This window comes from Schistocerca piceifrons, chromosome 1, assembly GCF_021461385.2.
Source record: "Schistocerca piceifrons isolate TAMUIC-IGC-003096 chromosome 1, iqSchPice1.1, whole genome shotgun sequence".
NCBI lineage: Eukaryota > Metazoa > Arthropoda > Insecta > Orthoptera > Acrididae > Schistocerca > Schistocerca piceifrons.
The window spans coordinates 161,534,864-161,679,042 of record NC_060138.1 but is presented as its reverse complement, the minus strand read 5'-3'; the positions used below and the strand labels follow the sequence as shown (position 1 = coordinate 161,679,042).

General features: G+C 43.5%; 1 protein-coding gene across 1 annotated transcript; it reads right to left on the bottom strand.

The window, feature by feature from the left end:
- Positions 1–62,921: 62,921 nt before the first annotated feature.
- On the bottom strand, positions 62,922–137,496 carry LOC124714013. The gene is made up of 5 exons (XM_047242988.1): positions 137,429–137,496; positions 88,981–89,124; positions 78,656–78,736; positions 72,662–72,892; positions 62,922–63,096 (listed from the first exon to the last, which is right to left on the bottom strand). Exons 2-5 carry the CDS (start codon positions 89,074–89,076, stop codon positions 62,986–62,988), a joined length of 519 nt encoding a protein of 172 aa, XP_047098944.1. The 5' UTR covers positions 89,077–89,124; positions 137,429–137,496; the 3' UTR covers positions 62,922–62,985.
- Positions 137,497–144,179: the final 6,683 nt, after the last annotated feature.

The following is a 144,179-nucleotide window of genomic DNA, read 5'->3' as shown; positions in this document are numbered from 1 at the left end:
GTTCAACGTGATTCCAAGATTACGAGGTGAAACACACTTACTCACAAGCTTTCTCACACTCATCCACATATAATGATATGTTACACAGCAGACATGTACTATGGACCAACGTAAAATTTTCTCGAAGTCCTTTCCAGCCAACATCAAGTCAAGGCAATCCAGGATAATGCCCTCTATTACACTCATTGCATGAAGCAGAACCAACCCGGAAGATATTGTCTCATTTTGTATGAGCGATAGGCTTCAATCGTAAATTCAGCATTATAACCTTAGCTAGATGGAGACATCACGTCATCTTAACACCACAATCTTACTTCGTAAGAGAGGGTAAAAGTTTCATAAAAACACCTATCAGACTGATGATATGGTTGAAAGGCAACGAGCTGAAGCCCGGAACGCCGTTCTTGCGAAATAGAGGGGTGGTGAAGACGGCTGATGAACCTGAAAAAGAAAGTCGCAATTGGTTATCGTCGACTGGACGTTTCTTAAGACAAGCAGTAATACATACTTACAAGGAACCCCTTGAGTGCGAGGTCGCAGGTTCAGTCTTCAGTAAGGCTCATTTGAAAATATTAGTTAACAACTGTGTTACGTCTGCCACAGACGGCCCCTGCCAGGCAGACTACACTCAAGACACCCCTGTGTACCATATAACATACACAAGCACTCGCAGGCGCAACCAAGAGGAAAACAATTCTTCAAAACAAACAGAACTTGCTAGAGACTAATGCGAACCTTTTTCTGCAGAGGTCGCCTCACAGATACCGGGAAAGTTGGAGAACTCCGCCGGCTTTATGAGGCCAGCGCAGCAGCGGCACAGCCAGTTCCTCGCCAAGCTAGGACCAGCTCCGACGGACCTCACCGACGCTCTACAAGTTATTTGGTTGGTGTGTATATAGTGATTGTTCGAGAAGTGTAGTTTAGTTTCAATAAACGACATTATACTGAGTGTTCTACAATATAAGTATTCTTCAAACTGTGACAGGGAAAATGTACCTGCTAATGACCCACCAACAGACAGAGTATGAGTGTGCGAGATGTGCAGAGATCAACCTTTTATGGGGTGAATGTATTACACCTCACAAAATGGACATCGTCGACTTTCAAGAAATGTACAGAACAATGGCGCGCCACAGCTTTTACAAAGGTTACCACTATCATGAACGAAGGCGAACTGCTTGGGAATTACAAACCGTTCAGGGCGTTCAGCTAGGTATTCACTCTTAAAGAATACGTATGGAATCATATTGTTGTAATGGAATGACGAGAACTAATGGAATGAATCAGCATGAACCGAATGCGAAACAGTCTGTCTTCGAGCATGCCGTGAAACTGGCTATCCTTTAACGCGTAGCTCCAGGTAGTGCGAAAACATGTTTTATAGGCATGGAAAGACAAACATTCAGAGTCTGAATTTGTCCAGTGGTTACAGACAGTGTGAATTGCAATGTGACACACTTTTCAGGAGGAATGGGTTTTTATACGCAGATCAGGAATCAGCAAAAGCAAGTTATTTTGAGATGTTATTGGAGGAGAGTAGCGGTCATACTATATTTGTACTTCTATTACGCCTATTTTCCCACTCTTGCTCGCTGCGACGTAAATATTACCTACTGCTCTTGCAGATCACGCACAAGAGAAAGAATTGTAGAGGGGAAGAGCACTTCCAACTTCTCGCAGCTCAATAAACGACTTTTTAGTCAGTTTACCATCCAGATTAACAATCGGTATAATTTTATACTGACGTGTTAACTTGTAGCGAAAGTCGTTGTTAGGATTCATTCACAGGCATCTTGTAGCCAGATGTAAGTGTCGTTTGGTTTTGAATATCTAACGAGAGTCATGTTTGCAGAGTAAATTATGGGATCCGAGGTCCAGTGATTATGCAAACAGCTGTTCATTCAAATGTCCAAACATAATTTAGCACTTACCATAGAAGAAAACTTCCACATGCAGAAGAAAACAGCAGAAGGAAAACAGACTAGAAACGAGTGCACTACACTATGTAATGGTACACTGATGGAACACATTAATGGAATTATGCAATAAATACAAACTGAACAGATAAAAAATGAACACACATGCGGAGAGAGAGTTAAAGTAAATAAACTGCAAATTGGTCACCAGACCGAGAATGAACACAGATGAACATCAACAGCGTCCAAACAGACAGAAGCGACATATGAACTCTGTTTTGTTAAGTTCACAATTGTAATTTGGCAGTGTAGTTGTACAAAAACAGGTAGGTCTATCGTTTTCATGAGTGTATTTCCGCAACAGATTTATAGGGGGAAGAAGTCATACAGTACGAAAACAAATGAAAATACTAGCACAATATAATCTCGAATTACGGGTTGCGTCGTAGCATATCTATAAAATATTCACGCTGCTTTCTGCGCATGTACGCATACAGTTGGTACCACTGTAGCAAGTGGGTTCCATTCGACTGCGACCACTTCAGTTTTTTTTTTTTTTTTATGGTGACAGTGTAAACATGTCACCTCAGCTAGTAGTCTGCACCAAAGAGGAGCAACCAACAGGAATCAGAAGGGGTGAAAAGAGTTGAAATCCATCGTAGACACTGAGCACAATATGGGGCACTATCGTTCGCGTAAATATGTTTACTCGTTTATTCGAGATGTTTGAAACGTGCCGGATGAGTGAGAAACTTGGAAAGGGAGGAGGATGCCGCTCAACGTCCACCAAGATCTAAAAGATTCAGTAACGTCGAAAGATGGTTTTATCGAACAGATGAGTTACAATCGATGTGGTAGCATCTTCTCTGTAAATCAGTCATCGTTCCGCCTATTAAATTATCCACGATGAACTCGAGTTCCATAATGTTTCAGTACTATGAGTACCAGGCGGCTTACTGACGAACTCAAGGTGAAACGTGTTGACATCGGCCAACACTTCCTCGACCGTTCCAACGGGGAAGGAGACTCATATTTGGGTAGAATAGTTACCGATAATAAAACGTGGGTTCATCGCTACGTGCCAGAATTAGAACGTTAGAGTATGGACTGGAAACATCCTCGATAACCAAAGATAAAAGATGCAAGACCGTCATTGGTTGGAAAAGCTATGCTAAAGCATTTTCTGTGATTCAAATTGGCCTGCACTGGAAGAGAACATGACAAAGTGAGCAACCATCAACAAAAAGCTTTACAGTGAATTGGAAAACAAACTAAAGCCTGTACTGGAAGAGTACATGACAAAGGGAACAATCATTAACAAAAAGTTTTACAGCGAACTGCAAAACAAATTAAAGCCAGTAGTTCACAACAACCGACGAGGTCTGCCGACAAAGAAAGGGTTGCTTTTCCCACCTGTACACTGTTCACCACACCGTTGAAACCAGCAAAGAAATTGGGATTTGAGCTGCTGGGTCACACTCCATACAGCCCAGGTGTTGCTCCCTCTGACTTTCATTTGTTTGTATTGCTCAACGGTGCTTTGCGAAGTCGTTTATTATCCTAGACGAGGTGATGTAGAAAGCGGTGCATTACTGGCTTCGAGACCAACCGAAAATCTTCTCGATAGGAAAATGCAAGCTTGTGCTCCGCTCGACTACATGCATTGAATAGGGTGGAGAATATGTTGAAAAATAATGAACTTGTTTAACTACAGTTTTTTAAATGCATTGTAGAATGAAAAGTACATACAATTTTTGAACCGTAATTTTCTACCCTTCCTTGTACTTTCGTGCTCCAAAATTACCTTTACAGATCAAGTGATTTATTTATTCGGCCAACCGAACTTACAGTAATATCATTTCATCAGAAACAGCATGCTATGTAGTAACGTAAGGCGTCCCATAAAATCTAACATTCTCGGAAATAGGGAAGAAATCACTAAAATAAGGTAAAAATCACTCCAGGCATGCAATATTCTTGTTCCTAAATTCTTTACGGTAATTATTACTTAAAGATGTTTTCATTTTATGGAACTGAATAAACGTACCCACTGATGGCATAAATGGGTTGAAACGTGTTTAAGCATTAAATAGAATAATTATTTGCGTTGTATGCGGAACTGATTCCCATAACGTAACCGTATACTCAAACTGTTGACTACATTAATTGCAGCCCCATAGCACATTTATTCTCTGCTGAAAATTGTTTTTAACAATGACTTTCAGTTCTCAGGTTAATAGTTATATCCGAAAACATAATACTACAAGAAAAAATTATTCTTCTCTATTTCACTGTGCTTTATGGAGATTACCGTTTACGCATAAACCCTACGAAATCTGCCCATGGAAGTCAAATGCTAGACAGTCATTATTAGTGGTTTTAAATGGATATCGTAGGTGTTTCCCTTTGACAACTCTTTTTGTAGGACGAAGGAAAGAAATACTGAATGTAGCAAGTTACCTATCTGTCTAAGACGAGCTCACATTGCAATAAATATGTGACAGTTTTATTCACGTGACATGTGCCACATAAAACTAACTTAGAATTTTTCACCATCATTCATGAAACACCGTGTATAGCACACTAATGGGATTCCACAACAAGATAATGAATGATGAACTGCTAACAGCGTCCCGATTAGTGTGTCCAATCTGACAGCAGCAACAAGATTACGCTCTAAATCCGATTATAGAACGTCAGCAATCCGTAAACTTCCCGTAAACACGGAAGATCGCATCACAGAGGTAAAAGCCAACAATCAAAATGCTAAAGAGCTTGTCATCGCATTTGTCGCCTGGCTGCATCTCAACAGGGATGACATTTGAGTCAAATAGACGTGACTGTGCGAGCAAATCTGTAACTCATGAAGTACATAATATCCGTAACATTACAAGATTGACGTTAACATCTATTTGAGTAAAATATATTTCAACATGTGAGCAAATCTGTAACTCGTTAAGTACAAAATATCCCTAATATTATAAGATTGACACGAACAACCAACATATCATACTATAAATAACAATATTTGAAGTCTAAAAGCAGTTAGAACGATAAGTGAATGAAACGACATTCTTGAAAGCATATGTTTCCATAGTAGATTCGATATTCTCGAAAATTCGTTTAAGTCTGTAGATATCCACAGATTCTAGTCTTGTAAGTATGTCATTACATTTTTAATGAAATCTACAGTAGTATACACAAGTAAAGTGCTTTTTTAGAGATCGAAAATATAAAGATATCCGACTTATCGGAAGGTGCTGTTATGCAGCAAGATAGTATGGGAATGGGAGAGTAAAAAAGTCCCCACAGCCCTGCAATATAAGCCAGCCGCAAGGCGAAAACGTTTCGATATGGTTAGTCAGTCACCATGAGAGAGACATCAACACTTCCCAGTGAGAGGCATAATGAGCTCAGTGGAAAAGTGTAAGAAAAGAGCACACCTAACTGCCTTTGTTGCACTCATAAAGTTAAATAAGATACACTAGACAGGATACATCAACGCATATCAAGGACCTGAAGGAGCAGTTACAGTACTGAAATAAACTCGTTAAGAAAACGTAGCAGAACAAGAGACAACTGACCATGCATAATAAGCTGGACTGTTCATTATGAATGATGTCGCATAGCAAAACCTCTCCTCAGTTCGATAAATACCCTGGTCAGCTAGCCTAGGGGCGGTCATTCAGCAGGATTGGTGACGTCATTGCTGTTCGCACTCGACTCTCTGATTATTATACTGTAACATCTTCTGTAGGACTGTTCCAGTATTGTCACATTGTGTCAATCGTACTCTCACAGCTCACAGCATAATGATACTTTTCTGTAACCACGGACATCAGACGCTTGATTCCAGGACTGAAGCTACCACCAATGGGTAGTCCATGGGCCCACCGACACCGTTCCAGTTCAGGGCAAAATCTGCTCTGATACTTCACCATCGTACACAGCAGAGGGCCTACCAAGCTGATAGGCCAGGATCAGACGCCGTGTCTCAAAAATGGTTCAAATGCCACTGAGCACTATGGGACTAAACATCTGAGGTCATCAGTCACCTAGAACTTAGAACTACTTAAACCTAACTAACCTAAGGACACCACAGGCATCCATGCCCGAGGCAAGATTCGAACTTGCGACCGTACCATTCGCGCGGTTCCAGACTGAAGCGCCTAGAACCGCTCGGCCACACCGTCCGGCCGTGGCAACTAACACTGCGGTCCATGTGATGGGACAACATGGGCAGTGGCACTAAGCGCTTTCGGAGTGGTGTGTGAATCAACCATTTAGGCACAGCGGTCACACCACCTTCGCAGCGGATCTGATGCATGGTAAGTGCCTAAAGATCTGTGTGCGGGCAACTCTCCATGCCATGTGTCGCCGGCCTTAGTACTGGCAGCCTCGAGTCCCCCCAGTGACGACAGCAGGTTCCGCTACGGCCCACACAGCAACCGGCCGTCGCTGAGTCATATACTGAGCAGTAAAATGAGTAATAACTAATCTTGTTTTATTTGCGTCAAACAACACTCCACAAGGCCTCAGGCCACATATCCTGACGAAACAGTAGGAGTTTTTACCTTTAAAGTAATGCAATGACAGAGGTTTCACCTTTCCTTTGTTCAGTGATATCAACAAACCAATACTACGTTATTGGATAGTACGTCAGAATTATTAATTGTGTTACCCTACTGATAAACACTTAATCTATGGATGAAAATGCAACAGCCTTATAGATTTAGGTAGATTGTTATTGTTTAGCAACGAAGCACATAATTTTTGTCTGCTACACTCATGCTCATAAATTAAGGATAATGCTGATACATGGTGAAACAACGCTCTGGTGGGAGGTCTGCGGGTTTAAATCACCTCTGGGTATGACCATGCGGTGCATTTGTCCTGCGGTCGTTGCACGGTGGCGCTGGCAGCTGTCCACATACGCAGAGGTGTTTTGGTGCATGTCAGAGTACGGCGCAGCGAGTAAGTGTGCAGACGTTTTCATACGTGCTAATTGGGACTGAGTGTTGAAAATGGCTCAAAGAACACATATTGATGACGTTATGCGGGGTAGAATACTATGGCGACCGAAGGCTGGTGAAAAACAGCAGGTCGTAGCACGGGCCCTCCGTGTGCCACAGAGTGTGATCTCAAGATTATGGCAACGATTCCAGCAGACAGGAAACGTGTCCAGACGCTACAATACGGGACATCCACAGTATACAACACCATAAGAAGATCGATATCTCACCATTAGTTCCCGCAGACGGCCACGAGATACTGCAGGGTAGCCTTGTTCGGGGCCTTACCGCAGCCACTGGAACAGTTGTCTCCAGACACACCGTCTACAGACCCCTGAACAGGCATGGTTTATTCGCCCGGAGACCTTCAAGGTGCATTACACTGACCCCTCGTCACAGGAGAGCCCGTAAAGCTTGGTGTCAAGAACACAGTACATGGTCATTGGAACAGTAGTCCCAGGTTATGTTCACGGACGAGTTCAAGTATAGTCTGAACAGTGATCCTCGCCGGGTTCTCATCTGGCGTGAACCAGGTACCAGATACCAACCCCTTAATGTCCTTGAAAGGGACCTGTATGGAGGTCGAGGTTTGATGGTGTGGGGTGGGATTATGATTGGTGCACGTACATCCCTGCATGTCTTTGACAGAGGGACTGTAACAGGTCAGGTGTATCGGAATGTCATGTTATACCAGTATGTCCGCCTTTTCAGGGGTGCAGTGGGTCCCACCTTCCTCCTGATGGATGATAACGCACGGCCTCACCTAGCTGCCATCGTGGAGGAGTACCTTTAAAGAGAAGATATCAGGCGAATGGAGTGGCCTGCCTGTTCTCCAGATCTCTGATACTCTCGGTTGACGTATATCTGCAAGTCTTCAAACCCCTACGACACTTCAGGAGCTCCGACAGGCACTGGTGCACGAATGGGAGGCTATACACCAGTAGCTGCTCGACCACCTGATCTAGAGTATGACAACCCGTTGTACGGCCTGTGTACGTTTCCATGGTGATCATATCCCATATTGATGTCTGGGTACATGAGCGGGAAACAGTGGCTTTTTGTAGCACATGAATTTCGGGATGGTTTTCTCAACTTATCAGCAATACCGTGGACTTACAGGTCTGTGTCGTGTGTGCTCCCTACGTGCCTATGCTATTAGCGCCAGTTTTGTGTAGTGCTACGTTGTGTGGCACTACATTCTGCAATTATACTTAATTTATGAGCATGAGTGTATATGCATCACCTGCAAAATGACCACATCCTAGTATTATCTGCTATGTGTGCGTAACAAACAACGGCGAAACGAAACGCCATATACACGATTATTCATAAAAACTTGGCGATTTTTAGAAGACCAGTGCATAAAAGGTACAAGAGACAGAGAAAATATACTTGTGTGAGTGGATACAGCATCTCTTCATGTTTTTAACTCACATTGCAGATGCCCACTATGGACACCGTTTATAGCTCAGTGAACGTCAATACGTGTATGCACTCCACTGAAGTTGCTGACACAAAGTGCTCGGGAAAGCCCGACAGCACCCGCTCTGTTAATGTGTTCTTTGATCTACCTCTCTGCGGGCGCGGACTAATTCGACGCGACAGTACAGAGTGGGTGGCCTGTCTACATGTTCTGAAGTGTCAATCTGCAATTGCTGTATCGCCATGCCTAATGTGAACCGAAACTTGATACATCAGGAGTCGTTTAACAAAAATTTTTCACTTTGATTACAAGACTTGCTAATTAGCGAACATGTTGTTATTTCTTCTTAGTTTCTTCCCTGAGTGAAAATTGTCTGTATTGTTCAATTTAATACGGCCATTTTCGTCGATTCTTATAAGATACATTGCAATATTCATGTACGGGCCCTAACCTTTTCTCAGCTAGTGTGCCAAATGGGAAAATGTATCATATTGGCCACAATGATGAGTGCATGTATAATAATGAGCTTGTTTATATTATGAGTACTCCACATGGCAGTGACAGTTACCAGAAAGGGACTCTTAAGAAACAGAGAAAAGAAGGAAGAATATATCCAAGGAAAAAGTTGTACGGCATTGTTGACTGACGACCGCACAGGGATAGGTTTAGCTAGCGTCGGACGATGTAAACTGCCGTTTGTTCTACTAATTCATATTCCATTCAGTTGCTGTGGTTAATGACTACAAGGCTGTTAAATAACATCAACACAGAACTAGAGTGGAACATAGTGACTTCATCTATAGTACGGCCGTGTGTTCTGTTGCCAGCACAGATTTGCGATGGAAGTAGTAATCGTACAACATGCAATGCCATTTCATCAGAGACTTTTCGTGTTTCAGTCGATACTATTACAGCTTCAAAAACACTAAATTTAGTAATATTTTTAGTATTTTGAACGTTTTGCTGCTTCCATCACGTTTGAAATAACTACCATTATTTATTTGATCGATGCTACCAAAGTTAAAGGCTGGGTTACCTTAAATTCGTTTTCTGTTTCGCCAGTATTCCTGCTACCGCCTATGGGCCAAAGTTACCCGACTGGCTTCATTTCTTACATTCGCTTTCTACGAGGCGTGTTCAGAAAGTAAGCTCCGATTGATTGCCAAATTGAAACCACAGTGAACATCAGAAATGTTTTACTTGTAACAATTAGCTACACCTTTCAGCTACTTCTCTACGTAGTCGCCGTTCTGACTTAGACTTTTGTCATAGCGTTGTACCAACTTTTCAATAGCCTCATCATAGAAGGCAGCTGCCAGTGCTTTCCGCCAATTGTCCACGCTGGCCTACACCTCGTTGTCTGTGTCAAAATGTTGTCTTCAAAGACAGCGGTTCATGTGACCAGAGATGAAACTCAGGGGGAGACAATTGCGGACTGTATTGTGGGTAATCTCACATTTCCATTTGAAAACGATGCAGGAGCATCTTCATTGGCCCTGCAGAATGCGGCTGAGAATTGTCTTGAAGAAGAAACAGCATGACAGTTATGTAATGTTAGTTGCATAGCTTCAGGTGAAATTTCTCACCAGGCCCTCGCACTTGGCGGCAGACACCATTTTCTAGACATCTTTATGCACTCACTGCGAGCTCAGAAATGAGAAGAGCGACGTGATGCTAACTGGGGTTATACTAGAGACACTACCCAACACATCTGTCCAAAGCTTTATCGGATTTTCATAGTCGTTTCCATTTCGCGACCGATCGGAGCTTACTTTCTGAACGCCCCTCGTATTTTGCCCGTATTCCTTCACGCTCTGACTCAGTCTCGCTCTTCTTCCGACGATACTCTTCCTGCTCTTCTTTCTTTCTCATAGGGTAGATCCATCATCTTCTTTACTGACGTAAGGCTTTCTAGATCATGATGCACTATTTTCATACATGGGACTTATGCCTCCATATTCTGCTCATCAGTGAATATTTTACTTGCAACAATTTCTCGTGGCCCTAGACTTCTTTCGTTATGGTGGCTGTCACCTTTCAAACTTTTCATGTCATTCCATCGGTAATCCGTGGTGGTCTCGCGGTTCTAGGCGCGCAGTCCGGAACCGCGCGACTGCTACGGTCGCAGGTTCGAATCCTGCCTCGGGCATGGTTGTGTGTGATGTCCTTAGGTTAGTTAGGTTTAAGTAGTTCTAAGTTCTAGGGGACTGATGACCTCAGCTGTTGACTCCCATAGTGCTCAGAGCCATTTGAACCATCGGTAATGTAAACACACCTGCTGTTACTTTTTTCCGTCTCATTATGTTCCTTATAAATTTCTTTCTTTTTGTCTCTGTTTCTGTATGTCTCTCTCTGGTAACTGTCACTTCCGGGTACAAATATTCAGTTTGTATAACATTTTTCAGCACCAAGTGATGTCACCTGATCATTGATAACGTTTGACGTCCCTATAAAGAGCGACACTTCGCTCTCATCACCTGTCGAAGAAGATAGTGAGCCGGCCGCTGTGACCGAGCGGTTCTATGCGTTTCAGTCCGGAACCGTGCTGCTGCTATGATCGCAGGTTCGAATCCTGCCTGAGGCATGGATGTGTGTGATGTCCTTAGGTTAGTTAGGTCTAAGTAGTTCTAAGTCTAGGGGACTGATGTCTTCAGATGTTGAGTCCCATAGCGCTTAGAGCCATTTGAACCATTTCTGAGGCTCAAGTTTTAACTCAAGATTTGGTGCAATCTGAACACCGAAAATTTTAAGTGAAGATGCCGTCGAGTAAAACTTTGTTGAAAAAGCTTCAGGTCTGACTATGTTAGCAGCGCCTGAATTTGGCGCGACGCAACAGGGGTCTGAATTTGTACTTACCTAGTATGTATACTGTCTCCATCTTTCTCGCTCTTTCTCCTACTGATGCCTCCTCATTGACCTTCTGGGAGAAAATTTCTGCTTGGTAGTTGGATGCCTATTTGTATAATTTAATTCATTTGGCAATCCGTTCATTTTACGTGCAGTTGACTAAGTTATGAACTGTCAATGCAGACACAATATCTTGATGCACGCAGCCTCCGGCGTACGTCTGCTTAAGTGTACGCTAGTACATACGTATTTCAAAATGGAAACGCAATATGTTGACGTGCATCTACATGCAAGTATGACTTGACAGTGGCTTAAAAGCCGAAACAGGTCACTAGCGGATGCTGAAAATTATTTTTACTTTTGACAAAAAGTTTGCAGCGATGGTGGGATTCAGTCTCCCACATATTCTCAATGGCTGTAGAACTCAACGTAAAGAAATAATTCGTTATAACTATTCTGAAATGAATTAAATGTACTAAAATGAAATGAAAGGATCGATGAAGATTAAATCAGTAAAGATTCGGAGACATGAAATGCTCTCAGTGCAAATTGTTCAGAAATGCATAATCTACAATGTAACGAATATATAGTGCCAAATTGGAAATCACAGGCGGAAAGTTTGGGTCAGGCCTGAATAAGTGCTCTGGCAGCATAATGGTTAAAGCAACTGTACGAGTTAAAAAGGGACTCCCAGTTCGAGTTCTGCTCTGGCATGATTCTTCATTTCTCACAACAAGATCATTAGAATTCAGGTTCAGCATGTCTGAACGCTTTGCTTTGATATCCTTCCACGGTACCCCATCTACCTTGATTTCACCCTCCTCGGTTCATTCCACTTCATTTATCATTATTTAATTCGTTTCATACGTAGGTTATAACTTAAATCGTGGCAACACTGCTGTGGAGAGACTATGCAATGGAATCTACTACTGTCGCTCGTAGCACACGTTGTTGACATACCTACCTTACCTCCGAGAAAATGGACTCGCCCGTCCCACGTCACCGGCGTGCGCACAATCCATGGAAACACAGTCACTTGTGAGCGAGCGGTCTAACGTAACAGTGTCACTATGTTTTCGAAACAGGAACAACGGAGTTGAATCAAGATTGAATGTGCCAGAGATCATACAGCACGACAATGTCATCAAGGTCTTCAAGAGGCGACCAGGGAATCGGTATTGCCGTACAGAACAGTGGAACATTGGGTAAAAGCCTTCTACGAAGGTTGGCAAACTGTGGCGGACATGCATCGGGCAGGTCGTCCTAGCGTCTCTGAAGAAGACGTGCATGCTGTTGCCGCGTTAGTGGGCAGTGATCGACGCCATACGATTCGTGAGCTCGCGCAAGAAACCGGACAAGCGCATACGACTGTGCTTCGCACCCTGAAGGAACGCCTGGACATGCGAAGAATTGCATCACGATGGGTTCCGCAAGACTTGACGGAAATGCAGAAATGGATGCGTTACGACGCTGCTCAGACGCACTTGGAGCGCTATGAGAGCGAAGGAGAGGCTTTCTTACACCGTATCGTAACATTAGATGAGACATGGGCCACATCGTACGAGCCAAAACTGAAACGCCAATCCAACGAATGGCGTCATTATGGGTCGCCGCGGAAATCGAAAGTGAGTCAGAGCCCCAGTATAGTGAAATTTATGGTGATTATCATGTACAGCTATGATGGTGTTATCCTAACACATTACGTTCCTCCACGGAAGACCGTCATTGCGCAGTATTACTGTTCGTTTTTGGAGCATCACCTGCGACCAGCTTTGCGAAAGAAGCGGCGACACTTTATGCGCAACCCACCCATAATTTTGCAATGCGCGGTCGCACACAGCGCGGGCTGTGGCTGCTCTGTTCGATGGTACTAGGAAGTACTGTACCATCCACCATACTCCCCGGACTTAAGTCCTTGTGACTTTGATTTGATTCCGAAGATGAAGGAACCATTTCATGGCATTCGCTTCAGAACCATTGCAGAGATTCGACAGGCAGTAGACCGCTCCATTCGCACCATCAACGGAACAGGCTCTGCTAACGGTATACTACGCCTTCCACATGGCTGGCAACGGGTTCTACACAACCCTGGTGAATACTTTGAAGGACAGTAACAGGTGCAAACATGTATCAGTTGTGAATAAATAGTTACCACTATTTAATTTCCAAACCTCGTATATGTAGAATGTTAAAAAAAGTTTTTCATATTTTCAGAGGTGGTTGTGTTGACCAAAATAAGAAAAACACATTAAAAATGCTTACGTTAAGATCTATAAACATTTGTTTATCTGCGACACTGTGAAACACATCTCTTATAATGCTAACTGTTTGCTGTTACGGAAGACCCACAGAATGTAGTAAACAAATGAGTAAACGAATGAAACACGTTATTTTGTTACTGTGAAACAGTACAACCTGTAATACAATCTGCTTGTTATTGCCTACGATCAAAACTTGTCAGTCACAGCCAGACGAGGTGCTAAGTATGATTTCCACTATGGAATTATATGCTTAGATTGTTTTACAAATATAAGCCCACCCAGTATAAGCATTTTACAAACGTATCAAAACAAAAACTGCTCCTATTACAACTAATGTATGCGCTGCACGTGCCCAGGACTGTGAATAAGATTTATTGTAACGCTGTAACAGATGTTTACTGCATGCTGGACGATAATAGAGAAATGTGTACTCACTTGTGTATTGCTTTCTGTAGTTCGTTCGTAATAGCAATGAGCTACTGCAGTGGAAGACAATTTTTTTACCGCCATTGTCACGGATTGAACTTTCAATGAGGTGTGTGACTGTCTGAGGCCAAAACCAGAGAAGATAGTGATGTTGGATGCTGTGATCTGGAGCAATGTTGAAGTTCTGAGTCATTCCAAATCTGTTGCATTGGGTTGAGTTTGAGACTTTGGGCAGGATGTGATTATCTAAAAACCATTCCCTCATAGATGCTGCTTTATGATTGGGTGCATAGTCATGCTATATTATTACTCATCAATCTCAAACTGTTCTTCTACTGCATGCAGTACATAATGCTGTAAAATATATTCATAGCCTTCTGCAGTTAGCGTTTTCTGAAGCACAATAAGGAGAGCGCATCCTAACCATAAAAACACCTCCTCCTCCAAACTTCACAGTTGGCAACACACATGATGGCAAGGCATTCGTCAAATAGTCCAGACAAATGGTGCACAAAATGGGCTCGAAGTGGAAAATTTTGGTGTAAATGTTTTTTACCGATTTATTTTACGTTTTTTGCGGTGATAACACGAATCTGAAGTTGCTTAGGAAAAATTTTCCCCGTAAATTTGAGAAATCATCAAAAATCACAAAAATAACGTATTCTATTGGTTTTCGGCTTATAACTTGCAAAGTAAGCTATTTACACAAAAAGTGACCCAGCAGTAAAATAAAGAGGAGGAAATTACCCACAATCTATGTCTGCAACATGTTTTTGTATGTTCTATTGTTTTCAAGTGAAACAGTGTTAAAATATCGGTGAAAATCAGTAATTTTTGGAAAACATCAAAAAAAGTAAGCAAATAAATTGCAATTTTCCATTCAAGTGATTTACTTCATCTGCAGTTCCTTGCCTTTCAATGTGTTTACCTGGCAAACTACAGAAGAAGCACTTCTTTTCGTCCTTTGTGATACTGAATTCAACTGCGCACCCCTACGGTCTCCCTCTCTCTCTCTCTCTTTACCTGTGGCTGCGGCCAGCTCCCCCCCCCCCCCCCCCGCCCCCCCCTCCACCCTTTGCTGACGCTCATCGTTTACCTGACAAACCGAAGAAGCCCTTCTTTGTGAGGGGAGGAAGGTTTTGACCCCTAAACGCCTCACAGTTCTCAGTTCCCCAATTTGTTTACGGTCACTGCCGCGGTCGCGTCATTTATCTCTCTACTCAAAGTCGCGAAGATTATTTCGTTTCTGACTCTTTTCGTTGAGATACAGTGCAAGAACTCTCTCACGATGTCCAGCGATGAGTGTTTTATTTGTAGAAAAGACTTGAGTGATGGTGCAGTCAAAGTGATCAAGAAAAGGGGAATAGAAACGTTACGTGATGCTAGTAAAAAGGAAATGATAGAAAGGGAGCTGCTTCTATAGGTAAAACATCTATTAGAGTAAATTTTTTTATGTCAGAAGAGTTTCGTAAATGAAATAATGATAGCTGGTCAACTGAAGAAAGCTGCTGACCCCAGCCAATCTTCAGAAAAATTGAGATAGTACTCTAAGTAGTTTTGTTCCAAATGTAATCCTGAAGAATATGCAGTCTCACAACAACGACTGGCTTCACATAAATGTAATTTGGTACATCAGGTAAAAATGTCGTGTGACTAGGGCCTCCAGTCGGATAGGCCGTTCGTCGGGTGCAAGTCTTTCGATTTGACGCCACTTCGGCGACTTGCGCGTCGATGGAGATGAAATGGTAATGATTAGAACAACACAACACCCAGTGCCTGAGCGGAGAAAAATCTCCGACCCAGCTGGGAATCGAACCCGGGCCCTTAGGATTGACATTCGGTCGTGCTAACCTTTTTTTTTTTTAAATCTCATTTTGTTCGTTTTCGTTCGCTGTATCTGCTCGGGGCGGACGTCGCAAGACACCCGTTTCAGTCCTTCGTTGATCCTCTAACTCAGTTTTTTTATTACAGAGGGCAGCTAACCCTCTGACCGAACACGCTGAGCTACCGTGCCGGCATCATTTCACGGAGAAAAACGTCATGTCCTGTGTTCACCTGAAGCATCGCCTAAGGGCTTCTTTTTGCATCCTGGAGGAAACAAAATGTTATCTGACAGCGATTTTCATAACTGTACTCGCTTCTCATTTTACAGAGCTTTGTAAAATTATCCATTTCTGGAAATCAAACGTGTCTTCGGGAAATTAGCCACTCAGCTACCGGGGGCGGACGTACATGAGGTGACGAAAGTAGAGGTGAAAGGTACAGTTATGAATCAGGCTCAACTACGTGGAGGTGATTTCGGAGCAGCAATTATCAACAGGATCCAGCCAACAACAGACATGGTGGCTGCTGATTGTCAGTACCATGATAAGCGTTTAAAGAAACTGCACGTTAGTTGGACTAAGACTGATGAAAAATAATGACTGGCCTTCATGCTGAAGAGGTTGAGAGGGCTATGAACGATACTTTCACTTTTAGGGAAAACAGTGATGAGGAATGTCGGTTTTCTTTCGGTCAACTAATGACTCAGACAGAGGGAAACTACGTTCCTCAAAGAAAAACTGAGATACAACACTTATTGGAGAGATGTGGGTAGACGTTATCATAGCGAAGATAAAACAGAATACAAGCGTTTGTTTCGATATTCCTGGCCATAATACTTTGACAAATGCATGTTACTGCAAAAACTTTCATCAGAGCAGAAAGAACGTCGTCGATTATTTGAGGAAGGGGCTGATGTAGTTCTTGGAGAGATACGGTGAGTACCACATGCCATAGCTGACAATCCTCCTCCAGATTCTTTCTTGGACGAAAACGAAATTGTTCCAAAGGTCCTCAAAGATTTCTTACAAAGACTTATACTCAAGAAGAAACTAGGGAACGCCGACAAGTGGACAAAAAGTTTTAGTAATTTCACTCAGTGTTATTAGCGCTACCATGTCAACTGCTTTCCTTTTTCCCTTACAAATTCGGCGGCTGTCAGCTTTTTTTTTTTTTTTTTTTTTTTTTAATATGAAGTGTGGGTAACAAAATCTGATTGATGTTGGGTCATATTTGGGACCTTGCGCCTCTGATTCGGAAGCTGATCATCTTGAAATGTCAGCAATCATGAGACCAGCAGCTTTCCATCAATTTGTTCATGACAATGCGGATTTCAACACAGGCACGTTGGATGGGTATAGTACCTTCCATGCAATTGGGGGAATACATGCGGTAGCCCCGAGAAATTCCATTGTTCCAGATCAAAAAATTGTCTGATTAAAGAAATCAGTACCAGCTCACCTAGTTGGTGAGATGGTAGCTGTTTCCTTAAAATACTTCGAGGAAGTGGATTCTCTTGACTTGATAAATATAACATCAAGAATCTGAAAAAGCTATTTGTTTTACCTGCTACCATCACACTCTCTGTTGCAGACCTGATTTTGCTTTATGGCAAATGGAAAGACGTTCCCAGGATTCCAGGCTTGTGTGGTTTCATGGAGCAAATCACAAGTGGTCTCCTGTTTGACACAACCTATTTTGCTTGTCTGCCATTTATAAATCTTCCATAATACAATATATACAGTTTTACTCAGTTCCATAGAACAGAGTAACCTGATGAATCAACAAGAAATTTTGAACACCTCCAACCAGCGTCTGTACATAAAGGCAAGATTTATGGTAGGTTGCCAACAAGGAGATCCCGATTTTGATAATGTCATCATTAGAATAGATGGGTTTCACCTACTGATGTCCTCCTTGAAAGCTGTAGGCTACTTAATGGATGGTAGTGGGAGGAAGGAGTTGTTCATTTCAATACATGCTCTGCAGCCAACAGAGAAAATCTTGACAGGATATGCCTATTCCAGAGCCATTAGAGCAAATGTATCAGCGCATGTCACACTGGCGAAAATTATCTTTGAGACAATGGACTTAACGTCAGATCTTCCAGAAAGACTTGCAGAGTTCTTAAATGATGGAAACAGATCATTGATTTTATCAGAACACAAAAACCAAGTTTCCCGCACAGCTGCAAGCGTTAACTAACCATAGTGCTACTTCAGCAGTATGGATTCAGTACTTTGGGATGGTTACAACTGTTATTTATTGAAGCTGGAAGAGCAGGGAAATGGAACCTCCATCACCAAGTTATCTACCAAATGCTTCCATACTTCCGTGCTAGCGGGCATTTACTGTATGCGAGATGTTTCCACCGTTACCTACAAGATACACACAACTCGAAAAATAAAATTATCGCTCAGTAATACGAAATATTCACTGGTGGCGGTTTCACTGTAAGAAAGGACCAGCAAATTCTGCTGTGGGACATGGAACAACATGACGATTTAGCAGTCCCTGATGAGAATAATGAGAACTGCTGGAGGGCTGAGTCATGATCGTGGGGTTAGTGAAAGCGTCCTCTGTAGGTGGACTGAAGGAAAGAGTTCCCTCCAATATATGCATGAGAAAATGGAGACGTATGGTGTAACACTCATTAGTTCAGAACAACATGTGAAAAATGAGAGAATCAAGGATTTAGAGGGATACAAGTCATTCGAAAAAACTAATGTACTGGTTTACGCAACAATACCCTTTTCCTGGTGTCAAACACATCTTATCTCTTACTTCTGCTGCTGCGGGAGACAGCACCTGCAACTATCACTTCTGTAGACTGGACTCCTGGTAGTTGATAGAATTGTGGGTGGTGATTTTGAAACTGTTGAATTCTACAGGAAAGACACAGTTCTGCCACTATCTACCATGATCAATGCAATCTAAATAAGTGATTAAACCATCGCCAACAATCCTACGACCATTTTTCAATGAATCACAATTGCCGAACAGTCTGATGGAGAACTTGAAGAGTTCTTAAAATACGAACTGTCCCCTTATCCATTGTCTCTTTTTGACGCCTATGAGACGAGAAAAGGTACCAAGTCTACTTTGTACAAAGCATTCACACCAATTGAACAGGCAAATCTGCAGGGGTGTGAGTACATCACAAATGGAGGATACTTGCTGCACAGTCATGTGGACAAGGGGTCAATCATCTTCATCAATTTGTCAAAGCTATATTTCATTTATTAAGTCCAAGTACAAGGTCAGTGCTATAGTTGTTTTCGATGGTTACCCTCGAGAAAGTACTAAATACGCAGAGTGAACTGGAAAATCAACAAACTGATGTCAATAGTTCTGATGTTCGACGGAACAATGATTCCCACAGTGCCACCAAAAAATTCGTAGGCAGTATGAAAAAAAAAAATTTGTCTCATCCCAATGCAGAAGGGAAACTTTGTAGTTGCTAGCATTCACACAAAGCAGGCACAAGAGAACGTGGATACTCGGGTTCCCGGGTTCGATTCCCGGCGGGGTCAGGGATTCTTCCTGCCTCGTGATGACTGAGTGTTGTGTGATGTCCTTAGGTTAGTTAGGTTTAAGTAGTTCTAAGTTCTAGGGGACTGATGCCCATAGATGTTTAGTCCCATAGTGCTCAGAGCCATTTGAACCATTTTGAAGAACGTGGATACTCTTATTGTGACCACAGCAACAGATCTTGCACAACAGTATAACTCTGTAATTATTGTGGGTAAAGATGACTTACTGGCCACCATGATTGCTCGTTGTCGAGGTGTACACTAAAATGTATATTTTCCAAAGCCGGGCAAAAGGTCAGTTTTACAATTCGTTTTTCATCCTGATTGCCAATCAGAACAATCCATCAGTGACAACATACTGTTTATCCATGCCATGGGAGGATGTGACATAACTACAGCCTCGATAGAAGTAGAAAAGATGAGGTATCTCCAAATATTCAAGAAAAACCCTGCTCTAATCAAGACCATTGAAATATTAAAGATCCTATGGAAAATGCCGACGCTGTTACAAATGCTGGCGTTACCTTTTTCACTTCATCGTGCAAACTGACTGACAAGAAAATGTACATGCTTGAACAAATTCGGGTATAAATGCTACCTTAGGTCAGCGTACAGAACAAAAGCCATTTGGTGTCCGTGCTTCCTACTAAGGCCGCAGCACAGCAACATTCGTTAAGAGCATACTTTCAGGCGCAACAATGACTTGGTAATGAAAAAGACGCCACCCAAGGGTGGCCTGCAAACAGTACCAACTCTACAGCCACCTGTACCAAAAGCACTTTTAAAACTTATTTCCTGAAAATACATGAAGACCTGCCAGACCAACTGTGGATGCAAGAAAGCAGGCCTCAGCTGTTCCAGTATGTACCTGAATTGCGAGCCCACTGCAGAAATTGAAGAAGCAGCATAGAATGACCCAGAGATCCTTGGGTTACTTGAAGGCAATTATGCATAAATAATTAAATGTCACATTCATTTCTTCTTCCACTATTTATTTGTGTGTTCCAAATATGTTTTTTAACGGGTATTGCTTTCGTGTATATTTAGTAAATTGTCAAGTATTGGGAATTAAGTCACTGATTATTTGTTTTAGATGTAGAAGAACTAGAAAGCTGCCCTGATGAAATTACAGGACCTGTGTCAAAGAGAGCATGTATTAATACTTAAACACATACAATTTGTAGATAGAATATCCAGTTGTATTGTCATTTAGAATAATGTTCACCTAAATGGTGAAAAATATATATACACTCCTGGAAATGGAAAAAAGAACACATTGACACCGGTGTGTCAGACCCACCATACTTGCTCCGGACACTGCGAGAGGGCTGTACAAGCAATGATCACACGCACGGCACAGCGGACACACCAGAAACCGCGGTGTTGGCCGTCGAATGGCGCTAGCTGCGCAGCATTTGTGCACCGCCGCCGTCAGTGTCAGCCAGTTTGCCGTGGCATACGGAGCTCCATCGCAGTCTTTAACACTGGTAGCATGCCGCGACAGCGTGGACGTGAACCGTATGTGCAGTTGACGGACTTTGAACGAGGGCGTATAGTGGGCATGCGGGAGGCCGGGTGGACGTACCGCCGAATTGCTGAACACGTGGGGCGTGAGGTCTCCACAGTACATCGATGTTGTCGCCAGTGGTCGGCGGAAGGTGCACGTGCCCGTCGACCTGGGACCGGACCGCAGCGACGCACGGATGCACGCCAAGACCGTAGGATCCTACGCAGTGCCGTAGGGGACCGCACCGCCACTTCCCAGCAAATTAGGGACACTGTTGCTCCTGGGGTATCGGCGAGGACCATTCGCAACCGTCTCCATGAAGCTGGGCTACGGTCCCGCACACCGTTAGGCCGTCTTCCGCTCACGCCCCAACATCGTGCAGCCCGCCTCCAGTGGTGTCGCGACAGGCGTGAATGGAGGGACGAATGGAGACGTGTCGTCTTCAGCGATGAGAGTCGCTTCTGCCTTGGTGCCAATGATGGTCGTATGCGTGTTTGGCGCCGTGCAGGTGAACGCCACAATCAGGACTGCATACGACCGAGGCACACAGGGCCAACACCCGGCATCATGGTGTGGGGAGCGATCTCCTACACTGGCCGTACACCATTGGTGATCGTCGAGGGGACACTGAATAGTGCACGGTACATCCAAACCGTCATCGAACCCATCGTTCTACCATTCCTAGACCGGCAAGGGAACTTGCTGTTCCAACAGGACAATGCACGTCCGCATGTATCCCGTGCCACCCAACGTGCTCTAGAAGGTGTAAGTCAACTACCCTGGCCAGCAAGATCTCCGGATCTGTCCCCCATTGAGCATGTTTGGGACTGGATGAAGCGTCGTCTCACGCGGTCTGCACGTCCAGCACGAACGCTGGTCCAACTGAGGCGCCAGGTGGAAATGGCATGGCAAGCCGTTCCACAGGACTACATCCAGCATCTCTACGATCGTCTCCATGGGAGAATAGCAGCCTGCATTGCTGCGAAAGGTGGATATACACTGTACTAGTGCCGACATTGTGCATGCTCTGTTGCCTGTGTCTATGTGCCTGTGGTTCTGTCAGTGTGATCATGTGATGTATCTGACCCCAGGAATGTGTCAATAAAGTTTCCCCTTCCTGGGACAATGAATTCACGGTGTTCTTATTTCAATTTCCAGGAGTGTATTTATGGCATTTTTCTATACTCCAAAAGGTACTGATTTGCCCAATATTTCAATTCTGTTCTCGTGGAAACCATACATCTCACAAAAATATGTTACTGACATAAATTGTAGATCATTTCCTACTCTTTATTTTACTATTGGGCAACGTTTTGCGTAAATAGCTTTCTTTGCAAGTTATGAGCTGAAAACTACTAAAAACCTCATTTTAGAGGTTTTTTGATGATTTATCATATTTGCGGGGAAAGTTTTTGTTGGGCAACTGCAGATTAGTGTTCAACACATCAGACAACTTAAAATAAACCACTATAAACAATTATACCAGAACTTTCCGCTTCAAACTACCATTTGACTGGTCTAAAACCGGAATGCTCCTGGTTTCCAGTCATCCACAGTGCAGTGACGTCGCTCTTTACACGACCTCAAGTATCGCTTAGCATTGACTACAGCTGCTCGACCATTGTGCCGCATTGCTTTTAATTTTTTCCTGTGATCAGTCATTCTGCAAGTTGCAACGGTGGTAGCACTTTGTAACTCACGAGTGATTTCGCTGAATTCATGCGAGTCTTTACAACTACCCTTTGCAATGCTGTATGGTCCTTGTCAGTGCTTGAGGTCTGTCTGGCCTTGGTTTAGCTCTGGTTGTTCTTTCACGTGTCCATTCTCAGTCACATCACCAATAGTCGACTTGGACACCTTTAGAAGGGTTGAAATGTTCCTGATTGATTTGTTACTCAGGTGACATCCAGTGACTTTAGCACATTTGAAGTGACTGAGCTGTGCAACCGACAGCTTTTCTGGTGGCAACACAGTACTCTTTTCCTGCTTTTATACTGCCGGTACTGTTTCTCGTGACATCTAGGGATCAATTCTGCATTACAAAGGCTGTCCCGATACTTCTGATCGGACTTCAGTGGTGTTATTCTCAAACACCCCGTGAGAGAAGTCTGTGTAGTAGAGTTCGGAAATCAGTGATAATGAAAGTTTGAGTCACGAGTGGAGAAATTCTCGGATAGCCTAATGGCTAGGGCGATATGCAGGGCGTCCGTGCTAGACTCGCTCTATAACGAATTTTCAGTATTCGCTAAATCACCATACTACTATTATCATAATTGTTTTGAGGTTTAGATATGTATAGCTGCTGATGCAGTATATGGAATATCTTCATGACCTTAATATCGGCAGGTTAAGTAAATCAATTAATAAATAAAATAAGAAATCTGAGGCAGATAAATACTCAGTCTGGTGATTTCCGTATATACGAGGTGTGTGAGAAGTGAGATGAGACTGACAATGCTGCGAGCGACCTGGCAACGCTGTGTTGTTCTACCCATGCATACCAGTGTGTTTGTGCCTTCCAGGTGCTCAGTCCGAGTGTCAGCTCCATAAAACCTTCACGTGATTTTTGAAGTAGCCGTCAGTGAAGTTGTTTTTGTTGTGTGTTATAAAAATGGAACAGCGGAATTAAGGGCAGTGTTATGCCATCAATTTTTGTGTTAAACCTGGGGAATCCGCGAGCGTGACTTTTGAAAAGTTGAAGCAGCCCTATGGGAACATGCCTTATCAAGAAACAAATCATTTTTGGAATGCCGAGAAGACGCTGAAGATGAATCTCACCAAGGGAGACCTTCAGTTGCCGCGCAGGATTAGCCGAGCGGTCTCAGGCGCTGCAGTCATGTACTGTGCGGCTGGTCGTGGCGGAGGATCGAGTCATCCCTCGGGCATGTGTGCGTGTGTTTGTACTTAGGATAATTTAGGTTAAGTAGTGTGTAAGTTTAGGGACTGATGACCTTAGCAGTTAAGTCCCATAAGATTTCACACGCATTTGAACATTTTTGAAGACCTTCAGTTTCGAAAATAGACGAATACATCGAACGTGTGCGTGCTCTTCTGTGATCAGACCGACATTAACAATGAGGATGGTGGGTGACCAGTTGAACACTTTCACCGTACATGAAATTTTGACCGAAGTTTTGAACGTGCCAGAGGTTTATGTCAAACTTGTGCCGAAAAACTTCATATCTGAGCAGAAGGGCAGTCGAAGAAACGTGTGCGTTGACCTTGAGAGGACTACCAATAAGCACGGATGGCTCAGTCGTGTGATGAATCTTGGATTTTTGACTGCGACTCTGAGACAAAGCGGCAAAGTACGGGGTGGCACACCGAGACACTTCTCGATCGAAAGGAGCTCGAATGTCGAATGACCAAATCAAAGATCAAAACAATGCTGATTTGACTTTTAGAAAGTAAGAGTATTGTGCATAAAGAATTTTTTTCCTCCGTGATGAACTGTCAAGCAAGTGTTTTACAAATATGTCCTTGGAAGACTCAGGAAAAGGGTGACTCGAGTAACATCGGACATTGCAGAGAAGCGGACTTTGCATAATGACAAAGCCCCATGTCACAGGGGCGCTTCAAAAAAATGGTTCAAATGCCCTTAAGAACTATGGGACTTAACATCTGAGGTCATCAGTCCCCTAGAACATAGAACTACTTAAACCTAACTAACCTAAGGACATCACACACATCCATGCCCGAGGCAGGATTCGAACCTGTGACCGTAGCGGTCGCGGGCTTCCAGGATGTAGCGCCTAGAACCGCTCGGCCACAGCGGCCGGCTAAGTACTGAAGGGTGAACTGCAGAGTAGTGGTGCAGATGTAAATCCCAACGTCACAGTACAGTATACGCTGTTAGTGCAGACAAAACGATATAGCGCAGTCCATTGTTGAAGTGGAGACGTTCGTATTTGCGATGTTTTTGTCGGACGGCGTCAGTGAGCACATTGATCTTGACTACACAGTGCATGAACACTGATTCACAGAAACTTTGTAGTCAAAGCGGAGAATTGGTTGCTCCCTTTTATTTTGGCTTATCTAGCGGCGTGCTTTGCTGCTGTTTCGTGGATGTTTCACTGCTTCTACCAGCAGTGCCAACACGTGTCTGCAAGCAAACTAAACATTGATTATATAACTCGTTTTCCGAGGTGCTGATTTGTACTTGTGACTATCCCTTGTTAGCGGTTAATACTGCAGTGACAGCCTTCAGCTAGCTCAGAGGATAAATGGAATGTACACAGCCGAAATTGCGCTACAAAATATTGATAGCGCACGAATGCTGGCTCGAAATTTCATTCATGTATTAAGCAGCCTGTACACGATCAAACTTGTTAGCCAAATTATCTCTTTTCTATCGACGGATTTGGCAAACAAGCCCGTATACGTACCAACATAGTGTATGAATTTTAGAATCAGACGGGAATATACTTGTCTAAGTAACGCATTTAATGATTAACATTGCAGGTCACACGTTAATATTACCGCGAGATAAACTACTGCTGATGTGAGATGCTTGTACATTAATAATCGGCGTAACTGCTGGAATGTACAATGCAAGCACGCAAACTTGCATGCAATGTGTTGCATAGGAGCTAGACATCAGTTTGTGGGATGGAGTTCCATACCCTGTTAAATGCGCTCAATTGGAGGCTGATCTGGCGATCTAGCAGCCAAGGGAACTCTCAGGGACATGTTGTGTTACAACAGCAGTATGTGGTCGGGCGTTGTCCTGCTGGAAACGCCCCCTAAAATGCTGTTCGTGAACGGTAGCACAACAGGTCGATTCAGCACACTTAAGTACAGTTTTGCAGTCAGGGTGCGTGGGATAACCACGAGGGTGCTCCAGCTGTCATACGAAATCGCACCGCAGACCATAACTCCAGTGTGTCTAGCAAGCAGATAAGTTGGCTGCAGACCCTCAGCTGGCCTCCTAAGCAACACACGGCCTTCACTGGCACTGAGACAGCACCAGCTTTCATCAGAAATCACAACAGACCTCCACTTTGCCCTCTAGTGAGCTCCCGCTTGACACCACTGCAGTTGCCAGCTATGGTTTCGGGTCGCACACCACAGGGCGTCCGGTTCGGAACTGACCTTGAAGTGACCGATTTGTAACAGTTCGTTGCGTCACTGTGCTGCCACCTACTGCTTTGATTGCTGCTGCAGATGCAGTACGATTCTCCAGAGCCACCCGCCGAACACGATGGTCTTCCCCCTCGGTAGTGCCAAGATGCCGTTCGTAGCCTAGTCTTCTTGAAACAGTACATTCTCCTGCTCGCAGTCATGCACAGTGGCTACATTCCTGTCACGTCTTCCTGCAGTATCTCAGAAGGAACATCCAGCTTCTTGTAACACTATTACACTTAATGAGGTGTTGATTATAGCTTCTTCGTCGCGTTCTTGATTGACACCAACTCGCCACATCCAATCACAAAGATGGGTACCGCTCACGATCGTTGCAGCGTGTGTTTCAAGAAAATATGATTTGCATCTTCGTCTTCTTATGTGACGGGCGCGATATTTGGATAGACATTGAAACACGTATGTTATGTAGCAGCGATGGTGAGGCATGATAAAATCTTTGACCAGAGTTCCTAATCTGCGCTTGACCGCGCGAGTGTTGAGTTGCGAGGCAGTTGCGGTCGAGTTGCGAGAGAGTTCAGTTGCGAGGCAGTTCGAGAGTAGTAGCGCATGCGAGATGACGTAGTCTGTGGTGGTAGCGCGCGAGAGATAGTCGCAGTTGTGTGTGAGGAGTCGGCGGGCGTCGACATGGCGCTCTGGTCAGGACGAGGTATATTTTTTAATAAGGTAATGAAGCAGCATTGCGCACATTTGATAATGTAATGTAATTAACTGTAACTAATTTGTTCAAGAATCGCCCCTATAATAATTTGCTTTCAAACCAAGCATTTTAACAAAACAAACATTTTATTGAAAGAAATATTTCCCTTGGTATTCCTTAAAGAAAAGTTTCCCTTAAATTAAAAATATTTTGCGATGCATTTCCTCCAAGCTATGGCGAAAAATAAGAGCAGATGCAGTTTTACTGAGGTAAGAATTTGAGTTTAATCAGGGCCTAAGATCGACATTTCGGTCTATTTACGTTTTCATTGTCACTGAGATTTCACTTTTTTTATTGAATTGACTTACATTTTTGTGGGCAGCTTATACCTAGGTCAGATTGCTAATTTTTATTTAATTGCCATTGTCAATAAATCATTTTATTTTGCTGGGAGGTTACACTAGGTTGTATTGTCGTTAACATTTAAATTTTTGACTTTTTCAAATATTTGCAGGGAGGTTACACTTAGCTCTATGTCCATTCACATTTAAAATATTATAATAAAAATATCTCTGGGGAGGTTACAACATGTAGAAATATGCCTACCAACTTTCGTTTACGTCGACATAGCTCGTGTTTGGTGTTGCGATTTTTTCTTTTCGGCGATGCCAAAAACATATCGACTAGTCTAAAATGACTGTGCACTGGCACTGAAACCTTTTATCACTATCATGACATTGTTTCACTTGTAGTCAAATATATGTACGTTGTTGCGCTGCTGTCAGCTGTCTGACTTACGTTATCCAGCTGACATAGAAATCATCAACGATTTATGTTTTCTGTCTTGTTCTACAAAATGTAAAGTTTGAGAGACGCGGCCTCCACGCTGTTTGTTCAGTGTGTGTGTGTTCAGAATGCACCGGCCGCAGCTGGTTGCGCGCGGATCGGCATAACCTAGTTACCCCGCTGCACATGCCTGGCTTCAGAAGCGCCGCCTGCGACGCTAAGGCTAGAGCAAAGCCAGCAGTCTGCACAGAGAACCTGAAATCTACTGGTTATGGATCTCATTTGTAGCAATCCAAATTACCTGCGTCGCGGTCAACGCCCGATGCTTTTTATCTAAACACCGTAAAAAGGAAATAGTTCTACTCACAACAACCATGATATTGCAAACTACGTGGTGTGTGATGAAAGTGAATAGTTGGCTGCGGAACAACGGAAATGTCTTTTGAAGTCAAAAATTTCGTGATGGAAGCGTCGTCCCCACCCCCCACCCCCACCCCCCCCCCCCCCCCATGTCGGCCGCAGTGGTCGAGCGGTTCTAGGCGCTTCAGTCTGGAACCGTGCGACTGCTACTGTCGCAGGTTCGAATCCTGCCTCGGGCATGGATGTGTGTGATGTCCTTAGATTAGTTAGGTTTAAGTAGTTCTAAGTTCTAGGGGACTGATGACCTCAGATGTTAAGTCCCATAGTTCTCTAAGTGCTCAGAGCCATTTGAACCATTTGAACCTCCATTACTTGGTAGAGAAATCTTCGAATCACTTTTAGACTTTTTCTCTACCGTTCCACTCTCAAATAGTGCGTGCTTACAGAGTGACACTTATTGAACTATACGAAATAAAATCGTCATAACTACTGAATAGTTTGCGTTAGGACGTTCAAACTACACGGTTGGCCGCGGGGCATGATGGGAATTAGTAAGCACATGTATGACTTGGTTTAGCGGCGAAGCCCACTTTTATTTGGATCGGTTCGTCAGTAAGCAAAATTGGCGCATTTGGGGACTGAGAATCCGCGTTTGGCGACCGAGAAGTCTCTTCACGCTCAGCAGGTGACCTTGTGGTGTTACTGTTACCAGTCACTATTTATTTATATCAACAACGCGTTTCAAAAGTTTAAAATGATCAGGTGGATTTCTATGTGGTAATACGACATGTGTGTGTTGTGTTGCCACTTAGGGGTAACCTCCACTTAGTATTTGTAACATGTCACCTGATTACATAAACGGATACAAAAGTTAAGCTATATAAACTTGACAGAAAAGGCTTTGTATAGTACGTGAAATATTTATTCTAACTTGTCTTTTCATCAACTCAACCAAAGATCTTTAAAATGCTTTAAAACTTTTTGTACTTTTAAGTAATGTTTCTGTTTTTGCTACATGTTCTTTGCACCTAGTAGTTTCCAGACACTGTCTTTGTTTACAAAACATAGCAGTTTATATGTGATGTGTTACGACAGACAAAGGTGCTTGCGACCACTAGAGGTACTCTGTTTTAATTTTTTTATTTTCATATTTACATTTACGTTTAGTTTTCGGTAAAAACCTCCCCAAAACCGTGTTCTGAAGTAGTATTTGCTTCTCCACTAGACAGTGCCACAGGTTAATCCAAAGTCGAAACACAACACCCACAGGTCGTATTACCACATATAAATCCACCTGATGATGGAGGTTCAAAACTTTGAAACGCTTTGTGAACATAAATGAACAGTGACTGATTGCAGTAAACTTGTTCCTCATTGGATACAAAAAAATTAACTACGTAACTTTTTTTTTCGTTGTGGTAATTAAAACTTTATGACTACGCCTTGTATTTAACTCAAAATATATAAGGATGACTATCTACAAAATAGTACTGTAGGTAACTAACTACACCCAGCTTTGTGATCGAAAGTACATCGATTGAATATTGCATAATTTCGCAGTTATAGCTGTGTAATATCACATTTTCTTACGGAAATACTGTGTCGAATACTGTGCTGTGTGCAGGAACCAAAGACGTTACTCCTTGCATAAGAAAAGCGAATATCATCATTGCATTATACTGTATCTGATTTTTATTATCTCTGTTGTTGGATGTAATGTAATGACTCCGATTTTGTTCTTGCCCTGATGAAGACGAAGGGAACTTATAATTGTGAATATTATGATTACAATTCGATAGTAAAAGCTGTATTCGAAGAAGAAATAAACGAGGCCTCATCTCTGATAAAGAGTGAGGTGAGATTCTAAAGTAAATATCACTCTTTCTCGCCATTCTGATTACTACAGGAAGTGTCTGCTACACTACGTCCACGTGGAGTTGGAGATTGACGAACGAACATGCAAATAAACACCGGGATTTTCAAAGGAGTCAAGAGCATACATCAAGATATCCGCCACAGCTCTCTACCAGCATATTATCAAAGGAAAAAACACACACAAATCGAGTTTATCTTCAATCGACATTTGAATAGACAATTTGAAAAACAAGAATACGTTCTGGTATTGTCTATAAAAACATAAACTAAAATTATAATAATAACAAATAAATTTGTCCTGTAGCTGCAGAAGGCTCCACCAGAAATGAACCCCGTCATCTCTTCCCAGGGCCGATTCTAGCGTTAAGCAAGACTAAGCGGTCGCCTAGAGCGCCAAAATCTCAGGGGCGATAAAGGGCGGAAAATATTAATTTCAAACCGAACAGCGGAAAAACTTAGCAAATAGGGAGAAAAATGAAAGAGGAATAATTAAAATGCCGATTTGTTTTCAGAAGTACACGGGAGAGCTACTTAAAAAGTCTTTACTTACTTTGACGAAATTAAATACAATGCTCTCTACCTACCTAAGTTAAGCAGCCGCTACTGAGTACGAAACAGAAACAAACTTTACCTTGAGGCTTGACCGAGTGAGGTGGCGCAGTGGTTAGCATACTGGACTCGCATTCGGGAGGACGACGGTTCAATCCAGGCGTCCGGCCATCCTGATTTGGGTTTCCCGTGATTTCCGTAAATCGCTCCAGGCAAATGCCGAGATGGTTCCTTTGAAAGGGCACGGCCGACTTCCTTCCCCATCGTTCCCTAATCCGATGAGACCGACGACCTCGCAGTTTGGTCTCGCCCCGAAACAGCCCAACCCCCAACCCTTGAGTCATGTCTGTCGAGTGCTGAAATGGGGCATGTGAGGTGGCTTGCCCATGATAAGAATTTTTGAACTGTATCCTGCTTATGCAGTAAACGTAGGTGAGTCCACGTGATAATTTTTATGTGAAACAAGTATAAAAGACTACAGTACTATGATTCACAGTACTACTTCTGATAAATTTTAAATGTTACTCATAGGGGCAGCACATAAAGACAAAGCTACATTTCGATTTGGTACTCAATTTTCATTGCGGTTCTGTACAAAAAAAAATCTGAAACCGAAAACTATCGGTACAGAAGAACGAATATTCCAAATCCAGTAACTTTGCTTGAAGAAACGGTTTAATGAAACATATGTACTTAACAAACTTTTTTTATTTACTTTTGGTTTAAGAACCACTGTTTGCAATTCAGTAACCTGTAAGCAGTCTCCCGTTCCTAATTTAAGCCCACTAACTCCAGGGAAAGGGCCAGTGACAACACAACTTCCATGCCCCACCGGGATTCAACCCCGGACCCATCTCAGACAAATGATCGCAGTCCAAACGTTTAGACCACTGCGCCATCAGGGCGGATAATACAATTTGTATAAGTCTCAATAGAAAATGCAAACAAGGAGTCATTTATTTACGTAATCACAATAAAGCGGATGCCCGAAAAGGTGAGATTTATTACTCATTCTAAAAATACCTCAATTAAAACTGAAACGAAATAATACCACGGTTATCCAGATGATCCAGTTTGATGCTCCGGCGTGTCTCCCATCAGTATAGCACAATTTCGAAATTCAAGGAAAAATTCATTCGCACCAGAAAATCGTTCCATATCTTTACTAGTACATTTTCTTGCAATTACATAAAATAATAAGTTTGGTTACATTGGTGTATTAGTTGAGCTCCAGTTTAAAATGTTCAGCACATTCTTCCTATTTCAGCTATTTTGGAAACTTTGTAAGTAGGCTGTTTAGGTTTTTATGTTGGTAACACCATGTAGCGCTCTATATGAAAATCACTGACTGTGCTGTGTGCAGTCTCTGGCTGGTTTGCATTGTTCCAATTTGCTATTGTAGTGTTGGGCAGTTGGCTGTTAACAGCGCGTAGAGTTGCGCGGTTATATATATATATATATACTCCTGGAAATTGAAATAAGAACACCGTGAATTCATTGTCCCAGGAATGGGAAACTTTATTGACACATTCCTGGGGTCAGATACATCACATGATCACACTGACAGAACCACAGGCACATAGACACAGGCAACAGAGCATGCACAATGTCGGCACTAGTACAGTGTATATCCACCTTTCGCAGCAATGCAGGCTGCTATTCTCCCATGGAGACGATCGTAGAGATGCTGGATGTAGTCCTGTGGAACGGCTTGCCATGCCATTTCCACCTGGCGCCTCAGTTGGACCAGCGTTCGTGCTGGACGTGCAGACCGCGTGAGACGACGCTTCATCCAGTCCCAAACATGCTCAATGGGGGACAGATCCGGAGATCTTGCTGGCCAGGGTAGTTGACTTACACCTTCTAGAGCACGTTGGGTGGCACGGGATACATGCGGACGTGCATTGTCCTGTTGGAACAGCAAGTTCCCTTGTCGGTGTAGGAATGGTAGAACGATGGGTTCGATGACGGTTTGGATGTACCGTGCACTATTCAGTGTCCCCTCGACGATCACCAGTGGTGTACGGCCAGTGTAGGAGATCGCTCCCCACACCATGATGCCGGGTGTTGGCCCTGTGTGCCTCGGTCGTATGCAGTCCTGATTGTGGCGCTCACCTGCACGGCGCCAAACACGCATACGACCATCACTGGCACCAAGGCAGAAGCGACTCTCATCGCTGAAGACGACACGTCTCCATTCGTCCCTCCATTCACGCCTGTCGCGACACCACTGGAGGCGGGCTGCACGATGTTGGGGCGTGAGCGGAAGACGGCCTAACGGTGTGCGGGACCGTAGCCCAGCTTCATGGAGACGGTTGCGAATGGTCCTCGCCGATACCCCAGGAGCAACAGTGTCCCTAATTTGCTGGGAAGTGGCGGTGCGGTCCCCTACGGCACTGCGTAGGATCCTACGGTCTTGGCGTGCATCCGTGCGTCGCTGCGGTCCGGTCCCAGGTCGACGGGCACGTGCACCTTCCGCCGACCACTGGCGACAACATCGATGTACTGTGGAGACCTCACGCCCCACGTGTTCAGCAATTCGGCGGTACGTCCACCCGGCCTCCCGCATGCCCACTATACGCCCTCGCTCAAAGTCCGTCAACTGCACATACGGTTCACGTCCACGCTGTCGCGGCATGCTACCAGTGTTAAAGACTGCGATGGAGCTCCGTATGCCACGGCAAACTGGCTGACACTGACGGCGGCGGTGCACAAATGCTGCGCAGCTAGCGCCATTCGACGGCCAACACCGCGGTTCCTGGTGTGTCCGCTGTGCCGTGCGTGTGATCATTGCTTGTACAGCCCTCTCGCAGTGTCCGGAGCAAGTATGGTGGGTCTGACACACCGGTGTCAATGTGTTCTTTTTTCCATTTCCAGGAGTGTATATATATAATGAGTTTTGAACACTATTAAGGTAAATACATAGTTTGTTCTCTATCAAAATGTTTCATTTGCTAACTATGCCTCTCAGCAGTTAGTGCCTTCAGTAGTTAGAATCTTTTATTTAGCTGGCAGTATTGGCGCTAGCTGTATTGCAGTAGTTCGAGCAACGAAGATTTTTGTGAGGTAAGTGATTCATGAGAGGTATAGGTTATTGTTAGTCAGGGCCATTCTTTTGTAGGGATTATTGAAAGTCAGATTGCGTTGCGCTAAAAATATTGTGTGTCAGTTTAGTGTTGATCAGAATAAGTAAAGAGAGAAATGTCTGAGTACGTTCAGTTCCGCTCAGCTGTTTGAAAATCAAATGATGTAAGAGGTTTACCAGCATAGTCATTCATAAATTCTTCTAAGGGGACGTTTTAACTTTCAAAAACTGAGGACAAAGAATGAGAAATTGAGGACTTTTGTCATCCTCAAACAGTTTAGAAGAATTGAGAACAAAGCACGAAAATTGAGGACTATCCCCAAAAATCGAAGACGTCTGGTCGCCATATTGTAACGATTAAAATGAGATCTGCAATGTTGTGCCGTTGGATGTTGGTGAAGGTGGGGAGGGGGGACGGGGGAGCTGGAGGATATCGGGAAGATCAACGATAGTAAAAATGAGGGGACGTCATTTTTCAGTTCTCGCCTAGAGCGGCGAAACACCAAGCAACGGCCCTGTCACTTCCTGCAGTCAGAGAATTATGCAGTAGTTTGTCACTATTGCATATGTTAATGATACCAATTTAAATTTCAGCTGTCTCCTGCTAAAATAATGCGACCTACTGAAATTCTTACTGTATCACACTACGTTACAGTGACGTAACAGCAGGTCTGTGGGGCAGCTCGGTCTGTATCCCGGCCCAATCCGGAGCGGAACTCGCTAGCTCGCTCCCGTTTACTGTCTGCACAGAACTGAATTACGACTGTGAATGCGGCGTAATCTAGTTAAGGCGTAATTTCCCCCTTTCATCGGCGGCCGGCGCGCCTCGTTAGTTCGGGCCTTTCCTCTGAGCGCCGCGCGCCGACCGTCGCTGTTATCCCGCTTGCTGCCGGCGCCACAATGAGAGATGCCGCCCACGCTGCTCGCGCATCGTGACGCCATACGCCCTGAGCGCCGCGTCGCCGTGGCAACCGCACGCAGCTCTGACGCAAGCATGACGTCAGGAGACACCTCAACTCACCGGCTACACCTGCTGGTGCTCCCATCTAGCGGCGTCAGGCACAACCGCTAGCAGCGTGTCCTGTGCTTACTACCAACGAAAACAAGAGGCGGTACCAAGTCGGCGAGCGAGTTTGCTTCTGAGTTCCCGTTCAGTGACTTGTTTTGCCAACTTGATAAGTGCGTTCCCCTCCTAGTTTGCATTTGGAGTCTAAACTTCTCTCGTAATTACATAGCGGTTGCCGAACATTATCTGATGGACGACGGGAACTGTTAGTTCAAGAGAATCGTACCAGATGGTACAAGTTCCCATAGAAGGGTGAGGAAACGTCATTTGGCGGTAGGCCTAAGTTGATATATTTCATTTTGCCTCTCGATAATTTAGGAGTGACTCAAATAATTCGCGACACTGACCGTAGATAGCGCAGAATGTGTGCTTTGTGTTGCTCACACGGAACCACCATTTTATGATTGTTAGTCGAAAGGACAGCACGCGGTATTGCAGCAGTAATTTCACTATGTTTGTGAGTAAATTTATGCTTTATTTCCTAAGTATATATAAGTGTAAAGAACATCGATCAAGTGTATTCCGTTCTAAAAGTTTTACAGAAACTTAAGTAAAGCATATTTTTTTGCTACGTTATAATTACTCTTTGTATCGTCTTAGCAGTTTCATGAGGAAATAATGTATCTCAGACATGTTTGTAAAATGATTGTACAGGCATAAATTAAAAAAAATTATGTTGAAATTGTTATCTATACTCTCCAATGCTTTTATTTGTTAGGACATGCATAGAAATAAACTTTTCAGTGAAAATATTTTCACACAGCCTATCACCAAATGAGGTGGAACAGTAGATCTCTGCAAACCGACACTTCGCCTGTCTGACACCTCCAGACACAACGAACCAAGATCACGCGACGTGGACGTGTGGGGCCACTTCAAGTTCAGTTTGGTAACAACACATAGTCAGCCACCAGTTGATTACTGCATACATTGTACAAGTGAATTAGCATCATTTTTAACTCGACAGTGATCATATTAGTGAGTGTCTCGTATCTTTCCTACAATAAATTGTCCGATGAGTGATGAGAAGATTATCCAAGAGGTGATTGTAACATATTGCAATGAAGAATAATCAGAACCTTTTCCAGTACAGACCGTATGACCTAACAATGCTGTGAATGCATTTAACAAAAAAAATGGTTCAAATGGCTCTGAGCACTATGGGACTTAACATCTGTGGTCATCAGTCCCCTAGAACTTATAACTACTTAAACCTAACTAACCTAAGGACATCACACACATCCATGCCCGAGGCAGGATTCTAACCTGCGACCGTAGCAGTCGCGCGGTTCCGGACTGTGCATTTAACACATGTGTCACGTGGACTGAGGAAAACGATGTAGAAGCAACTGATGTTTCAGTTTTAAGGAGGCTGCAAGATAAATCTTTCAAAATCTCTTCGATCTCGAAACACTAACAAGCATTAACGATGAAGATTAAAAAATTAAACTTTTTGTTTTCAAATAAATATGTTTATTGCTACAAATAAGTAAACAAAATATTGCTAACATATGATCTGTGTTTTACATAGTATTTTTGTTTTGTTTTGTTAGTCAATTAAATGTTTTAATATAAAAAACAGTATTTTTCATTGACTAATTTATTTTATCTCTTACTTTAAGGTAAAACAGTGAACAGTAATCGTGAAAATATGGTATCACAGGAAAGAAGTAGTATCTATCGTTTCTACAGCCATAATGCAATGCTAGAGGCAGTGAAATCATATTTACAAGACTACAAAAGAGAATGGGGTGCCTTACAACTCTTTAAAAAGGTTCCTGACAGAAAATCAAGATGTCAGTGGATATGTCAGTGTGAAGGAATTTGCTCGCCAATTCGCCTTAGAGCCAGAATTAGAACAGAAATTATTGAAGTACATAATTACAATGCAAGATATGGGATCATTGCAAGATGGAAGATCATTTGTGGAATGTTGACGAAATTGGGTTGATGTTTGCTGACAAACCCAATCAGGTTGTAACTGAGACTGGAATGAAGTTCGTATATAGATGTATGTATGCAGAACAGGGAGAAATTATGACTTTGGGAGACTGTGTTTGTGCTAATCACAGTTGGATACCCCCATTTATAATTTTTAAAGGTTGGCAGCAGAATGAAGATTACATGAGGGGCAGTCTGCCGAAAACATCAGTTCATCTATCTGAAAAGGGGTGGATTACTATAGAACTGTTTTAGCAATATTTAATTTTTTCTTGAATCTAAGAGAACAGGACATGTGCTATCGCAGATGGATTCGCATGGAGCATATATTTCTCCACAAGTACTTGAGCTTGTTAGTCAAAAGATATGTACTTACTTTCATTTTCTTTTCACACTATGCATATGCTCACAGCCTCTGGATGTCTGCATTTACAAGCACCTAAGAGTGCTTGGAGAGATGAACTACATGATAATATGGCAAAAACCTCAACAGAGAAACCAAATAAAAGAAACTTCCACATCATCTTCAAGATGGCTTTTGTAAGACCTTCGTCTGAGAAAAACATAAAAAATGCTCACAAGTCTTGTCTCAATGAGCGTCCTGATCCGCAGGTAGGCATAGCAGTTCCTGATGTAAAGAGATAATAAAATGGAAATCTGGAGGCAGATGTTACTGAAATACCACAAACTTCAGCAACCTCATTATCTCCAGTTGACTGTATCTTAAGAACACCAGCAGGAAATATACAGTCAGATCTCACTTAAATATCTTCAACCCCACCCAAACGGAATCTAATGTTATGAAATTTCTATTATTATTTCGTACACATATAAATCTAAGTTGTACATTACCGGCCATTAAAATTGCTACACCAAGAAGAAATGCAGATGATAAATGGGTATTCATTGGATATTATACTAGAAATGACATGTGATTACATTTTCACGCAATTTGGGTGCATAGATCCTGAGAAATCAGTACCCAGAACAACCACCTCAGGCCGTAATAACGGCCTTGATACGCCTGGGCATGGAGTCAAACAGAGCTTGGATGGTGTGTGCAGGTACAGCTGCCCATTCAGCTTCAACACGATACCACAGTTCATCAAGAGTAGTGACTGGCTTATTGTGATGAGCCAGTTGCTCGGCCACCATTGGCCAGACGTTTTCATTTGGTGAGAGATCTGGATAATGTGCTGGCCAGGGCAGCAGTCAAACATTTTCTGTATCCAGAAAGGCCCATACAGGACCTGCAAAATGCAGCCGTGCATTATCCTGCTGAAATGTAGGGTTTCACAGGGATCGAATGACGGGTAGAGCCACGGCTCATAACACATCTGAAATGTAACGTCCACTGTTCAAAGTACCGTCAATGTGAACAAGAGGTGACCGAGATGTGTAACCAAAGGCACCCCATACCATCACGCAGGGTGATACGCCAGTATGGCAATGACAAATACACACTTTCAATATGTGTTCACCCCGATGTTGTGGCCGTGCGGTTCTGGGTGCTGGAACCACGAGACCGCTACGGTCGCAGGTTCGAATCCTGCCTCGGGCATGGATGTGTGTGATGTCCTTAGGTTAGTTAGGTTTAACTAGTTCTAAGTTCTAGGGGATTGATGACCTCAGAAGTTGAGTTCCATAGTGCACAGAGCCATTTGAACCATTTTCTTGAACTGCGATGTTGCCAAACACAGATGCGACTATCATGATGCTGTAAACAGAACCTGGATTCATCCCAAAAATTGACGTTTTGCCATTCGTACAGATAGTTGTTGTCTTGCAAACGTCCCCCTCTGTTGACTCAGGGATCGAGACGTGGCTGAACGATCCGTTTCACCCATGCAGATAAGATGCCTGTCATCTGCTAGTGATACAAGGCGATTGGGATCCAGCACGGTGTTCCGTATTACCCTCCTGAACCCACCGATTCCATACTCTGCTAACAGTCATTGGATCTCGACCAACGCGAACAGCAATGTCGTGATATGATAAACCTCAATCGTGATAGGCTACAATCCGACCTTTATCAAAGTCGGAAACGTGATGGAACGCATTTCTCTTCCTTACACGAGGCATCACAAAAAAGTTTCACCATGCAACGCAGGTCAACTGCTGTTTGTGTATGAGAAATCGGTTGGAACCTTTCCTCATGTCAGCACGTTGTAGGTGTTGCCACCGGCGCCAACCTTGCGTGAATGCTCTGAAAAGCTGATTATTTGCATATCACAGCATCTTCGGTTATATTTCGCGTCTGTAGCACGTCATCTTCGTGGTGTAGCAATTTTAATGGCCAGTAGTGTATAATTATTTTCTGCAGAAATATATACCTATTCAGTTGATTACTTATGAAATTATGGGCTTTATCACCAAATTAGATAATTTTCCCCTAATAGCCAAGTCAAGTGGTCCATTACATTAAAACGACTTGGAAAATACAAAGGGGCAACATGGAAAATTATAGGCAAAACTATCAAAAGGTATTTGGCCGTTTCTATTGCGCCCATGTACTTATAGAAGAATGCCTGCTTCCCAGATAGTTGCAAAAATATGTACTGAGATTTATATTACAGAAAAGTTTCCCTCTTGGAGAACAGTATTCTCATACCATGTTTTATCGTTTTAAATCATTAATAATACCTCTGATGGAAAAGTTCGGACGCGCGGAGCGGCAGCGCGGTCAGTGGCACCATGTCGCGGACTGCGTGGCCCTTCCGCTGGAGGTTCGAGTCCTCCCTTGGGAATGCGTGTGTGTGTTGCTCTTAGCATAAGTTAGTTTAAGTAGTGTGTAAGGCTAGGACTGATGACCTCGGCAGTTTGGTCCCTTAGAAATTCACACACATTAGAACATTTGGAAAAGTTCCTGGACAATTGAAAATTGCATTTAGCAAGTAGTGATCCAAGCTCCCATCAAAGTAGTCCACTTGGCTATCCATACACAGTTGCCAACGTTTCTGGAGGTCTTGGAAGCAAGCAGGGAAGTTTTTAACTTTGATGCTTGTAAGCTTATTTATCACAGCCTGTTGGATGTCTACGATAATTTGATCAAGCTTTCTTTCAGTCGCCTATTCACTCACGGAAATAAGAAAAAATCGCAAGGCGAGAGGTTGGGCGAATATGGAGGATGTGGTATGGCAATAATAGAATATCTAGCCAGATGCTCAGTAACAGATAAAGCTTTATGGGGTCTTGGTTTTTCATGCACTAAGAACCAGTCCTCCCCAGGACCACAAATCAGGGCAGCGACGTAGAATTAATTGCTTGTCGTAAACGTTTCAAGAATTTGATATGACGAGTTTGGTTCACTTTTTGTCCTGGAGGAACATACAGTAAACTAATCCTTTACTATCAAAGAAGGTGATCAATATTGTCTTTGTTCGTGAAGGTTGTCGTTTGAATTTTTTCGAGGATGATGATCCAGGACTCCTCCATTTAGCACTTTGACACTTTGTCAGGATCATATTGGTATCTACATCTACATCCATACTCCGCAAGCCACCTGACGGTGTGTGGCGGAGGGTACCTTGAGTACCTCTATCGGTTCTCCCTTCTATTCCAGTCTCGTATTGTTCGTGGAAAGAAAGATTGTCGATATACCTCTGTGTGGGCTCTAATCTCTCTGATTTTATCCTCATGGTCTCTTCGCGAGATATACGTAGGAGGGAGCAATATACTGCTTGACTTCTCGGTGAAGGTATGTTCTCGAAACTTTAACAAAAGCCCGTACCGAGCTACTGAGCGTCTCTCTTGCAGAGTCTTCCACTGGAGTTTATTTATCATCTCCGGAATGCTTTTGTGATTACCAAACGATCCTGTAACGAAACGCACTGCTCTCTGTTGGATCCTCAGTATCTCTTCTGCAAAAATTTTCAGTCAGATCTTCTTAAGATCTCAAAGTGGTGTCAGTAGTGGCTGATTTTAAATTGTTTGTTTGTCCTTCACATTATGTCTATTGGTATGGTTGCTTTCCAAAGGTCACTGCACAATACAGGCAACGTAAGGTTTCTAAACCGGAAACTGAATTCGACTACACCAATCATTTTTCATGCACTTCTGCAGACAGATAGATCATACCATCACTGCAGATAAGATATGTCAAAAATGCCGTTAGTTTCTAAATTTCGCACTAGATATGCCATCTATCCCGACACTTCAGACTGAAGTTTCATGTTCTCATGTTCTTCATACAACGGAAGATCGGTGTCATCACTCACATAGTACGTTCTCTGATTTTCACTTTTACAAAGGAAGTCAACGTGAAAGACTGTATTTTCATTTACACAGTAAGATTTATCACCATCTGCTTTTTATATAATGTCCTCGATAGTGCATATATTTTATCTCTTCATCTCTAATATCTGTACTATTGTGATATCGGAGTAGACTTATACGCTCACTCGGCTTGTCCCCTTGTCCCGCCAGGATCGTCACCTGAGGGCGAAATAGGGTCGCATTTAATTTGACACAGCAGAGATGTTAGGTCGATTCTCATTTATGAGCTCAATTAGTCTTACAGGCGGATGTTGCTGACAATTTTGCTGCGTCTCGTTGTTAGACAGCAGAGCGTTTTGTTACTGGTTTGTGTTACCAGATGGTTGAATTGCATCTTCAGTGTTTGAATGCCAGGTAACCCGCTGACTATTATTCGACTGACGTTGCAAGTTGTTTGTGCTTTGTAAATACTGAAGATTGTATGTCACATTTGGCCGATTATTGGCGCATTTTGATGCAGCAGCGCCACGCTTTTAGCTCTTCTGTTACCATTGCTATTATAGTTACCATACTTATTGTTGCTGTTCATAACACACACACTATTATTTTATGTCAGTTCTATATTGTGGCAGTTTTAGGTTGGAATATTTTGAACTATGGTTGCGTAAGAGAATGGTAAGTCTGGGCCTGAACTACCACTGCCAACCACAACAATTGCGCTGAAGCCACTATCAAACGCTTTGTGTACTCCAATTTGCTTTCAATTGTTGATCCCTTTTTTTTTATTAGGGTCTATTATTCTTTTGCAATGAGAGAAAAGAGCAATCCTGGTACATAAAAGGATTCGAATGCAATTATTACCACAACAAAAGGAATTAGCGATCCCTATGACCGTTATGTCAGTTCTGCTTTCGTGGAAGCACAGAACATGGACGTAGGATGACAGCCCTTTGAGAGGGAGGCGGGAATTATTGCCCCGCGCCGCTCTTCTCCCTTCGTACAGTGCAAGTCCTCGTTTGTTTATGGTAACGGCCGACTGCCACGATATACTGTCCGCATAAGACTACTGTTACCGTTGTTTTGACTTAGTCTGTCTTCATGTTTAAGAAGTCAATAGAACGAAGGGTTGACATGAAAAATTCCACGCCAGTGTCGGGTACATGTATCAGCTATTCCTTAATATGAAAACGGCGTTTGGATTTTAACAGCCATACCACCTCTCGTTGTGACACAGGGTTATCCCAGTAACAAGTCTTCTTTATATACCCAGATGGGTAACATTTATCCTAATAAAACTGGAAATACTGCAGAGAAATAAATGAAAACATGTATGGATATAGTTTACTATATGAAAGTCATTTGTACAAGACAACAATTCAGACGCCACTGACTAGCATTAGTAATGGCCAAGAGACCAAAGTGGTCAAAATCACAGGTGGCAAACTGTATGTGAAAATGTGACTAGTATGGTGTGTGGAAACCTCGGACAGACACACAGCATGCACAATGAGTGGCTATATTGTTAGCAGGCGAGTTCAGGAGTGCCTGTGGGAGTCGCAGCCACTCCTCCTCCAGAGCGGTTTCCAATTCCTAAGTGATTTTGGGTAGGATGGGGGGAGTAGGTTGGCGTGTTGCAGCTGCCCTCCCAAGAGCATCCCAAGCATGTTTAAGAGGATTCAGGTGAGGTGATTTTGCAGACCAACCCACACGATGAGCATCCTCGCTATGTAGATATTCATTAACCAATCGAGCCTTATGTGGTCTTGCGGTGTCATCCATAAAAATGAACTGAGGCCACAGCAACCCCGAAATGTCTTTCGTGGGGTTCTGGGATCTGCAGCCTGAATCTCTGAGCATTCACAGAACCTGTGCCAAACACATGGAGTGGTGTGCGGGTATCGTGCATGATCCCTGCCCAAATCAGCACATTTCCACCCACCACCACATGTGTCCCTCAGCCTCATGCTGCAGGTGTGGTAGCATGTTCCACGTTTCTTCCATATGAAGACTCGCCGGGGATCAGGCTGTAGACTGAACCTGGACTCATCCGTGAAGAGAATGCTAGCCCATTGAAGCCGTGTCCACTGTCTGTGCTGTATGCACCATTGTAAACGCAGTCTTTTGTAAGAGGGTGTGAGTAGGATACACACGGCTGGCTTTCTGGCATACAGCCCGGTCTCATGGAGCCTTCTGGCAACTGTCTTCCTGGAAACTGCCGTTTTTGTGACAGCAGTGAGGTCACGAGAGAATTGTGTGCTCCTCATTGGAAGTCGTGCCTCTGGGACGTCCTCGTCCAGATCTTATGGTTGCTGTCCCACAGACTGATTATCAAGCAGTATTTAGTGTAATATTCGGACTTCTGTAGGTTCAGACTTAAATATGGAAGTAAATAATCCCGAGCCGAATAACACCCAAAATTATCACAGAAACGAACCAATTCCGTTTTGAAGACGGCCATGTGTAACATGTGATTATTTCTCACATAAATTTTTATGAAAGGTTAATCTGAATGAGTTTTTCGGCACAGTTAATCTTGCTATGGATTGTTATCCGTTTAAGAGAACATTACATGTAACTCACGTTTAATCTGGGCAATGTCCAAAGAAAAACTAAGTTATGGTGGAATATATGACAGAATTTTCATGTACCAAAAAGACAAGGATATATATATTTTTTTATTACTATCATGGAGGTGAAAAAAGAAGGTAGATGGCACGATTGAGTTACACTGTACGTTTGTTAGAAGTGAGAGGAGTCTGGCGCTATCTGAAATAGCCCATAACGTTAGCCGACTACTAATTACGACTGTTTCCTGTTCATTATTTCTGTCGTGTGCACGTCATAACTGTTTTAAATACTAAGAATTACAGTGCTTATGTGAATAACATTGAGCCAGGAAGGCAATTTCGAACGTTTTCCTGTTCATGAATGGGTATTTGCTGTAGTAATACGACACATTTGGCCTCGTCAACGTAACTTGTATTTTCTTGATGTATTTCGAACAAGCCAGAACAGAAGGAAGTAATGTGAAACGAAATTACACTTTACAATAGTAGATATTCTTCTTCGGAACAGGAGGTGATGTCAATAGTTCAAATGGCTCTGAGCACTATGGGACTTCACTTCTGAGGTCATCAGTCCCCTAGAACTTAGAACTACTTAAACCTAACTAGTCTAAGGACACCACACACATCCATGCCCGAGGCAGGATTCGAACCTGCAACCGTAGCGGTCGCGTGGTTCCAGACTGTGGCGCCTAGAACCGCTCGGCCACTCCGGCCGGCTGATGTCAATGAAAAAAGTTTTCAGCTGAGTTTCAAATTTTACTTTGCTGTCCGTCAGGTATTTTATACCACTGGGTAAGTGATCAAAACTTTTGGATGCAACGTTGTGGACCCCTTTTTGTGTTACAGAAATCGTATTGTGGCGCAATGAATGTCATTTTTTTGCTTCCATTGTAATTATGTACATCTGTTCATGTTGAAGTACAAAGGATTATTTACAAGAAACTTCATGAGGAAATAACTATACTGTGGAGCGGATAAGTTGTGCTACTCTCACGCCGAGCAGCAAGTAGGCATGACGGGAACAATGTCCACAGAAGTTTTTGGCTAAGGCTTTCTTCAGCAGGGAAGCAAAGCACACACGTATGTTCATACAATCATACACACAAAACTCACACAATTACGTCCGCCGTCTCCGGCTGTTCTAGCCAGAATCTTTTTATAAAGAGTGAGGAAATGTGAACAACGATTAATTATCGGCGAGAGGAATTTAGGACTTGAGACGCTGCACCAACAGTCAGCGCGGTCAAGTAGCCGTGTGTTGCTCGGCGACGAGACCGTTGATACAGTGTCGCTCGGATACTGGAGCGTTTGCTGTTTGGAGGGTAATGAAAAACAATAAAAGTAAACAGCGCAGCCATAATTCACGTGTACAAAAGAAAGTACTGCTCAAGCGGCTCCCCTTATGAATGAAATGTGTTTCCTTTAAACTTTAAATTACGATGGGGTCGATCAGTACAACCGTAAACGACGCAAGCTAGCATTTTTTACGAAGCAACTACGTCTCCACACAGTCAAAGCACCAGATGCCATCTGGGATACGACCACAGAAGTCGACAGATATTCACATGGTCGAAACTGGGCACAGCCACGTCAGAATAACATCACGGGGGAGTACCACCACGGTGAACTGTGGACGTATAAATGCGGATTGTATAAGATGACGGACGTCGGCTTCGAGTTTGTGACGTAATGACAGCTCCCTTCTATTTAAACCCTCCACGATTACGAGTTACAAAATCACTCTTCTTAGACCACCCTGAATCTTATATTGTCTCTCTTTCTGATTTTCGTCGTAGCTCGACGACAGAATGAAACTATATCTACCCTGTTATGGTATTTGGCGACTTCAACAAAAAAATTAAAAAAATTGTCGTTACAGCCTGCAGTTAAATCTTGTTTAATTGTGCATATTGAGGCTAACATTCGTGCGTTTACTTGTTGGTCCCGCATACTGTTTCTTGCTTTTTAATTTTTGGTTCGTGTCTTGATCATGGCTAGCCCTCCGCAAGAACGGTCAGCAACATAGATTATTCAGTTCCGTGCGCAGCAGATGCTGATGCTTAGGGACATGTTGCCCGCTCGCTGCGCAAGCTAACACGCCACTGTCGGCCCGAACTCCCGCAGCACAGCCATAGTCTGCAGCACCTGTTTCCGCCCCACCGTTCCGTGCACTTGACTCCACATATGAGGAGTGGTTCGAGTATCGAGCACAGCTCGGCGCACAATTCACGGTGCATCATATTGAAGTTAGGGACAGGAAAACTTATTTTCTTACAACAGTCGGTGTGTCAGTGTACAGGCTAGCCTGCAATCTTTTCCCCACTGCTCGCTCTGGAAGTGTTCCTTACGAAGAATTAATTGCTGAGCTAGACGAATACTTTGACGAACAAATTAACGTGGCAGCTGCGCGTTAAAAGTGTTTTCGTTTGTGGTGCCAACCTAATCAGACTCGTAGGTCGTAGACTTAACAAGAGCTTACATGCCATTGAAAATTTAAATGTAAGTGTGGAAGTTATTATACTGATGACACGATCAGCGACGCCATTACTCAACGTGTGTCAGATCCACTCATACTTAAAGAGATTCTTAAGTATCCTGATGATAGCTTGTAGTAGGTTTTGGAAACAGTGGACCGTCAGGCCTCCTATGGCAGTGTAGCAATTTGATTCCGCTCCTATTTGCGCAATTCAGACTAGTAGTAAACAAGTTGTGTCTACAGTTCGTGCGTCGTGGCGCAGGACAGCGACGTAAACGGAACCACTGTGCTAGGCAGCTGACTAGCGGTGTTTAATCTTGCCCTCGGTATTTCACAGCACACAAATTGCCAGGCGACCCCCCGTAGTGGCGCTATTATCATGTGGCTGGCAAGGTCACACTCAAGCTGTCTGTTTGCAGAAACACGAGTCAACACACACTTTACACATTCTAAAACGTCTCAATCGATGAATGCAGTTTCTTCCGAGCCCGATAGTGTTTCTAATGTTATACGCTGCAAGTCAAGTGCAGCAGCGAAGACGTTACACGCTTCTTCCATTCCGCGTCAGGCCAATAAGTTGTTTGTCAACTTGTCAGTAGCACAGTACACATGTGTTGGAAGCTAGTGCTCAAATGGTTCAAATGGCTCTAAGCACTATGGGACTTTACAGCTGAGGTCATCAGTCCCCTAGACTTAGAACTACTTAAACCTAACTAACCTAAGGACACCACACACATCCATGCCCGAGGCAGGCAGGATTCGAACCTGGGACCGTAGCAGCAGTGCGGTTCCGGACTGAAGCGCCTAGAACCGCTCAGTCACACGGCCGGCTCACAATAGTGCGTCAGTGAGTTTGTGGAACAGAAGGACCTACGAACTGTTACGTAAATCTCAGGCAACTCCTTCTCGTTACGGTGCACATTACATTCCTGTGTTAGATTTTCACACCCTACCTGGCCCTTTTCGTAACATTATAAAAACTGTTTCATTCAGGGTATTTTCCTCACGTCAAAGTGAAAATATTTTTGGCATGAAATCTTCTGATCTGTTTAATTTGCACATTCAAGACAGTGTTCTCCCTGTGAACTCTTCTTTGCATACGGACAATGTAGCTGAAGTTTGTTATTAATTTAGTGACTTTTTCAGGACGGCCTAGGCAAAGCTAATAATTTCGAGGATCACGTTACGTGGAAGACAATGCGCAACCACGGTTTTCTCAAGCACAGTCCGTCCCACACGCTATCAGAGATCAGGTGACACAGGAACTCTTATCTTGACAATACAATAGTCTGAATTCTGCTGTAGCAGGCAGTCAATAGCCATCATCTTCAGTGATAATAAACAAACCTTCAGGCTGGTTACGCTTTTGCGCAGATTTCAAGACAACAGTGAATCCACAGTGTGTGTGTGTGTGTGTCTCTTTTCTTTTGCCACGGCCTAAGGAACTTAAGGACAATCTTCGGGCAGGTCGCTTCGTTTTCGAGATTGATCTTCGCGATGCTTATTTGCAGCTTCCTTTCGATGAACAGTCGCAACAATTTTTTGGTATTTAATACCCACATGGAGCTCCTTAACTTTTTGTCATTGCCTTTCGGCAGCGCGTCTGCACCTGCAATTTTTCAGCGCTGTTTGTCACAATTGACTGTTTCAGTTCCTTCTTGTTCGAATTATTTGGATGACATATGACACAGTCGTTTCGGTTCGCATTCCCAGTGAACATCTTTCCGATCTCACGAAACTGATTGAGGTACTCTCAGATGCTGGGAAAGACAACTGCTCCTACTTCGAGGCTGAGTTTGAATATTTAGGGCCAACCGGAGTGTCCGTGCGGTTCTAGGCGCTGCTGTCTGGAACCGAGCGACCGCTGCGGTCGCAGGTTCGAATCCTGCCTCGAGCATGGATGTGTGTGATGTCCCTAGGTTAGTTAGGTTTAATTAGTTCTAAGTTCTAGGCGATTTATGACCTCAGAAGTTAAGTCGCATAGTACTCAGAGCCATTTTTGAATATTTAGGACAAGTGATCAAGACAGGGTATCCACCACTTCCAGTCACACTTAACCGCCATTAGGGAACTCCCAGCTCCCACGAACATCAGTGAACTCCAAGCTACGTTGGGTAAATTCTCTTATTACCTTCAGTTCACTCCAAACTCTGCGCAGACTGCAGCTCCATCGCATGCTCTTCGACGAAAGACTATTCCGTTTTAGTGGACTAGAGAGTGTGAAGTCGCATTTCTGAAACTGCAAGATGATGTGCTGAGCAATTAGACAAAGTTGGACCACTGGACAGGCCAACTATCTTTGCATCCAAATCCCTCAACGAAGTACAGTGTAATTACTCCCTGATAGAGAAGAGATCTCTGATGATATGGGATGACCACCAATACCTACACCGCACAAAATTCTACATCGTGGCCGACCACAAGCCTCTCACCTCATTGTTCAGGCCTTTAGAGCCAGTCCCTCTGCACATGGCGTAGAAGTTGCACCGTTGGTCGCTACTCCTCTCAGATTATCAATACGAAATTATGTGCAGGCTAACAGCTATGCATTCAAAAGGAGACAATCTTTCTCGCCTATCACTTGGCACCGATTCGGAATTCGACATCCTAGAGGATTCTTGCTTCCGTATTGGTGTTCGGTACAACGTGTAGCGTTGCAAGTTGTTCCGAGCGAACGTTTGTTTCAGGATAGCTTGCTGCATGTAACTTCGAGGGCTGACATCTAGTGGCCTAACCGAGAGACGCACGAGGATCTGTCACTGCCTGCCGTGGGAAAGCTATTCAAGGTTTCTTACTGGACGCGTACATTCACCACCTATAAGAACCTAAATAAATGATATTAAATATTATTCAATCATTTCCAAAGTCGGTACACTACCTTTTGTTATTCAGGAGAAGATTGTATAAAATTTTCAACATTGTAACTATCAAGTTTCAGAGATAAAAAAAATTACTAAAAAGTAAAAAATTGACACTTAGGGAACTAAATTCAGTTAGGAAATATGATAGTTTATCTTTTGGTATAACTGGAAAGCAGAAACCGAGCTCTCAGTGTGCAGAATTAATTAATTGAGATTTTCATATTAAAACATTAATCACAGTGTGCAGAATTAATTAATTGAGATTTTCATATTAAAACATTAATTATTTTTCGTTTTCGTAATATAAAATCCAGACAAAATTATTATTTGTGTCTAATATGGTTGCGGGAGTAAATGTGATTAGAGTGTGTATGTGGGACTTTCGTTTAATTTCAATGTTGTATTGTATACCCTCTTAAGTAGCCCGCAAGACTTACACAAGCCTGTCGTGGGAAAATGATGCTAGGGGAATTACTCACTTTGCTGAAGACGTATGTCTAGGTGTGATTGCTATTGTAACAGAGCAGCCAGAAAGTCAGCTGGAGTAAAATCTGTATCTAAAGAATATTTTTCAGAATTATTGTCTTTTCGTTTTCGTTTTGTTAAACATTACTTTTACATTTGCATGTCAGATTGACGCAAATGCGTCTGTGTATAAGGATTGGCGCAGGCCTGTTTTGGTGCGAGTATGATCATGAGCGAGCCTTCTGATTGGCAGCGACAATGGTCAGTCAATCAGAAATGAGATGGTTCCTGCTCGTTACCTGATAGTTGTACTGGGAGTGAGGCTGGAAGGAGGAGGTCGCTCGCTAGCTTTGAAAGTGGACGGCCATGTTACTAGTGCCAGTCAAAATAATGCGTAAGATGAAGAATTCTTAGTGTTTGAGATATTGGTGAGCTAAGTCGATAGCAGTTGCTTTTGAGGACTGCTTGGCGAAATTTCAGAGATTTTGACTAAATCTGTTGGACAGATATTTGCGTGTGAAATATTGGTCTTCATAGTACCCGCATGACATGTTTCAGTATTCAACCACTGAGCATTTTTGGCGAGCAATTTCGGTTTTAGAAATCCACAAGAAGGACCGAATGTAATAACTCAAATTAGTGGTGAAATTAATGACTGTGAAAACGTTGTTTGATTCGGGTCGGGGTTGGACAGATTTCTGGCTGTTGTGCGTGTGAATCGTGTGTATGAGTTGTGAACTGGAAGAAAATAACCAATAGTTTAAATGTGGACTGAATATTACCTTATTTTGGCTATCAAGGACAAAGTAAACATTTTTGTGTGGAAATTTCGGACATTATTTTCCAGAAGGCAATCCATTTTCTTACTGCCCGATAAAACTGAATGACAGTTTTTCCACAGAACTTTCTTTCATAATTAGAGTTGCGCGGTCTCACTAATTGTAGATATTAGATGGTGTTTTTTATCAACGCTGCTTTTACATTATCTTGTGAGTATCTACGTTGCCAAGTGAAGGGACATCGAGCAGACGCCGTTCTGAGGTAGGTCACCAATCTCAAGATTCTGTAGCAGTACCTGCACACAGGTTGACCGTACTGATTGAAGCAGATCAGTGATCCGGTTATACGCCGCTATTTTGTTCATCGGCACAACTTATCCATCCAGCAGGCTGTCATCTTATTACATACCGAAAATGATCAGTCATGTGTGGTTGTGCCAAGTTTCCTTCAGAAGGAAGTTCTTCGCCTACTCCATCAGGGACGTTGGGGCACTGTATGCGCTAAGACCCTCACATGACGTCATTGTACAGTCATTGACATGGACACTCTAATAGAACAATTGACTTCATAATATTCGGCATGCGCGGAACAGCAAGCTGCTACACCACAGAAATTTTTAGCTGATCCAAGCCCAGCGCCCCATGGCAACATACGCATATTGACTTTGGAATTCTCGTTGGCCTATTGTGGTATATCCCTTTTGCATGTTTCCGTTTGTAGTGCCCGTGCAATCCATCCCAACTACTACAAAGTCTCTGACATTGATTTTTTGCATCGAAGGTCTACCAGAGTTATTGGTTTCAGACAGTGGTCCCTAGTTAACATCGGCAGAATTTCAGCAGTTTTGTGAAGCCAATGGCATCAGGGATGCGACGATAGCACCGTTGCACCATCAGTCTAATGCTGAAGTGATATGCTTCGTCACAACATTCAAACAGAGGGTAAAAAAGCTATGTGCTTTCCATATGCGAGAGCAGGTGTCGGCCTATCCTCTGCAGCGGTCTAAATTTAATACAACTTTTTATTTGCTTTTTTTCAGAGGTTTTGGCACACACAAGCGCTAGAAAGGAGGATTGCGTGAGTGTGTGAAATCTTATGGGACTTAACTGCTAAGGTCATCAGTCCCTAAGCTTACACACTACTTAGCCTAAATTATCCTAAGGACAAACACACACATCCATGCCCGAGGGAGGACTCGAACCTCCGCCGGAAACGAGGTTTACTCACCAAAATACCGAGCCGCTCTGTACATATCTAACACGGTCCCTCCCACTGGTCTGCAGAAGGACCACCAGAATCAGCTTCGTTTGCGTGGGCTGCGTGACTCTGCCGCGTGTTCTTCATTTACAGTTTCAGTGCCCAGAAGGACCCCACAACCTCAGATGCTTTCGACTCCCCCTGGTCCCGCGCCGCTGCGTCAGACGGGAAGCCAATGGACGTCGGCGCAGCGTCCTCGTCGTTGTCGCGGCGCCAGCAACCCCTGCCACGAGAGGACGACACCCTTCGCCCTGTCGCCCTACAGTTGGCCCTCCACTCGCCGCTGCGCTTCGCCATTGGACGAAGATGTTCTGTCTCTGCGTGTGGGTGTGCACCCTACGGCTCCTTTCTGCCCAATGCAACCGGCCATTCGCAAGACAAATGTTGGGGTAAAGCCAGGAGCTTGTCATTGGCTGAAGTTTCGGTTCCTGCCACTCAGTGACACCTGCACTGAGACCTCCCCCTACCCCCTCGCTGCCCCTCCCCCTCCCCCGCTGTTGTTTCCTCCAGTACCACCAGTACATGACGACAGTGAGGAACTCCGGGTTTTTTTTTTTTTTTTTTTTTTTTTTTGAGGAAGAAAAGAATGTCATATTACGCCAGTCAACGTCAAGAGGTTGACAGTAGCTCATATTACTGTCCTGTCAACCCACGTCTGGCTCGATGACGCTACCTCTGCTGCACGCGTTTAAGAGGAAGCCGCACCGATATCAGCACATTCGGATAACGGAGTTCACTAGATGCATTCGAAGCCTATCCGTTAGCCTCAGCTCTCTGTGTTTTAATCTACGACGAATTAGCTTGTATTAAGGAACTGTTGGAATACAATTGGATTTGCTTAACTGAGGTCAGTAAACCAGAGTGAAGAACATATTATGTGTGTTCTCATTATTTTTCTCTCTGTCTCAGCATCTGTCTATTCCTCGGCATCAACCGCTGGGGCGACCCAATAAAAACTAATTGAAATTCTTAATGTTCTAGCCTATTAAAGAAGTAAAGTCTAATCGACGATGCGCGAAGTGTTGTTTTTCACAAACTGTTTGCTATTTTCAGCAGAAAATCCGTATGGGTTACGAAGCGATTTTGAGAGTGGAGGAAAATCAAAGAGGAAAGATTAGGTTGCAACGGTCCGTCAAAAACAATGTCTTTAGACACAGGCAACAGCATAAGCGCATAACAGGAAGGTAACCGGCCGTTTCCTGTCAAACAAGCCAACCCGGAATTCGACTTAGCAGATTTATGGAAATTATGAAAACTCTAAATCTGGATGACCAGTCGGGGTTTTCAACCAAGTTCAGCCCGAATACCAGTCCAGTGTCTTACCATCTCGTTCGCTGATGAAAAAGAAAACCCTTCAAGACTAATGCATTCTTTCAAGACTTCTACCAAATTGAAAAAATCACTTACAAAACAAAACAAAAAACCATTCCAGTAACTGTACGCCATACCATAAAAGCTGTCGGCGAAAAATTTTCAGCGACTGAAACACTTAAGAGAGTGATCTATAAATTGAAAAGGACGCTAGTTCGAGCGATACAGCGAATCAACGATGAATTACATAGTGAAAGAAATCCATCAGATCCCTCTCATACATAGTTGTGATTTTTTATATTCTTTTTATTATTTATTTGTTTTACCGCTCGCCACCTGTTCACAGTGATAGTAAAGCCTCTCGGAATGATGTTCTCATTGTATTGTTTAGGTTTTCATGATCAGTAAGTAATGATATGGACCTGCCACACCCTACCCATTTCAAAATCACTTAACATGTCGACTCAGTTTGACAATGCTAAGTAAAGCCAGATGGGCATTTAAAAGTACTTTTCGCCAGTTATTTCGATGTAAGTCTGGACAGATATTAGTTAGAATAAAAGTAATTGCAGTCAGTCCAGCAGTTCGCTCCTTTTTATTGCCATTTATAAAGAGTGTTAGGGATATAACTGCAGGTATTGTGATAATTGCGGTCGTAACTGCACTACTAAGTGGTCTACGCCTATCAACGCGATTCATTCCACGCGTCCACACTTGAACACCTGTCCTGCCACCCAGCGGAAAATAAGGATTAATGGCTTGCTCTTGCCACGTGTACTTGGGGATACCAACCATCCTAAGAACATACTACTCCCAGTATCTATGTTTATTAGTCTGAAAATGAAGTAGATACTGATGTAATGTTGCTCAATACACCGTCCTCTGTCACCAATAAAATACCTGCATTTACACCCTAACATCCTATACATAATCAGGTACCCCTCTTAACATGGCAAGAACAAGCAAGCCAGATTTTGTTACAATAATAGTATTTTCCGTCTGGTATAATGCTTGCATCGAAAGATTCTCACTTGGGCTGCGTGCGTTTCGGGAGACAACGCTTCTTTGTTCCTCGGACAAATGGTTCAAATGGCTCTGAGCACTATGCGACTTAACTTCTGAGGTCATCAGTCGCCTAGAACTTAGAGCTAATTAAACCTAACTAAACTAAGGACACCACACACATCCACGCCGAGGCAGGATTCGAACCTGCGACCGTAGCGGTCGCTCGGTTCCAGACTGTAGCACCTATAACCGCACGGCCACTCCGGCCCGCGTTCCTTGGATGGTAGTGACTCCTGCCACGTAATAAATACAGACGTCATGATGGAGAATACGATCCAGCGCTAGGCCTTCAAGCAAGCAGAGGGCTGACATGCTAAATTTTTGGCTGTAATGTGCTAGAGAAGTCAGTCTTCTCATCGACAACGGGAATGCCTTCAACAGCCTCTGCGGCGCCAGCGGCGGCCGATTCCTGCGTACCGCGCGAAAGCGTGTTCTTTTTCGCGGTACATCAGCCTGGTCAAGATATCTCATAAATATATAGAATAGAAGGGGAAAGCTCAAGTATTTCCTCTTGTCTTGTAAGCTCAGAATGAGCCAAGAGCTCCGAGGGTGCTAATTTAATGATATGGATTTTTCCTGGAGACTTGGCGGAACAGGAGGGGATTCGAGCGAAAAATTTCCTTTTTTTATAATGGGTCAACGCATAGCCACGAGCTTTGGTTTCCTATCACTGGCTTTTGGCGTACTTTTTCCCTGTTACGCCAGAATTTAGAGAGGGGCAAAGTCCTTCGACGGTGTTCGGAGGCTGGAGCAGTAGGGATTCGAGATCCGTTGCTGCAGCAACATGGATGGGTTCCGACTCTGGTTCTGTGAAGATTCGTACGTGTTCTCACTTCGGTGTTTGAGTTTAGCCTGTTAATTTTAGGAACGTTTTGACAACGTTATATTTTGCTTGATGGCATATTCATTATTCTTATTTTATTTTTTCAGTTATTTCGCGATTATGAAGCAGATTGTTATTCCTGCGATTCTTCTGTTACCATGTCTTGGGCGTTACGTTGCCAAATGAACATATTAATTCCTGGCCATGTCTGAGTAGCACCCCTCCTTGTACCACGGGTAAATCAAATATTGACATTTAAAGTTGATTCAGTCGCGATCCCTGAAGGTAATGTTTCTTTTGTACTGTGTTTGCCAGTACCTTACGAGCCACTCGTGTGTGTATTATATGTAAGTGAGCTGTTTAACGCTTGGTGTGCATTTTGTTAGTTTTGTATTTAAATGTTCGTTATGTTTAGCTTTTCTCCATCCATGTGTGTAGATCCTTGTGAAATAAGTGTAGAGTGATTGAATTCTTTCTGATATTATTTTGGTAGCTATTTAATCTCAGTCTCTCTTCGATTGTGGACTAACCACGGCCGTCAACCATATTTATGCTACGAGGGACACTTCTTTTGACAAATCTGTTGTGCAAAACTTTTCCTCCAGATGGTAGATAGCGTTTCAATTGGCTTGCTCTGCCAAGATAGTTCTCTTTTATGTAGTCCGCTTTTCAGCAGGTAACTTTCAACAGCGTGTCCAGAAAATTTTATATATTTTCCATATCCGATGCTAACAAAGCGAACCAGTGCGTTGAAATTATCGTAGATTCCTCAGGTAGGTAACGTAGAATTTGCGTTGGCACGTAACACATCCTGCTGGCGATTATAACTGCAACACAACAAATAGTAGAAAATAACGGAAATTTGTTTGTTAAGTGTATACAGCATACTGCGAAGAATACACGTTCAAGTCTGTAGGTTATTTGAGGGTATCCGGGGACAGGAATTCAGGCCACAGAGCTGCCCTCCTAAAGCGGCAACAAAGACCTTAACCTGACCGGTCATCACGTTCCACTAAGCTTGATTCACAGGCATGTCATTCCTTGCTGCTTGTGTTGTATGCCAGAGTTCGTCGATCGTAATAGCTGGAAGGTGGTGGAATTCCAGTTTCTCGGAAACCCATGGCCAAATGATTTTACGAGTGTATTCAGCACCCCAAAATTAGGTAAATCCGCCCATTTACAAACCAGATGGACAAAAAAGTTTAAATTTGTTAACTAGTGTTGTTATACCAATTCTAAGGAAGGGTAACTAAAGTACGAAGTATATTGCTTACAAATCCCTCTACCGACTATTTCTTGAGTGTTTCCTGAAGTTTTCCTAGCGGAGCGAATTTTCCATCATTTTTTGGCAATGTCTTCAGTACAATGGCGTGTACGGAAAAACTACAAGGAGGGGGCGCTAAAGGTATCTTGAGCTACCTTTACTTTTAACCTAATACAAAATAATCAAGTCACATGGAAAGTTTAAGAAAGCTTAATTTAAACTGATTGTACTCATACGCAAGACAATGCCATCTTATGATAAAAAGAAGTTGCAATTGTGGTTTTCTTCCTTAAATGATGAATTCTAAGCGCCTATTCTTCCTGGTATATTGGTTAATTACGGCATCAATAGGACAATTACGGTCAGGGTGAGTGCTCAACAGAGCTAAGCCAATAAGTCGGTCCTCATTCATTGTCGACCTCAGCCATGTCTTTGTAAGCGGCAATGTTGAAAAATTTCTTTCTGCTGTAGCAATAGACGCGGGTAGACAAGCAAATATTTTGTACAGCGCGTGCAAAGTAGGATAGTCCGATCTAGGAAAAAAACAGACATCGCTTGCACTACAGAATCACGACCATTAAGGGAGTTTATGCTCATTTGCTTTTGTTGAAGAATCTCTCCCATTAGTCTCTTTTTAATCACAAAACCGTAGAATATTTGCGACTTTTCTCGAACAGACGCCAGACACAATAATGTATCGAGATCATTAGAATGGCCGCGACTTTTCTCGTAGGTATGTGTTAGCTATCTATGTGCCACACAGAAACGTATAAAATACGATGACGCGGACGCGCGTGCTACATAAGGAAGTATATAACTACTCGATAACTCGATTCAGTCGAGTCGACTGACGAAAGAAACGAACGAATAGCGTGCGGGTTGACAGGCGGGGGAGGCGCGGGTGGCAATGCCGGCGGCCATCGAGTTAGTTGTATCCTGGGTGCACTCGCAAAAAATGGTGAAATATTTCTCCAGTATTATTCGATGTTTCGAGGTACAGTCTAAATTATATTAACGAAAAGAGATAGAGAAAATTCAAAACTGTTCTCCCCGTTTCCTCACGAGTTGGTTTAATCAACGTGAGTTTGTCCTAAGGCTCCTACATCGCTTTCGTTGTCTTCCGACTGCAAGACTGCGTGTAGCAATCGTCGACGACATTTTTTCTTCAGGCGTTCCGGAGCGCACTGATCCATTGGTTCAAATGGAGTGATAAGGTCTGATATCAGGAACAGGGCGCGGATCACGTCACACTGCAGTTCTTCTTCACTTGGATGTGAGGAAGCATTATCCATTCTCAAAATAGCTTTGCATGGCAATAACTTTTAAAAACTTTTGCACTCCGATGTAAATGAGTTCAAAAAGCAATTCCCGAAGATATCCTGATTCACCCTAGAGTTGTTTGGTGCGTGAAGATAACCAAAGAGTTGATATTGTTACATTCTTGAATGCTCGTGGCTTGGCAGAATTGCCAATTACAACCAGTTTTAGTTTGTGGTTTCTGGTTACACCTGAAGCTGCCCTAACCGTGAGCTTCTCTTTATTTTTTTATGCGGCTAGGATTTATAGGAAACTCGTAACTCTGAGACTCAAAATATCGAGACTCTACTGTGCCAAGAAAACTAGTAAATTGATGGCTATTGTATCTGGCGCTACCCTTCGCTCCCCGTTGTGTACTTTAGTGATTGTACGTTGGTGGCTGTTGTGGTTGTAGAGAGTTGAGTGTTGAAATGGTCGGCATTAATTACATCATGCTGGTCACCAGACATCTTCTGTCTCTGCCGTACCAATCTATTTTTCAAAAATGTGTGTGTGAATTCCTAAGGGACCAAACTGCTGGGGTCATCGGTCCCTAGACTTACACACTCCTTAAACTAACTTATGCGAAGAACAACACACACACACACACACACCGATGCCCGAGGGAGGACTCGAACCTCCGGCGGGAGGGCCGCGCAATCCGTGACATGGTGCCTCAAACCGCGTGGGCGCTCCGTATGGCGATCTATTTTTCAAGCAAAATTAAGTGAGAGAGCTATGTAATGTTCTCGAGCTTTTACAAATATTTTCGAATATTAACAAATGCAATAGAATATTCGGGAATACAGTTTGGGGGCCATCCATAAATTCTACACAATTCAAAAGGGAGGGGGGTCGGTAAAAAATGACTGACATTGCGGACGGCGAGTCATAAGCTTAGTCATGTTACAGTATTCGAAGTATATCGAAAACTTTAAAATGTTACCAACGCTGTAAGTATTACTAAATAAGGTTTAAATTTGTTTGCATCACTTTTTAGTACGTGGTGGCAGCGCGAGTTTACGCTTACTGTACCTTGCGGTATCGCAAGCGAGAAGCCTTTGAAATATGTCGAAAGGCCTATACCGCCTTCGAAACTTTGACAAAGACCGCCGCCGCTCCGGTTTCGTCTATATTTAATTGTTTGTATCATTCAGTCGACACTTAGACTTTCCGTGAGTGATGGACCTGTTTTTCTTTGTTATACTCTTTTGCGATTGTTAGTTTACCTAACAAATTTAAAATGGTAAAAAAGTTATTTATGTATTCTTTACAGCAAACTTTTCAAAGTATGCAGCGTAACTTATGTTTTCAAAACCAAACAGAATATACAAGACGGAGTTAACACGTTATGGCGAAGATTGGAAAGCAGTGACAATGTTGAATGTGAAGTAGATTCGGAAATCGGATAAATCCAAACAATGTTAACAGAATCTTCCGTCGGTTCTTCGTAGAACAACATTATAATAAATGAAAATCACCAGTTTGCTTTTGTTCCACGGTATTACTTTTATTGTGTAAACCGGTTTTCGGTTCACAAGGCCATCTTCATTTACTGAGTAAATGTCCTGTGGCAAACTGAAAAAACGGAAGAACCTAGTCAGTTAAATGGTTCAAATGGCTCTAACCACTATGGGACTTAACATCTGAGGTCATTAGTACCCTAGACTTAGAACTACTTAAGCCTAACTAACCTAAGGGCATCACACACATCCATGCCCGAGGCAGGATTCGAACCTGCGATCGTAGCAGCAGCACCTAGAACCGCTCGGCCACAGCGGACGACCCTAGTCAGTTAAGTTCAGCTGTTATTCACTACCTCTTATAAAGCAAAGTCGGCAACCACATCTTTCTATCTACGTGTTCGCGGTAATCTGGGAAGGTACAGGGTCGATTTCAGTGATGTTTTCAATATCGTGTAGTTAGATTCTTCAGTGTTTTGTAGTATACCTATTGTGCGAAATGACAGTGTTCAACATTTAACATGTTTACCTTTAATTGCAGAAAGGAACCAAACAGGACACATAGAAAATACTGCTGATATTAATATGCAATCAAACGGAAGACAAAACTTCAAACAGTACCTAAGACAATGCCTAATCGGGACACTTCTGGCAATAAAATTATAGTACAGCAATATGAGTTCAATAGCTTGCTGATAGCACGCGATGTTGGCTTGGTGATAGCTGAAGCAAAAAAAGCCGTGATTCTAAAAAAAAGATAAATAAATACATAAAAATAAAAATAAAAAACTCTAGAAATTTATAAAATTAATTTCGACTTATCAGAAGCTCGCAAATTTCGAAATACTGTTGGTCTGCCAAGACTAGAAGAAAGTCAGTCCGGTTTACTTAACACCATAAAGAAGATTGCCATTTGTGGTGGTGCAGCTGATGATCGGCGCCATACTGAAATTACAAGGTGCTGCAAATTATTGGACGACTTAAAAGCCGAATTATGTAGACAACACTATACTATCAGTCGACCAGGGTTACTCTTAAGACTTCTTCTCAGTTAAGTCATTAAAAAAGAAGGAAATGATAAAATTCGAGATTACAGAAGAAAATGGAATAAACATCTACAAAGAATGGGAAGTGAGATACTGCCCTTAAAGGCAATAAATTATAAGTGTCATTGGAGAAGAGACAGAGGAAGACCGCGACAGAGTTAGGTACCGTAACAGGCAATTCCTGCCTAATACCTGAAGATAAGATGAAGATGATGAAGAGGAAGGAAGGAATAAAATACGCGTAACTGTTCCTGTTAAATTGTGCAAAGCAAACTCTGCGCTATATGTAAAGCATTAAGATGACAAACTCTGTAGAGCTACGATAAAAAACCTTAGCTTCAGTTTTGGGTTGTGGTCAAGTATCACTTCTATCGGCAGATGACAAAGCACTTGTGCCATGAGGTATTACAGCCGCAAATGCTCAGGCACCTTGACGATCGTGTAAAATTACCAGTCATGACTTCGTGGTCGCTGAAAAACAAACTTACTCCCTCTTTTCATGCAGGTATTATGGTGAAGGAAAGCCTGAAGCTGTGACACACTTTGGATCTACACTCGTAGCGATTCGTAGTGGAAAACGTTCATTCTTTAACGCAGACACTCGTAGGACAGACGTATATAGATCTCCTTAATTATCCGCTTTCGAAAAGTTACTGAGAACTCGAGAAGGCTTTGTAAAACCCGTGTTTATTTTCACTTGCGATAGTGGTCCCCATGAAAATCCACGTAACGAGCGCGTTATACTTGCAACTGTATAGCATTTTAAAGATTTGTGACTTGGATGTTATTTACATTGACACTAATGCTCCAGAAAGAAGTGCATCTAACAGAGTAGAGCGACGAATGAAGCCTGTTTTGTTAGTCGCGAACTTACTGGTGTTGTGTTAAAACGTAACGATTTCGGTCCTCATCTTAATTACAGTAACTGAACTACAGGCTTGGATATAGAAATACGGAACTTTGAGAGTGCAGGCACCGAGTTGGCTAATATTTGGAGCCAAGTTATCACTGACTATTATCCTGTGGTTGCCGAATACATCGTACTAACAGATACCAGACTGGGCATCGGACAGGCTAGGAGACTGAAGAATACGAGTAATGCCACTTGGCACGCAAATTAAGTGCGTCAATCACAGTATGTTTTACAATGTGTAACACGCGAGGTTGTCGCATGTTGCCGTGTGCGACGGCCGAGCGGTTCTAGGCGCTTCAGTCTGGAACCGCGCGACCGCTACGGTCGCAGGTTCGAATCCTTCCTCGGGCATGGATGTGGGTGATGTCCTTAGGTTAGTTAGGTTTAAGTAGTTCTAAGTTCTAGGGGACTGATGACCTCAGATGTTAAATCCAATAGTGCTCAGAGCCATTTGAACCATTTTGTGTGCGACGACGTAGTCAGCGGCGATTATTACGAGGGGGGTTTTGCCACTGCCTGTTTTGATTAAACAGACTTCAGACTGGTATGCAACCGTAGTAAATGATGACCATTAACGTAAATTTGCTCCGTTGTAACTATAGCTATCTTTGGAGCTCCGAGCTTTGAAGCATGTTCTTACCATGGCTATTGCCCCAGCGTCGATGCATACTTATTTAAACGATCGTGCGGCATTTGTGGTCTGCATTATTTGTCGTATAAAGCCACTAAGCAACACATGCAATCACGTAAGAGCCAGCAAGAGGTTTTGTCCATCACAAAGATTCGTCCTCAAACTATTTTAGCTAGGTGTGCCAGGAAAGTTCTTTGTATGATAAACGATGACGATTCTGTATGGTTGGATGAAGAAGATGTGGGCACATCGAATTTTACCAACATTATCCAAATCGAGAACGAAGTGACTGTTATACCAATAACAAATAATATAAAGGAATAGGTTCAAAGCCCATGGACACAAGATAATTAAATTTTGTACCGTTCCTTTGATTTGTTAGGTTCTCCCAGGTTCTTTTGTTTTATTATTGATTTTATGAAGAAAATTTACACAGAAATGTGTAAATAATTTTGAAAGTATTGTCTTAATACAATAATTTCTAAATTAAAATAGCAAAATGTGTGTTGTCAAACCAGTGGAGGGAGGAATGTCACAAATGTGATCACCTGTGACAAGGACAGGGAGAGCCTCCAAAAATCATGTAATTGTTGTGACACAATTTATGAGTGGCCCTAAGAAACAGCACCATTGATCGGCACTCAGGCAAAAATGTGTTAAGCGATGGGTTGGGAAACGAAGTAAAGACAGACGAACAGTTCATCAAAAGCGTGTGTCTGCTTATAGAGAATCTACGTAAATATAAAATGGTTGTGTGTGCATGAACGTGAACAATTCTAGCAACAAAAAACGACTTTAGGTCAAAATCCAATTCAGCGAATACAGAATATGATAGAAGTTGAAAAATAATTTACATCCTACTATGTAATGATGAAACAAGACGAAAGACTTTAAACATCAGTGGTGGGGTAATGTATGTCCTGGCGCAATTTGATGGCTTTATAATTGGCACAATTAGCTGTTACTTTCAAAGTCACCCACTCACCCCTACCCCTCCCCAGTCACCCTATTCAGATAACTGGTTAACTAGGAAAAGGTAGTGAAACTGTGTTGTCACTAAAACTGGCAGACAAAGATGACATCATTAAACCTCCCCTCCACTCACTTCTCTAAGCCAATTGGTTGACTTGAAAATGGTTGGACACCTACAGTCGATACTTTTCCATCATCACTTGCGTTCTGAGCACTGTAATGGAAGTCCCAGGCAAAATGATAAGGAAAAAAATGAAGTGCATCATTTTCCTATCTCTGCACATGCACTCCTCCCCCCCCCCCACACACACACAAACACATGCACACACACACTGTACAGTGATATGTTGTATGTACAAGTACTGGGTGATCAAAAAGTCAGTATAAATTTGAAAACTGAATAAATCACGGAATAATGTAGATAGAGAGGTACAAATTAACACACATGCTTGGAATGACATGGGGTTTTATTAGAACCAAATAAGTACAAAAGTTCAAAAATGTCCGACAGATGGCGCCTCATCTGATCAGAGTAGCAATAATTAGCATAACAAAGGAAGACAAAGCAAAGATGATGTTCCTTACAGGAAATGCTCAATATGTCCACCATCATTCCTCAACAATAGCTGTAGTCGAGGAATAATGTTGTGAACAGCACTGTAAAGCATGTCCGGAGTTATGGTGAGGCATTGGCGTCGGATGCTGTCTTTCAGCATCCCTAGAGATGTCGGTTGATCACAATACACTTGCGACTTCAGGTAACCCCAAAGCCAATAATCGCACGGACTGAGGTCTGGGGACCTGGGAGGCCAAGCATGACGAAAGTGGCGGCTGAGCACACGATCATCACCAAACGACGCACGCAAGAGATCTTTCGGGCGTCTAGCAATACTTTTTTTTTTTTTTTTTTTTTTTTTGTTCTAATAAAACCCCATGTCATTCCAAGCATGTGTGTCAATTTTTACCTCTCTATCTACATTATTCCGTGGTTTATTAAGTTTTCAAATTTATACTGTCTTTGTGATCACCTGGTATATGTACACGTACCTAAGACACGTTAGTGTTTTGGGTCAAAGTAGATACATGAATACTATTTTATTTTCATTAGAAACTATGCAGGTATTATAAGGGTTAATACACTATAAAGATCAGTTCCAAGCACTTATCGTCATCACCTTACCTCATTCATAGCTAACAAAACACGAATGACTGTGCGATATGTTTTTTTGGAATTACATTTTTAGCAGTGTTTGATATGGCGAGCTTAATTGCATTATGGATGAACAGCAATTGCACCCCATTAGGAGTGAGTGAAGTGTAGCAGGCAGACACAGTATCTGGCACATCCACAGACGTAGCGACGTCCGCCGCGGGCTGCATCGCCTGCGGTACATCAAGAGAAGGCGCCGATGCGCATTACGGACTCCATACCGCCGTACACGATCTTGGTGCCGCAGCTGTCGATGGCTTGCACTGCCTTTAGGACGCGGAAACTGCCAAGCACCTGCAACAGGGCAGTCAACTTGCAGGGTACATCAGTGGTATAAACAGTAACTGGGAACAATATCCACAAATTTAGTCTACATCAATTACAGACGTAAGAATAGAACCCATTTATTAATTATTCGCTGATATTTTATTTAATGTTACTGTTTATTTATTAATCCGCAATTCCAGCCAAAGCATGGACTACTTGACTGTAGCATCACAGCTACAGTTAACGACTTGCAGCGAGTTAGCTGCTGGGCATGAGAGCATACGTGTGTGGCTCGACCCTACAACATTGCTGAGCTACCCTTTTTAAACAGAGCTGTGCACAGCCTAATTTCCTAAGGTGAGAGCAACATCCGATAACGTCACAATTGGTTTGCTCATATGAACTGCTGGTTATAGAAGCTACTATTCAACGGAATATTCATTAGGTAACAGCGCAGTTCCTAAAATGCCAGTGCAGGGTGCTTGTCGTGATACATTATTGTGATAATAAATCTCTGATAACAACAACAGTGTTGGTATTTTTAGGACTTACACAAGGTAGAGCTTAGTACCTTATCGGAGGTCCTTGAGCTTCGTGAGTGGTATGGGGAAATGAATTTTAATAATGCATAACAATTCTTCGCTGTAATTGTCATAGAAACCCCAAATTTCGAAGTTGAGGATGAGTACACTGTTGGACGATTGCCAAACTGGGATGTAGCAATAACAAAAAGGGAACTTCTGACTACAATAAGCATTTTAAAATCGGAAAGATGGAAATTAGGTATTATGTGCTATACGCTGAAGACTATAATGTTTAATAGGACATTTATTAATGGCAAGAACATAGCGAATGGAAGTACCACGCAGCAGTACTCAAAAATAGGGCTGAGCGGTGCAGTAGAGATGATCTGTTTTACTAGAGATCTTCTTTCGAGAATATTTCAAAACTTCTAATAGAATCTGCTTCCAAAAGGATAGCTGTATTGTATCAGCAGTGGTGGACCGGAGGATACACATCTTGTTATTCCACGGGTCTTAAGAAAAATTTGTTATAAGTTGTCTCGAACTGAAGACCACAACGCATTTTTATTAATTTCTGTAAAGCGTAAGAATCGATTCCTCGCTTTAAGTTTGTTTTGTGTCTCCCGCACGACACTGCGGCTGAGTGAAGTCATCCCGCTTAAGTCAAAGGTGGTCCACGAAACTGGCCATTATAAGATCGCGTGGTATGAGACTAATATCGCAAGAGAATCTGTTTCGGCTGTCTAGGCCGTTATTGATATTAGTAATATTTTATTGATACGATTATGAACCGAAATGATCCCTTTGTTATTGATTCGCTTATGAGATGCTGTTGTCGTACCATCATTTACCATTCTATTTGAGATATAATATGTGGCTACTACAGCTGCTAAGACTTTATTCGTTGACTGTGATTTGTCAATTACTGACAATGAAAATGTGAATAAATTTATTTGTGAGAATGTAAACATACAGTCACATGATATAGCGTGTCTGATTTTGTGACATGGATTTATAGTCGTTTTGAAATTGTAATTTGTATTTAACATTATCATTCAGCGAGATGTCGGTGCGGATGTTGGAAAATGTGTGCCACAGTTTAGTCAGCAATAATGACTTAAGATTAATATTAGTAAAATAATGATTTTAGCCTTGCGGTCTAGCGCACTGCTTTCCGGGCGGGAAGGCGTGTCGGGCCCGGCACGAATCCGCCCGGCGGATTAGTGCCGAGGTCCGGTGTGCCGGCCAGTCTGTGGATGGTTTTTAAGGCGGTTTTCCATCTGCCTCGGCGAATGCGGGCTGGTTCCCCTTATTCCGCCTCAGTTACACTATGTCGGCGATTGCTGCGCCAACACTTTCTCCACGTACGAGTACACCATAATTACTTTACCACGCAAACGTTGGGTTTACACTCGTCTGGTGTGAGACGTTCCCTGGGGGCCGAACCGCACAATAACCATTGGTTCGGTGTGGGGCGGCGTTGGGGTGAAGTGGACTGCGGTAGTCGTCGTGCGGTTGTGGACCACTGTGGGCTACGGCGGGAACGAGACCTCTCCGTCGTTTCTAGGTCCCCAGTTCCATTCAATACAATATAATATAAAATAATGATTGACGTCATATCCTGTATAGATGCACTATGTCGAAGTTAATCAAGCAATAAAATGATTTTGAAATTTTAATCTGTTCAAAGAACAGCTTATTAAAAGAATACATACATTACCTCTTTGGTTTATAGAGAGTCTGTGGAAGTTGAAACTATGTTATTTTGTTTCGAACATTTTTATACCCTGATTAGCTTTTCGAATTTGGGGTTCAAAGCCACATAAAACTTTTCCTAATGAATTCAGAGGGGATCTGTAGCAGATTGTGTATCTAATGTACCTTCATAGTATTATTCAGTATTATAATCCCTGAACAAGGTATAGGGTTCCAACAAATGCACTGCACACTGTTTGTTATGTGTCTCCAAGTATTACGACGCAGAACGTCATACTCGGACGGGTCACTGAAGCTAATCCGTTGTATCAAAACAGTACCCTGGGAAGGATCGCCTAACACCACAAGCATTGGGGAAAATTAGTATAGCCGACTTGGAAACCATGTTATACGATATTACGACGATCTTTGTGGCGTTGGTATTTCCGCTAATGTTTATGTTGGGAATATTGTGGATCGAACGGAGGCATTGTTTTAACAAAATATTTAGAAAAACAGCATTAAAAGATGAACAGAAATGCAAACAAAACTAAAACAGGAGACCCAGGTGCCTTTTTTGGCTTTAGTGATTGTCTTCAAAAAGTTTTTATGTTTCTGATAATTCCTTACTGCAAAATACTCAGAATGCTTCCGTCGGTATAATTTTGACCCTGAGAGTTTCAGCGACCTGTGTTATGAAATCGTTGATTTTGTTTGAACACCATGAGGAAATAAGACAGGGTAAACTCGTCAAAAAGCGCCGATACTTCAACAGGTAACTTCCTCCTCTAAACTTTAAACAACGAACTGCGGCCTAACCTCCTTGTGCCAGTGCACGATGATGGCCTGCTGAAAAGGAATGAGGTATAAAAGTTTAAAAATCAAAAAATTTCATCATTGTATACTTTGAAAAACATAATTTATTTCCGTCATGGTACAAAATTTAAAACATTTGCTAAACATGTCAAACCTATTTCTAAAGGGCATTTTTACGAGCCAGTCCTCGCCCCACGTAGGAAATTGAAATACAAGGGTTGCTGCCCCACAGTTTTTTCCTCAGAGCTTACTTATTCTTAAGAGTTAGATTTTGATGACTATGTCAGTCAACATTTCTTTTACATCCATTGTTTTACTGGATAACCTTCATCACGTTATATGGCCTTACGCAAGTGCTGTGTAGGAGTGTGTACTTTCTGTTGGTAAAAGCTCAAAGCGAGGAGGTTAGGTATGGTCATCCGTAACGCCCTGTGAGACACGGGCCTCTCCATTGGCCTCAAACTACTCCAGCAGTTCAGGTGAAATGGCTTTCCTTAAATGTTGTGCTTCATTGAAGGAATTTGTGAAACCTGTCTTGAGAAATTGTTGAACATCCAAGAGTCTGTCATTGTACAAGCACTTGCACTGCATACTCATAGCTGTAGAGTCAATTGTCAAACTGTGATGCGCTGGTCTCCGCGAATGATGGCATCCAGACGTTCTGAACGTGGCCGATCATCGCCACTTCTTGACGTTTTAATTCTCGTTACTCACATCCCAACGGTTATTCCTAACAACTTCACCATTACCATACACTACACAGGTACATTTATGGATGGATGTTCACCACAATTTCCTTCTTCGCGACTAAAAACTCAATTACTGCACGTTACTCATAGCAAGTATCTTATGTGGATGTCATTCTTATAGTTGACTATGTTTCTCTCATCCGTCAGAACTGTTCGAAGCCTCGCACACATGCTGATGAAACATCAAATTTGAAGCTCCTCAGAACGTTTTCCTATATTTATTAATGGCAGTAAAAAATATGGGGCATTAGTAATTTAACAACCCTAGTAAAATTAAAACAAAAAGCAGGATAGGCTGCGCTTCAAGGCCTACCGAAAAATCGGCTGTTTTTGACATGTTTTCGCGAGTACATTTCAGCGAGTTACTCAAACTTTAGAGACTATACGGCTTGTGGGGGGCTGGAGGGAGGGGGGTGGGGGATGGTGGGAGTGCAGACCGACTTTCATTGAAATATTTGTATTTCACTTTATGTAAGAAAAACAGATACCCGCTGAACAAATATTGGTAGTGTCAGATTCTCACCTTCACGAACCGAGTTAGGAAGTTCACTCTACGTGAATTTGCTGTTTTATTCCGCAAGACCTGATCAGTAGACTCTGTCAGCAGGAATGCTGATAAAAATCGCGAGTAATGTTTGATCACAAAGCCCCTGTTACCGATCACCGGCATGGTTAGCTACTTACAAACATATAACAATCGCTAATGACAATAATCCGCTTGGAATGTGACCGCCGCTTCCCTTGAACACTTGCTGCTAGAATAATTTGTTAATCACAACCATTGTGACTGTCCATTAGATTTCAGCCAGGCTTGTGGACTCAGTTCAAAGCTAGTGAGTTAGTCAGAAGTTGATTTCTAGTGTGTGTTCAATGGAAATATCTAACTGGATTTAAAATAAAATGATACAAGTTACGCTGTTCACGAGAATAAGTGGCTGGTTAGCAGTGATCCCAAGAGATCTTATGAAAATAATTAGCAGACTGTCTCTTCTCTTTCGAAAGTATGCAATTCTAATAAGGAAAAAGATACGAATTTAATCAAAATACGAGGGTAAGTCAATTATTATCCGCAATTTAGTTATATTTTTGTTTATTTTGGTAGTACTGTCGTTTTTCGTTGATGGTGCATGCTTTGTTTATTTGATGTTATATCTTTGCAATTTTCAAGCTGCTTGGTTAGTTTCGTTATAGCTGCCGTACTGTTAATCATGGTTGTTCCGCTGTCTATTTGCACCAACGAAGAGCAACATTCAGTAACCCGTTTTTTGTGGTCAGAAGGCGTATCGGGGGCCGAAATTCATCGAAGACTTTCGGCACAGTACGGGAACAGTGTTTTGTCACAACGGAGTGTCTACGAATGGATTGAAAAATTCCGAAATGGTCGCAGAAGTGTTACGGACGATGAAGGAGCCGGACGACCGTTTACCGCAACAAATGAAGAAACCATTGAGCGTTCACGTGAAATGATTCTCTTAGACAGACGATTAACTATTGACGAAGTGGCACATCGTCTGCAAATAAGTCACGGTTCTGCCTACGAAATCATCCACAACAGGCTTGGGTTCCATAAAGTTTGTGCAAGATGGGTCCCAAAACTGCTCATACAGTTGCATAAACAACCGCGCTTGGACATCTGCAAAAAACATTCGGTTCGCTATGGTAACGAAGGGGACAACTTCTTAGACAGGATCATTACTGGTGACGAAACATGGATCCATCATAACGAGCCGGAGAGTAAACGGCAGATTATGGAAACAACCCAATTCGCAGTTCAAGAAAAGCTTCAAGACCCAACCGTCCGCAGGAAAACTGATGCTTACGTCTTTTTGGGACGCACAAGGTCCACTACTGGAACATTATGTGGAAAGGGACACAACAATAAACAGTGTACGTTACAGTGAGATGCTTACTGCAAGGCTAAAGGCAGGATTGCTGTCAAAATGTGTTGTGTTGCTGCATGACAATGCTGCCCACACTGCTAAAACGCTCCAGAAACTCAAATTTGAAGTACTGGATCAGCCTCCATTAGTCCCGATCCCTGCCCCTTCTGACTATCACTTGTTTGGTCCAGTCAAACAGGCATTAAGAGGCCGTCGATTTGCCTCGGACGAAGCAGTGAAAGAGGCGGTACATTCCTGGCTCGCAGCTCAACCGGGAACCTTCTTTTACGAGTGCATCAGGAAGCTTGTACAACGATGGACCAAGTCCGTTGAAACGCCAGGAGACTATGTAGAAAAATGATGTTCTTGTAAGTTTCCTATTTGATTACAATAAAAATTTATAACTACTTTGCGGATAATGATTGACTTATCCTCGTACATTCTTATTTCACATCTCGCTCTGTTCCTATAAGCAACGTTATTTCTAAACGCAGTGCATAAGTGTCAATTTAATTTCGATCCTGCAGCCAGTATGAACCAAGAAATTGGCTGCCAGTGGGCACTGATCCATATCAGTAGGACATTCTTTGTGAGGAAATGGATGCCGTTCATCATTAGCTTCTATTGCACAAGGAGACGCGTTCATTGTCTCGTGGTAAAGTTCTTTGTTGCGTTGCGCAGCTGAGGGATGAACTCCCTTTTCCTAATGAACAGGAGTCTTGTAAATCTCGGCTCTATTCCTGGATGAAAAATGATGTCCAATGTTGCGCTACTTGGACGACGTTTTTGAGAAACTGAATGACCTTACCGTATCACTTCAAGGTCGAAATTTTTAATATAGCCTTTCTAAGAAAGTGCTTGCGTTCAGCAGAAAACTAGTACTCTGGAAAACCTAGATGGAGAAGGATAACAGCAAGATGTTTTTTTATCTCAATGATTTCGTGAAGGAAAACGACTTGGCTGCAAGTAAAATTAGTAGAATGGCGTAGTATATCTCGAAAATCTTCTTCAACAATTCGATGCTATATTTCCGGAACCTTCATCTGAGTATGGATGGATCAACAATCCGTTCGATACAATCGTAACGTATCACTTGTCAAGAGTAGAACAGAAGGAGCTAATACAACTCTCAAGTGACAGAACACTAGAACACTTCGAAACGAATTTAAATCGAAGTCGCTTGAAAATTTTCGGATGCGGACTCGGAATGAAAATCTCACTTTAGCAACAAGGGCAGTAGAAGTGTTATGACCCTTCGCTTCAACATATTTGTGTGAGTCAACTTTTTCTGCAGTGGCATTAATGAAGACGAAACATCTATCTCGACTGCAGCTGGAAGATTATTTGCGAGTTGCTGTTTCAACGAGGATTGGAGCTGCTTTCTTCGCAAATTTAAGCACACACATCACACTAAATGTGCAAATGTCACAGAATTTCCGTATTTTGAACTGAGTATACTTGTGTGAGTCAACATTTTCCGCAGTGGCATTGTAAGGTGTCAGGCAAATCCAACACCTTCCATGAAAACCCTAACATGATAAGCAAATCCGGCAGTATGTCACATAGCTCAGAATAAACCTTGACATCAAATTAACCAAAATAATACGATCAATGAGTGAGCAAATGGAATACCACAGACTAACACAAGAACGCCTAAATGCATGTCATACCTTCCCACCGTGAGACAGACGCAGTTCCCAGGGGAGAAACGAGAACAGAAGCCGAGAGCAGAACCGTGTTAAGCTAGAAGGCCCTACGATAAGGGAAGGACACCCACGTTGCCAGCCGACCGCCAAGACCACCCCCAGCCCATATTAAAAGATAGAGCCCTCCAGAAGAACAGTATAGAACTTACAATAACACTAAAAGGGCCATACCAGCTGCAAGTTTTAGCGTGAGACTATATGCGTCTCTGTTACGCAGCAAACATTAAGAACATTGCCCCACCATGAAAAGTATAACGCTTCTCATTGGATAGACAGAATTTTTGTAGGCGGAGCTTAAGTTTAACATCGAGACCCCGCTTGGTCAGTTGAAAACACAGACAGATAGCTTTTCTTAAACCAGTTCAGTAAATTGTAGTAAGGAGAAGTTAGAAAGAGTTGCTTCGGAGACGGCGAGGTGTGTGGAGCTGCGGCGCCCGCCGCCCCCTGACGCTGCCTAACCAACAACAAAGTAATGAACGCATGCAATGCTGCATAAGAGCACATAAGGCTTCACTCAGAACTGCAGAAGTCTCATCTGTTACACCCCCTTTTAACGTAATACTAGTGTCGATCGTCAATTAAATATCATGGTGTTCACATTTGCTACTTGAAGTAAAAATCTGAAACGCGATGATTTTTCTGTTATGTAATTATTGAGAAGCCACATCGGCCACTGTAATTTACGGCAATTTAAATAAGTAATTAAAGATAATTGAGGGTCACTGTAGACCATTTTCGATAGTTTTCTCTTTTATGAAACTTAATTTAAACCTAGATTATAGATGTGATACGGCATAGGTCATTCTTCGATCCATTGTAGAACTTGGAAACCCATTCAGGGAATATTCGTTCACATTTTTGTTGAACGCAGTTGGTTTTTATCATCCTGTATTAAAATATTTCCTTTTATCAATAGTGCTATTTATAAACAATGTTTTGTGAGTAGAATAAAATTTCCAATGGTAATCTTAACTGCTTTTTCGACGTATTTTCCCAGCTATCTAAAAATTGGAAAGCCTTGAACCCCTTCCACTAAAATTAGTAAGTATTAAGATTCTTTTACAGGGAGTGCAGTGGAGCTGACGCTGAAATCATTAAGTATTTGATTATATCATCGCTAGCCTCACTGAACTCTTCTGAACTCAACATGTCATGTGTGGTCTGGCGTCTCCTTACCAGCAACAGGCACCAGGTTCAAACTAGTAAATTGCCTAAAAAACACGCTCAGAGCGTCGTTGTGCGAAAGTGGTAGGGAGACACGACTTAGAACAAAGACACCACGCAGAATGTAAGAGCATTAATGAAGACGAAACATCTATCTCGACTGCAGCTGGAAGAGTATTTGCGAGTGCTGTTTCAACGAGGATTGGAGCTGCTTTCTTCGCAAATTTAAGCACACACATCACACTAAATGTGCAAATGTCACAAAATTTCCGTATTTTTGTACTGAGTATATTTTTACGCTTGTTCATTTGCTTTTTGAATGCTTCTGTATAACAGTTTTTAAGTTATAGTTTAAATGTCGACTATTGTACTATCGTTGTTTTTACGTCGTGATATTTCAATTATTAAAACATTCTAAATGAATTAAAATCAATATAGAGGGAAATAGTTAAATGATGACTAACTAACAAACTAACTTGCGAATTAATTTGTAAAAAAATGTTGTGTAGTTGAGTACACATATTTGCTCAGAAACTTCCTGACAGATTAAAACCGTGTGCCGGACAGAGACTCGAACTCGGGACCTTTGCCTTTCGCGTGCAAGTGGTAGAGCAATTGCCCGCGAATGGCACAGGTCCCGAGTTCGAGTCTCGGTCCGGCACACGGTTTTAATCTGCCAGGAAGTTTCATATCAGCGCACACTCTGGATATTTGCTCAGCTCCAATAATTGCACACACAGCCGCGGTTATTTACGAACTAGTTGTAATTGTTAACTTTCATCATCTTTGAATAACACAATTGCGTAATAATTAATAAATAACGTTTAACTCTGATATCCTCGAAAGAGTCTTATTATTATTATTATTGTTCAACCTGACGGCTGCAATAATTAGACAGAAGTAAATAGCCATCGTGGACCGTTTTTGCGCCAAGTATGAGCGTGCTCTGGAAGGAAAGAAATATAGGAGGCATGGACTGGCAACATAATCTATGTTTAGGAAAGGCGACGCGATGGAGAAAATTTGAGAACAACTGGGCTTGACCCTTGAGTGCCTACCTTTCTCTGCTTGACGCTGACAATCTCCACGGCTGGGAGTCCGCTGCCACCGCACAGTAATGTGTCGCCGTAGGGGTCGCCGCTGAAGAACTGTGCCGCATACAGAAACTCTCCGTTCAGCGCAGGCGGCCGGTTGACGGGCACCACGGTCTCCAGCAGGTGCGTCGAGCGCAAGTCCCACAGCTGCAAGCTGCCACTCACCGACCACGACCCCGTCAGCACCGTCATCTCCTGTCGCCAGCGGGACTCAGTAGCATATTAACACAACAGAGCCCAAGCACATCCCCATCCCCTACCCTTCCTGTATTTCATAATCATTGTAATTATCTTGTTCGTCTTCAAATCATTGTCATCCTCTCCTTCTACATCATCTTCCTGTCATACTACACTACCGGCCATTAAAATTGCTACACCACGAAGATGACGTGCTACAGACGCGAAATTTAACCGACAGGAAGAAGATGCTGTGACATGGAAATGATTAGCTTTTCAGAGCATTCGCGCAAGGTTGGCGCCGATGGCGACACCTACAACGTGCTGACATGAGCAGCAGTTGACCGGCGTTGCCTGGTGCAACGTTGTTGTGATGCTTCGTGTAAGGAGGAGAAATGCGTAAAATCAAGTTTCCGACTTTGATAAAGGTCGGATTGTAGCCTATCACGATTGCGGTTTATGGTATCGCGACATTGTTGCTCGCGTTGGTCGAGGTCCAATGACTGTTAGCAGAATATGGAATCGGTGGGTTCAGGAGGGTAACACGGAACACCGAGCTGGATCCCAACGGCCTCGTATCACTAGCAGTCGAGATGACAGGCATCTTATCCGCATGGCTGTAACGGATCGTGCAGCCACGTCTAGATCCCTGAGTCAACATATGGGGACGTTTGCAAGACAACAAACATCTGCACGAACAGTTCGACGACGTTTGCAGCAGCATACTGGCGCATCACCCGGCGTGATGGTATGGGGTGCCATGGGTTACACGTCTCGGTCGCCTCTTGTTCGCATTGACGGCACTGTGAACAGTGGACGTTACATTTCAGATGTGTTACAACCCGTGGCTCTACCATTCATTCGATCCCTGTGAAACCCTACATTTCAGCAGGATAATGCACTACCGCATGTTGCAGGTTCTGTACGGGCCTTTCTGGATACAGAAAATGTTCGACTGCTGCCCTGGCCAGCACATTCTCCAGATCTCTCGGCAACTGAAAACGTCTGGTCAATGGCGGCCGAGCAACTGGCCCGTCACAATACGCCAGTCACTACTTTTGATGAACTGTGGTATCGTGTTGAAGCTGCATGGGCAGCTGTACCTGTACACGCCATCCAAGCTCTGTTTGACTCAATGCCCAGGCGTATCGAGGCCGTTATTACGGCCAGAGGTGGTGGTTCTGGGTACTGATTTCTCAGGACCTATGCACCCAAATTGCGTGAAAACGTAATCACATGTCAGTTCTAGTATAATATATTTGTCCACTGAATACCCGTTTATCATTTGCATTTCTTCTTGGTGTAGCAATTTTAAAATCCAGCAATGTATTTCATTATTGCCGGTCTTAGCGGTCATGTATTATATAAATACGAGAAAAAAGAAACACCCGAAAAAACTGTATTCAATGGTACCAGGATACAATATGTGGATACTGACGGGTTGTAGTGTTGAGATTGATTTTTCATGGCCATCGACAATCAATGGCGCTCAGGAGGCCAGTCTGTGCACCCTCTGTTTTCAGTCTACAAGCAGTAACACTGCTGAGTTTAGACGTGAACAATCTTACAACATTAATTCTGGAGTATAAGCATGCCCCACCGACGATTACGCATTCTTTAGAACATCTTCAACGATTTGAACGGGGTCGAATTGTGGGCGTGTGGGAACCTGGATGGACTCATCGACAGATTGCTGCTAATGATGGGCATAATGCATCGATGGTGCATCGCTGCTTTCAGCACTGGTCTGTGGAACACTCTTGCATCTGTAGACCAAGTCCTTGTCGTCCGTGTAGTGCAGATGCACGTCAGCATCGAAGAATTGTGCGAACAGCTGTGGGCGACCGGACATTATCCAGGGACGAAATCCGAGCACATTTTGTAGCTGCTGTGGTCATCAGGAACCACTGACAGCCTGCTTATAGCAGAATTAAGATCCGCTGTGTCTTTGACCAGGCTACCATTGACACCACAACACTGTCAAATATGAATACTCTGGTGTCATAAAAGAGTTGACTGTTGTTGTTGTTGTGGTCTTCAGTCCTGAGACTGGTTTGATGCAGCTCTCCATGCTACTCTATCCCGTGCAAGCTTCTTCATCTCCCAGTACCTACTGCAACCTACATCCTTCTGAATCTGCTTAGTGTATTCATCTCTTGGTCTCCCTCTACGATTTTTACCCTCCACGCTGCCCTCCAATGCTAAATTTGTGATCCCTTGATGCCTCAAAACATGTCCTACCAACCGATCCCTTCTTCTAGTCAAGTTGTGCCACAAACTTCTCTTCTCCCCAATCCTATTCAATACCTCCTCATTAGTTACGTGATCTACCCACCTAATCTTCAGCATTCTTCTGTAGCACCACATTTCGAAAGCTTCAATTCTCTTCTTGTCCAAACTAGTTATCGTCCATGTTTCACTTCCATACATGGCTACACTCCATACAAATACTTTCAGAAACGACTTCCTGACACTTAAATCTATACTCGATGTTAACAAATTTCTCTTCTTCAGAAACGATTTTCTTGCCATTGCCAGTCTACGTTTTATATCCTCTCTACTTCGACCATCATCAGTTATTTTACTCCCTAAATAGCAAAACTCCTTTACTACTTTAAGTGTCTCATTTCCTAATCTAATTCCCTCAGCATCACCCGATTTAATTTGACTGCATTCCATTATCCTTGTTTTGCTTTTGTTGATGTTCATCTTATATCCTCCTTTCAAGACACTGTTCATTCCGTTCAACTGCTCTTCCAAGTCCTTTGCTGTCTCTGACAGAATTACAATGTCATCGGCGAACCTCAAAGTTTTTACTTCTTCTCCATGAATTTTAATACCTACTCCGAATTTTTCTTTTGTTTCCTTTACTGCTTGCTCAATATACAGATTGAATAACATCGGGGACAGACTACAACCTTGTCTCACTCCTTTCCCAACCACTGCTTCCCTTTCATGCCCCTCGACTCTTATAACTGCCATCTGGTTTCTGTACAAATTGCAAATAGCCTTTCGCTCCCTGTATTTTACCCCTGCCACCTTCAGAATTTGAAAGAGAGTATTCCAGTTAACATTGTCAAAGGCTTTCTCTAAGTCTACAAATGCTAGAAACGTAGGTTTGCCTTTTCTTAATCTTTCTTCTAAGATAAGTCGTAAGGTTGGTATTGCCTCACGTGTTCCAACATTTCTACGGAATCCAAACTGATCTTCCCCGAGGTCCGCTTCTACCAGTTTTTCCATTCGTCTGTAAAGAATTCGCGTTAGTATTTTGCAGCTGTGACTTATTAAACTGATAGTTCGGTAATTTTCACATCTGTCAACACCTGCTTTCTTTGGGATTGGAATTATTATATTCTTCTTGAAGTCTGAGGGTATTTCGCCTGTCTCATACATCTTGCTCACCAGATGGTAGAGTTTTGTCATGACTGGCTCTCCCAAGGCCATCAGTAGTTCTAATAGAATGTTGTCTATTCCCGGGGCCTTGTTTCGACTCAGGTCTTTCAGTGCTCTGTCAAACTCTTCACGCAGTATCTTATCTCCCATTTCGTCTTCATCTACATCCTCTTCCATTTCCATAATATTGTCCTCAAGTACATCGCCCTTGTATAAACCCTCTATATACTCCTTCCACCTTTCTGCCTTCCCTTCTTTGCTTAGGACTGGGTTGCCATCTGAGCTCTTGGTATTCATACAAGTGGTTCTCTTCTCTCCAAAGGTCTCTTTAATTTTCCTGTAGGCAGTATCTATCATGCCCCTAGTGAGACAAGCCTCTACATCCTTACATTTGTCCTCTAGCCATCCCTGCTTAGCCATTTTGCACTTCCTGTCGATCTCATTTTTGAGACGTTTGTATTCCTTTTTGCCTGCTTCATTTACTGCATTTTTATATTTTCTCCTTTCATCAATTAAATTCAATATTTCTTCTGTTACCCAAGGATTTCTATTAGTCATCGTCTTTTTACCTACTTGATCGTCTGCTGCCTTCACTACTTCATCCCTCAGAGCTACCCATTCTTCTTCTACTGTATTTCTTTCCCCCATTCCTGTCAATTGTTCCCTTATGCTCTCCCTCAAACTCTCTACAACCTCTAGGTCTTTCAGTTTATCCAGGTCCCATCTCCTTAAATTCCCACCTTTTTGCAGTTGACTGGAGAGTGGAATGTGAGTCTGTTGTAATGAGAGTGGGTTCTATCTGTATGACTGTGATGTATGCACAACTGTATGACATATATGCAGTGCTACCTGTTCCAGAGCGAGTCTGCCCACGACGCACAGGATCCGTCACCAGCTCCATAGTGTGGAGTGGGCTGGGGGGGGGGGGGGGGGGGGAAGGGAGCGTAAATTACAATTCGTAGTCACACATGGTGTTTCTGCAGGGTAAGTAGCCAGCGCCCGATACATTGGGCAGGCTGTTATACCCGTGCTACTGCCATTTTATCAACAGAAAGGTGATGTGATTTTTCAGCGGGGCAATGCACATACGGCTGCTGCGATGCACATTTCTCTTTGTGGTGTGTAGCAAGTTCCCTGGCCAGTAAGATCATTCAACACGTATGGGGCAACTTACTTGTTATCCAGAGCCCGCAAGAATCTTCCTCGAATTGCAACAAAGGCTGCAAGGTACTTCGGACAATTATTCAACGCCTTTCCAATCGACTGCATCTGGGTCCGCAGCTTGTAGTCTAGTGTCTAGCGTTGCTGCCTCTGTATCAGGAGTCCTGTGTTCGATTCCCGGCCGGGTTGGGGATTTTCTCTGCCCGGGGACTGAGTGTTTGTGTTGTCCTCATCATTTCATCATTATCATCATTATTCGTGACAGTTGCTAGATTGGATTGAGTTAAAAATTGGACTGTGTATAAATTGGGACTTTGTACGGGTGCTGATGACTGCGCAGTTGAACGCCCCCCAAACTAAATATCATCTACATCTGAGAATACACATCAGAGTGGCCGGCAGAGGGGAGCACAGTGCGTATTGATGCGACTGTTTGGGCACCTTTTATTGTTACATGTGTCTTTCCTTTGTATTATATTGTGTGTGCTGTATGTTAACCAGGGACCTAGGAACGACGGAGAGGCTCCGTCCCCGCCGCAGCCGCAGTGGTCCACAACCCCACGACGACTACGACTACCGCAGTCCACTTCACCCCTCCGCCGCCCCGCACCGAACCCAGGCTTATTGTGCAGTTCGGCCCCCGGTGGACCCACCAGGGAACGTCTCACACCAGACGAGTGTAACCCCTATGTTTGCGTGGTAGAGTACTGGTGGTGTACGCGTACGTGGAGAACTTGTTTGCGTAGCAGTCGCCGAAATAGTGTAACTGAGGTGGAATAAGGGAAACCAGCCCGAATTCGCCGAGTCAGACGGAAAACCGCTTAAAAACCATCCATAGACTGGCCGGTTCACCGGACCTCGACACAAATCCTCCGGCCGGATTCGTGCCGAGGACCAGGCGCTCCCTCCCAGTCCGGAAAGCCCTGCGTTAGACCGCACGGCCAACCGGGCAGGCGTCTTTCCGTTAGTCTGAATTTGTTATCGTGTACTCCTAAAATGATGAAGTACCTGTCACCTCACTCGTCAATAAAATGTTCTTGTCCGTGCGGGGCGGTAAACGTTTTCAGCAGTGTCGAAGGCACCTCAAGAAATAAGAGGAATTTGTGTGTGACAGCAAAACCGCCACACATATGTAGTGTGTGCTGTGGCTGCATAATCAAAAGATGCTACAGCGTATTGCACATGTAAAGCAGTCAGTAGTCGAAGACTACACTAAGAGACACTCACCATCACATCCAGAGCATCACCGCAGACGTGTGGTCCCGTAATACCACGGATGCAACCGTCTGGAATGCGCAGATCCCATACCTGAAATATTACATAGGGAACTTTATAGCATTGCACACTGTGGAAAACAATATCGCCATTATAACAGTGTACAGAAATGCTACTTTTAATATCTTACACATCATTAAAAGGGAAACATGGATGAGTACTTATAACTAATGCTTAAGGGACAGTTTTGACAGATATACTGTGAATTATAGAAAGCCAAAGCCACGAAATAGCAGGAAAAAAACAAAGAAGAATATTATCAGCAAATGCAAGTGAGTTCTAGCGTGAATGAGCTTGAAGGCATTACATCCATTCCTGCAGAGTGCAAAAAACTATGAGGCCTGTCCACAAAGTAAGTTCCAATTGATCGCGAAATGGAAACCACAGCGAATATCAGAAATGTTTCATTTGTAACAGTTAGCTACACCTTCGAGCTACTTCTCTACGTAGTCGCCGTTCTGACTTAGACATTTGTCGAAGCGTTGTACTAACTTTTCAATACCCTCATCATAGAAGGCAGCCGCCAGTGCTTTCCGCCAATTCGCTACGCTGGCCTACAGGTCGTTGTCTGTGCCAAAATGTTATCTTCATAGGCAGAGGTTCATGTGACCAGAGATGAAACTCACAGGGAGACAACTACTGGCTGTATTGTGGGTAATCAAACATTTCCAATTGAAAACGATCCAGGAGCATCTTCATTGCCCCTGCAGAATGCGGCTGAGAATTATCTTGAAGAAGAAACAGCACAACAGTTATGTAATGATGGCTGCATAGCTTCAGACGAAATTTCTCACCAGGCCCTCGTACTTGGCGGGATACACTATTTTCTAGACATCTTTACGCGCTCACTGTGAGCTTAGAAATGAGAAGAGCGACGTAATGTTACCTGGGGTCATACTAGAGACACTGCCCAACATATCTGTGCAAAGTTTTATCGGATTTTTATAGTCGTTTCCATTTGGCGACCGATCGTAACTTACTTTCTGGACGCCCCTCGTATATTATCTATTTGTTGACTTCGACCACCAACATCTGTGTAGAAGCGATGGCCACATCGACCGTGCAATCCACACTTTGAGTGTTTGCAGTTGAATATATTCGCACATGAGGCGACCCTTGTGCCGTCTTCTTATATGAAATCAATAACTATTATGTTGGCCTAACGTCACGCAAAACGCATCAGACATATGATATCTATATGAGAGACGTGCTGGTCTGTTCTTGCCCCTGATGATGGCAATACCCGACTCAAAGACCGTGGCTTCTCCGAAGACATTCCTTTCACTAGTGTTAGGTGGACGACAACAGGTCCTGTTACTCCAGTGGAGTCACGTTTGTAGTTATACTGCAGTCTGAATCGAGACGCGTCCGCGAAAGGAATCTCATAGTTAGCACGTCTAACGCAAAATTTCACACTAGTTGTCTCGTACTGACCATACTGCTCGACGGTATAATCATTCCTATGGGTCTAGCAATGACATACCGCAGTTGGTTGGATTTGCGTAGCTTTTGCTACAATACACAGTAGCAAATACAAATTATTATAGCACATCACTGACCTGAGCTGACATTCGCTAAATCTTTTGATTGCTAAACCAGTGCTGTTGTCACTGTCTGCGAACAACAGAAGGACGAAAATTTAACTGCTTAGCTAGAGCCCTTTAATGGTGCTCATCATTTGACCGAGCTACCGTCCAACCTGTCTTCTCACAGCTCCAATTGCTGTCCTGTTTTTCAACATGGAGTTGCAAACGATGAACACAATGAATGAAATAAGCGAATTCCAGGGTTGCTGGTTTGCAAGTGCTATTTATATTCAGAACAAAATTTGTAAGAAGATATTTGACTAGTCTGTTGTTTGAGGTTTCATCTAATTAGTTCTGTTTATGTGATTTTTCTTTAATTTTGGGAAACTAGTAACGCCTTTTTCCACTCAGTATTATACTACAACAAGATATTCAGCTCTGAGGCAGAAGTTTTTATAGAAATATATATCTAAAAAAAGAACTACTTGGGACACTGGCCATGTGACTAATTGCGTAACATGAATCTGTTATACCCATTCGTACCGCCAAACAACGATAACTGATCACAACGCATCATAGTTGTGAAGGAGAAGTCTAGACAAACAATTTAATATAAAAAACCGACGTTTATTCCTGAACTTGGACTTATCTATAATAGGTATACACGTGCTAGCTAAAACGATTTCGAAAATTTGTACCAGACAGGGACTCGAAGCCGGAATTTCCTCTTATCATGAGCGGTCGCCTGCCACTTAGACTATCTGACTATGCTCTTTGGACTGACTCAAACTTCCATATGTCACCCTCATAGATTTCTTCTCATAGATAACCAGTTCGTTTATCCACACTCTCACATCTCGTGATTCTCGTACATGTTTTAGATTCAAGGCAACGAGAAGTCATAGACCATCGTTGTCACTTTCGTCACAGGTCCGTCTTTGTCTTATATACACTACGCTACAAAGTTAAACATTCACTTTTTCTAAATCGCGTTACTGTGTCCCATTCCGATGCATTCAAGTTTGAAAAAACCTAAAAAATACTCCTAGGCGCCTGCAGACAGGAAACTGGCCTTGGAGGTGCATCAATTTGTTGCATTTCTCCAGGCACCTCGAGGTAATTCACGGGTTATCTCTGTAAATGCATATTATTAAAACCCTCAATAAATATGGGCGGGAATCAGCTAGCATTTTGTCGAAGTGAGGATCTTAGAGGGACCCTTTGCTGCTTTATTTACGCATGTATCAATGTCGTACTCCTCAGTGATCATGCCCCACAGGGCATGAAACAGGAGCCCTGATAAAACGTAAGGAACCTATGTTGCATCGGACTACGCTTAAATTTCGCCGAAACTTTGAACTGTGCCTAGTAATGCACCCGGTGCGCCAGAGTAAAAATTTCAGTCACACTGCGCTCCAAAGGAGTGTGACCAAGTTCAAACGTGTTTCAGCCCAGTGATGTCCGTCGAGAAGGGTTGAATCGCTCAGGAGGTGTCAAGAGTGCCAAAGGTTATCAAGATCATTTTTCTGTTGCTCATCGCACTACGAACTGTCGTTTTCGACCGCGAAATATGTGGAAACCAATGCCCCAAGGAAAGGGGAGGTTTCATTGACGTGCTACATTACAGCCTCTCAGGCCTTTTCGTTTCGATTCTGAGTGGCAGTGCATCTGAAATGTTTTACGCAGCCACGTATCAGAAAACAGCGTGATTTCAACACTGGGTGTCGCGGTTCTGATCTTCATCATCGAGGCATTAAAAGAGGGGGGAGGGGGAAATGTGAGTACGAGGGGCTGTGAAGACCTTCCTATCGTGTGAGATGTTCACGGTGGCGTTGGGCAGAATTGTGGTGAAATTTGGTGCCAGTGTGACAACATTAACCCACTTTACACGTCACATGAACTTCTGAGCTCTGGCCTTTTTTCCGCAAGTGTCGCCACCTTACTATTTGATGTGTCGTCTAGCCCCAGGGTGGCGTCACAAAGGGCCGCAAAGGAATTAACCATAATTATGTGACGGAAATCGGTAGATGTGTCGTACACGTACAGACAAACAAATGAGCACAATTTCAGAAAAACTGGATGATTTATTCAAGAGAAAGAACTTCACAAATTGAACAAGTAAATAACATGCTGGTCCACGATGCGTTAGAGCGTCAAAAACCGGAGGTGATTGCAGGGCCCTGCGCATAAAGCTCCAAACGTTTTCAGTTGCTGAGAGATTTGGTGACCTTGCTGGCCCAGGCAGGGTTTGGCAAGCACAAAAACCAGCAGTAGAAAGTCTTGCCATATGTGGGCGGGCATTATCTTGCTGAAATGTAAGCCCAGGATGGCTTGCCATAAAGGGCAAATATGTGGGGTGTAAAATGTCGTGTGTGTTGTGATGGTGCCTTAGATGACAACCAAAGTGGTCCTGCTATGAAAAGGTATGACATCCCAGATCATCACTACCGGTTGTCGGTTCGTATGGCGGACAACATTCAAGCTGGTATCCCCCTTCTGTCCAGAGTGTCTCCAGACACGTCTTCGCTGGTCATCAGGGCTCAGTTCGAACCGGGACTCATCAGTGAGGACAATTCTACGCCAGGCAATGACATTCTAGGTCAAAGACGTGTCTGACGAGGGCCTGGACGGTGGCGGAATACCAGCCTAACTGTCACCCACCACATGGCCCGACAAACAGGACTGACAGTCTGCGATGCTATTTATTTTCACAGTAGGACGCCTTTGGTTGGCATCCGCGGTACCCTTACAGCAAAGCGGTACGTCGACGATATTATATACCCCGTTTCGTTGACCTTCATGACACGCCATCTTATGTTATCATTTCAGTAAAATAATGCCCATCCGCACACACTGAGAGTTTGTAAAACTTCTCATTAAGCTAGCAAAACCCTGCATTTGCCAACAAGGTCGCCAGATCTCTCCCCAACTGAGAACCTTTGGAGTATTACGGGCTGGAACCTCCAACGATCTCGGAAGTTTGATCTAAGGTGCCAATGGGATCGAATTTGGCACAGTATCTTTCAGGTTATCCAGCTACTCTATGAATTGTTGCCAAAGCGAATAACTGCTTGCATAATGGCCAGAGCTGTAAAAAATGGTTCAAATGGCTCTAAGCACTATGGGACTTAACATCTGAGGTCATCAGTCCCCTAGAACTTAGAACTACTTAAACCTATCTAGCGTAAGGACATCACACACATCCATGCCCAAGACAGGATTCGAACCTGCGACCGTAGCTGTCGCACGGTTCCAGACTGAAGCGCCTAGAACCGCTCGGCCACTCCCGTTACAAACATTTAGAACTTGTAGAGGGGAGTGAGTACGTGATATTTTGAATAGGAACACATGTCCGGAAACGTACCGTTTTCGTGCTACAACCGTTTGAAAACATGTTTGCTAGGTAGGTTTGCAACAGGATAGTCATAGTGATGGGTGCTTACGTCAGATCGGCTGATGTCATTTGACATCCTATCCTACCTCACTGACCTGGTTGAGCCTCATTCACGCGTCTCTCAGTGTTGGAGCAACATGGTTGTGTACAGGTTTGCAGAAAACACCGACATGATCTTCCTGAATGACGAAGCTCACGGCAATGGAAGAGCTGCTCGTCGCCTTTATCAAAATACTTCTCCACAATTTAAGACTACATCGCGTACCCTTTTCGCCACAATCACGCAGCTGTTTCGAGAAAGGGTATCTTCACCAGCAGCAGGCGCGACTGTGGCGCTCCAGGCAGGCCCCACACGCCCGAACTGGAAGAGGCGTTAGTGCATCACGTTGATGAGAACCCGTCAACAAGTCCACGAGCAGTCTCATTGTCTATTAATGAGTGGAACAGTAAAACAAGTGATTTACTGGATCACGCCCAGTCAACTACTTGTAAAATTGGTCGTATTAGCAACACGTTTCCAAATGTTGTAGCACGGAAATGGTACGTTTCTGAACATGGGTTCCTGTTCAAACTATTATGTACTCACTCCCCACTACAAGTCCTAGAAGTTTGTAACGGGAATTTCCGACCACCCTGCATAATATATACCATCATGCGAAGCCATCCTATGATATCATTTCAGTAAGATAATGCCCATCCCCACACGGTGAGAATTTGTCTTCAAGCTATCAAAACTCTGCATTGGCCAGAAAGGTCGCCAGACAAAAATGTAGTCGTGTTTCTACATGTTTATTCAAATTTCGCGCTAGTCACATAAGAGTTGCGCTAGTACCGCCACTTTGAGAAAGCGAATCACGTTTCCATTTTATACACGTTGTAACGGTTATGGGCGTTAGTTACAATTGAGATTGGACGTGGTGATTTGATGTTACACGAGAATGCCATGACATCGACAAAGACGCCACATCAACACCTCGCCGAGTTTGAACGAGGTCCTGTAATAGGGCTATGACCAGCTGGATGTTCCTTGTGAGATACTACAGAAAGACTTGGCAGGAATGTAGCCACTGTACATGACTGCTGGCAGCGGTGGTCAAGAGAATGTACAGTCCCAGGAAAACCGAGCTCCAGATGGCCATGCGACACTGCTGTGTTCGGCGTATAGCTGTGGCACAGCATACGGAATCAGCAGCAGCAATTCGAGCAGCTGTTGGCACCATAGCAACACAGCGAACTGTTACATATCGGTTGCTTCAAGCACAGCTCCGACACTGATGCTTTGCAGTGGGCATTCCACTGGCCCCAAACCATCATCATCTGCAACTTCAGTGGTGTCAAGCAAGAACTCATTCGAGGGCAGGATGGAGGCCTGCTATGTTTTCTGATGAAAGCTGGTTTTCACTCAGTGCTAGTGATGACCATGTGTTGGTTAAAAGGAGTCCAGTTGAGGGCCGGCAACCAATGTGTCTGCTTCCTAGACACACTGAACCTAAACATGGGGTTATGGTCTGCAGGTGCAGTTCTGTATGACAGCACGAGCACTCTAGTCGTTATCCCACGCATCCTAACTGCGAATGTTACGTCAAAAAATTGGCTCTGAGCACTATGGGACTTAACATCTATGGTCATCAGTCCCCTAGAGCTTAGAACTATTTAAACCTAACTGACCTAAGGACATCACACAACACCCGGTCATCACGAGGCAGAGAAAGAATGCTACGTCAGTCTGGTGATTCGACCTGCTGTTCTGCCATTCATGACCAGCATTTCAGTGTGTGTTTTCCAACATGATAACGCTCGGCCACATACCGTTGCTGTAATCCAACATACTCTACGGAGTGTCGACGTGTTGCCTTACCCTGCACGACAACAAGATCTGTTTCCAGGGAAGCAACCGTGGGACATCATTGGTCGAAAACTACAGCGTCGTCTATATGTATGAGGAGACTCTATACGTTATTGTTATATGGGACTAGCACCAGGCATACTGCTTTGGTGTCACATTGCACACACAGTACGATCACCTCTGTTGAGAATATCTGGTAATTCGGACAGCAGCAGTTACAATTCTTACAAGTTCACGCAGTTGACTGTGACCATTTTTGAGGTCTCTATAACGTTATCTTTCGACATGATAACAGATGTTTCCCTTGTTCTCCTAACCTACTTTGACGAGCGGGTGATCGCCTGTTGTTCTGCCCAGCACGTTTACCAAACATCTCATTCATTAAAAAAGTGTGGCTTGCCAACAGACTGCCAGGCAAACTTCTACAATTGATTAACTTTGAAACAGAACTGTAGCAGCATGGAATGAGGCATCACCAACTGTCATCCAAGCTAACTACGTGATCAAAAGTATCCGGACACAGTTTAGTCGACTCGCATTCGGTATAATAGTGGTCCATTTCCCTGTCCTGCCAACCGGATTTAGGTTGTCCGTAATTTCCCTAAATAAATCTAAGAGAAATGCTGGGTTGATTCCTTTGAAAGGGCACGGCCAATTGCCTGAACCACTTCCTCCAGCGAGTCGTGTGCGTCCATAGATAGAGTGGATAGTAGCCAACAAAAAACACCATCAACTTCGGACTACTTTTCTTCCATCTCACACAAGCAGAGATGGAAATTCTTCTGACAACAGCCACCAAAACAAAACGTGACACGGACATCCAGACAGTTCCACATCAGCACTTAGAGAGTTTACTTCAGTGCCTGCAATCAGCTCAGTACAGTACTCTGAAGGCTACCTTTCGACTTAGCAGTGGCTATTTGTCGTAAACTTGGAACAACCTAAAGTGTCCGCAATATTATCGGCGGTGTTCAATAAGCAATGCAGCACAGGTTTTCTTCTCGGACAAGTTCGTTGAGAAAATTTGGTGTGGAATATTCCAGCTTCAGTCCCTATACTTTCATGAAGTTCAGATAGTTGGTGGTGCTACACGCAGCCTTCAAATTGACGTCTGTAACGAAGGTGGTTGCAAGCAGAGAGCTGTCACTGAGTTTCTTTTAGCAGAAAACCAGAGCAACGCAGATATTCATAAGTGCTGAGGAGACTTGGTAGTGAACAAAACCACGTGAGTTTTTCGGTAGGGCGTCTGTCATCATCACAACAAGATCGCCCAAACTTGTCTGATCTCCAGCGTGCGTGCCAGCTGCACACAGCGGTAATTTCTGCTGTGTTGGAACGTGCGGACACTCTCATTCGAGGTGATCGATGGATCACAATCAAACACCTCGCTGCACAAATGGATGTCTCCGTTGCTAGTGCTGACACATTCGTCCGCCAACTGGGGTACTCTAAGTTGTGACCTTTGGGATCCACCCTAGAAACTGGATGTCCAACCTTGCGATTTCCATCTGTTTCGGTCAATGAAGGATGCACTCTAAGGCAAGCAGTACATGGATAATGGAGAGGTTGTGAGGTAGCAAGACTTTGGCACTGACGTCAACTGGTAGAGTGGTACCATGCGGATATACAGGCTCTCCCAGTAAGATGACGTAAGGGCGTCACGTTGAACGGCAACTAGTTTAAAAAATTGGGCTTCAGTGTATTGGAGTCCTGAATAAAACCAACCCGCTATCAGAAAAAAATGTAGAATTACTTATTGAACAATATTCACTGAGTCAGTTACAGTGATAGGGTCAGAGACTGACAAGAGAGAGAAACGTTATTTTAGATATCATTGTATTAAGTATAGGATATCAAGTGCCATGCATTGACTGTACCAGAGTTAGGTACAGTTAGGTACCGTTTGTACACTACTGCCCATTACAATTGCTACACCACGACGATGACGTGCTACAGACGCGAAATTTAACCGACGGGAAGATGATGCTGTGATATGCAAATGATTAGCTTTTCAGAGCATTCACACAAGGTTGGCGCCGGTGGCGACACCTACAACGTGCTGACGTGAGGAAAGTTTCCAACCGATTTCTCATACACAAACAGCAGTCGACCGGCGTTGCCTGGTGAAACGTTGTTGCGATGCCTCGTGTAAAGAGGAGAAATGCATACCATCACGTTCCCGACTTTGATAAAGGTCGGACTGTAGCCTATCGCGATTGCGGTTTATCGTATCGCGACATTCCTGCTCGCGTTGGTCGAGATCCAATGACTGTTAGCAGAATATGGAATCGGTGGATTCAGGATGGAAATACGGAACGCCGTGCTGGATCCCAATGGACTCGTATCACTAGCAGTCGAGATGACAAGCATCTTATCCGCATGGCTGTAACGGATCGTACAGCCACGTCTCGATCCCTGAGTCAACAGATGGGAACGTTTGCAAGACAACAACCATCAGCACGAACAGTTCGACGACGTTTGCAGTAGCATGGACTATCAGCTCGGAGACCATGGCTGCGGTTACCCTTGACGATGCATCACAGACAGGAGCGCCTGCGATGGTGTACTCAACAACGAACCTGGGTGCACGAATGGCAATACGTAATTTTTTTGGATGAATCCAGGTTCTGTTTACAGCATCATGATGGTCGCATGCGTGTTTGGTGATATCGTGGTGAACGCGTATTGGAAGCGCGTATTCGTCATCGCGATACTGGCGTATCACCCGGCGTGATGGTATGGCGTGCCATTGGTTACACGTCTCGGTCACCTCTCGTTCGCACTGACGGATGTTTGAACAGTAAACGTTACATTTCAGATGTGTTACGACCCGTGGCTCTACCCTTAATTCGATCTCTGCGAAACCCTACATTTCAGCAGGGTAATGCACGACCGCATGTTGCAGGTCCTGTACGGGCCTTCCTGGATACAAAAAATGTTTGACTGCTGCCCTGACCAGCAAATTCTCCAGATTTCTCGCCACTCGATAACGTCTGGTCAATGGCGACCGAGCAACTGGCTCGTCACAATACGCCAGTCACTACTCTTGATGAACAGTGCTATCATGTTGAAGATGCATGGGCAGCTGTACCTGTACACGCCATCCAGGCTCTGTTTGACTCAATGCCCAGGCGCATCAAGGCCGTTATTACGGCCAGAGGTGGTGGTTCTGTGTACTGATTTCTCAGGATCTATGCACCCAGATTGCGTGGAAATGTAATCACATGTCAGTTCTAGTATAATATATTTGTCCAATGGATACCCGTTTATCATCTGCATTTCTTCTTGGTGTAGCAATTTTAATGGCCGGTAGTGTAACATACTCTTAATAACAGTCATTAGTTACTTCTTATTGTGTTACCACATCTCAACCATAGCAGGAAAACAGTTTCCTGCTACTGTATATATTTGGGCTGAACTATTAGTAGCGTTCATTTACTACGTTCACAACAGGCCACAAGTGTGGAAGCAAAATGAGAGAAGTGAGAGAATAAAAGAGAAAGGTGCTGACCTTGACGACGTCATCCCATCCAGCAGAGAGGAAGAGGTCTCGGCTCTGCTGGTGGAAGCGCAGTGCGAAGATGCGCATCCTGTGGAAGTGGGGCATCCGCTCCAGGACGTGGTCCTCGAGGCGCCAACACAGCTCCCCCGTCAGCTGCAGGCAATGGCCACCGTCTCACCCGCCAGTCTCCATGCGAGACCGCTGATGCACGATGGACTGACACACTTCAATTTGGGGGTAGCAGTTTCATTCGTACCTTTGCTGGACAACAAGTTTAGGATAGGTTACGCCATTCATTTTCAGAACATTTGGATGTGTACCAGTTTCCGAACTATAAGAATGAAACTTCTTGGCAGATTAAAACTGTGTGCCGGACCGAGAAGCCGGCCGGTGTGGCCGTGCGGTTCTAAGCGCGTCAGTTTGGAACCGCGTGACCGCTACGGTCGCAGATTCGAATCCTGCCTCGGGCATGGATGTGTGTGATGTCCTTAGGTTAGTTAGGTGTAAGTAGTTCTAAGTTCTAGGGGACTGATGACCTTAGTAGTTAAGTCCCATAGTGCTCAGAGCCATCATCAGCCGGACCGAGACTCGAACTCGGGACGTTTGCCTTTCGCGGGCAAGTGCTCTACCATCTGAGCTACCCAAGCATGATTCACACCCGGTCCTCACAGCCTTACTTCCGCCAGTACCAAAATGAATTGTCCCGCAGTCTTTAGCGAATTGTTTGGTAGTACATTTGGCGCTACTGCAAAGAGGTTGACTATTTACTGGCTCCGGATTTTAATCGAACTAGATGGCGCATTGGTGAGATGCCGGACTCTTTTTCTCTGGAGGATGGTGGCCCGAATCCCTGTCCATTGATCCAGTTTTAAATTTTCGCGTATTTCCCTAAATTGCTTAAGGCGAATTCCGGGCTGGTTCATTTGAAACCACAAGACCAATTTCCTTCTCCATCCTTCCCCAATCCCGTCTGCTATGACCTGGCCCGTAACCTTAATCATCCATCCTCCCTTCCTGGTTTCATCCTTCCCTCTACTGTAATGATTAGAATCATTTACAAGAAACCAAAGAAGATTTTACTATCTCTGTCCCTCACGGACAACTTCTCAGGTACGAAATATTTTTCTTTTCTGAGGAGTGAAGCTCAGTCTTTCACGACATCTACAACTTCATTAATACACCTGCATCATACTTCGCATGCCTCGTGTAAGAAGGAGAAATGCGTACCATCACGTTCCCGACTTTAATAAAGGTCGGACTGTAGCCTATCGCGATTGCGGTTTATCGTATCGCGACATTCCTGCTCGCGTTGGTCGAGATCCAATGACTGTGGCACAGGGTACTTCTGGTACTGCCAACTGATGCCCCCCTCCCTGTTCCATTATCGGACGTCGCGTGGGTACGCCTCTATATTGGCTCTAATTTCCCGAATTTTCTCGTTGTGGTCAATACGAGAGTCGTATATTGGAGGAAGTAATATGTTGTCCGACTCTTACCTGAAAGTGCTCTCTCTAAATTTCAGTAGTAAACCTGTCCGTGATGGTCTTGTGGCGTGTGCTCCTAGTGTGGTAAGGTTCTATGGGACCAAATTCCTGAGGTCATCGGTCCCTAGGCTTACACATTAATTAAACTAACTTCACCTAAATTACGCTAAGGACAACACATCCACCCACGCCCGAGGGAGAACTCTAACCACCGACTGGGGAAGCCGCGACAACCGTGACAAGGCGACCAAGACCGCACGGCTGACCCGCGCGGCGTGGCATCTGCCACTGAAGTTTATCGCACATCTCTGTAAATCTCTCGATCCCAATAAGCAATCCCGTGGTTAAACGCGTCGCTCTTTGTCGGATCTTCTCTATCTGTTGTAAGGGTCACAGAATGATGAAAGATGCTAAAGAAACGGGTGGAAAAGCGCCTTGAAAGCCTCTTCCTTCGTGGATGAATAACGTTTTCTTAATATTCTCCTTACGAATCACAGTCCGGCATCTGGTTTGCTTACGTTTGTTTTATGTGCTCATTCCACTTAAGGTTGTTGTGGATAGTTACTCCTAGATATTTTACGGTAGATATTGTTTCCGGCAATTTGCCATCAATACCGTAGTTGTGCAGTAATAAACTTCTTTTCATATCTACGTGCAGTACGTTACATTTATTTACGTTCGCAGTCAGCTGCCAGCGCCTGCACTATTCATCAAACCTCTAAGGTTGTTGTGCAAATCGGTACTGTCCTCTGGCGTTGCCACTCTCTTATAGACGGCCGCATCATCTGCGGACGGTCTTAAAGAACTTACAGCCCTTTCTGCTAGAACATTTACAAATATTGCAAACAGTAACGGTCCTACAATATGTGATCAAAAGTACCTGACTGAAAATAACTTACAAGTTCGTGGCGCCCTCCATCTGTAATGCTGGAATTTAATACGATGTTGGCCCACCCTTAGCCTTAGCGACAGCTTCCACTCTCACAGGCATACGTACAATCAGGTGCTGGAAGGTTTCTTGGGGAATGGCAGCCCATTCTTCACGGAGTGCTGCACTGAGGAGAGGTATCGACTTCGGTCGGTGAGTCCAAAAGATCCCAAAGGTATTCTATAGCATTCAGGTCAGGACTCTGTGCAGGCCAGCCCATTACAGGGATGTTATTGTCGTGTAACCACTCCGCCACAGGCCATGCATCACGAACAGGTGCTCGATCTTGTTGACAGATGCAGTCGCCATCCCCCAATTGCTCTTCAACAGTGGGAATCAAGAAGGTGCTTAAAACATCACTCTAAGCCTGTGCTGAGATAGTGCCACGCAAAACAACAAGGGGTGCAAGCCTCCTCGATGAAAAACGCGACCACGCCATAACGTCACCGCCTCCGAATTTTACTGTTGGCTCTACATACGCTGGTAGATGACGTTCAACGGGCATTCGCCATACCCGCATTGTGTACCGTGATATGTCACTTCACACAACGTTTTTACATTGTTAAATCGTCCAATGTTTACACTCCTTACACCAACCGAGGCGCCGTTTGACATTTACCGGCGTGATGTGTGGCTCATGAGCAGCCGCTGACCCTGAAATCCAAGTTTTCTCACCTTCCGCTTAACTGTCGTAGTCCTTGCAGTGGATCCTGATGCAGTTTGGAATTCCTGTGTGATGATCTGGATAGATGTCTGCCTATTACACATTACGACCCTCTTCAACTGTCGGCGGTCTCTGTCAGTCAACAGACGAGGTCGGCCTGTACGGTTTTGTGCTGTACGTGACCCTTCACGTTTCCAGTTCACAACAGTAACAGTGGACCTAGGGATGTTTAGGAGTGTGGAAATCTCGCGTGCAGACGTATGTCGCAAGTGACACCCAATCACCTGACCACGTTCGAAGTCCGTGAGTTCCACGGAGCGCCCCATTCTACTCTCTCGCGATGTCTAATAACTACTGCGTTCGCTAATATGGAGTACCTGGCAATAGCTGGCAGCATAATGCACCTAATATGAAAAAGTATGTTTTTGGGGGGTCCGGATACTTTTGATCACATAGTGTATTTATCTAAAGCATATTGAAAGATGTTTTTGAATTTTTTCCACATGTGCCACACATCTTCGTCCTCAGCACTGAATATTTGGTGCTGACAACTCAGATATTTTACAATTTGTATCATGTCACTCTTGCTAAACGTAAATATTTTTCTATCTTACTTAAAATTGCTTCTGAAACTCGTAGACATACTTGTTATCATAATCTTATTATACTTTCCACAATAGTAACTGATTCGATAGGTTAAGGTGTGTCTGTTTCTAGGAGGTGTGAAATGTTACATTCACTAGTTGGTTGTCTAATTATCCCCTCGAAGTAATTTTCAGAAGAGCATACAGAATAACGTCACACGATCCCTATCTCAGGCATCAGTTTTGACAGCAAGACTCTCCTGATCCACACCTGGCAACCTGAAGTCACTCACTATTACAATGGCATGATCAAGAACATTATAAACGAAATTCACCACAGCCCCCGACTCAAGTGGGCTATGAAAGCACCTGATTACTATTTTTTACTGATCTTTGATGCTTAGCTTCCCCCAGATTAATTTACATTCGGAACCGTGGTGGTGGTGGTTGTTGGGATGTTTAAGGGGGACTAAACAGCTAAGGTCATCAGTCCCCTCGGAACCGTCACAACCTCTCTAGATATATATTATAGAATTCTTTACTACAATAAAAACGCCGCCGCTATTAGCAATAAACCTGTTATCCTTACGATAAACATTCCAATGTGAATTTAGGATTTCAACAACCTGTTGACGGATGTGTTTACTCATGCTGCTATAGATTGATAAGGAAAAACTACAGAAAGTGGACATTTCTACAGCTGGCCTGCGGAATGAACCTGGCTCCCCAAGAAAATTACTGTATCCCTCTGTTTGCCATAAAATTCCAGCCCACGTTTTGAGATCGATTACCAATAACTGACACATCTCCATCTCTTAATTTCAGTCGATCTACATTTATCAGTTTCTACTAGGAAGTGAAGCATTCCCTTCTGTAATGTCACCACCGATCTACAATTTGTCGAAATGAGACAGCTCTCTTGACGAGGTAATTTTACTAAATACGGGGAATTTTATATGTAAATGGCGCAACGTTTTTATCAGCAACAGTAACCCCAGCAGCAGTAGCAGTAATAGTATAGCAGTAGTAATTGCTGTAAATCTGGTGACGAAAAATGACATACAAGGTTTTAAAGAGAAAACAAAATTTTGAATGAATAATCTTGGAAGAGATCTATCTTTCATGAAGGGGCTTCAGTACCACAGCCTTGTGTAACATTGATAGACGTTTCGTGGTCTCTAACTACGCTGTTTGACAAATAAAAGTGAAGCATGCAGAAAGGCAGGAAGAACGGAAATGAACTTCAAGGGTTGAAAGTGTGTGTGATGATATTTCAGTGATTACAGTATCAATCGAATTTACAAAGGACTCTGCAGTATGAGCCCATTTACTGTTATGATGTTGCAACGCCTCCGGCCTAAATTTATGCACTGATTCGGTTGCGAAGGATGTCATAAAGACGTTGTATCCCCTCCTTGGACAAGTATGACAACAACCGTTGTTGATACCCTGAATACTCTCTCTAGGACGAAACTGACGTTCGAGCTGCTCGCACAAATAGCTCATAGAGGCAGGCGAGGCGGTCCTCGGCACGAATCCACCCGGCGGATTAACATCGAGGACCGGTGTGCCGGCCTGTGGGTGATTTTAGGGCGGTTTTCCATTTGCCTCAGCGAATGCGGGCTGGTTCCCCTTATTGCGCCTCAGTTACACTGTGTCGGCGATTACCTGTTATCAATATCGCCTAGATATCGGTCCCGGAATTCCAAGACTTTCGAGAATAACAAAGAATTTTTCTCGTGTGATATAATTACAAATTTTCCCTTTACATCCTCAGGAAGTACTTTTACGTTTTGGTGAGTGAATTTGCGAGTATCAAAATATGTGACAGAAATGGGCGTACCTTTTGATAGCGTTGACTTAGAAACTTCAATATTCGTGCCCCAAGGGAACATAGACCTTAGTACGTGACATAAATTTCAACTTGATACCTCCGTTCATTCCTGAGAAAACAGATTCTTAACAGTCGGAGAGACAGACACACAGACAGGCCAGACAGACAGACGGACAACAAAGCGATACTGTAACGGTTCCGTTTTTATCGACTGCGGTATGGGACCCTAAAAACTACTAAATTAAATTCTTACGAAGAAAAAAGTCGTTAAAATATTTTTTAGTTGACCAATGTAGCATTTGGGACAGGAACAGCACAAAAGCGTACATGCCGACCTCGTCTGTTGACTGGCAGAAACCGCCGATAGTTGAAGAGCGTCGTCGCGTGTAATAGGCAGACATCTATCCAGACCATCACACAGGAATTCCAAACTGCATCATGATCTGCTGCAAGTACTATGACAGTTAGGTGGGAGGTGAGAAAAATTGGATTTCATGGCCGAGCGGCTGCTCACAAGCCACACATCACGCCGGTAAACGCTTGTGTGGACGAGTAATTGCAGCTGAAAAACTAGCACTACGATACTGTTGCATGAGAGGGAATAAATGGGCGCTCAAGATGTCCATGACAAGCTTTTGTGACGCTAGCGCTCCCTCGATTATAATCAGTGATGATCTGAAGTCATGCCCGACGGCTCCTCACGCCATGACGGCAAGAGCAATACCTCTATGCTCTCCACAACATAGGGGGAAAGAGATCTCTTCCCAATTCACAGCCATACTGGCAGACAATGGTCATCCGCAGTAGTGCAGAAACGAGGTTCATCGGTGAACACAGTTCGATGCTATTCATCAGAACTCCATGCTTCCCAATTACGGTACCATTCCAAATCGAAACGTTTGTGTTGTGTAGTGAAAGGCAGCCTACGCAGCGGCATGACACAGAATGTTGCAGGGAGTTTGTTATTTGTTGTTGGGCGGCAGCATCAGCTGTGAAAATATGTTATAATAGAAGCAAAGACGTTCCAGTGTTACAAGCCGCCACTGAGTTCAGCATGAAATATTTTCCTAGTTAGTACAAATGTATCTGAGATGTAAAATTTTCAATTACGTCCGCATCTAATAGGTCTCAAATTTTATCGATACTGTACGTATACTAAATAGTTAATTAAGTCCAGTGAAATTTCAGCTATAGGTAACTACTCGTATTAACGGAAACCGTTTTCTAACTTGATAGTGAAATTTGTTGAACTTACTGGAAACTCAACAAGTGTCCACTATCGTGTTAGAGAATTTCTAAGACAGATTTGTTTTATTCCTTATATACAGTAGTGTCTGGGTGGTACGAACTGTTACTTACGACCGCAGTCACCGGGTCGTACAGCCGGATGTTGGCGTCCTTGCCTCCCGTTGCCAGCACGTCCCCCGCCACGTTCAGGTCGAGTGCGTTCACTTCATTCTTCGGCTCTGGCGCGGCCCATACGTGTAACACACATGGCGTGTAATTCAGTCACGTAAATCAACATCTCATCAGCTAATTCTCACACACTGTAATATACAAGGACGCCGATAAGACAGTTTATAAGGGGGGGGGGGGGTGGAGGGAGGTAGGCCTGGGGGTATGGATTATTTTTAATGTTTTGAAAGGCGAATGGCAACCTGTAAATAGCCATAAAAAGTTCCAGTTCCGACACTGTTTAGAGCCTGCGTAATACAGACTTTCAAATCGTGTTACTGAAAGAAAAACACGTGACTACATTATACTTTTCCCTTTCCCTGAGAGGTAGGAGGTCTGTAGCCCCTTTTGCCCCCTGACATGGGCCCCCTTGTTGGTATACACTTAACCCTTTACTGTAATGCTTTGCAGATACGCTACGCGAACTTCCAACTTTCTTTTCAAAGCTGTCCTAGAACTTTAACGCAATGGACACAGATGTTTTACGAAGGTAACTGGAAAGAATCTGCCACTGGCATGAGGTACTGAGTTCATAACGCAACAATGTGTCTTGCTCCGTGTAGCCTTGTCAATCTGGCATACATTACTCTTTTTTGGTGTGTATTGTTAGTAGTTGCAAGCAAGAACAAATAAACATAAAAAATATACAGTGCTTCTCTAACCTTGGAGTGCACACTGTTCAATTCAGCTTGTATTTCTGCTAACACATACATAATTACTACATTAACCAATTTTGTCTGCACATGTGCAACAGAGCGCAATAATGCTTCTACCCACATGCGAACGAAGAGAAACTTGTAATTCCTTAATTTTGCTTTTTTTAGTTTCCCGTACTGGTTCGTGTGTTGTGATGGATTCATTCTCCATTTGAAAATGGACGACGCAAAGTGGCGACTCACAAAGAACTTATGGCCCTAGAATATCAGTCAGACGCAGAAAATGGGTAGGATTTTGAATCTGAATGAAGATCCTACTATAATTCTGAATGATTTGGGATCTGCAGATATTGATACTCAGCCTGATACTGCTGAAAGATTGATAATAATGAACTTGTTGCTCATATACCACTACAACAAGCTTCTCAAAAACATCCGCAGATGTAGAAAAATCTAACTAGGAAAAAAAGAGTGCTTATTTGTAAATGACCTATTTAGATTCAAAGAAACCACCACACTGCCCCAATTAATGCTAAAGTTGTCTATGCCTCATCAGTTTTTAAATACTTTTTTAATGACGAACTAATGGCCAAAATTATAGATGAAACTAATCTTCACAGCATTCAGAAAAACCCAGACAAAACATGTAATTACAGTGTTCATGACATTTATGCATTTATAGGCATATGCGTTATTTGCTCTTTGGCTGCTCATACCGCTGTTCGTGGACTCTGGAATTATGTTACTGGTGGTGAGCTAGTAAAACATGCAATATCTGAAAAATAGTTTGAGAGTCTAATGACAACTTTGCATTTCAATGACAATACGAAGCGTTCAGATCCTGATAACCGAAATCAAGACAAATTGTACAAAATTATACCTACAATTGATCAAATGAACAAAAAATGTCTTTCATTTACAACGTGTAAGCGTTTGTCACTTGATGAACAAATTTGTGCAACCAAATCAAGTACCATATGAGGATGTACATGAAAGACACACCAAATAATGGGCTTACAAACTTTATGTTTTATGTGGAGAAATTGGGTTTGCACACAAAACTTAAATGACCAGTGGGCAATAAAATAATCCAAAATTCAGATTATATAATGAACGAGATACCGGAGCATCTGGAAACGTAGTAATTCACTTCGAAAGGGAAATTCCAAGAGATCAGAACTATAAGGTCCATTTTGCCAGATATCATTCCTCTTTAGACATAGTTTCCGATAGTAACATTAATTCTATGATACTCGTTGATCATTTTCTGTTTGAAATTATGTTTTTATACTGATCAAATGTTTATTAATGATACAAATATCACACTGTTATGGATAAGTAAAATGTGTTGCATATTAGTATTATGATATGTTTCATGCAGTTTTGCATAAATGCAAATTGTAAATAAGGATTTTTTTTCCAGAATGAAAACAGAAGTATGTTTTCCAGCATTTCTTCTTGGCATCCTTGAAGAACAGCACATACAAAAGAATATTTGGTGTCTAAAAAAAGTGTAGAATGAAGAGTTAATTTTGGTCAGTAATGTGAGGGTCTCCAGAGGTCTCCAAGTGGTATTTTTTGCTAAATTAAAATTCTCATTTAATGAATTTTTACTTTAGTGGGATAAATATAAAGTTTTAGGCATCATCTCGAACAAATGCAGTTACATAATTAATTTTTTGTCTGTTTTCAGACGCATATCTGTCTAGTGGTACACACTGAAATCCCGGCGCCACTGTACCATAGCATGTTGCTACACGAGCCAAAACAAAACAGCCCAGCCCATTGAGAAACTACAGTGTCATGCTGCAAGAGTTGATGTTGCGTTGGTACCATTATATGCCAACAATGGATCATCATATGAAAGAGTGGTTATGTGATGCAAGTGCTGGGGAAAGAGCAGTTCTGAGCCACTCTGCATTGTTGCCAAATGTATCAAAGATGGTAACGATGACGTCATCCAAGAAGGCAGCATGTAGACTTGGCAACAGCTCATTATGTCATCCAAGATGGTGGATTTTAGTGGGAAGATAGGTCAATTCAGCAACCTCCACTAATCTAACCCCCTCCCCTCTCCTCCCCCAGAAAAACGGCGGGAGGTTCAAATTCCAACAGGATAATACATCACACCACAGTTATCTCTACAAACCTAATAAATTGGGGCGAAGATAGGTCACTTGGGCTACCTCCACGAACCTAAGACATCCAACCGCCACCTTGTCCTAGGAACTGACGAAAAGTTTGAAGTTTGATGGTAAAGAAAGGTAAATTGGGCTATATCTACTAACCTAAGAAACTAGTGGTTATGAAAAGTCGCCTCCACTAACCTATGTTCCTTACCGCCACCTCCTCCTAGGGATTCGTGGGAAAAGGACTCGAGCAGTGCTGGACATAAGTCTTTATTTAAACAATTTAAAGCAGTACCGCCATCTGGTGTGTTCACCATGAGGTCCGGACTCCAACTGCCTTAGCTCACAGTACCACCAGCAGAGGGCGCTCGCATCCGTGATGTAATCCAAGGTGGCCACCATGACGTTAGCTGATGACTCAGGTAACATTATCCAAGATGGCGGGAAACTGTGTTTTCCACGAGGTACGGGTCTAGTATACAGTACGACCACCAGAGAGCACTATCGTCTGTTCTGCGAAGTAATCCGAGATGAGAGTCCGGGGTGGGGGAAATGGCAGAAAAAGGACTCTGCCTGTGATGAACGTAAGTCTTTATTTTGCAGGCAGTGTCTCCTCAATGAGATCGAGAGTCCAACTAATCTAGTACACAGTACTTCCACCAGAGGGTGCTGTCATCCCTCCTGTGATGTAATCCAAGATGGTGGCCTGGAGGGGGAAAATGGTGTGAAAAGACTCAACCTGCTCTGGGCTGTTGAAGAGAGTAAGGAAGGAGTGTATTTTATTTAGCTTGGAACAATTTATTTAGGGATGGAGTATATTTATCACACTGATACAAAACACATGCTTAGGGTCACACCACACAGCCCACAGACCTGTGAACTACTCCTAAATAACGCTCTGCAGACATGCAAACAACTCCTAAATTACCAAAATAATTTCAGTACAGACTTGCAAACTCCTCCTAAAAAAATGCAGTACACAGATGTGTAGATATGCTCATAACTCGTAAACTGTCCAAACAGTGCATAGCACAGCCTACAGACGTGCTCGCAAAATGATGCAACAGACACGCCATCAACGTGTGCAAGCACTGTCTGCCACACCCTGTCCACTAGACCCCACAGGAGGCTACCGACAGGCCCTGCAAAGTGATGCACAGGTGCCCATTTGGGTCCTGCAAGTATGAGGCGGCGACATCCCTAGGCACCGATGCTGATGGGGCTGGACGAGAGCACAGACGCTCCAGGGGTACACGCACCTCTACACCGCCACGAGCCACAGCTGGAGGCAAGCCAGAGCAACCCCACTCTCACACCGCTCACCGCTGATGCCTACAGCGACCGGGTGAAAGTTGGGTCTATTTGTGGGTATACAGTCAGCGTTATACTGACATCACCGATCTCCAAGGCGCGCTTACACCGGTCTCATATGCGAGACGCCTCTGGGCAGCACGTGTGTCTACCGTTGATGACAGAGTAGCACAGTGTGCGTTGTTCCTAGCTGGACACGCGAGCTGAGTCTAACCATGCTTAATGGCCCAGAGTGACCGACACAACGCCACAAAGTGAGTGTACGTAGCTACAAACAATCGCAAGCGCACCTAACAAGGTTCTCAATCTTATACTGATGTCACATGGCTATGTAAATAATAAGGACCGAGTCGGCCTCTCGGAAATTGTATAGTGTCCCAGAAATACACTCCTGGAAATTGAAATAAGAACACCGTGAATTCATTGTCCCAGGAAGAGGAAACTTTATTGACACATTCCTGGGGTCAGATACATCACATGATCACACTGACAGAACCACAGGCACATAGACACAGGCAACAGAGCATGCACAATGTCGGCACTAGTACAGTGTATATCCACCTTTCGCAGCAATGCAGGCTGCTATTCTCCCATGGAGACGATCGTAGAGATGCTGGATGTAGTCCTGTGGAACGGCTTGCCATACCATTTCCACCTGGCGCCTCAGTTGGACCAGCGTTCGTGCTGGACGTGCAGACCGCGTGAGACGACGCTTCATCCAGTCCCAAACATGCTCAATGGGGGACAGATCCGGAGATCTTGCTGGCCAGGGTAGTTGACTTACACCTTCTAGAGCACGTTGGGTGGCACGGGATACATGCGGACGTGCATTGTCCTGTTGGAACAGCAAGTTCCTTTGCCGGTCTAGGAATGGTAGAACGATGGGTTCGATGACGGTTTGGATGTACCGTGCACTATTCAGTGTCCCCTCGACGATCACCAGTGGTGTACGGCCAGTGTAGGAGATCGCTCCCCACACCATGATGCCGGGTGTTGGCCCTGTGTGCCTCGGTCGTATGCAGTCCTGATTGTGGCGCTCACCTGCATGGCGCCAAACACGCATACGACCATCATTGGCACCAAGGCAGAAGCGACTCTTATCGCTGAAGACGACACGTCTCCATTCGTCCCTCCATTCACGCCTGTCGCGACACCACTGGATGCGGGCTGCACGATGTTGGGGCATGAGCGGAAGACGGCCTAACGGTGTGCGGGACCGTAGCCCAGCTTCATGGAGACGGTTGCGAATGGTCCTCGCCGATACCCCAGGAGCAACAGTGTCCCTAATTTGCTGGGAAGTGGCGGTGCGGTCCCCTACGGCACTGCGTAGGATCCTACGTTCTTGGCGTGCATCCGTGCGTCGCTGCGGTCCGGTCCCAGGTCGACGGGCACGTGCACCTTCCGCCGACCACTGGCGACAACATCGATATACTGTGGAGACCTCACGCCCCACGTGTTGAGCAATTCGGCGGTACGTCCACCCGGCCTCCCGCATGCCCACTATACGCCCCCGCTCAAAGTCCGTCAACTGCACATACGGTTCACGTCCACGCTGTCGCGGCATGCTACCAGTGTTAAAGACTGCGATGGAGCTCCGTATGCCACGGCAAACTGGCTGACACTGACGGCACCGGTGCACAAATGCTGCGCAGCTAGCGCCATTCGACGGCCAACACCGCGGTTCCTGGTGTGTCCGCTGTGCCGTGCGTGTGATCATTGCTTGTAAAGCCCTCTCGCAGTGTCCGGAGCAAGTATGGTGGGTCTGACACACCGGTGTCAATGTGTTCTTTTTTCCATTTCCAGGAGTGTAGTTAACGCTCGCTTTCTTGATGTCTCAGCTTGTGTGCTAGGAAATTCTTGCCCTAACAGAACCTGTTTACGAAAACAGCGCAGAATAACATCGAAAGCTGTCTTCCTCGCCGTCCTAACGTGGTACCCCATCCATCACGTGTTACCCTTTCTGCTTTCAACACATACGAACGTTCCCTCCACTATGTAGAGAAAGAAAATGGTTCAAATGGCTCTGAGCACTATGGGACTTAACATCTTAGGTCATCAGTCCCCTAGAACTTAGAACTACTTAAACCTAGCTAACCTAAGGACATCACACAACACCCAGCCATCACGAGGCAGAGAAAATCCCTGACCCCGCCGGGAATCGAACCCGGGAACCCGGGCGTGGGAAGCGAGAACGCTACCACACGACCACGAGAAACGGGCCACTATGTAGAGACTCCTATATCCCAGCACAAAGGATGTGAATGAATTGAGCGCTGTAACTGGCTCTTATCTTATTTACCCTCTGAATGACATACAGAAAACAGAGCAAACGCTCTCAAAATGTGGAGGTGACTGAACACACTCGAGTACAGTGCTATGCTACATCTCCTGATCTGTGCATTTTCGCTATGTGTTGGCAGCTGTGCTACATTTACAAGCAATTTTAGAACGCAGAACGAGAAGTTATGTCATGATCGCGTGGATAGAACTGACATAGAAAAATCGATAGAATTGTGAAAAACGATGGGTGAATAGTTATAAATTGACCGAATATACACCGAAATGCACGGAACTTGAGGAAGTACTTGTGTATCTTCTAGTTCACGCAGAACAATTTGTACGTGGGGACGAGTACGCGGCAAGAGGAGGAATTCGAGAAAACGTCGACTAGAAGCAAAGGGAATTGGGGAAGCAGTCGATTTTTTCTCCGCTGAGGCAGCATTATACTGTATGTCTATTGAGGTAGCAGTGATACACGCAAGTTGACTACTGTATTTGACGCTTTTCAGGAAGACCGAGAACCATCCACCTCTAAAATTACATGCATCTGTGTTAAAGGATAACGGAGAGTGGATGGGGTGGTCGATTGAGATGGAGCTGTAATGAAGTACAATTTATTGGTAGACTGATGATGCACTCTAGAGAGGTGTGAATTTGCCGCGGGTCAATTTTTCCACTGTTCTGTCAGGATGCATCAGTCACGTGACACAGCATGCATTCGCCTCATATACAGCCACATCTTCTGTATGTGATTTAAAGCACTGTCTACTCGCGACCGTTAACGGTAAACCTGTCGGTTATCAGACGGCTTCCATCTCATGGGTGATGAAACGTGGCACATTCCGCTAAATGAACTATGATTTATGTGATGTACTCCATCCGCCTGTCACATCTTGGGTGTAAAATCAAGACTTCAGCTTTATAACTAAGTTAGCTATAGGTGCTTGTGAGGCGCTGCAATACCCATATATACATCTGCCTGACAGATGTGCTGTTTATAGAGCTAGTGACGGGATGATTTGTAATTTTCACATGTCGGACGTTGCTGCTATGTGTTTACCTGTTTCCTTGTAAGAGGTAGTCACCGTTACTAACGATCATTTTAAGTAGGGCTGATGCATGCATAGTATAATTTCCGAACTGGATGTGAATAGTGGGCACTGTAAATCTCCAGAAAGCTATAGTGTACTCGTATAACACAAAGCCTATGTTTTAAGGAAGTAGTTTTTACGTTTTACGGTTCGATAACATAGTTTATCGTAGAGAAACAGGGAAGAAGGATGTATGTCATCCGCTTGAAATACATATCTTGGAGTATTAATAGCGCTACATTCCATATGACTGATAGATCGGAAACACAAGCGATCTAGCATTATAGCCCGTTTTAAGTGCGGAACATTGTAGCCTAAGGAGTGCGTGTGTTTATGTTCTGTCTTACCAATACCTTCCAGGTACCGATCCTAGATTCTAGAACAATACTTTACAGTTGGTAGCTTGGTTGATTTACGTAAAAATCCGTCGAACACCAACCATTTGGAGCTCCATCGCGCATAAAAATCATTCGGTTCTTGTACTTCTTAACCGTCCACTGTTACATCACGACACTTTTAAATCTGTTACTATACATCGAAAAAGAGTGCTAAGCTCCTCGACATGGTAACATCTCGAGAAATCTTGTACACTTGGATGGGTGAGGACTCGGAAAGCTCCTTTCATTCACGAGACATGGAGTGTAGCGGTCTACTTCTGGTCGGTTGCAGATTAATTCGGTAACTGTGTTGCAGGGCGGGTCGGTCAATGACAGTGTGATGAGGGTCTTTCACTCTCTAATTTTACCCTAAGACAACGAGAATGCTCTGTGACTCTCATCACAGAGAACCACTCCGTCTTCAGGCTACAAGTGGCCCATCGGGACCATCCGACCGCCGTGTCATCCTCGTGGAGGATGTGGATAGGAGGGGTGTGTGGTTAGCACACCGCTCTCCCAGTCGTTATGATGGTTTTCTTTGACCGTAGCCGCTACTATTCGGTCGAGTAGCTCCTGAATTGGCATCACAAGGCTGAGTGCACCCCGAAAAATTGCAACAGCGCATGGCGGCCCAGATGGTCACCCATCCAAGTGCTGGCCACACCCAACAGCGCTTAACTTGGGTGATCTGATGGGAACCGGAGTATACAATGCAACAAGGCCGTTGCCCATACACAGAGAGATAAATCGTAAATTAAGCTCTATGCTCGATATAATAGAAATATGTAGAGTGGTGTGGTGGTGGTGGTTAGTGTTTAACGTCCCGTCGACAACGAGGTCATTAGAGACGGAGACCAAGCTCGGGTTAGGGAAGGATTAGGAAGGAAATCGGCCGTGTCCTTTCAAAGGAACCATCCCGGCATTTGCCGGAAACGATTTAGGGAAATCACGGAAAACCTAAATCAGGATGGCTGGAGACGGGATTGAACCGTCGTCCTCCCGAATGCGAGTCCAGTGTGCTAACCACTGCGCCACCTCGCTCGGTAGAGTGGTGTCTGGTGTACTTTGATGACTTTTGTGTTCGAGAATTAACAATGAATGGACGTACTATGCAGTCATCTATCTACATTTCCAATGATATTTGCAAAGTAGAGAAGGAACGATTTAGCTATGATACTGAAATTGGGGAAACATGCTGTCACATCATTGGGCATTGTTGAAATTACTATAAAATTGTTAAAAATGTTCACGGAATCAACTGTGATGCTTATTATTACAGTACACTGGCGGTGTCGTGCTCTGGCATGCTGTTGGTTAGCACATAATGATGACTGACAGAGCTTGTTTGAGTTGGGGAATGAGTTTTGTGGATGGGTGACATCTTCTGGGGGTTGCTAGCACCGAAACAGTGATAGCATACATGAGTGCAATATGAGGAATCAGTCGAAATTGAATGCAGAGCCATCATCTATTCTGTAACTGTGACAGAAGAGTTTAAATATAGATGTCGTCAATCACTTTCGGACATCAGTTTGGAAACTCTTCACAATACAGCCAAACTTTTCTAGTTTCCTATGTTATAACTGTCTTTTATTTAATATCATCTACCGTGTGTCACGTGTTATGGTAGCCACAGTAACAAAACGATGTACACCATGCAATGTCTAGTTTTCTGCGAGAGGCCATTGATCAGAGCATCTTAAAGTCAGTTTAGGACCTGACACAGACCATGAATGAAGTCGTGGAAGAAAAGCAAAATATATAGCAGTGTACAAAGCGTGTTTGAAAACAATATTCCAAACAATGACACAGGGTCACAGGGGGCATCTCTTGCTACATACAGTATAGTCTGGAGGATACAGTCATCATCCTACAGTACGGGTGATGAAACCTTAAACTGCCCTCTGCAATGGATCAAAAATTGTGTATTTAATAGGATCGTCCCACATCGGCAGCATGAGCAGTTTGACAGGTAAATTCGATGACAGACGGGGTGTCCCATTAGGAATACGATTCTGGGAAGTATCGCAACAGCTCTCTCTGCTCCAGATCCACATCGCAGCTAGGCGTCATCGCGCCTGCAACGGTGCCTGGGTGAGTTCTAAATCGGATGAAGTTAGTGGAGCTTTTATAGTTCGTAATTTTTCTCTGTTAGATGGTATAGGATAATGATGATAGCATGTTGGACTGATAGATGTGAATGGATGCGGATCTGCTTCAGACTGTAGTATCTGTATCTACACTCATACTGATAAATTAAGGATAATTGCAGAATGTGGTGCCACACTACGTGGCACTACACAAAACTGGCATTAAGAGCATAGGCACACTGGGAACGCACACGACACAGGTCTGTAAGTCCACGGTATTGGTGACAAGTTGAGAAAACCGTCCCAAAACACATGTGCTACAAAACGCCAGTGTTTCCTGTGCATGTACCCCGACATCAATGTGGGATATGATCACCATGCACACGTATACAGACCACAAAACGGGTTGGCATACTATGCATCAGGTGGTTGAGCAGCTGCTGGGGTATAGCCTCGATTCTTTCACCAGTGCTGTTGGAGCTCCTGAAGTGTCCTAGGGGTTTGAAGAGGTGCAGCGTTACATCGACCGAGAGCATCCCAGACGTGTTCGATTGGGTTTAGGTTCATTAGCCTGATATCTTCTGTTACAAGGTACTCCTCCACATTGGCAGCTCGGTGGGGCCGTGCATTATCATCCATCAGGAGGAAGGTGGGACCCACTGCACCCCTGAAAAGGCGGACATACTGGTGCAAAATGATGTCCCAATACAACCTACCTATTACAGTTCCTCTGCCAGAGACGTGTAGGGGTGTACGTGCACTAATCATAATCCCACCCCACACCATGAAACCATAACCTCCGTGCAGGTCCCTTTCAAGGAAATTAAGGGGTTGGTATTAGGTTCCTGCTTCACTACAGATAAAAACCCGGTGAGCATCACTGTTCATACTATACCTGAACTCGTCCGTGAACATAACCTGGGACCACTGTTCCAATGACTATGTGCTGTATTCTTGACACTAGGCACCTTGCAGGTCTCCGAGCGAATAAACCACGTCTGTTCAGTCGTCTGTAGACTGTGTGTCTGGAGGCGACTGTTCCAGTGGCTGCAGTAATGTCCCGAGCAAGGCTACCTGCAGTACTCCGTGGCCGTCTTTGGGCACTGATGGTGAGATATCAGTCTTCTTGTTGTGTTGTACACTGTGGATTTCCCGTACTGTAGGTCCTGGACACGTTTCCTGTCTGCTGAAATCGTTGCCATAACCTTGAGATCACACTTTGTGGTACACGGAGGGCCAGTACTACGACCTGCTGTGTTTGACCAGCCTCCAGTCGCCCTAGTATTCTACCCCTAATAACGTCATCAATATGTGTTCTTTGAGCCATTTTCAACACACAGTGACCATAAGCACGTCTGTAAACGTCTGCACACTTACTCGCTGCACCGTACTCTGACATGCACCAACACACCTCTCCGTATGTGGACTGCTGCCAGCGCCACCGTGCGACGACCGCAGGTCAAATGCACCGAATGGTCATGCCCCGAGATGATTTAAACCCGCAAACCGCCCACCAGAACGTTTTTTCATTATGTATCAGCATTATCTTTAATTTATGAGCATGAGTGTAGTTTGGAGACATACTACATTGTGCGCATTTCCACCGAATGGTCATAAGACGGTTCTGTTGCACTAACTCAGGTCGTTCTGTTTCTACACGGGTTGCAGAAGCTGGTGGATATGTCTTTCTCCGACCTCTGCTCAGTTCCGACTTAAATTGGAACGATTACATGCACAAAGCTGTAGAAATGGGAGCAGTTGCAGGATGGGTAGGGGGTGACTAAAACAGTATTGGAATTTTACTGTAGCAGCTAGGTCCAAGAAGGGTGACTCGTTTCGATATATGAGAGTGCAAGAAATATGACTGATTAGTGGTTGTAATCATTGAAGGACTTGTCAGTAGGATCCAACGCAGGGGTCAAAACATGGTCCTGTTGCACTACGTCAGGTCGTTCTGTTTCTACATGGGTTGCAGGAGGTGGTGGATATGGCTCAGTTCCGACTTAAATTGGAATGATCGCATGCGCAAAACTGTAGAAATGGGAGCAGTTGCAAGACGTGTAGGGGCTGACTAAAACCAGGTTGGAATTTTACTGTAGCAGACAGGTTCGAGAAAGGTGGCTCGTTTCGAGATATGGGAGGGCCAGAAATATGATTGAGTAGTGGTTCTAATCATTAAAGGAATTGTCAATAGGATCCAACGCAGGTAAGTGCTTGAGTGGAAAGACCTGATTCCAAATCATTGACATCATTTCTAGCAGATAGCGTAACACTAGAGATCTGAAAAGCTAGGGTACATTTTCTTACGACCTCGATCAGCACACCATCTACTACTGTTTGTGATCTTCTCAATCAAGCATCGCCTATAGCTCAGTGGATATATCACCAAACCTCTGACATGGGATCGAACAGAATGCGCTACAAATACTGCAGAAATAAATAGCTGCGGTGGCGTGAGGGATTCGCAAATACCGCTTTCATACCACGTTCCTTAGCCGAATCACTTTCTGAATTGGGTAATTCTATTACGAGGTTGCACCGTCAGCGACGTGTAAGAGCGCTGTTGGTCTGATACTATATACTCCTGGGATCGCCGTCACGATATTTTTCTGGACAAAAAACCACTTCATTCAGAGGTAATGTCATACCCTGACTTGTAAAGTGGGTATAGCTTTTAACATTGATACTTGTATTCATCTGTAGAACCAAGATCGCTTGTGACAGGAACATACAGTAGTTGTTGGGATTGGTTTTTTTTAATATCTGGAGGTTAAACCTCTCTTTCTAAGACACGGTGGTAGCACTCGCAAGAAAAACTTATGAGACACCCATGGTTGATTTTCTCTTAGTATTATTTCGTATTGCCAGCAATCAGTTACTGATGAGGTATTATACCTAGTAGTAGGGGGTGTGTCATAAGCATCAGGCTTGTAAAGAATGTGTTTGTGTTCCGAAATGTGCAAAGTAAATGGCTACGTCCAGTCGTAAGGAAGGTATGGATTTGACGTAGAGAATTTTGATGGCATGGGAAGAATATTTGAAGTCATAAGAATGGTACCGCTATATCTATTACCAGGGCCACAGCCGTCAACATGATGCATTTCCGATACTTCGCTCATTGTCGAGTGTCATTCAACTGAGGCCGCAATGGTTGTAACTATAGGGATAAAAATATATGTGAACGATTTCGTAGAATTATTCTGCCTATGTGTGCTTGGCCTGCAGTGTTGGTGACCTATGCGGGAATGATTCACATTTCCCGTTAACGGCAGCAGCCGTCTGAATGCAAAGGCCTGTTGCAATGCAGGAATTGATCTGAGTTAACTTTCCCGTCCTCTAGAGGGCAGAATAATGAATTAATGTTTAGTATGTGTTGGGCAGCTTTCGTGAACGCGTGGGAATTTGAGAAGATTGAATTTGGAGGTGTGTATGTGCTGGACCGTTATTCCCTCCCATGTAAATTGTACCATTGACTGCTTCTGCTCTTTTCGTGCCTATATTTAGTTGAGGGAACATCGATTGTGTTGTGTGCATCTAGCAGGTGAAAGAGACATTCACTTGTTCTCTAGACATGAGAAACACCTTAGCTGACTTTGTAAATTACAGGGATGATTTGAAATCTGTTACATCACAGACATCGCTATTCGCGAGTGGTGATATCATTTTCCTCTATTTGTTTCGAGTTCTCATGTAAAGTTCATCGCAGATGGGATAAGTGCTAAAGTTTCTGGCTTGTAGAGAAATAATTTCCAGTCTCTATCTTCAGAATTATGTTGCACGAGCGATCAGTAGGCTACTGCTGTGTGCATACCATGCGAAAATACATGTGTTCTTGTAATCCCAGAGTCTGGAGATGAATGTAGAAAAAAACAAGAAGAAAGCATGTCCAGACCGGAAACAGTAATGCGTTTGTGCCAACGGGATGAACCCATATTTGTAGAACAGTTCTGAGAGTGACTTCAATCCACTGATGGCGCTCTAGTCACCTGGCTGATGTGGATGACCACCGACCTCACAGGGGGATATCTAGTGGTGGGAGGACTATATACGGTGCTGTCTGTCTTCATGGTATATGTACGAATGATGTAAAAGGTGCGATTTTGTATGTTTACTACATCGACACGGTACGCGGCGATATATTGCTGTGTTGGAGTTCGGTTTCATGCTCTAATATTCAAGTTCCTGACCTCAGTGGGAGAGCAGTGTAATTGAGTAAGCGTCTTTCAGTATTTGACGATGTGTAGGGGCATTTTCTAGGATTTAATTTTCGATGGAATATTGCATGGGGGCTTAATTAAATATGATTGAAAATATTTTTTTTGTTTTTAGTAGCTGTAAGTCCGATTACGCTGTTTCGTAAACGGTTGGCCCTGACTAGTATTATTACGCTATCTGACTGCAAAGAACAACAACAAAGAATGAAATGAAAATTTCGTTAACACAATTAATTAATTAAGTCCCCAGCAACTATGAAACCTACGAAACCAAAGCACAAGTATAACTGTTCTGTATGTGGAAGTATGACTCAACGCACATCTGGCACGGTTCTTCTTCAACAAGACAAGAATTTTTAAATACCAATTTTACTGATGTGATAAAAGAAAATTACAAATACTATAATTGCGTAATGAAAGCAGAATTAAACTCTAATACAAGAACACATGCCAGATGCTTTGTTGACTGAACCTGTAATGACACATTACTTAGGACACTGAAATATAAAGAAACGGAGTTAGTTACCTCATTTATATTGATGAAAATCACTCTAATCCTTACATTATATCTCACACCGTCTCTCTACTATGACATCTCAACCAGAACTCTCCAATATCACATCTCGGCAAGCACTGCCTACTAGCACATCTCAACAAACACTCTCTGCTACAACATCTCAGCACAGACTACCCCGAGTCCTCGACAGGCACTGACTACTACGAGCTCTCGACAAGCACTGACTACTACGAGCTCTCAACAAGCACTGTGGAGGCGGCTTAATAATACTCTTTGGCGCAATCTCTGGCGCAGTGGCTCAGTGTAGCCACCTTTCAATATGCCTATCTGTGTAAAATAACCACTGAAAGTCTGGTCTGCGGAAAGAAAGAAAAAAGGTGGATGGTGCTTTCACACCTGTGGCATTAAGTAATTCAGAGGGTAAATTCGATAAGTGCCAATGATAAGGCTCGATTCATTCACATCCTTTGTGCTGGGATATAGAAGACTCTACATAGTGGAGGGAACGTTTGTATGTGTTGAAAGCATGAAGGGTAACACGTGATGGACTGGGTATCACGTTAGGACGGCGAGGAAGACCGCTTTCGATGTTATTCTGCACTATTTTCGTAAACAGGTTCTGTGAGGGCAAGAATTTCAATGCATACAAACTGAGACATCAAGAAAACGAGCATTAACTATTTCTGGGACACTATACAATTTCCGAGAGGCCGACTCGGTCCTTATTATTTACATATCCATGTGACATCAGTATAAGATTGAGAACCTTGTTAGGTGCGCTTGCGATAGTTTGTAGCTACGTACACTCACTTTGTGGCGTTGTGTCGGTCACTCTGGGCCATTAAGCATGGTTAGACTCAGCTCGCATGTCCAGCTAGGAACAATGCACACTGTGCTACTCTGTCATCAACGGTAGACACACGTGCTGCCCAGAGGCGTCTCGCATATGAGACCGGTGTGAGCGCGCCTTGGAGATCGGTGATGTCAGTATAACGCTGACTGTATACCCACAAATAGACCAAACTTTCACCCGGTCGCTGTAGGCATCAGCGGTGAGCGGTGTGAGAGTGGGGTTGCTCTGGCTTGCCTCCAGCTGTGACTCGTGGCGGTGTAGAGGTGCGTGTACCCCTGGAGCGTCTGTGCTCCCGTCCAGCCCCATCGGCATCGGTGCCTAGGTATGTCGCCGCCTCATACTTGCAGTTCCCAAATGGGCACCTGTGCATTACTTTGCAGGGCCTGTCGGTAGCCTCCTGTGTGGTCTAGTGGACAGGGTGTGGCAGACACTGCTTGCACACGTTGATTGCGTGTCTGTTGCATCATTTTGCGAGCACGTCTGTAGGCTGTGCTATGCACTATTTAGACAGTTTACGAGTTATGAGCATATCTACACATCAGTGTACTGCATTTTCTTAGGAGGAGTTTGCAAGTCTGTACTGAAATTATTTCGGTAATTTAGGAGTTGTTTGCACGTCTGCAGAGCGTTATTTAGGAGTAGTCCACAGGTCTGTGGGCTGTGTGGCGTGATCCCAAGCATGTGTTTACGATCCTTACACCAAGCAACTCTTCGTTTGGCATTTACTGGCCTTGACGTGTGGCTTATGAGCAGCCGCTCAACTGTGAAATCTAAGTTGTCTCACCTCCCGCCCAACTGTCGTAGTACTTGTAGTAGATCCAGTTGCATTTTTTAATTCCTGCGTGATATTCTGGATACATGTATGCCTATTACACATGACGACCCTCTTCAACTGTCGGCGATCTCTATGAATCAACAGACGAGGTCGGCCTGTACGCTTTTGTCCCTTCACGTTTCCACTTCACTATCACATCGGAAAGAGTGAACCTAGGGATGTTTAGGTGTGTGAAAATCTCGCGTACAGACAAGTGACACCCAATCCCCTGACCACATTCGAAGTACGTGAGTTCCGCTGGGCGCCCCGTTCTGCTCGCTCACGATCTTTAATGACTACTGAGGTCAGTCATATGGAGTACATGGCATCAGGTAGCAGCACAATGCACCTAATACGAAGAAATTATGTTTTTGGGATTGTCCGGATACTTTTGATCACATAGTGTATGCTGTCCGACTCGTCCCGAAAAGTGCTGTCCCGAAACTTCGATAGTAGATCACCCTGTGATGCTCAACGCCTCTCTTGTAACGTCTGCCAGTGGAGGTTGTTTAGCATCTCCGTAACGTTCTCTCGCTAGCTAAACGATCCCGTGACGAAACGCGCCGTTCTTCGTTGGATCTTCTCTATATCCTCTATCAGTCCTACATGATAGGGGTCCCAGATAGATGAACAATACTCAAGAATCGGGCGAACAAGCGCCTTATAAGCCACTTCTTTCGTGGATGAGTTTCATTTCCTTAAGATTCTTCCGATGAATCTGTCTGGTGTCTGCTTTTCCCACTATCTGTTTTACATGGTCATCCACTTAAGTTCGCTCTTGATAGTTACGCCTAGATATTTTACAGCAGACGCTGTCTCCAGCTGTTTGTCATCAATAGTGTAGCTGTACAGTAGTGGATTTCTTTTCCTATGTAGGCGCAATATGTTACATTTATTTACGTTCAGGGTCAACTGTCAGAGTCTGCACCATTCATCGATTCTCTGCAGGTCGTTCTGCATATTCTTACTATCTTCCGGCGTTGCTACTTTAGTATAAACAACTGCATCATCTGCGAATAGTCTTAAAGAGCATCCGCCGCTTCCTGCTAGATCATTTATGTACATTGTAAACAGCAATGGTCCTATCACATTTCCCTGTGGTACTGAGGGTATTACCTTTACATCTGTCTTCAGTTAATTACAAAATTTATACACTCAGTTGAATCTCCGCACTAGTGCTATGTTTTTGTGTCATCTCAACAGCTTTCCTTCTTGCAGTCTTGGAGTTCTCATAATTTGGCATCATTGTGACTAAATCTAAACCTTGAATCTTTCAAATGTTGCGACTGATTGCTGCGATCTGCGATTTGCCCACACACTTGCTCCCCGTCGCTTGCGTGTGGAGTCCTTAAGCGTAACTGTAATCAAACATCGGTACTAAGAATGTTACGCACCAGTTATCAAACGTCTGATATTTTTACCAAAACATGTTTCGGAACTATTTAGCTCATTAACTAGCGCTAAAACAAGGAAACTAATCAGTACATCGTAATACCACACGTACTGAGAATCACATCAAAATATTTACATCATCCTGTAGTATAACATACCTAAGGCTTCTATGCCATAGCGAGTGGCCTTTATAAAATTTGAGCATCGACAATAGGAATAACAAGCTTGTGGTAGAAATATTCAGGAAATCTACGTTTATGGATGCAATATTTGATAAGACTTCATGCAACCCCCTTCCCCCAACCTCAAACGTAAATTGGCATTCTCCAAAACGCTGGGCACAGGGATAATTCCATCCCGCTAAGTTCTAAAATCAAGGAAGAAAACACTTAAGCAAATAGCGATAGAAAATGATTTTGATGCATGTTTTATAGATAGGATGGATACAGGCACCAATAAAACGAGAAAAATCCTCAGAAATTTAGTATCACGCCATACCGATGAGGTTATTTAACAACAAAGGGATGATAACTACATTCAGGGTGGAGAATAAACTAGACGAGAAGCTGAAGCATTTACTACCACACGGGGGAACTGGATGGGTAAAGCGGGCATTTATGAAAGGAAGTGTCAGGATTGAGAAACGAAGTACGTTAGCAAACGGGGAGAAAACTTTAAAAGGTTTGAAGAGCACAACAATAATGAGAATGGCTCATCGACGGGGGCGAAACACCACAAGAATAAGCATCATTCATTGGGTAACATCGCAGACAGCATGAAAGTATTGCACTTTGAGAATAACGGGTGGTTTTTGTCAGATGTCGAAGACGCTGAGATTTTTTGCGCTTTAAGAAAGGAATGCGTCAGCGTGCTAAATGAGAAGACATAAGTGTCGAAGGGCCATTTCTGGCCGCACTTTACCAATGTCTTCCATAGCAAGCAGGTACCAACTTACTCAAAGTAGTCGTGTTAAGTTTTTATTGGTCATTCTATAATCATGTATTTACATAGGGGTAGTATTGGCTTTTAGGGTTTACAAGGACTTGACACATAATGTTCATAGGTTTTATGGTCGACATTAGCATCGTTGCAAGCTGTGACATATGCGTTGCAGCGAAGTACTATCTTTGCTAAGTGTATAACACGCCATCATGAGATGTTATAGGAAGAGTTTTATGTTTGGCAAGGCATCTTCCCTGCTGGGTTTTTGCTTTTGACGGTGCCTATTGGAATAGAAGTTTTAAAGCATGTCATACTGCAGGACGATACAAATATTTTCAAGTGATTGTCAGGACCCGTATTTCTATGTATTGATTTGTTACATTGTTTTATACCACTTTATGAGGGGATAATGTGGTCTGGAAATACATTAAGGTAAAAATATCACTTTTTTGACAATTGGTGCATAACACTCTCAGTAACTATTTTTGAGACACAGTTGTACCACGGTTTCACAACAGATAACCGATAATCAAAGGGTTCAAACTGAGGACTCGGTTGTAAATATTGCTTGCTCTCTCTGCAGCAGTGCGTTCTACGTCTACTACTTCTACTTTACTTCAATACCCCATAAGCCACCTTACAGTGTGTGGTGGGTGGTATTTGTGACTAATTATCCACCGTATGTTCTGGATCACAAAACAACAGTCTTCAAGAGAGAGTTACTAAAAAGCTGTAACTGATGGGTAGTAATTATGGAGGGCCAGTACAAGGACCACTAACGAACTTATCTAAGGGTCACTTCTGGTGTCAGGTTACATGCTTGGCAAGTTATATTGGTCACCATCACTAACCCCCCTGAACCCAGTGATCACCGCCAATTGTGCGCAGTACATTCGAGGTCACCCAGGGAAACTCCAATCCTACCTTCGGACCTGGGTCAATTAAACTAGGTATAGTCAAGGTCATGATGTAGCTCGATGCCACTCACATGGTGTCGTGTAATATAAAATTAATGGGAAACTCTTATATCTCAGAACGAATGCGAACACATTAAACTGGCAAGAAACCCCTCCCCTCACCCTTGTATCAATAAGATTCAAGTTCCCCCTCCTCATCCTTTATAATTAGTTCAGTTCCGTAGGCCTGTTCATTTGAGATCTGCATATCAGGAGGAGAGGTTCAAGTTTGTTTGGGGTCTGCTTGTGAATTTGCGTTGTCAATTAATTGTATTATTATTCTAAATATGCGCGTTTCGTTATCTTAGATCTGTACTCCATACAGCGAGCTATTCGCTATAAATAGTAACAACTTAAATTTATTGTTATTCCAGCTACACGAGTGACACCATTCAAAGTCTGTATACTGTTGTGAGAGGACTAGGGCCTAGGTATTTGGATTAACAAATTAATTTTATTACTATCATCCCAGTCACGCAAATTTCGCCATAAGAGCCGCCAGCAGAGACTTGCCACCACCCGCAGGCAGAATAAGAAGTAATATAAGTAATCTCATGATTAACTGCTATTTTTAGTTAATTTGTTGCAATTTTTACTGATTTCTTCCAAATACATCTCTATCGTAAATGCGGTGTTAAAAAATTACGTCAGCGTATAATTTAATAACAAATACGCTCTTTCAAAGTCTTAATGTTTCGGAAATAGAACAGTGCGATATATTAACGAATAAACACTTGTTAAATCATCCTTACTTTACTAGTGTGTATGACTTCGTAGTGTAAGCATTAAAATTAGTGCATTCTCCTATTGGCGGACATGAAGATGACATGGCATATGTGAGTAAATACTAACAAAGACAATAATGTATGACTCTAGCGTGTGAAATCATAGCAAAATTCTGTAAGCTCTGCAGCTTCCCCTATTTCCAAGATGGTCAACCAAAGACGTGTGTGTATGCGGTATGTGTAACAATTAGCACACTGGCCCACACACACACACACACACACACACACACACACAGACCTAGATTACCAGGAACTCGCCCCTGCATTCAGCTCTTAGTGCGGGTCGAACATGCCAAGGGAGATGTCTGCAGCCTATGGAAATCGTCGAGTAGCCGAGGCCCCCAGTGCTGCCGCCACCAAACTCTGGCCACAGAACCTAAACCAAATCGAGCAGCTAGCACTGTGTTGCCCATCCCGCCTCTTCCAGAAATGGTAGGGAAATTTGCATTATTTAAACAGTGTACATTTAATAGTTTCCGAAATTTTACCATGAGCGAGAAGTGTGGGCTTGTTTGTAGGTTTGTGAATAATGGGTTACGGTGTGGGATTTCTTCAAAGTATTTTCATTCGGGGGAATGTAGTGGGGAAGACAGTGGACATTCTAGCGAGCTCCGCTCCTGGGAATGCAGAATTTCTAGTATAAATACTAGAAATAAGGTGACAGAGAACCAGTTACTACACGTAAAGGAGGAGCAGTTACAACACGCAAAGGAGGAATTAGAAAAGTTGAGGGGGGGTGAAGGGTGCTGGTGAATGAGAAATGGCAGTTGGCAAAAGGGGAGGTAGGAGGAGGAGGAGGAGGTATTCAGTCAGTTATACGTTGCCTATATGCAATAGATTTGACCAACTGTCAGAACTGAATGGAGAGGTGTGTTTTGTAGCTGTAGATGTAGGATACATGCAGGAGTCCTCAGCAGTTACGAGGCCTAGGTCAGTTGCAAAGTCTAACAGAATGAAGTAGTTTCTGCTTCTATGTAGTTCGCACGGTATAGGTGTCAATTGGTTGCAGGAAGTGTTGGCGAGTGATTACCAGGTCACCAGCATTGTGAAGCCTATTTCAGGGATGACTCAGGTGACTAACAACATAGGGGAGTTATGTAGGAATTTTACGAGGGAGGATCAGCTAGTGATAGTGGGTGGACCAGGGAATAGTCTTGGTAGGGACGGGGAATATGATGTAGGTGGTGACCTGGTAAAGATAGCCACTCAAAACTGGTGGCACTGTTATCAGCGTCATGATCAGCCTCATCTTAATGCGGCTGTTAGGCGCGTTAACTAGATGGGCATTCTGTTAGTAAAAGGGTGAATGGCCTTTCAGTCCATGTTGCACAAATTTTAACACTAAAAGGGTTTTATAGTCAAACAAATGTCACATACAACTACAAACTATGTAGGAAAGTTAATCGAACAGCAACAAAAAGTTTTTTTAACCACGTCAAGGAACAAGAGTGGCAGGATGTTTATATTGCTGATAAAATAGATGACAAATATAATGATTTCGTTAATATGTTTCTCACGTTCTTAGAGATTTGTTTTCCATTAGAACGTTCTAAATGCGATACTAGCAGTAAAAGCCAGCCTGGGTGGCTGACTAGTGGGATAAGGATATCATGTAGAACAACGCGGGAATTACATCAAAGTGTTAGAAGTGCTCACAATCAGGCTGCAGTAGCCAATTACAAACAATAGTATAAGGTGCTTAAAAATATTATTAGGAAGGCAAATAGTATATGGTACACAACTGGAAAAGCCAATTCACAAAATAAAATTAAAACCACATGGTAAGTTGTGAAGGAAGTGTCTGGTCAGCAGCACAAGGTCGACGATGTAAAGTCATTTCGTAGTAAAAATATTTCTGTTACTGATAAATTAGATATATGTACAGTATCTAACAATCATTTTCTTAGCATTGCTGGTAAATTAAATAAAAATTTAGTTTATACAGGGAATCATATAACACTCTTGGCAAATGCCTTTCCGAGATTGATGTCTGAAATACTGCTCTGTGATACCGACAAGGGGGAGATTGAGTCAATAATTAAATCATTGAAGACTAAGGACTCTCATGGATACGACAGAGTGCCTAGCAGAATATTAAAGTACTGTGCTCATAATGTTAGCCCAGTATTTAGCCATATTTGTAATTTTTCCTTTAGGAATGGTCTGTTTCCTGAACGATTAAAGTACTCAATAGTAAAGCCGCTTTATAAAAAGGGAGAAAGGGACAATGTAGACAATCTTAGACCTATCTCTATGCCATCAGTAATTACTAAAGTTATTGAAAAGTCTGTGTATGTAAGAATAACTGATCATTTTATATCACACGATTTGCTATCAAATGTACAGTTCGGCTTTAGAAGTCGTTTCACAACTGAAAATGCTATATTCTCTTTTCTCTGAGAGGTACTGGATGGGTTAAACAAAAGGTTTCGAAAGCTAGGCATATTTTTTTGATTTAACTAAGGCATTTGATTGTGTTGATCACAAAATATTGCTCCAGAAGTTGGACCATTACGGAATATGGGGAGTAGCTCACAAATGCTTCACCTCTTTCTGTTCCTAACACGCAATTCAACAAAATCTAACGTTTTAATTTCAGAGAATGGGCATATGATTAGTGAAATTGAATAGTTCAAATTTCTAGATGTTCAGATAGACAGTAAACTGTCTTGGAAAGCCTTCGTTCAGAATCTTGTTCAATGACTTAGTGTTGCCATTTTTACTATTCGAATGGTATCGGTAGTAACTGATCGTTCGACACGAATATTAGTCTACTTTGTTTATTTTCATTCACTTTAGCGTCGTATGGTATTATATTTTGGGGTAATTCTTCCCATTCTAAAAGGATATTTTTCGCTCATAAATGGGCGAATTGGGCACTAAGGGGTGCATTTGGGTTGGACTTCCTTACCTCTTGCGCAGAAAGTAGTGCAGTATACTGCTGTATCCATTTTCAATAAGCTACCACAAGAATTCATAAATCTTAGCTGTAATGCACGCGTTTTCAAATCGAAACCGAAAAGCTTCCTCATGGGTCACTCCTTCTATTCTGTCGAGGAGTTCCTTGAAAAATTAAGCTGATTCTTGTTGTATTGTTGATTGCGTTTACCTAAACTTATGGCTTGACTTTTTTCAGGTTCATAAATATTTTATTTTTATCCGTTATTACTTTTATGTAGTTATTTCATGTACTGAAATGTTCCATGACCTTCGAGATTTGCTCCTTAATCTGGTCCTATGGAACTTGATGTGTAAATAAATAAATAAAGTGATCGAATTGGCTGCTGGCAGAAACACAGTGCTATCAAATCACGCAGTCAGAAACTACCATCCACCCCAGGAAATTAGTCAGTAAAGCCCAGACAAAATACTGTGGCTGGCAGATAATCAGACGACAGGGCACGCATGTGCAGATTGGTAGTGGGAGGGGGGGGGGGACTGTGAACAGACACTTTAGGAGACATTCTGAACACTGGAGGGAAAGTACCATTCTAAACGGAAGCCCACACTCACCTCTTTTTGTAAATATTAAGTGGGGCCCCTCCAAGCCCACACTTTCATGGTGACCATTCAAAAAAATGCTTTGTTTAGTATCGAAAAAAATTCCCCCCGAAAATGCAGCGATTTATTTTCACATGGCTTGTTAACCATTTGTAACTTTCGGAGAAGTGTAACGTCTGGGGAATTTTGAGTAAAAGCTCATATTTCTCTTCTTGCCATGTTAAAATTTGTTTCTTTTGACAAAACGCAGCTGAGATTACACAGTATCACTTCACTAACATGTTGTGCAGACGCAATTGCGAGAGAATTTTGAAACAGTGGTTTATTAAGTTTATTAAGTGAGGAACTGAGGAAAAATAACGTTAGTATCACACAAAAAAGCACATCTTCGGTTAAAAAACATACGTCTAATGTCTTCCCTTACGTTGTTCCAACACCCATAGAATTTCTCGTTTCACTATCGATGGCCCTTAAAAATTACATTCTTTCATCGAAGAAGTCTGTAGTTAGTAGAATAACACGGTAAATAATGAAGTTTTGCGTAATAACCGTACGGAAAAATACTCTTCTCCTTGCGTGCTATCATTTATCATTTCAGTATCTCAAACATTTTAATAAACATGTGGAATGTTGTGAATATTTCAGTCTGGCTTTATCGCTGACGTTGCGCGATCGCGAATCAGTGTGCTATTTCAGATCAATTTTCTTGAGATTGGTGACAGATAGTGTCCTTCACCCAAGTATAAAGAAAAATTCAGTATGTTAGGTAAATTTCATACGCAGTAACATGTTATGTAAACTGCACCAATCGCAAAATCATAGATACCTCAATTTTTCATTGTAATTCTTTTCTAAAATCGATTCTGTGATGGCCGACCAGCTGAAAGGGCCTGCACTTCCGAACGAACGAATGAACTCGCTCAAGCGCTTTGAGCGAAAACTGGTCACTGCGCTTCGGCCAAGAAACAAGCTCCCCCTCCTTCCCTATCCATCCTGCTCTTAAAATTAGATCTTACGTGTGGGTGGTACCTTTCTTGTTCTGTTCACAAAACACCAACAACACCAGGGATCAGCCAGAGCTCCGAGGTACAATAGAAATACGCGTAGTTACAATTAACCTGCCACAATACAACACTGAAACAAATAAACTCCTCCTGTGTATCAAGTCTGCATCACTCCTATATTATTATTAACGTGTGACGTCATAGTGTGTGTTAATAAACGAGAATTACTATAGTACAACGATGCCACATTGTTTCCTGCATACGCTATAAAGCATATCTCGAAACCGATATTCCAAAAGAAAAACAAGACGCTTGAATGCTTAGTACATAATTTATCAACAAATTTCCACTTCCTAAGTACCAAGCCTCCATCATCGCTGTACCATTAACATACGACACGAGTGCTAAAAAATAGTGGCATAAGAACAGCTATCGCTATTTGCGTTATTCGGATAATCTATCTCTACTTTTTTCAAGAAAACGTACGTAAATAGTTGGCTGAACGAGTAACACAGAGTGCAATAAATAAAAGTCAGGCCACCGGCCAAATGCCTGTACTAGTGCTCCGTGCCCAACACCACCCCCCGCTGTTTCACGCAAAGCCCGGCGCTCGCAAGCAGAGTGGCTGCTGTGCAAAGGGTCAAGTGCCTCTATACCCCGCATACGTTAACCGGCTGGGTGGGAGAAGAACCGCCATGGTTCCGGCCGATACGAAATACTTAGGTGAAAAAATTTCATTTTTGCACGTCTTAGAGCCTGACGTTCTCATCCGATAAAGAACTGAATTTCTTTTCGTTACCCGTCAGACTTATTGAGCTGCATCAAATTAATTAAAACGTTGCTCGCCATTTTGAAGAGTTTCCAGAGATTGGAACGCATTGCGTGAATTTTGCGTATGATTGACTTTAGCTCATGTATTGTTGAAAATTAAGTTTAGATAAGAAATCGAAATTTCAATTAAAATTGAGAGCATAGTGATATCTCATCTTGCTCTGGAGTTGGGTTAGGCATCCGAGGGACAGTCGCGTGCAACGAACCCTGTTCTGCCCATGCACACTTGCCAGCTGCTACGAAAGTGCTTATTACCCGATTTAAAAAAAATTGTTAAATGAAAAAATTTGATTTTTGCACATCTTATAGGCTTATAACTTCTGTCGATAAAGTAGTCAATTTCTGAAACTTCCTAGCAGACTAAAACTGTGTGCCGGACCAAGACTCGAACTCGGGACCTTCGCCTTTCGCGAGCAAATGCTCTACCATCTGAGCTACCCACGCACGACTCACGCCCCGTCTTCACAGCTGTACTTCTGCCAGTACCTCGTCTCATACCTTCCAAACCTTACAGAAGCTCTCCTGCGAACCTTGCAGAACTAGCACTTCTGAAAGAAAGGATATTGTGGAGTTTTGATCCGCCAGGAAGTTTTATATCAGCGCACACTCCGCTGCAGAGTGAAAATCTCATTCTGGAAACATTCCCCAGGCTGAGGCTAAGCCATGTCTCGGCAATATCCTTTTTTTTCAGGAGTGCTAGTTCTGCAAGGTTCGCAGGAGGCTTCTGTAAAGTTTGGAAGGTAGGAGACGAGGTACTGGCAGAAGTAAAGCTGTGAGGACAGGAAGTGAGTCGTGCTTGGGTAGCTCAGATGGTAGAGCACTTGCCCATTTCGAGTCTCGGTCCGGCACACAGTTTTATTCTGCCACCAAGTTTCATATCAGCGCACACTCCGCTGCAGAGTGAAAATTTCATTCTAGTCAATTTCTCTTCGTTATGTGCAATAAATATTTTACTGCTTAAAATTAAGTAAAACGTTTGAAAAGTTTTATAGATTGCCTAAACTTTGCGTATGGTTGATTTTAGCTCATAGATTACAGCGAATGAAATGTAGGCAATACATGTAAATTTCATTTAAAATTCAATGCATAACGATATCTCGTTTCGTTCTCAAGTTGTTCAGTTCCATATGCGACGGATGGTCGCGGGCAGCTCGCTCATTCACGTCCTTGCGCATCGTGAATCATGTCGTTCTAACAATCAAAATATCTCATAAACCGTTCAAGATATCGAATGAGTTTTTTTTTTGTGGCAAATGATAGTATGCAATGACGTACATATGTTGCTCGATAAATACTCGAAACTTTTGTATTCACTGAGGCATGGAAGTAACTCGTCTGCAGCAATGAGAAGCGGAGGATCAGGACGCATACAGACGTCCATAGCACCGTAGGAAAACCCAAGTGGAGCGCGTACATGTACACTCCTGGAAATGGAAAAAAGAACACATTGACACCGGTGTGTCAGACCCACCATACTTGCTCCGGACACTGCGAGAGGGCTGTACAAGCAATGATCACACGCACGGCACAGCGGACACACCAGGAACCGCGGTGTTGGCCGTCGAATGGCGCTAGCTGCGCAGCATTTGTGCACCGCCGCCGTCAGTGTCAGCCAGTTTGCCGTGGCATACGGAGCTCCATCGCAGTCTTTAACACTGGTAGCATGCCGCGACAGCGTGGACGTGAACCGTATGTGCAGTTGACGGACTTTGAGCGAGGGCGTATAGTGGGCATGCGGGAGGCCGGGTGGACGTACCGCCGAATTGCTCAACACGTGGGGCGTGAGGTCTCCACAGTACATCGATGTTGTCGCCAGTGGTCGGCGGAAGGTGCACGTGCCCGTCGACCTGGGACCGGACCGCAGCGACGCACGGATGCACGCCAAGACCGTAGGATCCTACGCAGTGCCGTAGGGGACCGCACCGCCACTTCCCAGCAAATTAGGGACACTGTTGCTCCTGGGGTATCGGCGAGGACCATTCGCAACCGTCTCCATGAAGCTGGGCTACGGTCCCGCACACCGTTAGGCCGTCTTCCGCTCACGCCCCAACATCGTGCAGCCCGCCTCCAGTGGTGTCGCGACAGGCGTGAATGGAGGGACGAATGGAGACGTGTCGTCTTCAGCGATGAGAGTCGCTTCTGCCTTGGTGCCAATGATGGTCGTATGCGTGTTTGGCGCCGTGCAGGTGAGCGCCACAATCAGGACTTCATACGACCGAGGCACACAGGGCCAACACCCGGCATCACGGTGTGGGGAGCGATCTCCTACACTGGCCGTACACCACTGGTGATCGTCGAGGGGACACTGAATAGTGCACGGTACATCCAAACCGTCATCGAACCCATCGTTCTACCATTCCTAGACCGGCAAGGGAACTTGCTGTTCCAACAGGACAATGCACGTCCGCATGTATCCCGTGCCAGCCAACGTGCTCTAGAAGGTGTAAGTCAACTACCCTGGCCAGTAAGATCTCCGGAACTGTCCCCCATTGAGCATGTTTGGGACTGGATGAAGCGTCGTCTCACGCGGTCTGCACGTCCAGCACGAACGCTGGTCCAACTGAGGCGCCAGGTGGAAATGGCATGGCAAGCCGTTCCACAGGACTACATCCAGCATCTCTACGATCGTCTCCATGGGAGAATAGCAGCCTGCATTGCTGCGAAAGGTGGATATACACTGTACTAGTGCCGACATTGTGCATGCTCTGTTGCCTGTGTCTATGTGCCTGTGGTTCTGTCAGTGTGATCATGTGATGTATCTGACCCCAGGAATGTGTCAATAAAGTTTCCCCTTCCTGGGACAATGAATTCACGGTGTTCTTATTTCAATTTCCAGGAGTGTAGAAGCGTCCGCAGCACCTAGGGAAACGGTGTAGCAGGTCGTGTATACCAGGTTTGCCCAGAAAGTAATGCACTGCATTTTTTTTTTTCTCAGGTGAAAACAATACCGCGAATGCGAAACGTTACTTATGTATTATTTGAAGTCTCCTGAGAGAGAGCGCCAAGTTTCCGTCACTTCCGACAGATAGCGTAGCTGCAGGACAGTTTGAAAATGGCGTCTGTAGGTGATGTACGTTACAAGCAACGTGCCGTCGTTGAATTTCTCACTGCAGAGAAAGAAACTGTGAGGAATATTCACAAACGCCTGCGCGAAGTCTATTGAGCATCTGCTGTCGACAGAAGTACTGCTAGCCTTTGGGCACGGAGGGTGAGGTTATCAGAAGGCGGTCCGGCGGAGCTCCACGATTTGCAGCGGTAGGGGACACCGTCCACAGCTGTCACACCTAACATGCTGCAGTGAGCTGATATCATTCGCGAGAACAGACGCATTACGACTCGACAGTTGGCGCTCCGTCTGTCAATCAGCAAAGGAAGTGTGGATGCAATTATCCGCACTCTTGGATATTCAAAAGTGTGTGCAAGATGTGTCTCGCGGCGTCTAACGGTGGATCACAAATCGCACAGAAAAAACATTTGTCTTGATTTGTTGCAACGTTTAGTAGCTGAGGGGGAGGCCTTCTTGCCCTGAATCATGACAGTTAATGACACCTGGGTTCACCATTTTGCGCCCGAAACACGTCGATGAGCCGATGGATTGTCACCATTCCCACTCTCCACAGTAGATAAAATTCAGAGCAATTGCTTCCGCCGGTAAGGTCATGATCTCCGCGTTCTGGGACTGTGAAGGTGTGATTCTCATTGACGTGATGCCAGCAGGTGGTACCATTAATTCAGAAGCATGTGTCAACACATTAACAAACTCAAGGCGCCATTCCGGCGACTTCCGTGCCACAGCAACCCAGGAGATGTTTTGCAGTAACACGATAACGCTCGGCCCCACAGATGTCTGAAGACTGCTAGACACATTGACCTAGCCCCCACGGACTCCTACTTATTTGGGCCATTAAGGGATTTAATCCGTGGAAGACATTTTGAGGACGTAGAGGAGGTGGCTCACACAGTCAAGCACGGGCTTCGCCACAAAGGCAAAGACTGGTAACGACAGGGCATACACGCCTTTGTTTCTCGCTGGAGGAAGGCCACAGAACGGGATGGATATTACGTGGAAAAATAGGGTGTGTAGATAAAACACCATTCTTTCGAGTGTATAATTCTCATTATGTTCAATAAAATTTTGAAGAAAAAATGCGGTACATTACTTTCTGGGTAACCCTCGTACATGCCCAGAGCAGCGAAAGGGTTAACATTTAAGAGCTCCTCTTGTGAGGAGTCACACATGTGCTACCCGCGTTCATAGCAGGATGGGGAAACAATGAGTCGCTGTGAAGGTGACTACGGGATCCTAACGGCTAAATTAACTCTCTGGTAGCAACAGGCAGCACCACTCTGCGCCACTTAAAAATTATATATTACACTAATAATATGCCATACGCCCACACACCTCTGGCATATGTGATCGCCGGTAGCATGGGCTTGATAAGGCGTCGCCAGTTAAAGTGCGTTGCAACAGAGCAACATTAAACACACTCTAATATTCTTTATTGCATATAACTCTAATTCTCAGAGAATTGTATAAATGTTCTTCCCTTGGAGGACGGCAACGCTCTGACGTTTTATTTCGTAACTATATATGTCGTTAACAGACACTGACTTGAACGTTACGCTGCTTCGCTGTTTCTAAGGTTACTAGCATCAGTTCGTAACCTGGATTTTGGTAACTATTTCCTGGAAGTAAATCTTTTGTTGATTACGGAAATGCTGTAACACACACATTAAGTTCTGATGGCTACCGTCGTAGAAGGCTTCCTCTAAATCCCTCATGTAATTGTCCGCAGCTCGTGGTCGTGTGGTAGCGTTCTCGCTTCCCGCGCCCCGGGTTCCCTGGTTCGATTCCCGGCGGGGTCAGGGATTTTCTCTGCCTCGTGATGACTGGGTGTTGTGTGATGTCCTTAGGTTAGTTAGGTTTAAGTAGTTCTAAGTTCTAGGGGACTGATGACCATAGATGTTAAGCCCCATAGTGCTCAGAGCCATTTGAGCCATTTTGAGCCTCATGTAATTCTATATTTGCTACCTGTAGGTTCGATTAACACGTGAACTCACACCGGAATGCCTGACGAGAAGCAAACGTTCACTTCGCGAAAACATTATTGAGAAATTATAGAGAACAGGCATCTGTAGCTGACAAAAGAACAATGCTACCACTACCAACGCACATTTTGCGTAAGGAGCAAGAAGACAACAGAAAAAACTGGGACTCGTATAAATGCATATAGACAGCCGTATTTATCCATCGATCTTTTCTTGCAGGCACTTTGCCTTGGTTTGCGCAGTATATATGTCATCTAAAAATTTTGAGTCATAATCAGAATACACGTCATGATCATCTCACTAATTCATAATTATGCAGCGACCTAGAGTTCGGACCAACATTAAAAAATAAATAAATAAAAAAATAAAATAAAAAAATTTGTGACATGTGCGCAGAATTATCAAGCGTTTCAGTCTGATGGTTGTTTGGGTATATGCATATATACAGGGTCGTCCATTGATAGTGACCGGGCCAAATATCTCACGAAATAAACATCAAAGAAAAAACAACAAAGGACAAAACTCGTCTCGCTTGAAGAGGGAAACCAGACGGCGCTGTGGTCGGCCCGCTAGATGGCGCTGCCATAGGTCAAACGGATATCAACTGCGTTTTTTTAAAATAGGAATCCTCATTTTTATTGCATATTCGTGTAGTACGTAAAGAAATATGAATGTTTTAGTTGGACCACTTTTTTCGCTTTGTGATAGATGGCGCTGTAAGTGTCACAAACGTATAAGTACGTGGTACCACGTAACATTAAGCCAGTGCGGACGGTATTTGCTTCGTGATACATTACCCGTGTTAAAATGGACCGTTTACCAACTGCGCAAAAGGTCGATATCGTGTTGATGTATGGCTATTGTGATCAAAATGCCCAACGGGCGTGTGCTATGTATCCTGCTCGGTATCCTGGACATCATCCAAGTGTCCATACCGTTCGCCGGATAGTTACGTTATTTAAGGAAACAGGAAGTGTTGAGCCACATGTCAAACGTCAACCACGACCTGCAACAAATGATGATGTCCAAGTGTGCGTTTTAGCTGCTGTCGCGGCTAATCCGCACATCAGTAGCAGACAAATTGCGCGAGAATCGGGAATCTCAAAAACGTCGGTGTTGAGAATGCTACATCAACATCGACTGCACCCGTACCATATTTCTATGCTCCAGGAATTGCATGGCGACGACTTTGAACGTCGTGTACAGTTCTGCCACTGGGCACAAGAGAAATTGCGGGACGATGACAGATTTTTTGCACGCGTCCTATTTAGCTACGAAGCGTCGTTCACCAACAGCGGTAACGTAAACCGGCATAATATGCCCTATTGGGCAACGGAAAATCCGCGATGGCTGCGACAAGTGAAACATCAGCGACCTTGGTGGGTTAATGTATGGTGCGGTATTATGGGAGGAAGGATAATTGGCCCCCATTTTATCGATGGCAATCTAAATGGTGCAATGTATGCTGATTTCCTACGTAATGTTCTACCGATTTTACTACAAGATGTTTCACTGCATAACAGAATGGCGATGTACTTCCAACATGATGGATGTCCTGCACATAGCTCGCGTGTTCATGAAGCGGTATTGAATAGCATATTTCATGACAGGTGGACTGGTCGTCGAAGCACCGTACCATGGCCCGCACGTTCACTGGATCTGACGTCCCCGGGTTTCTTTCTGTGGGGAAAGTTGAAGGAGATTTGCGATCGTCATCCACCGATAACGCCTGACAACATGCGTCAGCGCATTGTCAATGCATGTGTGAACATTACGGAAGGCGAACTACTCGCTGTTGAGAGGAATGTCGTTACACGTATTGCCAAATGCATTGAGGTTGGCGGACATCATTTTGAGCATTTATTGCATTAATGTGGTATTTACAGCTAATCACGCTGTGACAGCATGCGTTCTCAGAAATAATAAGTTCACAAAGGTACATGTATCACATTGGAACAACCGATATAAAATGTTCAAACGTACCTACGTTCTGTACTTTAATTTAAAAAACCTACCTGTTACCAACTGCTGGTCTAAAACTGTGAGCAATGTGTTTGTGACTATTACAGAGCCATATATCACAAAGCGAAAATAAGTGGTCAAACTAAAACATTCATATTTCTTTACGTACTACACGAATGTGTAATAAAAAACGGGGGTTCCAATTTTTAAAAAACGCAGTTGATATCCATTTGACCTATGGCAGCGCCATCTAGCGGGCAAACCATAGCGCCATCTGGTTTCCCCCTTCAAGCTAGACAAGTTTCGTTCTTTGTAATTTTTTCGTTTGATGCTTATTTCGTGAGATATTCGGCCCGGTCACGATCAATGGACCACCCTGTATATCCTGGACTGGCTTCCAGTCTCCGCAGTAAAATAGGCTTCCATGGAGCAGCTAGAATACCGTTTTCGCTAAACTCTGCTGGAGAGGGGGGGCAGGTGAGAAATGGGCTAGCATAGTGATACGTGCTCGATTTGATTCGGTCGCTGCAGCCGGGATTCTGTGGTGGTGGTGGTGGTGGTGGCCGCTGTCGGTCGAAGATTTCCATAGCCTGCACGCATCTCACTTGGATCGTCGACCTGCATTACCCTACGAATGCAGGGGTGAGTTCCTCGTAATCCAGATGTCCGTTTGTAGCAGTGTGCTAATTGTTATACGTAGCGCAACTGCGCGTGTCTTTGCTTGACAGTCTTGGAAATGGGTAAAACTGCAGTGTTTAACGATTTTGGTATGACGTTACACCCAAGTGACTTAAATCATAAATTTTGTTAATATTTACGGGGATGTGTCGTGGCGTAATTTTTTCCATCAATAGGAGAACGCTCTTATTGTAACACTTCACTATGCCGTCACACACACTAGTAATGTAACGATGGTTTAGCATATGTTTATTTATTTATATATCAGTAACACTTAAAAGACTTTGTAAAAGCACAGTAGTTGTTGAAGTATGAGCAGTAAAATTTGTTAACTTCGTACTTAGGACAGAGATATCGATATTCGGAAAAATCGGTAAAAACTGTAAAAAATTCCAGTTGTTCTAAACGTTTTCGTGCATATGCCACGCTAACCCCTTGTCTACATGTCGATGCTTATATACAAGCATCAGAGTCATACTGGGTTGCAAAAACGCTGAAGCAACGCCTCCAATTGGAATCCTTATGTTCACATTTTATAACCCAATAAACCAATTAATTATAAGATTACTTACATGACTTCTTTTCTGTCTGGAATGATGGCGCCTTGTATGGCGAAATACGTGTAATTAGAATAATAATAATAAAATTAATTTGCTAATAGAAGTACTTACACCCTGGTGCTCCCACAACTGCATATAGACCTCGAGTGGCGACACTTGCGTAGTTGTAATTACAACATATTTTATTTGTTAGTACTTATAACAAATCCCCACACACCAGTTCTCTCCCTATGGATACCAGAATTAAGATGACGAAACTCGCGTAATTCGTGTAATAATATAATTAAATTAATAATTATTGATTTGTAACGAATACCCAAATACTGGTCCCAAACGAACCTAAATCTCTCCCCCCTGATGGACGGACGTTGAATGAAGAGGCCTACTTAACTGAATTAGTTATAACCGATGAGGAGGTGAACCGGAAATCTGAATCTTATTGGTTCATTGGGAGGGGACGGGTTTCTCGCCATTTTAAGTAATCCCATTGTAGAGAGATAGGGATTTCCCGACAATTTTATGTCACGCAAGAATACGTGGTCGATATCGAGTTACATGAATGACATAGAAGATACTTAGTCCAATTGACCCAGGAGCATGGACGGAGTGGATGTTCCCTTGGGTGGCGTTAAATGTACCACATAAAGTTGCCAGTGATTCCCAAGGTGAGAAGAGTGGGGTTGACCTTGAATATAACTGAAATACGTAACCTGACACCGGAAGTGAACTTGAGATAAGGTCATTATCTGCCCTCGTAGCAGCCCTCGATAACTACTACTTATGAGTTACAGAATTATCTTATCAGTGTACTGTTGGACTTTTTTGCGATCCAGAACACAAAAATAACTGCTGTTGGTCGCTTTCCCCCATTTTGTATTCCAGTCACTAACAGTGCACAGAAAGAACGGTTGTTTGTAAACCTCTCTGTGACCTCAATTCTGATTTTACTTTGATAGTTATTTCGCTAGATAATTTAGGAGGATGGAATATATTGATTGATTCTTCCAGGAACGTAAGTTATCGAAATTTTAACAGTAAACCAGACCATGATGCGCAACGTCTCTGTTGTAGTGAGAGGCACTGGAGTTAGATGAGCTTGTACCTATCTTGTGAGGGTCTCAGACAAGCGAGCAGTTCTGAAATATCGGCCGATAGAGAGAGTATCAGCTATCACTTTCACAGATGGCCTACCCTTCCAACGAAGTTCAGTCTTTCCTACGATTATTTGTATACGATTGTTTCATTTTAAATTGGTCGGTACACACACTCCCAGAAATGTAGTGGATGCGAATATTTCCACTGACTGTTCTTCTCTCGAGTAAACAAAAATACTGGGTCTCTGCAGCTGTTTATGAGCAGTGTATTATATTTTCTTATGTGAGGGTCAATTGCCAATTCCTGCACCAACATCGACGGTCTACAAATCTTCCTACACTTCACTATAAGTTTCTTGTGTTGCGCTTTCTTTGTATATAGCAGAATCATCCGTGAAAGTCCTCATCGTGTTTTCGTCGGCAGTCTCTATGACACCCCTACAATTCATAATCGGTTCAAGAAAAAGGAGCGTTCATAGCCATTTTTGATCGCTATTGTAAGAGAGGGACAGTTAATTTTAACTATAGTTTATCAGATTTTCAGCGGTGTGCTACCTTCAGTGATGCGGAAGTACTGAATGAAAACAATCGATTCAGTTGCCTTTTGGAAAATTCGCCTCATTAAGTTGTAGTTTTACGTTTCAGTTGGATTATTATTGATTCGTTTCTTTCGAGTGAAACCAGTTTGCTTGGACAACTAAGTTAAAATAGTCTATAGAGTCCGTTGTAGTTCAGCGTATTGACTGCATTATTCATTTTTTCTTTTAAAGTGAAACCATTTTCTGCATAATCTGCCAGTTGAACAATGTATTCATTCTTTGAGCTGAAATGAACCCTTAATGTTTTAGTTGCCTGAGCTATCCATTCATTCTTCTGAGTGAAAAGGTCTACCGTACTTTCATTAGTAGAAATACGAGGTGCATTCAAGTTCTAAGGCCTCCGATTTTTTTTCTAATTAACTACTCACCCGAAATCGATGAAACTGGCGTTACTTCTCGACGTAATCGCCCTGCAGACGTACACATTTTTCACAACGATGACGCCATGATTCCATGGCAGTTGCGAAGGCTTCTTTAGGTGTCTGTTTTGACCACTGGAAAATCGCTGAGGCAATAGCAGCACAGCTGGTGAATGTACGGCCACGGAGAGTGTTTTTCATTGTTGGAAAAAGCCAAAAGTCACTAGGAGCCAGGTCAGGTGAGTAGGGAGCATGAGGAATCACTTCAAAGTTGTTATCACGAAGAAACTGTTGCGTAACGTTAGCTCGATGTGCGGGTGCGTTGTCTTGGTGAAACAGCACACGCGCAGCCCTTCCCGGACTTTTTGTTGCAGTGCAGGAAGGAATTTGTTCTTCAAAACATTTTCGTAGGATGCACCTGTTACCGTAGTGCCCTTTGGAACGCAATGGGTAAGGATTACGCCAGTTGCTCAGGTGCTCTCTACCCTGTTTCCATGGGGGTAAAATTTGGTCACACACTAAGGAAATGTGGAGAGTAGAAGGGTGGAGAAGGATTGGGGTGGACTAAAAATGGAATGGGGCGGAGTTATATGAAGGAAAGTAAAAAGGAGACTCAGAGGACTTTCTTGAACAACACTTCCAAAAGACCCATCATTTTGATTTGCAGCTCCTTGTATTGGCCGTGTTTGCAGTTAAAATTGTTGGATGTGAGGTTCGCCAGTTATGCAAAACACCGTCTTTTCTCAGTACCCAAACATGTTTCGGCACCACTATGCCATCATCAGTGGGTTTTCGTTTTTATTTATTCTGTAATGTGAACATTTTTGTTAAATGATTTTAAAATTATGTGCATCTTTAGTTCAAACAATAGACCGTTTCTTTTTGTAAATACCTTACATTTGATGTGCATGAATTTTCTGGATCACTTTTGTGTTGATTAATACAGGTATCTTGTCATCTGCAACCAGACGATGTTCATGAGAAAGTTTTTTGCTGGGAGTTAACCTATCTTCTAGAATGTAATTTAGTTTGTCGCGATGTTTTCGCGCCTATATTCGTTTTTACTTACGTTTTCGTGTGACAAGCACTTGCCTTGTCGCCATCATGCTGAGGTGTTGTGATGCACGTGTAAGTATAACAAGTCTTTTCCACAAATAACATAGTAAAACAATTTTCAATTCATCAAAACACAGTGTGATTGTGGTTTGTTGTGTGTCCCAGCCCAGTTCAAATGGTTCAAATGGCTCTGAGCACTATGGGACTCAACTGCTGAGGTCATTAGTCCCCTAGAACTTAGAACTAGTTAAACCTAACTAACCTAAGGACATCACAAACATCCATGCCCGAGGCAGGATTCGAACCTGCGACCGTAGCGGTCTTGCGGTTCCAGACTGCAGCGCCTTTAACCGCACGGCCACTTCGGCCGGCCCCAGCCCAGTCAGGGTTCATTTGTTCACCAGAGAGTTCAGCGCCAAATTTGAATTTTGTTTGCATTTTATCTTTGTGTGTGAGCGTGTGTGTGTGCGTGAGTGCATGCGTCCGTGTGTGCGCGTGCGTGTGTTTTCTGTGCGCTTCTTAGCTGTGTGTGTTGTCTTTTATATGGTATTCCTTTTGTGTGTAAATGGTGCATCTTTGCAGATTTTAGTGTATGTGTGTGTGTGTGTGTGTGTGTGTGTGTGTGTGTGTGTGTAGACTTTATCCGTTTGTGCTGTTTTTATTTGTAAAGTTCCTTTAATGTGTTAAATAATGTGCCCTTGCAGAGTGTAGCGTATTCGTTAAAGAACTGTTTTCCTTCTGCTATTGCCTTCTGTATGTGGAGGTTTTCCTGAATGGTCAGTTTGCTGTATAGGCTGTGGCTGGGTTTTAGTATTCTTAAGTCTGTTTCTATTCTGTTTGGGAGATGATTGTGGACTACAGGGTGGTCAGAAAATATACTATGGGATGTTGCTTTTTAAAGCTCTGAGATGTTCTGAATATCTGGTTTTGAAGTTTCTGAATGTTTGTCCCATGTACACTTGTTTTGCATAACCTCACATCCAACAACCTTCTCGTCATCCGTCTACTGTTTGTCGTGGAACTCATCCTGCATTGGGCCTAACAGATGAAAATCAGAAGGTGCGACATACAGGCTGTACGGTGGATGAAAAGAACAGTCCAATGAAGTGTTGTGAGAGCTCCTATTGGGTGCGCTGACTTGTGTCAGGCTTGCGTTGCCATGAAGAAGAAGTTCGTTTGCATTTTTGTGGAATTTCTTCAATTGCCTGAGGGTTGCACATTACGACTCAGAGTTGATCGTTGCACTATTACGGAAGACAACAATCAGAATCACCTATTGTGACTCATAAGATCGTCGCCGTGACTCTAGCGCCTAAGGGTACAGGTTTGAGTTTTTCTTTGGAGGAGATGTGGGGCCATTCCATGGATTTCCGGCTCGAAGTGATGAACCCATGTTTCATCGCCTGTGACGATGTTCGGCAAATAACTGTCCCGATCAGCCTCGTAACGCGCAAGCAGTTCCGCACAGATGGTCAACCACTCCTCTTTATGGTTCTCTCTGACGGCGAGGGACACAGCGGACACGTTTGAGGACCCCAACTGATGGGCGAGTGCGCCAGTACTACCAACACAGACGTCCAGTCGTGCAGAGTGACATTTGATTGCAATCCATCCACGTCCACCACATCGAATGAGTGTGTCCGCACATTCCAACACTGCAGGAGTCACAGTTGTGTGTGACCGGCTGGCATGCGGATTGTGTGACTTTGTTGGAATAATGACAGATGCCTGACCCTATGATTCACCGTGGTTTTATTCACTGCCAGGCCTCCGTAGGTATTCCTCAAGCGTCTATGACTCTGGTTTTCTGCCAAAAGTATCTCAATGACAACTCTCTCTTTCGAATGCACCTCCCTTACAGAGGCCATTTTGAAGGCTAAGTACAGCATGTCCCACCTGTTGGAACTTCACTAAACTATAGGGGCTAAAGTGGAAAATGTCTCACGACGAATTCTGCATTTTGTCAACCGAAATTCGCCGAGAAAAAAAAGTTGGATTACCGATTGAACGCCCCTTGTATATAATCTCCAGGTGCCTTTTGATTAGCTTGAAGACCAAACAGTTATATGAATATTTTTGTGTCAGTGCTATACTTTTTACCCCTGAGCATTCTCAGGGGATTTATCTTAGGCTCCTTTAGTAGGCGCTCCACCTAGTGCTTGTCTTAGAATCATTCCACGTCCAGGCTTGGGAAGGTGGGATCTGAACTGGCTACAACACCGGTTAGTATATTCACCTCCCGATAGGCAGACCGTAGCGGATGCCATTCCTGTGTAGAGTCCTGTAGTTGGGCGCAAAACTATCAACGAACGTCTCTCTGCTGTCGTGTCAAGGTAAGGGCGGCCGTGCTCTCAGTCTGCGATGCAGGAGTACCAGCTGTGTGCGGCCTGCCGTCATGCGCGAGATCCGGCAGGTTTGCTTGGCTTTGTTATGCTGATGACAGACGCCTTGCCCAACGACTCACGGTGCTTTTGTTCACTGTCAGGTGTCCGTAGACATTTTTCAAGCGCTTATGAATATTTGCGATGTTCTGGTTTTCCGCCGAAAGAAACTCAACGACAGCTCTCTGCCTAGAGTGCATCTCCCTTACAGACGCCATTTTGAAGGATACGTGTTGCGCCGCCACCAATCAGAATTTCCTAAAACTATAGTGGCTGCAGCAGGAATGTTCCATAATGTCCCACAACAAATCCCGCATTTTTTCAACCGAAATCGTGCGGAAAAAATGACTTGCATTACGCATTCTACATCTACATCTACATCCATACTCCGCAAGCCACCTGACGGTGTGTGGCGGAGGGTAGCTTCTGTACCTCTATCGGTTCTCCCTTCTATTCCAGTCTCGTATTGTTCGTGGAAAGAAGGATTGTCGGTATGCCTCTGTGTGGGATCCAATCTCACTGATTTTATCCTCATGGTCTCTTCGCGAGATATACGTAGGAGGGAGCAATATACTGCTTGACTGCTCGGTGAAGGTATATTCTCGAAACTTCAACAAAAGCCCGTACCGAGCTACTGAGCGTCTCTCCTGCAGTGTCTTCCACTGCTGTTTATCTATCATCTCCGTAACGCTTTCGCGATTACTAAATGATCCTGTAACGGAGCACGCTGCTCTCCGTTGGATCTTCTCTATCTCCTCTATCAACCCTATCTGATACGGATCCCACACTGCTGAGCAGTATTCAAGCAGTCGGCGAACAAGCGTACTGTAACCTACTTCCTTTGTTTTCGGATTGCATTTCCTTAGGATTCTTCCAATGAATCTCAGTCTGGCGTCTGCTTTACCGACGATCAACTTTATATGACCATTCCATTTTAAATCACTCCTAATGCGTACTTCCAGATAATTTATGGAATTAACTGCTTCCAGTTGCTGATCTGCTATATTGTAGCTAAATGATAAGGGACCTTTCTTTCTATGTATTCGCAGCACATTACACTTGTCTACATTGAGATTCAATTGCCATTCGCTGCACCATGCGTGAATTCGTTGTAGATCCTCCTGCATTTCAGTACAATTTTCAATTGTCACAACCTCTCGATATACTACAGCATCATCCGCAAAAAGCCTCAGTGAACTTCCGATGTTATCCACAAGGTCATTTACGTATATTGTGAATAGCAACGGTCCTACGACAGTCCCCTGCGGCACGCCTGAACTCACTCTTACTTCGGAAGACTTCTCTCCATTGAAAATGACATGCTGCGTTCTATTGTCTAGGAACTCTTCAATCCAATCATACAATTGGTCTGATATTTCATATGCTCTTACTTTGTTCATTAAACGACTGTGGGGAACTGTTAGGTTAGTTTTGGGGAAGGAGACCAGACAGCGTGGTCATCGGTCTCATCGGATTAGGGAAGGATGGGGAAGGAAGTCGGCCGTGCCCTTTCAGAGGAACCATCCCGGCATTTGCCTGGAGTCATTTACGGAAATCACGGAAAACCTAAATCAGGATGGCCGGACGCGGGATTGAACCGTCGTCCTCCCGAATGCGAGTCCAGTGTCTAACCACTGCGCCACCTCGCTCGGTCGTGGGGAACTGTATCGAACGCCTTGCGGAAGTCAAGAAACACGGCATCTACCTGGGAACCCGCGTCTATGGCCCTCTGAGTCTCGTGGACGAATAGCGCGAGCTGGTTTTCACACGATCGTCTGTTTCGAAACCCATGCTGATTCCTACAGAGTAGATTTCTAGTCTCCAGAAAAGTCATTATACTCGAACATAATACGTGTTCCAAAATTCATAAAACTATAGCGGCTGCAGCGGGAATATTCCACAATGTCCGAAATCGTCGGGAAAAAATTAATTGCATTACTCATTGGACAGTCTTCGTAATAGAACAAGCTGAATTTAAGATTTGCGATGTGGTAGCTTCAGGAATCGGGCGCGCCGACGGGACTCACCGCTGGCGAAGCGTCGCAGGCTGCCCTTGGCGGAGCACTGGAAGACGTTCCCGCAGGCGCCGCCCGCGTAGAAGTTGTCCGTGTGGATGGGGTGGAAGCGCGCGCACATGACGGGCGGCGCGTGCTCCAGCGGCCCGCGCAGCGTCGCGCGCAGCTCGCCAGAGTCCGGGTTGCGCAGCTGCCGGCACACGCCGCTACCGACAGCCCACACCACGACCAACTCTCGAATGCATAGCGAGCAAGCAGTGTATCCAATCAAGTTCCTCTAAGGTTTCAGAACAAGCCCGTGCGAAAACCACAAGATATACAGAAAATAGACACATATCATACTGGAGCACGTGAGGCAATACTGACCTTACGACTTATGTTAGAAGCTAGATTAAGAAAAGGCAAACCTACGTTTCTAGCATTTGTAGACTTAGAGAAAGCTTTTGACAATGTTGACTGGAATACTCTCTTTCAAATTCTAAAGGTGGCAGGGGTAAAATACAGGGAGCGAAAGGCTATTTACAACTTGTACAGAAACCAGATGGCAGTTGTAAGAGTTGAGGGACATGAAAGGGAAGCAGTGGTTGGGAAGGGAGTAAGACAGGGTTGTAGCCTCTCCCCGATGTTATTCAATCTCTATATTGAGCAAGCAGTAAAGGAAACAAAAGAAAAATTTGGAGTAGGTACTAAAATCCATGGAGAAGAAATAAAACCTTTGAGGTTCGCCGATGACATTGTAATTCTGTCAGAGACAGCAAAGGACTTGGAAGAGCAGTTGAACGGAATGGATGGTGTCTTGAAGGCAGGATATAAGATGAACATCAACGAAAGCAAAACGAGGATAATGGAATGTAGTCGAGTTAAGTCAGGTGACGCTGAGGGTATCAGATTAGGAAATGAGACACTTAAAGTAGTAAAGGAGTTTTGCTATTTGGGGAGCAAAATAACTGATGATGGACGAAGTAGAGAGGATATAAAATGTAGACTGGCAATGGCAAGGAAAGCGTTTCTGAAGAAGAGAAATTTGTCAACATCGAGTATAGATTTAAGTGTCAGGAAGTTATTTCTGAAAGTATTTGTATGGAGTGTAGCCATGTATGGAAGTGAAACATGGACGGTAAATGGTTTGGACAAGAAGAGAATAGAAGCTTTTGAAATGTGGTGCTACAGAAGAATGCTGAAGATTAGATGGGTAGATCACATAACTAATGAGGAAGTATTGAATAGGATTGGGGAGAAGAGAAGTTTGTGGCACAACTGCACCAGAAGAAGGGATCGGTTGGTAGGACATGTTCTGAGGCATCAAGAGATCACCAATTTAGTATTGGAGCGCAGCGTGGAGGGTAAAAATCGTAGGGGGAGACCAAGAGATGAATACACTAAGCAGATTCAGAAGGATGTAGGTTGCAGTAGGTACTGGGAGATGAAGAAGCTTGCACAGGATAGAGTAGCATGGAGAGCTGCATCAAACCAGTCTCAGGACTGAAGACCACAACAACAACAACAGACACATATCACGGGATAGAGTATCCCCCCCAAGTTTTCAACGCACATTACAGGTGGTCTGTGCCAAGAAGGATACTACCTTCTCTGTTGAAAAGTGTTGTGGGCCGTCTGCCATTATTACTGAGCTCTGTACAGTACTGCGAAACAGAGGTGTACACAAAAAAAGGCTGTCGTCTGCACCGAACCAGCTTCCTTTATGGTCTTCCTCAAGTTTTCTTCGTTGCATATCCCTACTATTGGGGTAGTAAAATTACGCGTAGCAGTGTTCCTATGTAATCGAAAATAGCTAAACACAACACTGTCTGCAAAATTGTTGGGCTAAGCCCAACAGCAAGTGCGTCATTGTGTGCGCATTGCTATGTCTTAATACGTTTTATTCACGAGAAGAATAGTGACCCCATTACTTTGGTGGTGTTTCTGACACCCCAAATATTTACTGATAGTAAGCGACCACAGAGTAATTACCCCATCGTAACCTCGATATACTGGGTGTAAAATAACTATGTATACAAATCTGTGAAGTTATTGCAAGAGATACAAAGAAAGACTTTTGTTATGAGACATAAATGTCACAAGTGCACCCCCTAGGTATCCTTCAAGATTTTCCGAACTGTTTGGCTTGAGGAAGCTGTGTTACAACAAACTGAAGACGACCTCAGCATCAACACACGGTAATCAAGAAAAAAATACCTTCAACACCAGTGTGTGGAGCGTCCTGCACAGGACGGACAGGCATCCACTCAAGTATCAGAGGGTATAATACCTCAACTGATGACCTTTCCCAGCGAGTGGAATCCTGCCATTGGTAACTACACCAAACTGCAAACATCCCTGAATTCCAAACGTGTGTTCTCTTTACTGTCGCCGGCCGGTGTGGCCGTGCGGTTCCAGGCGCTTCAGTTTGGAACTGCGCGACCGCTACGGTCGCAGGTTCGAATCCTGCCTCGGGCATGGATGTGTGTGATGTCCTTAGGTTAGTTAGGTTTAAGTAGTTCTAAGTTCTAAGGGACTGATGACCGCAGATGTTAAGTCCCATAGTGCTCAGAGCCATTTGAACCTTTACTGTCATCGCTGTGTTCACAAGGGAAGTGAAGGAAAGGAAGGGAATATTCTATAGCCATGCCAGGAAGTTGTAAAATCCTAACACATCTCATGTGTTCCATCATCAACAGATATTTACCACAACTGTATTGCTCGTACTGTCTTACTGGGCCGTATCTTCTGCCTGACACACCACTGGAGGAAATTACATTATATTTTTCCGTGGAGCATTACCGGAAATATTGGAGAATTGTCCCGCTAGAAGTCAGTCAACGATTATTCCAGCAAGACGGGGTTTCGGTATGGGTCATTACCGTGACCATCACGTTCTGCCAGTCTCACTCCTATGGATTTCTTTTGGTGTGGGAGATAAAGCGTTTGCGGTATGAGACACCGATAGACACTCCACATGACCTGGTTGCCCGTTTGGCTGAAGCTGCGGTGATCATTCGTGAAACATCTGCGTTTTAGACGATCATTAGCACTTAGATGACATGGATGCGTTAATTTAAATGGACGAAGATTTACCCAGTATATCTAAAACAATATTCATCATACGGCTGGTTGTGAACACCGTCTCTGCACATAATCAGCATCAAGTCTGCCCCCGGTAGCTGAGTGGTCAGCGTGACAGACTGTCAATCCTAAGGGCCCGGGTTCGATTCCCGGCTCGGTCGGAGATATTCTCCGCTCAGGGACGGGTCGTTGTGTTTTTCTAATCATCATTATTTCATCCCCTTCAACGCGCAAGTCGCCGAAGTGGCGTCAAATCGAAAGACTTGCACCAGGCGAGGGGTCTACCCGACGGGAGGCCCTCGTCACACGCCATTATTATCAGCATCAAGGCCTTCATGGACTCCTAACGGGGAAACGTGGATCTGAGACGTTTTTGTCGCACAGAAAAATGTTTCTTTTTATTTCCTGTAAAAACTGTCAAATTTTGAATACATCCTGTATTTCCTCTATAATTTTATTTAACTACACAAAAACTATTAATTTTTAAGATATGACTGAAAAAAACACACGCATATACTTTGAAATCAATATTTCTGCCCTTATACTTTAAGGGTATACGGAACGCCCTATGCTTACAATGTTAAATTAGGCTAAAAGTTAGGAACATTTTCTCATTTGTTATTTGGACGATACTCTTGATTTTTTCACAGAACGCTGATATATGTTCTGCTTTTATACTGAATTATTAATTTTGAAAAAATAATGTATAGTTTTTCAGATATTTTATTTTTTGTAAATGTTAAAAAAGTCATACATTTTAACAAGTATTTTAAAATTTACATCCATTAATACAAAATAATTTCACATATCTTTTAATTCAGATGTATTAGAAGGTCTTAAGGAACAACTACAGAAAATTTCATCTTTCTACTATAAATAGGCCCTGAGAAAATGTACCTTATACACAAAAAAACTAAAGTTACGGGAAATTAGCTTCGAAGTTTTTACTTCAGTACAGGCCTGCTCCATAGCTTGTATCATCAGAATCGTCCAACAGCTTCGTCTTGATGGCTCTGCTATGCTGTCTAGCCATCTTTGAATATACTTTTATGGCATTATCTGAAGACCTGAGCCGTTCCTTGTCCAAACAAAGCATAGATGCGGCAGTTCGTAGTCCCACACAGAGCCCCAACTTCTGCAGAACTTTGTACTTTGTTATATTTCCCTGATTGAATGATGAAACAGCATCATAAACGCCAAAGTGAAGTGTGTTTATACCCACAAACACAGTTTTAGGTAGTCTATTCCATATCACATGGTTCACACACTCATTTGGATTTTGAGTCCGGCCATGAAGACATTTCTTTAGTAGACTAATATCTGCGAGGTCTCGGAATATTGGTTTTATTTCATCCATTATGGCAGGTGGCAGGTGATGAGAGTGATTGTATTGTTTCTTAGTTACCTTGCCTCTGTTGTACTTGCACCAACTATCGTCTCCTTTTGGACATAGCCCATGTTGGGGATTCTCATTGTTTGAAGCTGTATGAAAAAACAGAGCCTAGACTGCTCTTCTCCTTAATTCTGCATCTGCTGTAGTCTGTCTTATTGCTAGACCATAGCACTTCTGAATATGATCAATTGTAGCATCTGTCAGTCTATTTTTCCCATCTAAAGTTTTTCCATCGCCCAATTTCTTGCCTTTCATGCTAGCCTTGAGCCGTCGAAGTCTTGATCCCACCCTTTTCTGAACATGGCCAACACACTCCAGTTTGGAAATTTTCACATCGTTACCATAGGGTCTCACTCCCTCAATTTCTTTGAAAGCCTTTCAGTCACCATCTCCAAGATAATTTATGTATCTAACGTTGTACCATTTTACTGAGCGTTGATAAATACTTCTTACACCAGCAACTTCCATACCACCACTTGACCCATAGGAATTTGCCATGCACTCCTCTTCATGTTTAGTTTTCATTTTCTCCTTGCATCTGCAATGCTTGGAAAGTATTGCCACATCAACTACCCTACCAGTGTCCACACTTGTAGCTGTTACTACACCATTCAGAGATGTGTGGCCTCTCTTCTGCCAGCTTCCATCAAAAGCTATGGACAAGTCTCTGCTATAACTATTTTCAAAAACAGCTTCCTCAACAGCATCTTTCATGTTTTCCTGTGCCACATCTTCTACAACATAGCCTATTGCAATTATGTGTTTGTTAAATTTTGAAGGTGGAGGAGGGAGGTTCATCACACCACACAACATGGCACCTGCAGCCCTGCCCTTTCCTATACACCGTAATCCATAAACCAGTCTAATGTTTATATCGTATAGTTTACCTGTATCTGCAGTAACATGTGAGGAATTGAAGAAAGTAACACTGTGTTTGAATTAACTGCACATCAACTCTAACTCACAAGCAAGTCCTACATGTAAATTTGTTTTCAATGAAACACCACATTTTCCACATTGTTTGCAGAACACATTGTTCTCCAAAACGTCTGATAATAAAGAGACGTTAATTACCTCATATTTTGTAGTCCCAGCATTTAGTTTCTTGTATTCTTCTTCAATTCCATCTAGTTTTCTTCTTGAAGCACTTTCCGGTGTAGTGGCAGCAGCATCACTCAATGTATCACTACCAGTGTTGAGGTTAGTCGCTACTGGGACATCAGATACTGATGAAGATGAATCAGACGAATTTTTAGTACACTTTACTTTCTTGCGCCAATGTACGCGCTTTCTAAATACCTTCATACTAGGTCTTGGCATGTTGAAGGAAAGAAAACTCAATGACTTCTCCACATACGACTTTCACAACAATGACATGGATGTACTCACAAAGGAAACAATACAAATGGTGCAGAATCTATTGTCAACTGTCTAGCAGTGTAGCCAACAGAAAAGCTAACTCTCTTGTGCTCAATTATATCTCTGGCAAGGCTGTCTATATCAGGTATATTTCGCGTCTCATATACGAGGTGCGGAACATCGTGTGTCGAAATTATTTTAAAAAATTATTTAAAATAGTTCTATTCACGTCATCCAAATATTTTATACATGGTATTAAACGGGAGAGTCTAAATTTTTCGAAAATTCATTTACCCAAAAATCGATTTTTTTTCATCTAAAAACTCATTCCTTATAGCCTTAAAGTTAAAATTACTTTAATTTTTGTACTTGAATAAAAGATACATATAGCTAGAAGTAAGAATATTATGGTAGGAAGTTAAATGCATCTGAAAAATTAAAACAGCATAACAGAGTTCAGGTGTTTAGTCACTACTTTTCTGTTTCAGAAACGCATGTCTCACGTAAAGGAACAAACACGTTCCAAGGACAACTATGTTTTGTACAGTAACCCTGTTTGTCTGTCCATTGAACGAGGGCAAATGTCGCAATGACGCCGATATTTTGGATGTATCGCCCCTGATTCTCGTAACTACAGACTGACCTACCGATTTACTCAAATGGTTCAAATGGCTCTGAGCACTATGCGACTTAACTTCTGAGGTCATCAGTCGCCTAGAACTTAGAACTAATTAAACCTAACTAACCTAAGGACATCACATACATCCATGCCCGAGGCAGGATTCGAACCTGCGACCGTAGTGGTCGCTCGGATCCAGACTGTAGCGCCTAGAACCGCAAGGCCACTCCGGCCGACCTACCGATTTACTGCTGACCGAAGTTCTCTGGAATGATTACAGGTCACATCGGAACTTGCTTTCCGATGATGGTTCATCACGTCCGTGGCAA

What these genes read in the sequence shown, in the direction of transcription:
- LOC124714013 (XM_047242988.1), bottom strand. Translation starts at nt 89,076, where the DNA reads ATGCCCCACTTCCACAGGATGCGCATCTTCGCACTGCGCTTCCACCAG. An exon ending in GTGATGCTCTGGATGTGATG is followed by an intron (nt 72,893 to 78,655) that starts GTGAGTGTCTCT and finishes CGCTGGCGACAG; the next exon opens with GAGATGACGGTGCTGACGGG. An exon ending in TCAGCGTCAAGCAGAGAAAG is followed by an intron (nt 63,097 to 72,661) that starts GTAGGCACTCAA and finishes GCCCTGTTGCAG; the next exon opens with GTGCTTGGCAGTTTCCGCGT.